Source organism: Ochotona curzoniae, unplaced genomic scaffold (assembly GCF_017591425.1).
Source record: "Ochotona curzoniae isolate NIBS_2020 unplaced genomic scaffold, NIBS_Ocur_1.0 contig_66, whole genome shotgun sequence".
Taxonomy (NCBI): domain Eukaryota; kingdom Metazoa; phylum Chordata; class Mammalia; order Lagomorpha; family Ochotonidae; genus Ochotona; species Ochotona curzoniae.
Genome location: NW_024466512.1, coordinates 25,858,146 through 25,990,828, shown reverse-complemented (window position 1 = coordinate 25,990,828; position 132,683 = coordinate 25,858,146). Strand labels below are relative to the sequence as shown.

The window sequence follows — 132,683 nt, the reverse complement described above, 5'->3', positions numbered from 1 at the left end:
TACCTGGGACTATTTTTGAGGATTCCTAAAAGACGATTATAGCAGAGAGCTTAAAAAGTCATACAGGAAGAAAAACTAAGAAAAATAGACAGGTTAATATTAAAACCAACGTAAGGCACAAGACACAATGAGAGCTAACCGCTTAATGATTAAAACTGCAGCTGGTGCCAAACCGTGTCCACAAGAAACAGCAACCGCAGTCTGTCACCAGGCTGTTAGAGAACAATCTTTTCTCAACAGTCCCACTTACCTCCCTGGAATAATTGTTTGTAGAAATGTTACCACATGAATAAACAAAGAAAATGTTCCTTTGCAATAACCTATTGTATATAAGTTAATGCCTTGCTTTTGCAAAATGCACTCAGATACAACTGCCTTGAGTTGTCGTGTCTGTTTGTCACTCGCCGAATTCTTACCCACCATTCCCGGGGTCCTGTTCCTGCAGGACTGATTGCTCCTGGCCAAGCCGGTCTGTAGCAGTACCCAATGGCTGTGAGTTAGTTCTACCCTAGAATGGGAGCAGAAAGAAGAAAATACATCTTCTGTATATCCATTCATCCCCCTATCAGTTTAAGTAGTTCAGCTACTCTCGCTTGAAGGCAAAGTCCAAACTTTATACAGAACAATATCTCATTTATTCATCTTTAATTATTTATTTGTATTCTATAATAATACCACCATTGATTATAGGGTCAATGTTGTTGCATAGTGGGCTAAGCCACCTCCTGTAATGCCAATATCCTATCAGTTCAAATTTAGGCAAGTTCATTTCCAATCCCGCTTTCTGCTAATGTGCCTGGGAAAGCAGCAGAGGATAACCCAAGAGATTCTTGAACCAATATGGGAGACTCAGATGAAGCACTTGGCTCCTTGCTTTGGTCTGGCACAGCCCCAGCCACTTTGGCCATTTGGGAGGGAACCGGTAGATCAAAGATCTCTTTTGTTCTCATTGTCTTTCTGTTACTCTCCTCTCTGTAACTGTCTTTCAAACAAACAAATAAATAAGTTTCTAAAAAATTCACCATTATCAGAGATGAATACACATTTTTCTTAAGAAGTAAGGTTTGAAATTTTAACGTACAAGTTTCCTTCCTTATTTTGTTAATATAAATTCCCAAATTAAGAATATAAAATTTCTGAGCCTTAAAATGACATATATTGCTATTTAATATTAAATTGTCAAATTTTGAAATAAAATATGATTGATTTTAGAGTTACAAAGGTAACATTATGTCAGAAAGGAAACACTGATTTGTATCTTTTGGGTTTGAAAATAGGGGTTATAAATTAACTTTAAAATGAAATATTTTCTTTTTAGATTATAATTAATGTTCTACTTTGGAGATATGTTACTTGTCTGTTACACCTTGCAATTTCATTTTACAGTTTCATAATCAAATATATACTTTTTTCTGACTTTAAGAATATGTTGGAAAATAGAATAAATATAAGTACTTCGTGATATAGGTCCCAGCACAATAGTGTAGTGGCTAAAGTCCTTGCCTTGCATGCACCAGGATCCCTGATGGGCATTAGTTCCTATTCCAGCTGCCCTACTTCCATCCAGCTCCCTGCTTGTGGCCTGGGAAAGCAGTCGAGAACGGCCCAAGCCTTGGGACCCTGCACCTGCATGGGAGACCTGGAAGAAACTCCTGGCTTTGGATCGACTTGGGGAGTGAACCAGTGGATGGAAGATCTTTTTGTCTCTCCTCTCTGTAAAATTTGATTTTTCAATAAAAAATGAATATTTAAAGTAATTTCTAATTTATATTGTATGAAACAAAACCCATCTTGAAACTAACTATGCTTACAACCTCTTAATCTTTTTTAAAAAGATTTATTTATTTATTATTGGAAAGGCGGATATAGAGAGAGGAGGAGAAACAGAGAGGAAGATCTTCTGCCCAATGATTCACTCCCCAAGAGGCTGCAATGGCTGGAGCTGAGCCAATCCAAAGCCAGAAGCCAGGAGCTCTTCTGGGTCTCCTTCACGGGTGCAGGGTCCCAAGGCTTTGGGCCATTCTTGACTGCTTTCCCAAGCCACAAGCAGGGAGCTGGATTGGAAACAGGGCTGCTGCGATTAGAACCAGCGACCATATGGGATCCCTGTACATGCAAGGCGAGGACTTTAACCACTATGCTATTGTGCCGGGCCCAGCCTCTTAATCTTTGTACAAGCATTTTATTTGACTTGTCCATTAGTTTATGTTAGGTCAAGACTAGACTCATCATTCACTTATTTTTTTAAGTGGAAGTTTCAAAAGTTATTTTCTTTTTGATAATGTGCAATCTTTGTAAAACTACAGCAACTGCAGCAAAGATCAGTTTAAGAGTAAGATTAACAAAACAAATACATAAATAAATAAATAAAAATGTATATTACCAGAAAAAGAAAGAGTAAGATTGGTTTACACATTCTAAAACAGTATTACAAACAGAGTTTTCAGGGTAACTTTCTCATTAACTCTCTTAATATCCTGGGACACCTTCCCAAAGGGAGGAAGGAAAGGAGACGAAAGAAAGCATTATTTCATTAGGTTATCCCTATTTTTATATTTGTATCAACATTAAAATCTATAAAATTTATGGTTGTGTTAAATCAAATATCTATAAAGTGATTTTCATTATGCCTGTCTGACTTTTCCTGGACCTTCATGACAAACACGTGTATTTTAGTGCATACTATTTAAGCCAGTCCTTTCAGATGAATGAGTCATATCCTTTGTCTATTTCTACTTTAATTTTCTATTTACTTCGTGTATTTTGAGGATCTCTTGTTAGGTGTAATATGCTTAATTGTTATACTTTCCAGATGCATTAACTCTTATCATGATTAGATGGCTTTCCTTATATTTATATCATGTCTATTTTTTAAAAGATTTATTTATTTTTATTACAAAGTCAGATACACAGAGAGGAGGAGAGGCAGAGAGGAGGAGAGACAGAGAGGAAGATCTTCCGTCCAATGATTCACTCCCCAAGTGAGTGCAATGGCCGGTGCTGTGCCTATCCAAAGCCAGGAGCCAGGAACCTCCTCCAGGTCTCCCACATGGGTGCAGGGTTCCAAAGTTTTGGGCTGTCCTTAACTGCTTTCCCAGGCCACAAGCAGGGAGCGGGATGGGAAGTGGAGCTGGCGGGATTAGAACCAGTGCCCATATGGGATCCCAGCGCGTTCAAGGCGAGGACTTTAGCTGCTAGGCCACGCTGCCGCTGGGCCCATCATGTCTATTTTTAAAGAAGATATGTTTTGTTGCAGAGTTACAAACAGGGGGAGATCTTGTATCTGCTGGTTCATTCTGCAAGGGGCCACAAGTTGGAACTCCATTCAGGTCACCAGTGTGGGTGCAGGGGCCCAAGTACTTGGGCCGTTTTTTGCTGTTTTTTTTGAGACATTGGCAGGGAGATGGATTATAAATGGTGCTATACCACAGTGCCACATCTATTTTGTCTGTTATCCATATAATCATTCTGGCTCACTAGTAGCTGCATCTGCAAGGTCTCCAACCTATTTGTATGTTCGAATCTAAAGTATACACACACACACACACATATATATATGTGTGTGTATATATATATATATGTATATATATATATACTGTTACATTATCTATATTTATACATACATAGTTAGATATTAACAATTTTTATACAAACTGACCAATCTATTGTTTGAAGTTTTTGTTTCATTCACATTCAGTGTACCTGCTGATGTGTTTGATGTGGAGTTACGAAGTCATCACTGCTATTTCATTTTACGTTTTAATCACCCCCAGAATAAATGCTTTATCCTTTCCTCTCACCCACTAATAGCCACTGACTTTTAAAGTAAAAGTGATTGCTCTAGGAATGATGGTATTTTTAAAAGATTTATTTCTTTGGAAGTCAGAGTTTCTGCAGTGGGGGAGAGGTGGGAGAGGGACAGGGCTTCCACTGTTGGTTCTCCCTGAGATGGCTTCAGTGGCTGGAGCTGGGCCCAGCTGAAGCCAGGAGCCTGGAGCTTCATCCGGGTCTCCCACATGGATGCAGGGGCCTGATACTTCAGTCATTTTCTGTTGCCATTAATAGGGAACCGAATAGGAAGTGGACAACCAGGATATGAACTGGCAGCAGCTTGACCTGTTATACTGTCCCCTGTGATACATATTTTAAGCATATTTAAATCTGCTCCAGGCTAAGACAGACTTACTGGTGATAAAATGTGGCAACTTTGCCCCAATACAGCTTCACTTTCTGCTTTGGCTTCTATGGGAGAGGCAGTTTGTCCAGTTTCTAACTGGCCCTGAGAGCAATTGTTACAAGGTTTATCCATCTTATGTAATTGAGCAGTTTCTATGGCAAGTCACATAGTCAGCTAAGTTAATGAAAGCTACCATGAGGATCTGTGTGAATGCTCACTGCCTGAGGAGAGGAAAGTAAGCTGCCTCTGCTGCTTTCTCAGTGTTGGGTCCTCTACCCCCAGGTCATCTCATGGAAAGCAATCCACTGTGTATGCAAGCACGCCACACCCTCACCTCGTGAGACTTAGGCAAAAGGTGAACCAATGTAGACGGCCTCCAGTGTATTTCTGACTGTCCTGTGCTGTAATAGAGTCCTTTGTGGTTTAGGACTCATGTCTTCCCCACTGGCTTCCATTGAAACAGTAATGGGATGATTTGTAAGTAGCTAAAATCTTTTCTTTTTGTTTTTAACAATTGGTATATTTAAGTTAGATGTGGTTTTTTTGCATAAGGTTCATAGTGCTGCTTGGATCTGTAGAGGCCCCTCACCTGGATTTGAAGGTGGTGCCACTAGCCAGCTGTAGACAAGTGCCTATGTTGCATTGTACCTAGGCAAGTGTTACAGTTCTGGGAGAAAAGCAGCTAATAGTTGGTGAGCAACCTGACCCTGGTTAATGCCAAATTTGTGTTAACTATACTAGTGTGCCAGCAGACAGGGTCTGGGGACCTGTGAGTGTGTGTGGGTCCTGGGTAGGCAGGCGTGATCCCAAGCTGGCATGGCACACTGTTGAAGGACCAGGCTTGGGGATCTACGTGCTCTCTGTGGATTGCTCAGGGAAGGAGATCTGGAGATGTGCAGGAGGGAGGCCTGCTGAGGGAGAACATGACATGTGGGGAGTGACTTCTGGGGGACTTCCACCAACCAGGCTACTGCACTGGCAGTTAAATGAGGGGGCTGAGGCCGGACAGTTTAGAGGAAGGAAACCAGAGGCTCTTTTGGGGCCAAATCAACACACCTGCCCACATGGGAGATCTGAACTGGAATTACTGGTATTAACCACTGCCTACAGGCACACACAAAACCCATGGCTGGGGGTCCTGCCTGACAGGGCTTGACTACAGTACCCACTAGTGAGTGTTGAGGGGGGGAGCAGGGAATGGACCATGTTAGGGTGAGTCATGACACTAACCAGTATGTGAAAGAATCTGGGAGCAGATTCTGTGGGGGATTGTGGGCTCACCCCTGTGGGATTGCCATACCAGCTATTTTGCTTAAGGGCTGGGGTTGGTGATGGCCTGAGCTAGGAATTACCATAGCACTCACCAACATTCATGAATACTGGGGTTAGCAACAGGCTGGCTGGTCCAGACTGTAGCAACTGCTGGTGCACCCAAGAATAGGGTATGGGGCAGGCTGGGCCACAACATCCACCAGCACACATAAAGGCCGAGACTGGGGAGCAGACTGTGTCGGGTAAGGGCCCATGTGTGAAATCTGTATGTATGAAATCTGCTTCTGGGAGTGGGTCTGGTGGGGAAGCCAGGGGAATTCTGCTGGTGGACTGTACCTCCTGTTTGTGAGCACGTGATTCAGGCCTGGATGTCAGTCAGGCCAGGCAGGGCTGCTTCACTTTGTCAGCTGGTAGCTTGACTCTGTAAAGGGTAGACCAGGCAGGGCCAGGCGAAACCATAGCACACTAGTATGTGCAGGAGCCAGGATGGGGTGTGGGTCATGCTTGGCTAGGTTAGGCTATCACACCTACTGGTTTTCATGAAAGTCACGGATGGGAGCAGACTGGGCAAGGCTAGTCTATAACACCTACCAGTGAGAGTTGGCACTTGGGGTAGGTCAGGCCAGGCCAGGCCAGGCTGCAGCATATGATGGCAAAGACAAAGTTGGGTGATGGTTTATGCTGGGCTGGGTTGGAGCAACTGCTGACATGCACAAGATCTGTGGCTGGGAGCAGGTCTGGTCAGGGAGCTAAGAGGAAACCTCTGCTGGGCTGCAGTTTCCATTGGTGAGTGCAAGAGCTGAAACAGGGGCAATGAACAGGGCTGGACATGGCTGCAGTGCCTCTGCATGGGCGTGGACTGGGTGTATGGTGTGCCACACTGGATTAGGCTCCAGCACCCACTGGTGCTCTCAAGAGCCAGAGTGGGTGTAAGACAGGTTGGTCTAGGTCTCTGCACCCACTAAAACATGCAAAATCTGGGTATGGTGGTGGACCAGGCAGGGCTGGGCTAAGCACCCACAGTAAGAGCTAGAATGGGTGTGGGCTGGTTGGGAAAAGCCACCATTACTGCCAGGACAGGAGGTGGGCCAAGTCAGGCTGGGCCAAGAACCCACTGGTGTATGTGAGCACTGCGACTGAGAGGTGACCTGATAGAGGAACTTGGAGAACTCCTCTGTCAGGATGCAGTCTCTACAGGCAAGCACAAAGAACCAAGGCTGGGAGAAGCCCAGACTAAACCAGTTTACAGTACCAACTGGCATACATGTGGGTCAGGTTGGGGGTCAGGCCAGGCTGGACCAATTCATAGCACCCACTGACATATGTGAGAACCAGGATGGGGTACAGGCTAGGCCAGGCTGGGCCAAAAATTCAACCAGTTCACATTAGGGCCAGGACTGAGGCAGAATAGGATGGGCCAAGTTGCAGCACCTACCAGAATGAACTGAACTGGGGGCAGGTCTGGTTGAGCCAGGCTGCAGTACCTCCTAGTGAATGCTGAGGCAATGTGGGCCATGCCAGATTGGGCCTCAGCTCTGACCAGGACATGGAAGACCCGGGAATGGGGGGTGAGCCCACTGGGGAGCTGTGGGGGCTCCCTGCTGGGTCACTGTTTCTACTGGTGAGTGTAAGAGTTGGGAGTTGGGACAGAACAGGTTAGACACTGATACAAAGCCGGTTGATCTGCATGTGACCTGGGTTGTGGGGGACAGTCAGGCTGGACTAAGTGACTATATGCACCGGTGCATGCATGAGCCAGAGTAAATGTGGGCTGGTTGGGCTTTGTTGCTATAGGTACTAGGACTAGGGGTAAGTCCCGTCAGGTTAGACTTCAGAACTACCTGGAGGGTGCATTTGAGTGGGCCTAGTAGGAAAATTGTGGGCACCCCTCTGATGGGCTACAGCTTCTATCAGTGAATCTGATGGTTGGACAGGTGGTGGCATGCACCGGCATGCGTATGGGCTGAATAGTGAAGTTATTTGGCTGAGCTAAGTTCCAATGCCCATTAAGGTGTGTGAGAGCTGAATGGGATGTGGGGCAGACTGGACTAGTCTGCTGCACATACTTGCATGCATAGGAACTGGGGCTGCGGATGAGCCTGGTGGGATTTTTTTGTGGTCACTCTAACTGGATTGCAGTTCTCACTGGTGTGCATGAGGGCTAAGTGTGTGGTGGGCAGGGTTAGACTGGGCTGTACCATCCAGTTATTTGTGTACGAGATGTGGCTGGGAATAGAAGTGACCAGGTGAGCCCGGTGTGGTATCCTAGTGGTTAAAGTCCTCGTCTTGTATGTGCTGGGATCCCAAATGGGTGCCAGTTTGTATCCCAGTTGTTCCACTTCCCATTCAACTCTCTGCTTGTGGCCTGGGAAGGCAGTTGAGGACAGCCTTGGGACCCTGCACCTGTGTGGGAGACCTGGAGGAAGTTCCTGCCTCCTAGCTTTGGATAAGCTCAGCTCCAGCCTTTGGGGCCACTTGGGGAGTAAATCAGCGGATGGAAGATCTTCCTCTTTGTCTTTCCTCCTCTGTATATCTGACTTTCCAATAAAAATAAGAACATCTTAAAAAAAAAAAAAAGTGAACAGGTGACTGCCACTGCCGATGTGTGTGTAGGCTGTGAGTGATGGACTGAGCCGAACCCCGCACTGGCTGGCACACAGAGGAGTCAGGCTGAGATCACCTCTGGTGAAGTTTTTTTGGGGATTCCTTCAATTGGCTCACTGGATTCAGAACTGCAACCACAGTGCAATTACAGGTTCTGTGGTCTGACCATGGAGTGTATGTGTCAAAACTGGATCTCCATAATTGCTGAGGCCTGTGTAGTAGACAGCATGCCCAGATGCTCATGGGGGACATGACAACCACTTCATTGAGGCCTGCAGAGGACATCTAGTACAAATTGGACAGCTTTCCCAATCGAGCTTTGACAGCTAGTAGCTGGGTGAATTGAGACACTAAGGTGGACTATGTTAGCCAGTAGATCTTGAAAGGATATCCTCAACCTTGCACCAATGAAATCAACAGCATCTCAGAACTATTGAAATCACTTAATCCATTTCCTTCAGAACATGTTACACACTGGAAACCCTGGGATGACATTGGGTGGCCATCCCCCATTCCTGAGTACTGATGTGGTTGTGTACTGGGAGCTGCTCTCTCCCCTTCTTTTTCTATTTTCCCCAGGTGCAGGAAATGAAAAAGGAGATTAAAGGCAGTTGTCTCATCCATTTCCCCCATTCCTTGACCCATCCTACCCTAATCAGTGGTCTGCATGGGCATGCATCCCTCTCAACTATGTAAGCATCATCAAAAATAAGGTGAATTTATTATTCTAAAAAAAGAAGGTGGTACCACTTCCCTAGAAGCACAAGCTTTCTATTTAATTATTTTTCACTGTTTAATGCATTTATTTTTAAAATATTTATTCATTTATTTGAAAATCAGAGTTACAGAGACAGTGAGGGTCAAAGGAAGATCTTCCATTTGCTGTTTCACTTCCCGAATGGCCAGACTGACGCCTGACACAAGGAACTGGGAACTTCATGAGTTCCATCTCTGTTGCTTTTTCTGGGCATATTACCAGGGAGCTGGATTGGAAGTGAAGCAGCCAGGACTTGAACTGGCAGGCTACTGGTGTTATCCAGCAGCACAAACTCACTGGCTCACTGTTACCTTCAGTGCAGAGTTTAGGATCCAGGGAGCTTCCAAGAACAGGAAACTCCTTCAGCAGTGTTTTTTTGAAGTGAATTGTACTGCAGGTCAGATTCAGAAGTGGATGGGAGACCAATCTGCTCCACACAAGTGTTTAGTTTAAGCAGTCCAGTCAGATTTCCTTGGGAAAAACATGGACCTCTAACGTTTGGATATGGAGTCACACTTTTTATTATTTACAGTGTTTCCTGCACTTAAGATTGGAGTTGTCATTTTGCCACAATAAATTTCATTTTTGTTTGAAGAAAAGAGTAGAGACTGATTAACAAAGAGCAATTCTCATATTAACAAGGGTAGGCAACTTCTAGTGCCTGTGACCTCTACTCATGCTTGTTCTCCAGAAATTTCTTTTATGTATCTGAGAATGGTAGTTAAAATTTAGCCCAGAGATTATCTCAAGGTCCCAGTCTCCTGTCTATAGTTAAAATTTAGCTTAGAATTACCTCAAGGTCCCAATTCCTATATGTAATTGTCTAGGAATTTCCTTTGGATTACCAATATACAGTTCATATAATCTTATAATCATAATGATTCATTTTAATTACTACCCAATTCCTTGTGTTAAAAATAGTCTTAGCTGTCAATACGTCATAAGAAGAGTTCAAAACATGTTGTGAGGCGAATGGAATCTCTCTGCTTCCTCTCTTACCACTTACTGTTCAAGTCAGCATTTTATTTTTGTTATTTTTGTTGTTGTTATTTTTATTTTTGTTATTTTTGTTGTTTTATTTTGTATTTCTATACTATCTAATCATGCTTCTTTTCTCATGGGTTTTATATCTGGTTGTAGAGTAGAATTAGGCACAATTTTAAAAAGCTAAGACATCAGCAGACAAATGGCAGAGGTGTTTTAATTTTGATAGAGATTCTTTTACCAGTGAGAGAGGAGTTAGAGTGGGTAGTAGGCAGTTAGGGTATTCTGGGTCCCCGAGTAAAAGAGAATTTCCCCACCATGTCTTGAACTCACCAGGGCACGTCTCTTCCAAGGGACAGTGGTGCTATTAGCATATCAATTCCCCACCTGAAGTATCGGCCATTACCTCGGCTATTGTGGGTGGGCCTCAGGCCAATCTCTTTATCATTGAAAGGAGAGCAGGAAGAAGTAATACACATCTGCCTAAGGCCTGGAATGTCCTATGTCTAGCACCTCTGTGGCCTTTTGTCCCAAGGCCAGGTACCATGGAAACTAGGAATTTTCTTTGTTCATGGAGAAACATCTTTGAGGGAAACCTTTAAAAGGTGCATTCCCCACCATTAATACGGGTTCTTATTTTCCTGCCACTATGGCAGAGCACTGAGGTCCTTTTCCTCCTGCCACTATGGCAGGAGGTAAGGGTCCTTTCTATCTCAAAACCCCCTCCCGTCGCTAGGACGGGAGTCTTCTCTTCTCAACTTTTCTAATAAATCTTGCTTTAAAACTAAACTGTGTCCGCATGAAAATTCTTCTTTCCTGCGAGACAAGAATTTGAGGTTGCTGCCATACTCGGAGTCAAAATTCCTGCAACACCAGCATCCTGAAAATTATGCTGAAATAATGTCGTCTGCCCATATGGTCACTTAATCCTATCACTCCGGTGCCAAAACCCAAACCAATCCAGTTTTCATATTTGGAGTGACAGTTGTTTATTAACAGCAGAAGATCTGTAGGTCTGGCGTGGTAGCCTAGCAGCTGAAGTCCTTGCCTTGCACGCACTGGGATCTCATATGGGTGCCAGTTCATATCCTGGCAGCCCTGCTTCCCATCCAGCTCCCTGCTTGTGGCCTGGGAAAGAAGTTGAGGATGACCCAAAACCTTGGGACCCTGCACTTGCATGGGAGACCTGGAAAAGAGGCTCCTGGCTCCTGGCTTTGGATTGGTGCAGCTCCGGTTGTTGTGGCCATTGTTGGAGTGAATCAATGGACAGATCTTCCTCTCTGTCTCTCCTCCTCTCTGTATATCTGACTTTGCAATAAAAAAAAAAAAAACCTTAAAAAAAATCAGGATATTTATATCAATATTCTGTGTAAATTAACTCATGTATTCTTTTTTTAAAAAATCCTAATGTTTATTATCATTTTATGCATTATTAATTCAGGTAACCTAGCAGATTTGAAAATATAAAATTAATAGCCTATTAATCCTAGATGATTAACAAATTTAGTTCGCATTCCTCAGAATTCTTCATTCTTCTCCAGTCTTTGTCTTTATGAATACACCAGATATCTAACATTTTAAATGCAGTTTCTATCAGCTGAGTTCAGAGAAGCACAGTATAGACCTTGGAAATCTTCTATGTGGAAAAAGGCTTGTCAGTGGATTTTAAAAAGTATTTTCCTTCAGCCTTACTAGGTGGAGGATCTAGTTTCCTGGGGCAGTCAGTCTGAACTGCTGTATCTATTATGTGCTGCCTAGCAAAGTTCAGGAGGGCAGTATCTGTTTCCTTAAGATGGTGTGATAATGGGGTGTTGCAGTGTTCCTGAATTTGAGCAAAGTGATAACGGCTGAAAAGCTAGTTAAAATAAAGTGGACTGGTTGAAAGGAAAAGGGCAAAACCTTTTCCTTTCCCAACTACAACTTCCTGCTCCCGCCCACTGCAAGGACTTGAAACAATAGCACACAGCGAGAATAGTAGCCAGCTTTGTGTTCACTCTTTAGACGTTTCTGATTTTATTTCCTTAGTGATTTTAAGTCTCCACCTTCCTCCACCGTGTTGAAAGTAGGTGAAAAACTGATGAATTAATTTCCTAATGGTGGTACATTTAAAAACAATCTGCCCTCCCTCACAAGTTCCTTCCTGAAAACTTTAGGCTGGCCAAAGGAGTCATTTTACACTGAGTCAGATCTCAAGGCACTAACAAGTGTGAGAGCCCTAAATGAAATACAATCTTTTGCTTCATTGATATTTTTTGATTCTGGATGTTCACCAAGGCAAACACTGAAGTTTCTATTTAGGAACAAAATAACTTTATTAATCTACTGGATTTGGTTCTTGTGCCCAAAACATGTTCTGCCCAGTATTTCTTGCTGTAATCTAGTGGTATTTCCTATAATCTAATGGTGCCTATTTCTGCATTAAAAAGGAAGTGAAAAGAGAATGGGCAAAGAGTTGTGATCTTAGGCATAATTCTGGATCATCAGAAATGTTAAAACTTGTAAGGACAAAAGAGGAAGTGGTTGAGAGGGTAAAGAACAGTGAAAAGTAAAAGGAAATAACTAGAGAAAATCGCTGTAAGTATTTTAGATACCCATTCTCTCCTAAACTACCCTCCTCCCAACCTGGGTTTACTCACCCTTCATGTAGCAAACCGTTCGTTGACATCAGAGCAGTGGAAGTAAGTGGATAGTTATTTTGCAAAGCACACAGGAAGTAGTAAAGAAAGTATGTGTAGCTCTGGCTTAATTCTCAACTCCCTGAGGGATGAAGGATGAAGACTCTTATAGATTGGAGTTGGGGTTGGCAGCTGCACAGTTGGCTTCTGGGTAGGTGTCTGTTTGGTCCTTGATGCTCTTGGCCTTCCTTTTATTGGTTAGAGGCAGGACAGCTATCATGTTTTGGGGATTTTGATAATGGAAAAGTGGATTTGGTTAGTCTAGAGCCTGAGTGCATGTTCTGTTACTTTTTGCTTGGGACTTGGGAAGTTCCTGTTAAAAATCCTTTAAGACAGGGCCCAATATCAGTTTGTTGTCTGTAGAGGAGAAACGGGACCTCATGAGGCTCGTGATCTGGGATCTTCTAGGGCTTGCTGGGCCTAATGCTTCCCTCCCTCAATTCAGTCAGTTCATCTTAGTAAGACGTTGCTGGCAATGATCAGAGTAGGGAATATAAACTTCGAGCTAAGGGAAGAGGGACATGATGATATTTGTGGCACTATGTATAGGCTAAATTTCATGACTGTTAGAAACTGACAGATATTAGAATGTATTGGGGTTTTTTGAGAGTAGTGGTAAGAAAAAATTGTTAATAAATACATCTTAATTATTTATACTCATTCTCATATTTAATAAAATATATGGTGGTATTTATATAGATGTCTTTCTAACTGAAAAATGTAATGAAATAAGATAGTTGTCACTTTCCTGAGGGTGTTTAAAATGGGATTGCATATATAATAATAGGATTGTGTTGTAGCACAGTGTCAGTGTACTAACACCTCACATTGGTAAAACTTATGTAATTACAGAGAATTTCACGTTTTGATTTTCATAATGGCCTCATGAGATCAGTAGACTTTGTCCTAATGCCAGTCTGAGTGAACAACCTCAAGTGCTAAGAATTTGCATAGCATACATCATTTTAATAATGATCAGACCCAGAACTAGAATTTTTCTCTTTTCATTAAGCATTCTCCTTCCATAGCTGAGACTCTCAAGTAACTTTTCTGAGCTCTTTTCCTGTTTCATTAGTTTTAGCTAATATATAAACATATCATACTATTTTTATAGTCAGACAGTCTGTTTTGGAATTTCAAATATTGAAGCTTGGACATACCTGCAAGCAGAAGCACTGGCCATTCTTAGCTTGCTCTCCTCCATCTTCTGCTCTGCTCTGTGTCCTGGGAAGCCAGCTAGGGTGCACTGCACCAAGGGGCTTTTGTCTAGGTTCAGCAAAGGATTAGAAGCAGTAGGAGAGTGGGGTCTATTATTTATTCATTTGCTCCTTCCCTCCTGGGCTGTGCACTGACAATGTCTGCACTCTAAGTGAAGTTGTAGGAAACCTTGACAGTCTCCCCCACCCCATCCAAGTACCCCTCACCCTCAGCATCCTTTGTACAAAGTAATGGCTTCTTTTGAAAAGCTATGGGCTGCATTCTATATTACCACCTCAAAGTATGTTCAGTGATGATCCACAGATATTTGTGCTCTGTGTTGGCCTCCTCTAGCCCTATGTCATTTACCCATCACTTTCCAAGTGATTCCTGGGAGTGCCACCAAATCCAATGGCTGTTGCACAAAGCCTAGCCTCAAGGTTGCCTTCTAGGGGACTCCAACCCAAGACAGAAGCCATCACTCTTACAAGATAGCTGTATCCTATAGATATAGCTTACTCTAATTTGGTTCTTCCCTTTACCTCTTCAAGCATTGTCATGGACATACAGTGTGGCCAAGCCCCAGAGTGAGTCACCATTCTGTGCACGTACAGCTGCAAGACAGACAGGACAAGGTAGCTGGGCAACTGAAACATTGCATATTCTTTTAGATTAGGATAAGGGGAGTGTATACCTCAAATTAGGATAAGGGGAGTGTGCACCTCAGTCTCTGCCAGAGATGTACCTGAGATACAGAATTTCTTGAGACATATTGAGACTAATTTAATGTTTGAAAGTAACACTTATTAGGCCAGTGAAGATTACAACGCAGTCAGCACTATGGTGTCAGTAAAAGCACTAGTGTTATCTTTCGGTTCTTCAAGATCACTGCTGTTAAGAGAGGTTTTAGTTCCTCCCTGGTTGCGTTCTTGGAGACAGAGTTCCTGCAACTTCTGGGTAATGCTGACTTAACAACACATTTACCTCATGTTTCTAGTTACAACAGAGCTCGTATAGGCCCAAGCACCTAATATGCTGTGTTTTTCATAATGGTCTCTAATTGGGACCATCTGGTTGCAAATGGTATGATTTCATTCCTTTGAACGGCTGAGTAATATTCCATGGAGTGCATGTATCACAGTTTCTTTAACCACTCCTATTTGGACAGGCATCTGGGTTGTTTTCATATCCTTGGTATTGTAGATTGTGCTGCTGTAAATATAGGATTACAGGTTCCTTTCTTATATACTGTTTCCGTTTCCTTTGGATATATTCCTAGGAGCAGGCTAGCTGGGTCATATGGCAGGTTTATTTACAATTGTCTAAGCACCCTACATACTGATTTCCATAGTGGTTGTATTAGCCTACACTCCCACCAGCAGTGAAGGAGGGTGCCTTTCTCCCCACGTGCATGCCAGCAGGTGTTGTTAGTTGAGTTCTGAATGTAGGCCGGTCTCACTGGAATTAGGTGGTACCTCAATGTGGTTTTCTTTTGTGTCTACCTGATGGCTAGGGAGCCTAAGCATCTTTTCATATGTCTGTTTGCCATTTGAATCTGCTCTTTTGAGAAATGTCTATTCATTTCCTTTGCCTTTATTTTATTATTTTTAAAGATTTACTTTATTAATTTTTATTGGAAAGACAGATATACAAAGAGAATAAGATATAGAGGAAAGATCTTCCATTCACTGGTTCACTCCCCAAATGGCCACAACTGAGCTGATCCAAAGCCAGGAGTCAGGAGCATCTTCCAGGTCTCACACCAATGCATGGTCCCAACGCTTTAGCAATTCTCTACTGCTTTCCCAGGCATAAGCTGGATGGGTAGTGGAGCAGCTAGGATTAGAACTGGCGCCCATATGGAATATCCAGTGCATGCAGGGTGAGGATTTAGCCACTAGGCTATTGTACCAGACCCTAAACTTTTTAAACGTGAAGATTGTTATATGCCAAACAGTAAATTCTAAAAGAATATGAACTACATCAGAAAATAATCAGTTTAAAGAGATTTTTCTGACCCATTCATGTGCATGGAAGTTTTTCTTGAGAATAGTATACCTAGTACAAGGTCCTAGCTAACTATTTCTGCAAAAAACAGTGGCTAGAAATAATATAAAATATATTAAGAAAAAGTTAACACCTTTTCTGTCCTTTCAACCATTTCTTTTCTCTGCTGTTCCCTCGAGGATTCTTACTCATGCCTTTTTATGCTCATGCATGATGCATATATTTAGATTTGTTTTAAAATAGTGATATTATTATGCTAATTACAAGTCTCTTGGTAACCAGTTTGTCAGTAAGGCACCCAAACCTTCTCAAGTCTCTGCTATTTGTGCACACATTGATTCCTGATACAGCTGTCTTCCTAACAGCCTGATCCAGCATCACTTTGTAAATAGTTCACTCTCAGGTTGCTGGAACATGCTTTACAGGTGAATACAGGAGGCCAGATATGCCTGATAATTTATAACCTCAACCCCAGCTCTTGCTAATGGCTTGAGTACTTGGGTCCTTAATTTCCAAGTGGGAGTTCTGTATGGAATTCTGAGTGTAAGCCTTCTGCCTTGGTTAGCCCTGGCTATTGTGGGCATTTGGAAAGTATACCAACAGATGGAAAATATCTTGGTCCTTGTATTTCTATCACTCTGTATCTTTCAAATAAAATGGAAAAAAGGTTTAAAGAGATCTTTGGCTTGATTTCAACAATATTGACTGATTTCCTGCTCTGTACAGATTCTGTGTAGGGTGTAGTATTCAGTGGAGAACAAAACAGAAATGTTTCCTGCCCTCATTGACCATGTCCAGTGGGAAAGTAAAGTGTAAAGCAATGCTCTCCTAAGTGAATATTTCTAATTGGGTAAGTGCTATGAAAAACAAATAGAGGCTGTTCTACATGAGCATAACTGGATTCCTGGCTTAGATAAAGCAACCTGAGGGTAGTGTTGTGGCATAGTGAGTAAAGCCATTACATTCATCACTGCCATTTTACATGAGTGCTGATTTCAGTCCTGGCTGCTCCACTTCACATCTAGCTTCCTGATAATGACATGGAAAAAGCAGAGGAAATGGCTCAGGTCTTTGGGTACCCGCTAGCCACATGGAATACCTAGAAGAAGTTTCTGAGTTTCCAGTTTAGGCCTAGCTCAGTCCCTGCCTGTCTCTGTCTCTCTACAACTTTGACTTTTAAACAAACAAAACTTTAAAAAAAATTCCTAATAAAAAAGAAGGAAAAGAAATGGAACAATCTTCATGGAGAAGTGGCAGCAGAAAATAAAAGTGTTAAAGAAAATTTATACAACCTCAAGTTCATTCTAAATAACTTTATTTCATCTTGTATTTATTTGAATTGAGTATAATTGACATTTTTACTTCAACCAGCAGTGTCTATACAGTCATTTTTTTTTTTTACTTAATTCCTCTCAAAATCCCTTCTCTATCTTGTGCCTTCTCTTTCCTCCTTATCACATTTTTTAAACTGTGATTTTGTCAAGATGACATTTTGTTCATCTCCAGCAGTATGTCCACATAAGGTGTAAGAAGGTGCTCTTTGTCAAGGGAGTGATAAAGTGACTTTTTGCTGCATGGGTGCCCAGTCACACCCAGATCATTGGCACATAAGAGCAGGGGTTTCAATTGAGCTTTAAATTAGTGGAACTGAGATTCTGAAGCATTTCCTCAAAGAATTATAACAGAAAATGAAACATGGTTTTGCTACTATGATCCTGAAGACCAAGCACAGTTACAGCAACAGCTACTAAGAGGTAGAAGTGGTCAAGAGAAAAGCAAAAGCAGACTGATCAAATGTAATATCAAGGCAACTGAATGCTCAGGTCATTTGGCTTGTTGACTTTCTAGAGGGCCAAAGAACTGTAACTTCTGCTAATTATGAGAGTGTTTTGAGGAAATTAGCCGGAGTTTTAGCTGGGAAGTAAACCAACAGATGGAAGATCTCTCTCTCTTTATTTTTCTTCTTAAAAAGGCATAATCAGAGAGGCTATTGTCATGACAATGCTGCTGCTCATTCCCCATATCAAAATGAGAAAAATGTTGTCGGGAAATCATTAGATATTCACGGTACAGTTCTTATTTTTGTCTTTCAATCTTTATTTATTTATATTTTTAATTTGAAGTGCAGATTTACAGGGAAGAAGAAAGAAAGAGGAGAAGGAGGAGAAGATTCCATCTGTTGGTTCACTCCCCAAATGGTTGCAATGGCCATAGATGAGCAGATCTGAAGCGAAGAGCTTCTTCTGGGTCTCCCATGTGGGTGCAGGGGCTCAAGAACTGAGCCATCCTGTGCTACCTTCCCACACCATAAGCAGGGAGCTGGACTGGAAGTGGAACAGCTGGGACACAAACCAGCACCCATATAGGATGCCAGTGTTGCAGGTGGAGGCTTAGCCTACTTACTATGCCTTGGTGCCAAAAACTGTTTATATGTTTCACTTGTTTCTTTTAATTCTTTTTTCAATGAACTTGAGATCCCCTCATACATATCATTTTTCCCCAGGAGAGGGCAGTGTCAGATGTTAATGCGATGTGTCAGTGGGCAAACCCAAAGCCAGAAGAGAGCTGAGGGAAGAAAGTACTGAGACTGAACGTACAGGATGGGCTTATGCTGCTGGACCAGGCCAGGAGTCAGAAGATCAGGATTCTTTTAAGTATCATCATCTTCCAGCACTGAAGTCTGAAGCAGTAGACCTTGGAGGGAGCAAGCAGCTGTATGTGGACAGAGTCAAGAAAGGCAGGATTAGTCAGAGAATATATGCCATCTCAAAGGGAGACTTTCTGTTAAATAGGTTACACCTCATCATGATCACCTCCTGCCTATCTTGAGTGACAAGGCAGAACAAGAAGATCTGATTCACATTTGATTTTTCTTATGGCAAACACAGTGAGAATAATAACCAATCAAGTGTATGTATGAAACAGCAGGCTAGGTGCTGTAGGATATAGGAGGACTTAGGTGGGAGAGAAAAAGAATTTGAACTCAAAGTCATGAATTTGATATTATATTACATATAAGAGAGATCTTATGTGTGAAATTCTAGCAAATGTAATACATGAAGCAAGTGCCAATCAGGTTACCTATCAGAGGAGAATTATGCTCTTAAAATCTGGGGGAAAGAGGGTTGGCTGGAGGACTTCAAAAATTGTTTTAAAAGACTTATTTATTTTTATTGTAAAGTCAGATATATAGAGAGGAGGAGAGACAGACAGGAAGATCTTCCATCCAATGATTCACTCCCCAAGTGAGCGCAATGGCTGGTGCTGCACCGATCCGAAGTCAGGAGCTTTTCGAGTATCCCACACAGGTGCAGGGTCCCAAGGCTTAGGGCCATCCTCAACTGTTTTCCCAGGCCACAAGCAGGGAGCGGGATGGGAAGCAGGGCTGCCAGTATTAGAACCAGCACCCATATGGGATCCCAGTGCATTCAAGGCGAGGACTTTAGCTTCTAGGCCACCACACCGGGCCCGAGGCCTTCAAAATTTTAAGGTTTGAACCACACCTAGAAAGATGTTTAGGGGAAGATTCAGTTAGGCTAAGTAAAGACTTCAAAATCTGAAAATAGTGTTATTTTTCCTGTGTCCCTATTTCTCCAGACTCTGGGTCCAAGTGTATGAAGGTCCTAATGACATTTCCCCAAGGGTTTGTCACCTCTGGCTGATCTCTGCAAAGGCGGGGGCATTAACAGCAACATACAAGCTTCCTGCTATAGACCAGCCAGGTATTGTAGATTATTGTTGTTTTCTAAAGCTGAATGTGTTAATCATACTGTTAAGGTCATGAACAAAAGATTCTCAGGGCCATGTATTCTTCAAAAATTTCCACTGCCTCCTAAGGATCAGTGATGTCCAGAAGTACAAGATAGATTTATAGTCCTTGGAATTTTGATTGCTTGGCAAGAACAATCCTTTGACACGTGAGGATTTATTAGCGTGGTAAGTTTTGCTTAACAACAGCTCTCTCAGAGTTACTCTGAGTTCCTGGCAATGTTCCCATATAAGGGTGGCCCTGTCTGGAGAAGCCTAGGCCTTTTCCTTCCTTTTATTATTATTTTTTTCAAGTGGTGGAACCAGTAGTCACTACTCCTTCCTGCTCCCCGCTGCCCAACAGTTTTTGACTTCTCCCAAGTGACACGTATTTGGCAACTTTTTGAGCCAGAGGAGAATCAACTTAGACTGTTTTTAGACCAACACAAATGTTGAGTGTCATGAAATGGAAAAATTTCAATATTACTCTTATCACATTGAATTCAGCATAAGAAGTTATTTTCGTGTCTTGGGTTAAGGCCAAGTTGACTTTACTCTGTTGGATGTAGATAAATGCATTCTGTTTGGTCAAGGAATCATGTGTAACAAATGCTTTGGCAAAACTGCCCATCATATCCATTTAGCAGTTACTTGAGTCAGATGTACTTCAGCAAGGAATTTTGGTATAAACAACTGTATTTAACCATCAATGTAATGTTAAATTTAACATTTTTTAAAAGATTTATTTATTTTTATTGCACAGTCAGATATACAGAGAGGAGGACAGAGAGGAAGATCTTTCATCCAATGATTCACTCCCCAAGAGGCCACAACAGCTGGAGCTTCACTGATCTGAAGCCATGAGCCAGGAGCCTCTTTCAGGTCTCTCACGCTGGTGCAGGGTCCCAAGGCTTTGGGCCATCCTCAACTGCTTTCCCAGGCCACAAGCAGGGAGCTGGATGGGAAGCAGGGCTGCTGGGATTAGATCCAGTGCCTACATAGGACCCCAGCGCGTGCAAAGTGAGGACTTTAGCCATCAAGCTACTGCACCAGGCCCTAAACTTAACATATTTTTAAAAATAAACTTTTAATTTTAGAATAGTCTTCAGTTAACAAAAAATTCATAAAGAAATACATCTCTTGCACTCCACCTCTAGTTCTCCCATTATTAATAACATGCGTTAGTGTATGATATTTGACACAATAAAGCAATGTTGACAGAAGTAATACGTTATTTGGATTTCCTTGTGTTTTACTGAATGCTCGTGTGTTTGGGGATCCCTAACCACCTTTCCTCATGTTGCTGTATGCTCTTCTTGGCTGTGACTATTACTCAGACTCTAGCTTTGATGACCTTGACAGTTTGAAGAAACATGAGACAGGTCAGTTATTTTGTAGAATTTTCCATAACTGGGATTTGTCTGAAGTGTCTTTCTTTTGATTAATCTAGAGTGTTGCATATTCTTTTGGAGACAGACCACAGAGATAAAGTACCATTTTTATCACAATACACCAAGCCTATTTACTATCACTAAGACTTATCACAGTTGATGTTATTCACATTACTGACTGGTGTTCGTCAGGTTTTCGTACTATAAGACTTTCTTAATCTCTTTCTACAATGTACTCTTTGAAAAAAAGTTAACTATTCACATTACACTTAAGAAATTATTTGGAATTCTTCTGCATGAGAAATTTGTCTCTTTACTCCCACTTATTAGTCTATTCAGTAAATGATAGTCTATATAATGAATTTTACTATAGATTTTGTCATAATTAAACATTACTTTATTTTACTGCTTAAATTGTTCCAGCGTTGTCTATCGGATGCTCTTACTGTTGGCTCTTGTAAGTTTTTTTTTTACAGCACCTCCTTAGTTTCTGGCAAAATAACATAATCCAGGCTCACCTTGTTTATTTCACTTCCAGGCCTAACATCAGCTATTTCTCATCGGAGTTCTGGTTTCTTATGTTTTAGAATTGTTATGGAAACAAAGAAATAGGATTAGATGTAGTTATTGCTAATAAGGTATTATTGACTATAAGCCTTTCAGTCGAAAGAAAAAGGAAATATTTGTATATCCTAAACCTTTTCATGTTGAAAGGGCAAGGAAATATTTGTGTAGCCTGTCTTTTCAGTTGAAAGAGCAAAGAAATATTTGTGTAGCCTAAGGCTTTTTCTAATCACACAACATAAATATTGCTGTATTTATGCATATGTATACATATTAAATTAAACTTGAGTTCATACCTGTGTTACTCACTGTAACCCATTAGCACATGAATCTTGCTAGTCACGTCCTCTTGTCTGCAATCCTCCATTACAACAGTCAGAAACCTGACACCTGGTGTCCTGCATCTATTTGTTAGATTCAAGTGTACACGTGTAGGAGTTTTGAATCTCAGGAAACAACATTATCAAGTAGAATTATTTAGATTGTTACTTTTGTAACAATAAGAACTTGTTTTACAAATGACTTTTGTATTATCATTTTTACCCTTAGGCTTATAGATATCACTCATTCCCAGAGACATTTAGGTGGGCACCCTTCTCTACCACCTGCTCCAGTAAGATTGTTTTTATGTTCATCCAGTCAGATTCTTTCATCCACAATCTACAGTCCATTCTGGCCTCTCCTGACTTAATAACTTTAAAAAATTTGCATACAGTAAGATTCATTCTCTGTACTTTAAAGTTCTTTTTTTTTTTTTTTAAAAAAAATATTTATTTACTTATTATAAAGTTAGATATACAGAGAGGAGGAGAGACAGAGAGGAAGATCTTCCGTCCAATGATTCACTCCCCAAGTGAGTGCAATGGCTGGTGCTGTGCCTATCCAAAGCCAGGAGCCAGGAACCTCCTCCAGGTCTCCCACATGGGTGCAGGGTCCCAAAGCTTTGGGCCGTCCTCAACTGCTTTCCCAGGCCAGAAGCAGGGAGCTGGATGGGAAGTGGAACTGCCGGGATTAGAACCTGTGCCCATATGGGATCCCAGCGCATTCGAGGCGAGGACTTTAGCTGCTAGGCCATGCTGCTGGACCCAAAGTTCTTAAAATATGTGTATAATCATTCATCTATTATTACAGCAATATATTGAACAATCTTATTATTCTAAAACTCCCTGTGCATCCACTCTGCTCTCACTGTGATGAATCTGGCAACGAGTGAACTGTCTACCATATCTGTTTAATTTAATGTTTTAAAAGTATTTAAATAAAAGATATAACACGATTCTATTTCAATATGTAACTTTTGAACAAACAAAAAGTGAAATATCATGTGAATGAATAAAAATGTTATCTCATTGATGATACATGATAAAATATGTGCAGTGTTATACAGCATAACAAAGAGATACATATTGCAGTGGAAATGTAAAAAAGAAAAGGAAAGAAAATGAAATAACACAAACTACTAATAAGGCTGTGAGAGATGAACTCATATAATATTTGTAGAAGATAAAATCAATGATTGTGATGTATTAGCAGTGAATAAAAAGACTGATGTCTAATGTTTACACGCTTTTAAGAAATGAGGAGCTATCACTCAAACTCTGAGAGAGCTTTCTCCAGTTAGTGGGAATTTTACTCAAATGTGGATTTTTTTCATATTTAGCTCTACAAATTTCAACCGCAGAAATTAAGAGTGTCCATTACAGGAAAAATCTGTAGCTAATATATAGCTAAACATTTATGATTATGTTTAAATGTTTTGAAGCATTTATAAATTGACTGGACTTTGACAATCAGTACTTTCTACTTTTAACTAAAAGTTGTCATTATACCTGCAAATGATAGATTTATGTCCACCTTTCAAACTACAAGCCAAATATAAGTTTTTATTAATTTTTAATGATTTATTTGAAAAACAAGGTGACAGATAAAGCTTGCAGGTAGAAAGAGTTCTTCCACCTTTTGGCTCACTCCCTAACCAGGTCTCCTATATGGGTGGCAGCTGCTAAGTACCATCTTCTGCGGCCCTTTCAGGCACGTTAGCAGGGAGGAAGAGTGAAACAGAGCAGCTGGAACTGGAATGATGCTTTGATACGGGATGTTAACCTCATAGGTGGCACATCGCTGGTCCCAGTCTCACCATTTTGAATGAGTCACAGTGTAGCCATGATCTCTGCAGACCTCTGAGATGTTTAGAAGAATCAGAACATTTGGGTCTAGAGTGTAGAGAGGATATTTCATTAAAAAAAGGTAAGGTATATTTTGTAGTTCTAATAAGAGAGGTTGTTATGAAAATGTTGTAAAACAGTTGATGTAAACTAAGGCAATGCCCAGACAACACAGACTTCTCCAAGTACTGGGACTGGGCTAGATTTCTAACTATGGTTTAGTAGCTTTTTTCTTTTCTGCTTAAAGCCTCTGCTTTAAGGCTTACTTTGTTCTGATGTCATCATTTGGTTACATATTTTCCCTTTCGAAGAGCTGGCTATGCTGTCACCTTCCAGGGTTACACTTAGCTCCAGCTTTAGGGAATTTCTCCTTGACTATCAAGGCCACTGGCTTTTCCTAGAAATCAGAAGATGGGACGCATACTTTGCTCATCATTCTTGCTCTCTCTTCACGTGGTCCCAGGAACACAGCTGCTGGGTTAATGTGAAGGATCACTTTAAAGTTGGAAAAGAGGGGTGGGAAGACTCGTTGTGCTTCAGGAAGGAAGGACTTCTGCTCTCCTCTCCTTCAGGGACTCTGGTTATTTCTGAAAACTACATGAAACTATTGGAAAGAGAGAGAGAGATGCTAGAATAAAAGATGGCATTTTGTTTAATCTGAATACAAATCTGGTGTGTAAGTGAAAAGGAAGGGAACTCACACTGGTTGGGGGCCAACTTTATGCCAGGGTCTCTGTTGGGAGGTCTCACATATATTTCTCTTTCTTCTTCGATGACTCTGTGATGTCAATTTTGGAAAACTTCATTTTACAGACAAACCGAGCTCCAGAGGGGTTTGCTAACTTGGCTAAGATCACATGGTAATGACTTTACTATTGATCTCCTTAACTCTACAGGCCTGAGAAAGAACAACAAAATTGTCTTAATCCTTAAAAAAAGAAATCAGGAGGACAGGGTACAGTAGCCTTAAGTCCTCACCTTGCACACACTGGGATCCCAAATGGATGCCAGTTCATGACCAGGTGGTGCTGCTTCCCATCCAGCTCCTTGGGAGACCCAGAAGAGCTCCGGGCTCCTGATTTTGGATTGGCTCAGCTCTGGCTGTTGTGGTCACTTGGGGAGTGAATCAATGGACAGAAGAGCTTCCTCTCTGTCCCTCTTCTTCTCTGTATATATAACTTTACAATAAAAATAAATAAATCTTTAAGTACTGGCACGGTAGTCTAGTGGCTAAAGTCCTCGTCTTGCACACACTGGTATCCCATATGGGCACAGGTTCTAATCCTGGCAGCCCTATGTCCCATCTAGCTCTCTTCTTGTGGACTGTGAAAGCAGTTGAGGATGGCCCAAAGCCTTGGGACCCTGCATGGGAGACTCAACAAAAGCTCCTGGCTCCTGGCTTTGGATCAGCTCCGCTCTGGCCATTGTGGTTACTTGGGGAGTGAATCAATGGACAGAAGATCTTCTCTCTGTCTCTGTATATATGACTTTATCATAATAAAAATAAACAAATCTTTTAAAAAAGTGACAAAAAAGAAAGAATGAGATCACCAGCCTTTTCCACACTAAATTAAATCCCAATCTTTGAGGGTGAGGACATGATTTTTGCATTTTTTCAAAGTGCCCTAGAGATCATAAAATACAGCTAGGGTTGAGAATTGTGGCTGTGCCCGAGAATTGTGGCTGTGCCCCAGAACTGTGGCTTGTGCTCTAAAAGACAGTTCCTTTATTACCATTCCTCAGAAGAAGGAACTGTGCATTTTCTGAACCAGGATGTATTCTAAATGCTCTCAGAGTATTTTTGTATTCTCTCATTCCCTATTTGCTACTCTCCTCAGGACCTCTTATCATCTCTGTATAGATAGTATGAGGGATTATTGATGATAGAGAAACACAAATTCCTTTTTGGGGCCCATCTCCCTTTTATTCAGGAGTATACTGCAATGTAACTTTCCAGCATACTACACTCCATTACACATTTCATCTATGAGAATATGTGTATATTAGATTTTCTACCTTTGCCCATACCTACAATGCCATAATACACTTAAATTTCAGGATGTTAAACTTATAACTATTACTAAAGGACTTTACTACTGTAGTAATATGGGGAGAAATGGTGAGAGGGGAAAGTGGGGAGCAAGGAAAGGGACAGGGAGAGGAGAATCCCTATACCTGTAAAACCATATCATAGAAAACAATAATAGCAATAAAAATTTTTAAAAATAGAAGCAGAAATTCAATGGAATTAATCAGTGTTTCTCTTTTGACAAATTATTTACATGTAATGCTAATAGGCTACTGGAGCCCACTGTTCAATAGTGTCAGGTAAGTTTGATATGGTTTGCAAAATGTGTTGGCAAATTTAATTTGCTGAGTATTCATATGCCAACATAAACTAATACTAGCTTCTTTTGTTTTATAGTGAGTAAAAAATGACAGATCATGCTTGGGTCTATTACTTGTAGGGAAAAATTCAAATTGCTGAGTTACATTTGTTGCCATGTAACATTTTATTGTAGAAGAGTCTGTATTTATGACACTACCATCAATTACAAAATCCCACTTTTTCATAACTTGTTTTTAACCTTGATACTTCTCATGAGTAAGGGCTGATGAAAAGATATTTGAAAAGAGGCTGGCACCATAGCACAGAAGGCTAATCATGCACCTGCAGCACCAGGATGCTGTTTGGGTGCCGGTTCTAGTCCTGGCTATTCCACTTCTGATCCAGCCCCTTGCTTATGGCTTGGGAAGGCACCAGGAAATGGCCTAAGTCTTTGGGACCCTATACCCACCAGGGAAACCCAGAGATGCTCTTGGATTCTGGCTTCAGATCAGCTCAGCTCTGTTGGTTGCAGCCATTTCAAGGAGTGAAACATGGGTGGAAGATTTCTCTGTCTGTCTTTCCTTCTCTTTGTAAACCAGCCTTTCCAATAAAAATGAATAAATCTGAAAAAAAATCAAAAGAATGTAACATTTTTAACACTATGTCAAATTATACAAAGCACATTTTATTATATTCACATGTAATAAAAGCTGAACGGATAAATATACATATTCTTTGAATTGACAAAATCATGTAATGTACAATAGTTTCCCTGGGTATTTATTTTATGATGTATAAAACCAGAGTCCCTCCTTTCATGAGCTTTATCAATAGACTTCTGTTTTAATGCAGAATTCCAAACAATGTAAAGGCCACAATGCCCATCCTCCACCCTATCCAGCCAGCTGCCCACCCACCCTACCCCACCACTACAACTCAGTGCAATTTATGTGGTTTGTGCCTGTTTACTGTTTAATGTGTGAAGGTGCTTCTCAAACCATCAAACAATACTGTGGCACATTACCCGTTGGACAGAATGTGAGTCTTTCAGACATTTGCATATAATGTCAGATTCCACAAAGAACTCTTGATCTTACTGCCCAATTGTTACAGTTTAACAAATCTGTCAAATTTTGGAAATTTTTAGCTGAACTTTGTTATCCCTTAACCCCTAAGTTAATATGGTTACTAAATTATTAAATAGTAAATCACGTTCATTAAATCCCTGCCAAAATCCCCCCTCTAGCCACTGCATCTCCAACATTTCTACTTACCATATCTTTAAACTTTTTATCATAAAAATAAAACAAAGTAGAATAATAAAACAAATCCCAAGGTGCTTACTATCCAATTTCAATAGTTAATTCATCCCCAACTGCTTAATCTGTACCTCACCCAGTCTTCTTCTTGTTGAAACTAATCCTAGATTTCATTTTTGCGTATTTCTTGTATCTCTAAGGGATAATGAATTTTAAAAAGTTATAGCTATCACTGTGGGGAGCCATGCAATTGGGTCGGATGGCATGGGTGTGTTATGAGTACCACTCCACAGCAAGGCTACGAGGAGTTTCTGGCTGTGTGGCAAGGCCTGGCAAAATGTCTCCGGTCACCTCATTGCTGCCTAACCTCATAGTATGGACACTCAATCACCTCTCTGATGTTTTATAGAATTCTCCTGAGAGTGGTGTTGTTTTTCTGCTAATATGAAGTGGTTCCTGTAATTGGTATAACACCTCACACTGATCAACCATGTTATGATAAAAACATCTTTAGCAACGTAAGGCAACACAAAGCTAAAAGCATACAACAGTACAATTGAGCCCACAATGTCTCCAAACATCTTGTTATATGCCCATCTTTGTCCTGAAGCTTGCCCTAATATAAGTAATGTTTTCCTTAAGAAATGGCTTGATAATATCTTGGTACAGATGGCAATCATGGAGGTACAAAGAGTTTGTTTACCACGTGCCTCGAACTGTTACAACACATGAAATGACGCATTTTGGTTTCTCACCATGGAAAGCAGAAAGTATATGGGGCATCTTCTAAAGGGAAACAAATGTGAACCCCGCCCCCACAAAAGGGCTTAAAATCTCAATCTTATATTGGCACTTATATTTAGGGAAAGAAAACAGTTTATAAAGATAAAAGGAAGTTTCTTTTAAAGGCTCTCTGTTTGTAGATTGTCTGAGTTGCCCTGATCCCCTTCACTGCCCTTTAACAAAAGAACAGAAGACAATTGAATCAGCAGTAGGTGAAAGTGGTGGTAATTAATGCATGATTGATTATAAGATTTAATAAAAAGTCTATGTTATATGCTTTTATAAATTCCTTTCATTTATGATCTTTTCTTTTAACTCTGTACTCCTAATATTTTAAACAATACTAGTTTGTGTTTAGTGAAAATTGATTTTGGATATAAGTAAACCACTTGTCACTATGTAACTGCATGTGCTGTCAAGCATTGGAGTTCCTGGCTTCTGCCAGGTCCCTGCAGGTTTGAATGAGCAATAGCTTGCTGAAAACATTTTCTCTGAAATAAAATAATAATAATGCTTTTTTCAGAATTGATTTTGTAATCATTCTTTTGTAATGAAGTAAAAATGAAACAGTTGGATGTTGTGCAAAAGCTTGTGATGATTTGTGATAAATAAAGAAGGCAACTTTTCTGAGTTGTCCATTATGAGCATCATGCTGTAATGGTCCATGCCTCCTCTGCCTCTCCGTCTCATCTCTTCTTCTTATCATCTTGCCAATCCACGCATCCTTAGCAAGCTCTCAAGTCAGCTGGAGCAGTTCTCTGGCACATCACAATATTATTTGTCTCAATCATGATTAATATTTGCAAAATATCAAATATTCAAGTTTTAATTTTCTTAAAGTTTCATTTTTTAAAAAACAGAATTATTTTATTTATGTGAAGACAGAAAGGCATCTTTGATCCATTGGTTTACTCCACAAATGGCCATAAAGTCAGGGCTGGGCCAGACTGAAACCAGGAGTCTGGAGCTCCAGCCAGGTCTCCCACATGGGTGGCAGGGGCCCAAGTGCTTGAGCCATCTTATGCTGCCTTCCCTGTTACACTAACAGGAAGCTGAAGTGGAAGAAATCTGGCGTTGCAGGTGGTGACTTGTTACGTCATAAGCCAGCCTTGAAGTTTTTTAAAAAGTGATCTGAATCGGGCCCGGCACGGTGGCGCAAGTGGTTAAAGGTCCTCGCCTTGCACGCCCGGGATCCCATATGGGCGCTGGTTCTAATCCCAGCAGCCCCGCTTCCCTTCCAGCTCCCTGCCTGTGGCCTGGGAAAGCAGTCGAGGACAGCCCAGAGCTTCGGGACCCTGCACCCGCGTGGGAGACCCGGAAGAGGCTCCTGGCTTCTCGACCCGTTGCGCTCACTTGGGGAGTGAATCATTGGACGGAACATCTTCCTCTCTGTCTCTCCTCTCTGTATATCTGCCTTTCCAATAAAAAAATAATAAAAATAAATCTTTAAAAAAAAAAAGTGATCTGAATCAAAACTTCAAGATCCTGATGGTGTGTTTCATTGGTTTAACCTTTAAATCCCTTTAAATTTTATTCTTTTGTTTCTTTCTTGCTTTTCATTTGTTCAAGAAATTAAGTTGTTTCATAGTGCCTTCCAAAAGCTAAATTTTAACAATTACATTCCTGCAGTGTGTTTTAACATGTTTGGGCCCTGGATTTCCTATAAATTGGCAACCAAATCTAAAGATCCAGTTTTTTTCTTTAGCGAAACATTAGAGGACATAGTATAGGTTTCCATCAGAAAGAGCATCATGAATATACTTCCTTTTATGAGAGAACAGACATTGAGGACTATTGCTTAAATTTATTACTTTATTAGGTATTTTCAAACTGGTGATATTCAGTGCTACCAGTTTTCTTCTTTCATTATTTGGAATGCTTTAGAGAGAGGTTTTATCAGCATTTGGTTTTCCTGTGGTATAGTTTGCCAGTGAAGGTGGGTTGAATGACTTTTGTGTCTACTGGTTTCCAGAATAATGAATTGGTTGCAAAGGTGAACAGTGATTTCTTAGAATCATTGTGATCACATAGATGTCAATGTTATGATGTATTTCAATTCATTGCAATTATAATTTGTATTACTAGTTTGGATGGTGGGGGCCACATGACCCTAACGGTTTTATGTAGTGTGCCTGCTTCTTGGTAAAAGAAAATGTCCAGCCTCATTTTACATATTTGGTACAGGAAGTATATAATCAGCTATTCTCAAAGATTTCTTGTTATTTTCATGGAAAATAGTGTTTAGAAATTGCAATCTTTGCTTTGGAATAAAAGATTATTATCTGTCAATAAAAACTTGCATGTGATGACAGAATGAGCTATGCGGATTTTTTAAATACAATGTTCAGGGAAGAAAGAATAGCAGATGTAAAGACTCTGGGGCTCAAGCCTAGAGAACAAGAAGAGGATAGTAGCAGGAAATGCAGTAAGGTGATGTGGTATAGGCCAAGTTAAACCTGGCTGGCTACTACAAGGATGTTAGCTTTTCTTGGGGGTAATATGAAGCTCTTGAAGTGCTTTGAACAGAGGAATGGCATATTCTTTCTATTTTTGTCCTAACTGAATGACTGTGTTACCTCAATAACAGACTGAAGAGTATGAAGAGCAGGGCCTGGTATGATGGCTCAATGGCTAAATTCGCACCTTGAGAGTACTAAGATCCTATATGGGCACTAGTTCATGTCCTAGCTGCTTCAGTTTCCCATCTAGCTTCTTGCTTATGGCCTGGAAAAGAAGTAGAGGACGGCCCAAAGCTCTGGTTCCTGATTTTAGACGGGCTCAGCTCTGGCCATTATGGCCATTTGGGGAGTGAACCAGTGGATGGAAGATCTTCCTCTCTGCATCTCCTTCTCTCCTAAAATGTGACCTGTCTTTCCAATAAAAAATAAGTACATCTTAGAAAAGAGAGAGAGAGTATTAAGAGCAGAATCTAGGAGACCAGGTGAGAGACGATGTGAGATCAATGTGATTGCAGTGTAAATAATTAAAAGAGGTCACATTCTGAACACATTTTTAAGGTATAAACCACAGAATTTGCTAAAAGATTGGATGTGAATTGTGTGAAAAGAGGAGTCAACCATGAATTCAAGGCTTGTGGTATAAGCTAGAAATGCAATTGTAAAATATGATAACATAAGTGATTTCTCTTAGTGGGTCAGTGTAGCATTTTTGTGTATATATGTGCTGTGGTTGGTGGGAATCAATCATTCAAAACTTAATAGAGAACTCATATTTATGAAAGGGTTGCAGTAAGACAAGTTGAACAAAGGGGAAAGAGATTCCAAGCAGGGCAAGCAGCTTGTATTCATGCATAGTGAAAGGATTATAGGCTTTGGAATTACAGTTCTTATTGTGTGTGTACAGTCCAGCACAGGAAATAAACTGCTAAGGTAGAGAGAATCCTTAACCACTCCTTGGTACAAATGTTTTTGTTTTATAGCTGATAAGGACACTATAATTTTGTGAGAATTTTCCATTATTGGAAATACATTTCATAAAGATTGATGGTGTGGAGAATGGTTTAGATGAAATTTGGTACATAATAACATGAGGAAGATAGGGAGAGGTCTAAGAGAACCTGGAAGATCCTGGTTTGTGTGAGTGAGTGGATGGTGGAGCATTAACTAACACAGTGAACACTAAGGGGGACAAATTTGGAAGTAAAGACAGAGTTCAGTTTAGATGTTGTTTGAAGTGCTTGTGGAATTTCTGATAATATCTAGTATGTACTGGAAATATGGGTCTGGCACTCATGTGAGTGGACTAGACAGGAATGTAAAGGCATGAGTAGGAGTGACAAACTAGCTAGAATAAACAAAGTAAAGAAAGAAGTCGACGGGGCAAGTTCTACGTAACATCAACATTTATGGCACACAGAAGTTGACTGAGAAGGAATAATCATATGCAGTTGGAAGAAGGAAATCAGATATGAGAGGGAGACGTGGAACACAGATGAGGAAACTTTCACAAAAGAAGGAATGCAGACAATGGCCCATGCTGCAGAAATCAGGGAGGGTAAAATGCAAAAAACACTGATTGGAGGTCAGTCGGTGATCTTGGGGAGTTTCATGCAGTGGAATGAGGAGGTGACAAAGGAAAGGCATAGTGTAGGCCATGATCTCAAGTAGCTTCTCTGGGGAAGAAAGGAGAGGCATAGGCTGACACAATGGATCTGTTGGTTTTTTGCCCCCACCAACCCCCCCACGGCGGGGTGGCGCAGTGGTTAAGGTCCTCACCTTGCACACGCCCGGGGTTCCCATATGGGTGCCAGTTCTAATCCCGGCAGCCCTGCTTAATATCCAGCTCCCTTCCTGTGGCCTGGGAAAGCAGTCGAGGACGGCCCAAAGCCTTGGGACTCTGCACCCGCTTCAGAGGCTCCTGGCTTCGGATTGGCTCAGCTCCAGCTGTTGCAGCCACCTGGGGAATGAATCAATGGACGGAAGATCCTCTCTGTATATCCGCCTTTCCAATAAAAATAAAATCAATCTTTAAAAAAATGCTTTTTTTTACTTAATTACACGTGAAATTTGGTAACCATTTCAATTGTACAAATACTGTAACTTACTTTGTGCAATCAATCCACAGAGCATTTTTCATCTTGCAAAAACTGAACTCTATACCTATCAACAATTTATTTTTAGGAATGAGAATTACTTCAGTGTTTTATATGCTTAGGGGGAAGAACTAATAGTGAGAAAAGGAAAAATGAAACTCCTATTACATGAAGAATTTAAAAAGATCATTCCATTATTAAAATAAAAAGAAATAACATTACCCTTTTTAACAGTTCCTTGAGTCTCTGAGGTTTTTTTTTGCTAATTGAAAAACAATAAAATTGATCATTTTTATTCAGAACCTGAATGTTAAAAAATCAGATCTTTAGACATACACACTAATACCTATCTCTTTTGTAATTGTTTTTTTTTTTTTCCCCAAATAGGAGGCCATGTCTGCTTAAGTCTGATGTTTTCAGGTTGCTGAGAACAGGGGTGTATATTGGACAATTTGATTAAATTGTAGCACAGAGAATGATACCATAAAAAGCATAAAATGCTGCTAAAAGACTCATGTAATATTGCAAGCTAAAACTATTTTTATTGCTGAATATTAACTTTGAATGAACTAGAAGTTTTTATGAAGTTCTAATTAATATAATGAGATTTTACATATCCTAGTTAAACCAGAAGTTGAGTGCTAGAATATGCTAACTGTTGACAGTCTCCATCCCTCTCTTGCTCTGCTGAAATTAAAAGAGTGGATAAGTTGTTGTAAGCAACCTATGGTTGAGCATGTCCAAGTGGAACATTGTAAGTAATGGCTGTTTTAAATTTTAAAACAGAGAACTACTGCCACAGTGCCCTGTGCTGGGGGTGGGGAGGGGAGGGTTCTCAAAGGTACGTTCATGTACCTGTCTATTCTGCCTACCCCTCATCCACTGTGGATCATCTTTGTTCATTATTTTCTCCTTTCTAGCTTTCATGCTCTGGTTTCCATTCTGTAGTTTACAGGGCATGTTGTGGGCATCAATTTTTTCAAATTTTTGACCAAAGTAGTATTGTAAAAGCAATCATAAGCCCATTATTGAGATTGCTGATTTTTATACATTTCGCATCCTGTCACTTAAAAACAATTTTACCACAATAGAACGGTTACCAAACTGACTTTGATTATGTAAGATGGAATCAATGCTTCTGGAGAGGGATTCAATTGGAATTTTAATTAAGTATCAAATACTTGTTATTATAAATACAAAGTCTGAACTATTTAACAAGATAAATTCTTGCTGTACAAATTCTTTGAGTGCAAATTCTCAAGCTGGAAAGGCTATATAGAAAATGCAAGAACAGGGAAGCAGGACACTGGATCTATGTTCTTTCTCTGCTGCTATCCAATCACTAATTCATCCATCACAGAAACTTAGAGCACTTAGGAGAAAGGGCTCTGGAGTGGGGGTTGCCTTCAATCAGTGTGAACAGGAGCCACTGGCTTACCTTCACATCTAGCCTCAGGTTAGACTAGATGTCTGAGGTGCCTTTCCAATCAGCAGCGCTAAGGTTCCTGACAGCCTTGTGCGGGGAGAAGCTGGGACTTCAGGACTTACCTTCCTTCTCAGAGATTTGGCCCTTGTCCTGATTTCAAAAGAACTTCAGAGGCACAGTTTGAAAATAATTTGGCCAGCCTTTTATCTGCACTTGGATCTTCTTGGCAAAGTCCAGGTGTGGCTATTCATGCTCATAAGATTTCAGAGGTCGGAAATCAAAGTTGGGAAAAGGTGGACGACTTTTGCCCGTGGTAGCGAGACAAAGATTCCCAGCAAACAGCTTCCTCCGTGTCTCTGCCTTCCAACCAATAACCCGGTTCTCTGGGTGCCCGTGGCAGCCCCCACTGCTTGGATGACCCGTTGCTCCCCAGCTGCAGCAAACCTTTTAAAGTGACTCCTTGCTCAGTGCCAGAAGTGATGGACTTTCTAGGGCGGGAGGCACTGCTCTTGCTTCTTTTGAGTTTTTCTAGTGAGTATCCAGGTAACAAGATGTTTGTTACCTGGCTTCATCCTTGCAGGAAATCAAGAGCTTTTTGCTTGCAGCCAAGTCGACTTTTTCACGGGAGAAAAATGAATTTCGGTAGCAAAGACAGCGGGAGAGCTCAAGGAGGGAGGGAAAGAGAGGGAGAAAGGGACAGAGAGATCTTTGCACCTAAGTTTCTTCAGGAATACAAAATGTTACCAGTGGGAGAAGCCTTCCAGTAATATTAGGGACTGAGTCGTGAAGACTCAGCTAATTTGTCCTTTCTAGTCAATGGAAAAAGACATAGGGTTTGAGGTTCCTTCCGAAACGGGGCCGGCTAATTTAGCCCCTCCCACACGCCCCAGGGTCTGTTATATCTGTGTTCCTTGAGTACCTCTCTCGCTGAGACCGACCACAGCAAGCAGAGGCCGAAATAAAAAGGAAAGAGGAGGAAAACCAAAGCTGCTACTTATGGAAGATAGAAAGGGTAAGACCAAAACGGATTCGATCCAAATCCTTTAAGAAAAAAAAAGGGGAGGGAGGGAGCAAAAACAAAATTCCAAACCCGAAGCAAGTACTTGAAAGAGCAAGGGGCAAAAAGCTCTGAATGAACTTTCTCACACTCTTTCTTTTGAGAAAAGGCAGAGAAAAGCCTTTGGGAAACTTTGTTAGCAGAGTCCAGGATTGCAGTCCAACGGTGGCTCTTAGGCTAGCTGGAGGAACTCATGAATATTCATGATTAATTTGTATGCAGATCTGGTTCTTTAGAGGCAAAAGACTTTTTCAGTCCCTTTGCAGTTTACGGAGCTGCCGCCGATTGCACAGTCCTGAGCCATTCTAGGCTGGGCTGAATTCCTCAGCGTGTGTGTTTGTTTGAAGATGCTAGGCTCTGTATGTAGATTTGTTTTGTTCTCAGATTTCCTGCATACTTTCCTGTTGTGAAAGTAGCAAGAGTGGTTGGTTATGCTCGAATTAGAAAGAGAAGTTTGTGTGGTAAGAGATTATCATCACAGGACTCCAGGGTGTCTTGCAAAAGGCTGCCAGTTTCTGGAGATGTGTGGGGGAATGTGTATGTGAGAGCGGGGGCAGGGACTGGTGGAGGGAGAGAGAATAGTTCTATCCAAAAAAGAGCAGATCTTATCTCACTTGCTGCATTTTGATTTTGTCTGAAATCTACAAGAGCAGCGTGATGTGTATAGATGGTGTGCTGTCTCTGTCTTTTACCTCTTTTGGGCATTTTCTGCCAGGACGGAGAGCCAGCTCCTTGCCAGCCTGTGGGAGCCAGGAAGAAACTGCAGCAGCCAGGGAGCCGTAGCATAGGAAACCTTTCTCTGTACCGTTGCTAACTTCTAATATTTGCACACACGTTTATCCACATAGAACACAGAGAACTGAGATGAGTATCCAAGAGATTTATTAAATCATTATAGTGATGAGAGCCATTAGGGCTTGCTAAGTATTCTGTGCTGGGAATTGTGCTAAGCCTGATACATGTACTATCTCCTCCTTACATTGATCTGAGGAGGTAAGGGCTACCAGTCTCTGTTTTCCTGATGATGAGATTAATGTGCCAAGTGGGCAACTCGCGTTGGCCTCGCACAGTAAGTGGCAGATGTGGATCCAGGCAGGCTGGGGCAGGACCCCGGGGTTTAACATTCCCCATGCACTGTTGCTCTTCTCCGCTCTGGTGAGCTGACACTGTGGATGCTGGGTTTACAATTCCTTCAGGCTACTGGGGAAATGATAGTGCTGAGTCTGTGAAGGCCTCTCTAATGCAGTTCGCATTCCTCTCAGTTGGCTCTCCAGAACACTCTTGGTGGCCAGGAAACAGGTATCATTATGATGGCCTTTTGCAAAAGGGAGAGACGAAGCTGAGGGGGTAGCTGATCTTAATCACAGAGCTGGCTGTTGGAAGTTTAGCTCAGGGCTAACGGGTTTGGTACAGTGGCTAAGATGCCACCTGGGACTCCCACATCTCTTCTCAGAATGGTTGCGTTCAAGTGCCACATGCACTCTTGATTCTAGCTTCCTGTTTGCATACATTCTGAGAGGCAGAATGGCTAATTAGTTGGGTGATGGCTAAAGTAGTTGGGTCTGTGCCAACAATGTGGAAAACCTAGACTGTGCTATGGGCTCCTAGGTTTGGCCTGGTGCACTCTCATTGCTGTGGCCATTTGGATAGTGACCCAGCACACAGTAGGTATCTCTCTCTTGTATATTTGCAAGGGAGAGAGAGAGAAACTCTTGAAAAAGAAAAAAAAAAAAAACTTAGACCAGAAATCTGTTTCTAGTTTCTCTTCTAACCTGCAGGGTGAACCCAGTCATATCTGTACTTCTGTTCCCACCCCCAGCTAGGCCCCACTGAGCCACTTTCAGTTCCCCAAAGGAATTGCTTTGCTCCCACTCAGACAGCTGAAACGCACTTTTCCTAGCCTTGGAGTCCTGTCTGTTCTTCTCCTTCCCCTTTAGTCTGGAACCAACATACATAGGCTTGAGTTCTGGCCCCACCACTTATTGTATGAAGAGAATAACAATATCTACCTCACAGGGTTGTTGTAGGATAGAATAAGGTTTCTTAAAACAGTCTGTCATCGAATACTCCTGTGTGCTGAAAACTTATCAGCTGTTGCCATCACTCTTCCAAAACCTCTTTTGGGTGTTTCTCCATTGTTTAAACTTCCTGCAGCTTTAAGCCTAGATGAGGCTATGTCATGGATATTTCTACATTATCTCATCATTTGTGCATAAGGTGGGACGCCTCATACTTGTTTATGTCCCTACCCTCTACATAAGTTTCTCGCACCACAATTATAATTTTTTAAAAATTTCCTTTGAATTTACATGTTGCTTTTTAGTCTCCAGACTTCTGGCAACTTCCTTGTTACTGTGGATGGTGTGCTGGGAGAAAGTTTGGACCCGGTTAGAGGCACAGGAGGCAGCCATAGAGCTTGTCCAGGTGGCAGAAGCCATCCAGAACAGGACAGAAGCTGAGTACACATTCAGGAAGAGCTGCACACCATTCATGCCTAGCCACTGGCAACACCAGTTTCATAAACTTTTCTGTCATGTCCACAACAGGTCTCTAATGTTATTTGGCAGCCCCCCTGGATATGTTCTGTAAATGAGGATACACTGAGCTTTCCCTGGAAGAGAAGAGCTTTACCAGTCTCTTGTGCAAGTCCTTTAGACTCGTGTAAGCCACTAGCACCTTGAACTCCTTTATGGGTTCTCAGTAAGTAGCTGGTGAGCTAAATAGGTGTTATTTTAATGGATGTTCATTCAGGAGTCAAGAGGCTAGTTTAAAAGGGAGCCTTCGAGTTTGCAGTAGGACTACCACCTGGTGCTGTCTGCCTATTATGGAAAGACATCCCTCTAAGTGAAAAACGGAAAAATAAAATAAATTTCACCACAGAATATTTTTTAAAAAGATTTATTTGTTTGACAGGCAGAAAGAGAGAGAGAGCAAATGGGAAAGAGAATCTTTCATCTGCTGGTTCATTCCCCAGATGGCTGCAACCAAGGCTGGGCTATACTGAAGTCAGGAATCATGAGCTTCACTTGCATCTCCCATGTAGGCTTAGGATCCCAATTACATGGGCCTCTTCCCACAGCTTTCATAGGCACATTATCAAGGAGCTGGATCAAAAATGGAGCTGCCAGGACTCAAACTGATCCTACTTAGGATGCAGGCACTGCAGGTGGCAGCATTATCCACTGTTCCATAGCACTGCCTCTGGTGGATGATACTGTAAGTTGATGCCACACCATGCCAGGGCACTCCATTTGGCCACCTCAACTCTGGTTGAACTTAGGCCCCCAATAATTTCTTAGCCAGGGGCTAAACTGGAGATTTCAGATGGCTCACAGAACAACTACACTGACTTGGAACAGAATGTCTGGTTCTGTAAATGGCCTCTCCCTAGCCCTACTTTATAGCAGCCTGGTTGCTGTCTGAGACAGTGTTCTCTGCTAACGGAAGAAAAACAAATACTACAGAACTTGGCCCTGGGTAAAATCATAAAATACATGAAGTTTATTCCTAGCACCCTTCCTTTCTTCTTTTCTGGCATACCTTCAAACCAATTTGACAAATATTATTATGTGCCTACTATTTCTCAGTCCTTATGCCAAACTCTTGGTTTATAAACAGTTTGCTCATGGTTGAGGGGGAAGACATACTACATACAGCCAACTCTAATTGAAATGAAATTCTGAAAAATGCTAATAGTAATAGCTAACACTATTTCGTGCCAGACACTGTTGTATTTTTATGTGTTGCTTCATGTAATCATCACAACTTCCAGACACTGGTTTCTGCATCTTACCGCTGTGGAAGTTTACCTGGCCAATGTCACACTGTTGATAGTAAGCATCAACTTCACCTGAGGGAATTTTGTCCTTTACGGTTAAGTTGTTAAGCCCAGACTCCCAACATATTTTGCCTCCCTTGGAGTCACAATAGCAGTATAAAGAGAGTGCCACGAGAAGCCTTATAGGAAGTTATGATTGACTTCTGGGAAAAACAAACAAACAAACAACACCAAAAAAGCCCTTTCAATGGTGGGATTGTTCAGTTGGACCCAAAGAGATGTGTAGAGTCTGGTGGCCACCACAAACCTCTTCTTCATCCTAGCACTGCTTAAAGATCTCGTCTCTCTGTACCAAAACGAAAGCTCTAGATTTCATAGTAAAAAGCTCTGGTACCTTTTCCAAGTCCCGAGCAGACAGACTATATATGTCTCCTGATGCTTTGAAGGTACAAGTACAGAGTGTAGCCTTACTATGGATTAGAATTCCCAACCATGGGGTCAAATAAACCTTTATAAAGTAATGAGATGTACATTAAATGATATCCCTAATCGTGATTGCCCTGAACAGTGAAAAGCACATGTAGTAAACAGTTTTAACAAATGATATTGCTTTTACTTGGCTAAACTGGATTTTAAGAGTATTTTCTCTCTTGTGTTATGTCTTGGCTGTTTTTTCAACTGTCTATGATCCCAACCTTTGAGCCCGCAGTCCCCTGCTCCCTCTCACTACTCGGGACTCTGAGACTCAGCAGAGGTTCTGGAGGGAGCTACATGTCCTGCTGCAGCACTTCAAACTAGAGGATAAGAGAAATGCACAATAATCCCACTTGGTACTGTCCCGAGTTGCTGGGTTTAGCTTGTGCAGAATAAAAGGATAAAGACCTGTGTAGATTACACAGGGTTAGTGTTTTAAAACATTTTGGAGGGAGGCCAAAATCAAGGGCATCCCCTATGATGCAGAATGATCAAACATCTTTTTGTTTTTAAAGAACATTGATTTATTTTTATTGCAAAGTCAGATATACAGAGAGGAGGAGAGACAGAGAGGAAGATCTTCTGTCTGCTGATTCACTCCCCAATGGTTCCCAATGGCTGGTGGTCACCACAAAGCTCTTCTTCATCCCAGCATTGCTTAAAGATCTTGTCTCTCTTTACCAATGGCTGGAGCTGAGCCAATCTGAATGAAGCCAGGAACCCAGAGCCTCTTCCATGTCTCCCACATGGGTATAGGGTCCCAAGGCTTTGGGCCATCTTTGACTGCTTTCCCAGACCACAAGCAGGGAGCTGGATGGGGAGTGGGTCTACCAGGATACAAACCAGCGCCCATAAAGGATCCTGATGTATTCAAGACTAGGACTTTAGCTGCTAGGCTACAGCACCAGGCCCTATCAAACCTATCAAACATCTTGATGGTTTGATGGAAGTAAGGGAGAGTGGTGGCACTAACTTTGTCTTTTTTCTTTTTTAAAGATTTATTTTATTTTTATTGGAAAGTCAGATATACAGAGAGGAGAGACAGAGAGAAAGATCTTCTATCTGATGATTCACTCCCCAAGTGACAGCAACAGCCGGTTCTGGCTGATCCAAAGCCAGGATCCAGGAACTTTTTCCACGTCTTCCACACAGATGCAGGGTCCCAAGGCTTTGGGCCATCCTCAACTGCTTTTCCAGGCCACAAGCAGGGAGCTGGATGGGAAGCAGGGCTGTCAGGATTAGAACCGGCACCCATATGGGATCCTGGCGCGTTCAAGGCGAGGACTTTAGCTGCTAGGCCATGCCACTGGGCCCCTAACTTTGTATTTGTGATGCATATGTGTGTGTGTGTTTTGAGGCAGTGCTTTTCGATCTTTAGTGTGCATGTGCTTCTTTGGGAATCTTGTTAACAGGCAGTCTTATGCTGGACCACTGCCGGGGCCTAAGATTCTGAATTTCTGACAAGCTCCCATGTGGTGATATGGTTGCCCTTCCACAGACCCCTTTCTGACTAGCAACATAATAGGCTCAGTACAAACCTCAGGCTCAGCGCTTATTCCAGTACCAGCTGACCAAGTCTTTTGCTACCAGCTACTACACTGAGTCATTGCCATGGCAGGATGATGGCACTTTTTTTTTTTTATCAAATATGTGAACTAGAGCAGGAAATTGAGCCCCCAATTTGTAATATCCTGGAAGCATGTCTGAATCTTTAGTATCCATAAATTGTGCTTACTCAAAAGGCTTTGTGTTGAATTTCCTAAACATTTCTACCCTTTCTCCATGGTTCCAATATCCCATGTATTTGTCTTATTCTCTTCTTTGAGAAGTGCTGGAGCGGGACATGCAGCTCCTCCAGAGCCTCTGCTGAGTCACGGGTAGTTAGAGGGAGCAGGGGACTGCGGGCTCGGAGACTGGGGACAGTGTCCTCATGGGGAGCTGGGAATAACTCTGGATGCAAAGAGAGATTTTCTTTTGGTTTTGGAGCTGGAGGGGATAGGGAAGAGAGGAGGCCAAGGGAGAGGTTATCTGACACACACGGAGGCTTGCAGTTTCTCTGCTGGAGTATCTGTGAACAATGGGAGAACACACCCTATCTAAACTGGTACTTCCTCTGGATTCATGGGAAGGATGTGCACTGTTCCTTTATGTCCATGAGGATATAAGTAATCAAGCACATGCCCATTAAACAAGGCATGAAGGGGAAAAAAAGCAGCCACTTGTGAGATTTTGATGTGCTTCCTTTTGTTTCTTTTTATTATATTCGAGATGTCTCTGTCATTTAACGTTTACTTGAGTAGGACCTTGAAACAATCTGATGGAGAGACATGATCGTTATGCTGTGTACACAGTTTTTTGTGGCAGTGAAGCACAAGTAGTTTCCATCTTGCAACAAGCCCTTGTGAGCATAATTATCAGTCATGTGGTATTTAGCATTTCTCCTATTGAGCGTATAGGTTCTTCCCATTTCTAGTAAGAGTCTTTGTGCAGGAACTTCTCACCATACGTAGAATTACACTCTGAGGATGGAATTGCAGAAGCAAAGCTACTGGATTTAAACTTGTGTTTTCTCAAGTTCTTGTTTACTGTTGCTACACTGCATTCCCAAATGAAGGCCCCTTTGTGCTCCCATGATTACTGTTCAGCTGCATCGCTAGCAGCTTTGGTGTTTGCTGTTTTTTTTTAATGATCTCATTCATATTTTTAAATTTATTTTATTATAGGAAATTTGACATTCTTCACATGATGTGATTCTTCCTTTATATATAGTTTGCATCCTTTGTCTGTCACTGGATTTTTAAAGAATTAATTTGTGTGTTTCTCACATAAAGATGGTAAAGTTTTCCTGCCATACTTGAGATAGTTTTTCTGAATCAACTCTTACTGTTTTTATAGAGAATTACAGTTGCAAATAGATCCAACACGTTTTTAGATGTGGTGCTGTAGTTTTCCAAGTGGTCCAATATTGTATTTTTATTGTCTCTATAATGTAGAGTAATACTTTTTAACTTAAAAATGATTTTAAGTCTGTGATTCATTGTTAATTTTATATGTCATAATGGCTAAATAATATGATTGTATAATTTTGGAGGTTTCCCTGTCAGTAAGTATATGGATAATGTTTCTTAAAGATTTATGTATTTGAAAGGCAGAGAGAGAAGCTGATTATCTGTTTATTTGTTTATTTTCCAAATGCCTGCAACAGCCATGGCTGGGCCAGGCCAAAGCCAGGAGGCAGGAGCCAGTAATTCCATCCTGGATCTATGTAATGTGGCCGTCACCCTCTGCTTTCCCAAGCTTATTAGTAGGAAACTGGATTGGAAGTGGAGCACTGGAAACTTGGATTGGCACCTTGTGGTATACCAGCAGCCCTGTGGTGCCACTGGCCAATAACTGGCCCTTATGACAAATTTTTATGAGTCTGCTATGAACACTTGTGAATAAGGTATATGGTTTTAATGTATAAAGCAGGATACTTTATTAAACAATCCAGTCTTTATAATTTTATGATAATCCACTCCAAACTATAATTTTCTCCTGAGTGAAACTATTGGATATGAACATTTACTCTGATATACTTTATTGATACCAGTAAGCATTTTCGTACCAGAGGAAAAATCAAAAGCAAATTTTTTTTACTGTAACTCATTAGGAAGAGAGGTGGATTGCTTCTCGGCCTTTTGGCTAAGATCAAGTGCAGCAAAAGAGGTGGGACATGTAGAATTGAGAATATAAAGGAAAGGTAAAATAAGAGAAGGAATACTTAATGAAGACAGATAAAGGAAATGAGGTGTGAGGGGATGTTCTTATTTGACATTTTAGGGAGCAACAACCTTATGTAATATACAATAGCTGTGCACTGAAATTACCACACATCCTTCACATAGAACTGTGGCAGACTCCAGGACTCTTGTTGGCAGGATTTTGGAGTTGGTAGTCAGAATCTCTGAACCTTTAGTGAGAATGGTATTGCTGAGACACATGCACAGAACGACACCTGAAGGAGGTATGTCATTAGTGAAATCATGTTTTAGGAATTGCGTTGAAAGACAGGGAAAGGAAACCCAAAAAGCGCCCAGTGAGTAGGAGGGAAATAAACCAGAAAATTAGCTTCTGATATTCTCTAAGTTAAATATTCTGCTTCATCTCTTTCTTTTCTCTTGCTTTGTTTTGGTATACTTAGAAATAATCCTCAAGGTTTTTCTGTAGGCTTACTTTCTTTTGTTTTGGCCAATGTGATCGCTGTGATAGAGTGCAAAGACAACCCAGGTCTAATCCCAAGAACCTAAGACCGCTTTCCTTATTAGAAAAGGTTGTCTTTACAGATGTGGTTAAGGATCTTCAGGTGAGGAAATAATCCTGGTTTATGAGGTAGCCTCTAAATGCAATCCCAGGTGCCTTTACAAGAGTGCCTAAAGGTGATTTGAAAGAGAAGACAGTGTGCCCACTAAAGCAAGATGTTATCTTAATAAATAGCATGGTAAACACGAGGGACTTTTGACTCTATAACCAAACAAGGATTGTAGAGCCTTACTTTCCTGTGCCCTACTTTCTTATTTCAAATATCTAATCTGAGAATATTATAAACTTCAGGATTGAAAATTCCATTGGTTGGGTCCAGCACAATAGCTCTGTGGCTTAATGCTCCTCTTGCAAGCTCTGGGATCCCATATAGGCACCGTTTCATATTCCATCTGCTCCATTTCCCATCCAGCTCCCTGTTTGTCTCCTGGGAAGGCAGTGGAGGACAGCTAAAAGCCTTGGGATCCTGCACCAGTGTGGAAGGTCCAGAAAAAGCTCCTGGCTTCAGTTTCAGCTGTTGTGGCCACTTAGGGAGTAAACCAGTGGATGGAAAATCTTTCTCTCCGTCTCTCCTCTCTGTAACTTGCTTTTCCAATAAAAAAAATAATAATAATAAAAAAGAAAAATTCCATTAGCCATTTACTTAGATATTATTTTAGTTAGAGAGGTTAATAGTCACTCATCCCTCCATGAATTTCATGGATTTTAACCTAGTTTTCTTGTTCACTATGCCTTTCCCTATTCTTAAATTCTTAATTTTAGTTCTTTTCATTGTGATTAGTAGGATGTTAAAGAAACTTTTTTAGAAAGAGTATCAGTGTGGGACAAGAGTGACAACTTGTCTTAAATATAGAATGCTTTCCCACTCACATCATTGGAAAGATTTCTCCACTGTCTTCAGAACTGTGCTGCAGCAAAGAATTGAAGACAAGTGTTTTTCAACTTGGGTATTTTTTGTTCTCTATTCCTGAAACACAACTTTCACAGTAAGACAACTGACAGGAAGCAGTTGTGATGGTGATGATGATGATACCAGCATAAGGTTTAGTCAGATTTATATCCAAAAAGACTGACGCTGGAATAAGGAGGGGCATTTCCTTATATGCCTTCTTGGCTTCTTTGTCCACCACATAGGGTTACACACATATTTTTTTTTGGGTGTGTAATACCACATGGTAGCTATAGGACCTGATACAAAGGTGCACATGTATACATAGTTACAGACTAGATTTAACTGGTTTCCTTTAAGAAACCTAATATTACTTCCACACACATTCTAAGCTATTCAATGTTTTGGCATTGGCCTGCACTATTGCTCTGTGCCGACTAGCAAGAGACAAAACAGTTACAAACAAGGAAAGATAATGACCATATTTCATTCTCGCCATGTTTTCTTTTTTGACCTTGGGCAGGCCTGTACCACAATGCCTTTGTTAGAGATCTTTCTTCTAAGATCTGTTTATTCTAAGCTCTTTTTATATTCACACTAGTCACGTGGCTACCAGTTCACAGAGGCAAAAACAAAAATACAAACCTGGAGCTTCCCCCAAAGTTCCTTTTATCCCTCTCAAGAGACGAGGCTCCACCATAGTGTGCTTTTGTTGGCCCCAGGTTGGGGGGACAGGAGAAAGCCACTTGAGGCCTTTATGTTCATGCTGCCTATTTTTATGCATGCACTCTTCCAAGAGAAGAGGGGATGTTGGACATTTTATTTGAGAAAAAATATATCTCACTTTTTTTTGAGTACAGGGGTGGGTTTTCCTAAGAATGTGGGTAATCATTGCAAAGCAGCTTTCCTTATATTCTCACTGTCCTAACTGGTCATGAGTTGGTTTGGTGGGATCACTGCAGCATCACAGAAATGAACCAAACAGTGAGCAGTACCAATAAGTTTGTATTGGCCTTCTGCAGTGGTCCTGCAGGTGATGGGGACTTGCCCGAGAACACTGGTGGAATAAATGTAAAGGGCTGATTTAGCCAATATGCTGGATTACAGTCTGAAGGGAAGGGCTAGCTGGATTTTTGGAAAGGAGGTGTTAATGAATATTTATAAGCATTGCTGTGAAGAGGCGAGGGAGAACAAATTTGGCAAAGGAGCAGGGAGATAACATGTTCATCTTAGAGCACATTGAAGTGAACAATCAGTCATTACGTAAGTACAGACATTCTGTTTGTGGCTGCAAACTTGGGTGTAAAACTTGGAGAAATCTGGCCATAATCAATGAGACTTGTTTTGGGTTGTGGAGTCAATGGTTGAAAGTACTCGCATGTATAACTTTCTGGGAAGGGCAAAGGATAAAAATAATAGAGGATGAAGAATGGAATATAGGGAGCCACCAGCAATGATCAAGGGTTAAGAAGAGATAAAGGTTAAGGGACTGGCTTGGTGGCTCAACAGGCTAATTCTCTGCCTGCAAATGCTGGCATTCCATATGGGTGCCGGTTTGTATCCAGGCTGTTCCATTTCCCGTCCAGCTCCCTATTTATGGCCTGGGAAGGCAGCAGAAGCTGGCCAAAAGTCTTGGAACCCTACACCGATGTTGAAGATCCAGAAGAGGCTCGTGGTTCCTAGCTGTGGGTTGGCTCATCTCTAGCCATGGTGGCCAATTGGAGAGTGAATCAGTGGATGGAAACTGTTTCTACCTTTCCTTCTCTTTGTAAATCTGTGTTTCCAATAAAAATAAATAAATCTTTCAAAAAAAGAGAGAAAGAAATGTTAAAGAAAAGATACTGGGCCCGGCGCGGTGGCGCAGTGGTTAAGGTCCTCGCCTTAAACGCCCGGGATCCCATATGGGCGCCGGTTCTATCCCAGCAGCCCCACTTCCCTTCCAGCTTCCTGCCTGTGGCCCAGGAAGGCAGTTGAGGATGGCCCAAAAAGCTTTGGGACCCTGCACCTGCGTGGGAGACCCGGAAGAGGCTCCTGGCTTCAGACTGGCATAGCATCGGCCATTGCGCTCACTTGGGGAGTGAATCATCGGACAGAAGATCTTCCTCTCTGTCTCTCCTCCTCTCTGTGTATCAGCCTTTCCAATTAAAAAAATAATAATAAAAATAAATCTTTAAAAAATAAATAAATAAAAAAATAAAAGATATTGAGGGACAGTGTTCAAAAAGTAGAAGAAAACCAAGAAGAGAGTCTGAATCTGGTAGTCAAGGACAGATGTATTTTAGAACCTAAGTTGCAAGAAGCAGCAACATGCATGAAAAGCATGGGGCATCAGCACGGGTGTTGTGTTTCTCTTCTATTATCCCCTCCTGCCTCTATCCCTGCAGCACAGTTCAAAGTCTGGTAAGCTAGAAAACAACAACAAAAAATATCAGTGTTTATGGTTTTAAAAACTGGTGGTTTGATTTAGAATTGATGTCTTTGTTGAGTATGTATTTAGTGAAATCGTTGGCCAAATTAAGTGACTAAAGAGCAGAAGTTAGGGAAATGGAATTATAAGGTTTAAGTAATTTAAGAAGTAAGGTGGTAGAGAGATGGAATGAGCTGCTTGAAGGGTGAATTGGATTAAGGAAAAAGTGGATTTGATTATAAGAAATGATCATTCCTTTATTCAGTATGTATTTGTTGAACAAAGTATATGCTGTATATATAGAGGATATAGCAGGGGACAAAACAATAATAAGTGACTTCATGGGTAAGGGGAGGCAGACAATAAACAAAATAAGAAGTAAAATGCGTGGTGTAGTAAACAGTGCTAAATGACAAGAAAACAGGAAAAGGGGTAAAAGCTGGAGGGGAATATTTTAGATAAGGTGATAAGATAGAAGGTAGTTTTTAAAGAATCTTAAAGAGGTAAAGTCCTGTAGCTGATTTGGGAAAGGACATTAGGGGCAGAGGGACCAACAAAGTGAGTTGTGAAAAGAATGCAGATGTTTAAGGAACAACAGGGACTCTGGAGTGGAGAGAGCGCAAGGAGATGGGAGCTGTGGAGTAGGCTCTGCTTCAGTAGAATGTTGTCTAGAGTAAGTCACTCTATAGTCTTTGGCTTTTATTTAGAAGATAATAGAAAATCATTGTGGCTTTTAAGTGGAAGGGTTATCCAATTTACATTTTAGTGGGATTAATACCGCTGTTCTGTAGAGAACAGGTTCAGGAGCAGCATTGGAAGAAGGGGAGAAGCAGAGCACTATTGCAGTAACACAGGTGAGAGGAGATGGTGCTGTTTCAGGTCGTAGCAGTACACATGGTGAGACGGGGTCAGAGTTTTTCTTTTAAAAGATTTATTAATTTTAATTGGAAAGACAGATATACAGAGAGGAGGAGAGACAGAGAGGAAGATCTTCCATCCGATGGTTCACTTCCCAAGCGGCAGCAACGGCTAGAACTGAGCCAATCCAAAGCCAGGAGCCAAGAGCTTCTGGGTCTCCCACATGGGTACAGGGTCCTAATACTTTAGGATGTCTTTGATTGCTTTCTCAGGCCAGAAGCAGGGAGCTGGATGGGAAGTGGAGCTGCCGGGATTAAAACTGGTGCCCAAATGGGATCCTGGGACATTCAAGGTAAGGACTTTAGCTGCTAGGCTATCACGCTGGGCCCTGGGGTCAGATTTTGAATGCATTTTGAAAATAGAGTCAATAGAACCTCCGACTTGGATTTGGAAGGGAAGCAGAGAAAAGGAAACTGGACCCCAAGGTTTTGGACCTTCCAAGAAATTGGGAGAAAAGTGTTGCCTTGAGCTGACATGAAAGGATTATAGGAGGAACACATTTGAATGGAAAGGTCAGATCTCAGTTTTAGGCCTGTCAAGTTTGAGACATATATTATGACATGTAGATTTCAAATAGAGCCAATAGAGATTTCAAATACACACACACACACACACACACACACACACACACCTGGACTTGAAGGAAGAAGACTAGGCTGGAATACAAACTTGGGTCATCATGTATTGTTTAACTCAGTGCGACTAGATTTAAATGTAAGACTGATGTGACCACCTAGGAAGTGAGTACAGCTAGGAAAGAAAATAGTTTCAAGATCTGAGCCAACCTTAAAGGTTGGGATAAGAGGAGAAGCAATCCACAAAGATAGATGATAGATTTGATTAGGCAGGTAGGTAGATGGACAGACAGAGAAGGCACTGGGGATAGGGTAACAGATTCTGATTTCCTGAGAGCTAAGAAATGTTTTTTTCAAGAGGAGGAAGTGGTCAGTTGAGTCTAACACTGCTCTTGGGTCAAATCAGGTGAAGCTGAAAATTGGCTATCACATTTTGCATATGGTAGAGAATTGGGGAGAAATTCTCCCTGAAGTTAATCCCATTGTTCTCTGCTCTACTCTTTACCATCTCCCTGCTGCTTTTGAACTGAGGAGAGCCCAGTGACATCTGAAGAACATGGTTGAGGAGGGAGATACGGTTCCTCAAAGGAAATGAGTCCTGCTGCCCCAAGAAGAGGAAACAGACTCTTGGCAGACAATAACAACAAATGTTCACTTCAGCTAGAAATAGCATGGCCATGTCTATCTGTTTTATTTGTGTCTCTACTGTCAGAACCTGTGAAATTTTTTGTGAATGGGAACATTTATGGGAAAATGTATTACGTCCTCATGCTGACACACTATCCTGGTTGCATATAATTTCTGTGGAAAAGAAAAAAATCCAGAAACCCATTCAGGACCAGGTAGTATAATCTTTTTCAATTGTGTCTTTGTCTAGGAACTTTGTCCAAGGTCCAGATTGCATAGAAAGTTGAAGCACCAGCCTTCTACCTACTTACTATCATTCCCAGAACTACCTTACAGCTTCAATGTATCTGTTTGCAAAGCCCAGTTATTTGGAGGACTTTCACCTTAAGAGGAGGATTAATGCAGAGGAAAAAAAAAATCACACTTGGCATTTTAAAGAGGCTCAATAAATGTCAGTGCTGGAAGAGACTTGACTATCCTCAAATCTTTCCATTAAAATAAAAGTTTGGCATAGCAGTTAAGATATTGCTTGAGATGCTTGTATACCATTTCAGAGTGTCTAGGTTTGAGTCTCAGCTTTGCTCCCAATTCCAGATTTTTATGCATGTGCACTCCAGGAGGCAGCGGGTGATGGCTCACCTGCCTGGGAGCCTGAGAATCATTTGGTAGACCCAGATGGAATTCTAGGCTCTCAGCTACCTAACTGCCCTGATGTAGGCTGATGGGAATAAACCAGGAAACAGAAGATCTCTGTTTATCTCTGTCTTTCAAAAAAAGTAACAAAAATAAATTAATAAATTAAAAATAAAATAAATTACATTTACTGTCCTTTTATATCATAAAAATAGGTTCAGCACGTGCATGGCAAACTAAGCCTTCACCAGTGGTCCAGCAATGAATATGGGCACCAGTTCGAGTCCTGGCTGTTCTACTTTCGATTCAGCTCTCTGCTAATAGCTGAGAAAGCCGTGGAGTCCCTGCACCCACATGTTAGGCCTGGAAGAAGCTCTTGGCTCTGGCTTTGATCTGGCTGTTGTGTCCCTTTGGAAATGAAGCAGTGGATGGAAGATCTCCATCTCCCTTTATGAGTGCATCTCTCTCTGTAACTGTGCCTTTCAAATAACAATAATTCTCTTTATAAAAAACAGAAATTATACCAATTTATTACTACAAGTTTGAAATACATAAAAACAAGAAAACAAATCTCTGTAAGCTCACTCTATAAGCTTCGACATGACTTTCCAATTGTTCTTATTCTCTCTTTGTTCTAGTTTCTATTATTTATTATTATTTTCTACACATTTGGGGGTATGTTTGGCATACCAATGGCAATCTTCTGTGTTATTTTACAGTTTGTCATGACAAGCAAATTATTTTTACCATATGATATTTTGAAAAAATACATTTGTTTATGTATTTGAAAGGCAAAGTGACAAAGAGGGAGGGAGGGACAGATAACTCATCTGTTGATTCACTCTTCAAATGCCTGCAATAGGTGGGGCTGAGCCAGGCTGGAGCCGGGAGCCCAGAGCCGGGAGCCAGGAATTTCCTCTTGGTCGCAGGAACTCCAGACACATCAGCAGGAAGTTGCCTTAGATGAAGGGCAGCCAGGAGTTGAACTGGGTCTCTGATATGGGGGGGTCATCATCCTAAGTGGCAGCTTAACCTGTTATACACAAAACATATCCCTATCCATACAATATTTTTTTAGATTTATTTTTATTGAAAAGGTGAGACATTTGAGCATGCATTATATGTTTATTCAACCATCTTTTGTGAGGTATTTAGGGAATTCCCAGTTACTCAGTCATAAATGCGTGTCAATCAATTTCAGTACACATCCTTGACAGGCAAATCCTTAAAGCTAGAACTTCTAAGTTGCTCTCTAAATTTCAGCATGGGGCCCTGCGCGGTGCCGCAAGTGGTTAAGGTCCTCGCTTTGCACGCCCCAGGATCCCATATGGGCGCTGGTTCTATCCCGGCAGCCCCACTTCCCTTCCAGCTCCCTGCCTGTGGCCCGGGAAAGCAGTTGAGGATGGCCCAAAGCTTTGGGACCCTGCACCTGCGTGGGAGACCCGGAAGAGGCTTCTGGCTTCAGATCGGCATAGCACCGGCTGTTGCGCTCACTTGGGGAGTAAATCATCGGACGGAAGATCTTCCTCTCTGTCTCTCCTCTCTGTATATCCGCCTTTCCAATAAAAAAAATAATAAAGATAAATCTTTAAAAAAAATTTCAGCATGGTATAATATAAATGACAGAAATGTTTTTGTCCTGACTTGGGGAGGAACATGACCAAGCTATACCATTGATGAAATGCTGAGACTGTTTTGCAGTCTAACTCCTCTGCCTCTTGTGAAAACGCCATCCCCTTCCTTGCTAACATGCACGCTGTCACATTTCAGCCTCCTAGAAGTGATACCTTATACTATTCCTTGGAGCATGAACAACATTTAGTTTTTTCCTGGAAAGTCTGTGGTTCTGCCTCATGCCAAGCTAGTCCTGTAGTTCATCTGCAAGCAGCAGCTTTCTCCCCAGAGAAAACAGTGCTTCTCAGACATGTCTAGGGCTATGAATGTTTCTGCATTTGTCAAGAGCCACTACCCATTGAATAGTCCCTCATGTGTCTGAAAGATTCCTGGGACGTCCTGACTTCTTTTTTAACTTTGCTGGCTTGTATGTTTTCTCTCTAAGGCTTCCTTCATTGTGGCATTTCTTTATAGGAAGGCCATCTTTCAGTGGACTCCAGTTATTGAAAAAAAAAAAAAGCCTTTGTTTCCATGTTTCCCAGTTCTGGTTTACTTTGTCTTACCCCAACACATGAACACATGCAGCCTGGTTGGCAGAAACGCATTAGGACCTACTTAATTAGAGAGGTCGAACTAATGGATTTTCCATAATAATGAAGGTTACCACAGGCAATGGCAACAGTGGTTAAGATGTTGCTAGTGCTACACAGGAAGGGTGGGCAGCACAGTGGTGTAGCTGGCTAATCTTCTGCTTGTGACACTGGCATCTCATGTGAGTGCCAGTTTGTATCCCAGCTGCTCCACTTCCCATCCAGCTGTCTTGATTATGGCCTGGGAAAGCAGCAGTAGATGGCTCAAGTCTTTGGCACCCTGCACTTATGTGGGAGACACAGAGGAAGCTCCTGGCTCCTGGTTTCAAATCAGCTCAGCTCTGGCCATTGCGGTCATTTGGGAGTGAACCAGTGAATGGAAGATCTCTGTCTTTCATTCTGCTTCTCCTGTGTAAAATCTGACTTTCAAAGATAAATGAAGAAGTCTTTTTTTTTTTTTAAGATGATGCTTAGGATACCCACATCCTATATTATAACACCTGGCTTTAAGCTGGGGCTGTGCTCTCAATTCCAGTTTGCTGCTCATACAAACCTGGAAGGAAGGAAGTGCCTGGTCCCTGCTACTATAGTAGAATCCAAGATTGAAATCTAGGCTCTGGTTTCAGCCTGGCCCATCCTTAGATGCTGTGGGTATTTGGTGGGTGAATCAGTGAATCAGTCTCTTTCCCCACACTCTTGAACCCACACACATCCCTCCTCCCCACCCTTCAGATTAAATAAATAAATAAATAAATGTCACCGAAGTTCTTGACCTACAATATTCTTTACATTTTTTTTTTCAAGATTTGAAATGCAGAGTCATAGAGGAGGAGGGAGAGACAGAGATCTTTACAAATGAGACCAGGCCAAAGTCAGGAGTTCAAAACTCCATCTGAATCTTTCACATGGGTAACAGGAGCTCAAGTGCTTGAACCATTTTCTGCCGCTTTCCCAGGAGTATTAGCAGGGTGCTGGATCAGAAGTGGAGCAGGACTTGAATAGGTGCTCATATGGGATGCCAGCATCCCAGGCTGTGACTTCACCCCCTGCATCACAATGCTGGCTCCATATCTTTTCCAGTTCTACAAAGTATCTCTTGACAAATCCAGGAAAATCCACCTTCCAGTATCTCAGCTCTACCTTCTTTTATTCAGTATTATGAAAAAAATGATCATGAAAAGCCCATCTTAAAACCATGCATAATATAGTATAATATCAATATTATACTATAATATATTATATCGATCCCTGGGTAAACATCTACATCATGAAGGAGGTGGTGGTTTTTCTTTTTTTTTTTAAGATTTATTTTCTTTTTATTCTTATTATTTTATTTTTAAAAAGATTTATTTATTTTTATTGGAAAGTCAGATATACAGAGAGTACGAGAGACAGAGAGGAAGATCTTGTGTCCACTGAATCACTCTTCAAGTAGCCACAATGGCTTGAGCTGTTCCTATCTGAAGCCAGAAGCCTGGAGCCTCTTCCAGGTCTCCCATGTGGTTGCAGGGTCCCAAGGCTTTAGGTTGTCCTCGACTTCTTTCCCAGGCCACAAGCAGAGAGTTGGATGGGAAGCAGGGCTGCTGGGATTAGAACCTGTGCTCATATGGAATCCCAGCATTTGCAAGGCAAGAACTTTAGCTGCTAGGCTTCTGTACCGAGCCTAGGAGGTGGTGGTCTTTTAGGCACTTCTCTTTCTATTAAATCCTGGTGTCTAAGCTTAAAATGATTTCTCATTCAGCAGAATGCATGGTCCAGTGTTAAATAGGTTAAGTGAGACTTTCATGCATTTTTAAAGCTGTCAAAGATTAACATAGTTTCCCCCCTTGTGTGTAACATTTTCTGCTGTGTTTCTCAGTTCCTGAGTTTGGATCTACGGATCTTCTCTGTCCTGACCAGTGTTCTCGCTCTGGTCTTTGGTAACTGGAATCCTCCCTCCCTGCCCCCTGGACTGCTTGCTCTCCTTGGGCCTCTTTCCTTGCACGTTACCTTGAGCGATTCTGCTTTCCCTTCTGGGTCTACTTTCCCTAGTCAGAACAGTTAGTTCTGTGGGTCTGACTGCTTTTACCTGAATTCCTGGGAATTGTAGATTCTGCCAGCTTTCCAGGGGGTTGTTTATACTTTCCCAATGGTTTTTGCTTTTTCTCCTGTGTAATTTCCCATTTGGTACCCTGTTTCATGCATTTTGGTTCTTCATTCTTTTTAGTTAACCGGTTTCAGGTTGCTCTGCATGGCTGTCTCTCATCTGCTGTGGACCACTCCAGAGAGCTGTGCATAAGAAGAAAATCTCAAAGCTAGTCTGCCTATAATCTTGCTATTTTTACTCCAAGGCAGTAACAATTTTTTTGAAATATTAAAACATGAATTTTGATATTGGCTGTGTAAAGGGACTTGATGGCTATCTCTGGGAATCAGTTGGGTTGGAGACCTTGATTAGCTTAGATTAAACATTTATAAAGGTTAGGCTTTACTTAATTTGTGATTTCTCCTTCTGATCTCTGTTATACTTTATTCTCAACATTCTTTTCATCTTGTACTAAATGAAAAGCCCTTAAATTCTGCAGCTTTCTGTGTAATTCAAACCTAAGTCTATTTATTACACATTAATTTGTATTGACAAGCAATGGTTGTAACAGATAGCAGGCTGCACTCTTGTAAGAGTTCAACATGTGGATTGTAGGTAAGAAGTGCAAAACATCATGAGAAAATGTCCAGCCATACTAGTTAAGAAAAGGGGAGAGGGGGATAAAGCAATCAGAAACAATAGGATTTTTTTTCCTTATCCAAAGACAAAATGTTTCTCAGATGTTCAGGGCTGTTGAAGATAGAGAGAAATTAATATTCCCAGATAGTTGGTCAGAGAGCAAAGTATGGCAGTCTGACTGTAGTCACTGAAAGCTTTCAAAATGTAAGCACTGTGATTCTGCTCACCTACTATGAGAACGGACTCAAAGTAAACCTTCCTGAAAGTACACAGATTGTAACTATCTTAATACTTATTAGTGCATTGTTTGTAGCAGTGAGAAATGAAATTGCATATGGCCTATGAGAAATAGTATACCATGATATTAAGACAGATTACACAAGAAAAAAAAAAGTACTGCTGGGCCCGGCATGATAGCATAGTGGTTAAAGTCCTTACCTTGCACACGCCAGGATCCCATACGGGTGTCAGTTTTAATCCCGGAGGCTCTGCTCCCCATCCAACTCCCTGCTTGTGGCCTGAGAAAGCAGTCGAGGACAGCCCAAAGTCTTGGGACAATGCACCTGTGTGGGAGACCTGGAAGAGCTCCTGGCTCCTGGCTTCGGATTGGCTCAGCTCCAGCCGTTGCTGCCACTTGGGGAGTGAACCATGGGACGGAAGATCTGGTGCTCTGTCTCTCCTCCTCTGTATATCCACCTTTCGAATAAAAACAAATAAATCTTTAAAAAAAAAAAAAAAGTCCTGCCGAGAGAATAAAAAGTTATGAAATTGAAGCCAAGACCCATCTTATTAAAAATTATAGTTCACCTAGACACTATACACAGGAGGAAGAATAGGAAGATAAACATTGAAATATTAAAAGGGATCACTTATGCATGAGCATCGAAAGTGGATTTTTCTGTTTTATACTTTTCTCTATTTTCCAATTTTTAAACAATAAGCATGTGACATTATTTTTTTGCAGTCATTAAAAAACCAGTGCCATTTAGAAAACTGTCATCAAAAAAAACTTTAAAATTAAACAGAAAATAGTTGATGAAAAATAAAATGTGAAGCAGGTTTGGAAAGACTATATGAAACACAGTAAATCACCTGTTAGCCTTATTTCTCATTTTCAAGTGAAATTTGTGTATCAAGTTTCCGTAAATCTAAAAATAAGTCTCCTGGCTTTCTGAAAGCAAGATGTATTAACAGAATATTAAAAAGGAGATATGTGGCTCACCAAAGAAATAAATCCTAAAAGGAAGAAAGAAATACACAATTTGAAATAAAAAGGAGGTAAAAGTAAGAATGAAACCAAAATGAGAAAATGAGCTTGTCTGGGGGTGCATGTGTCTGTGCGCCTCAACACCGCCGCACTCCAGGGGCCTGAGCTGCAGTGAGACCGGCAGCCATTCTCTGTCTGCTTTGCCAGCTGGGTTCCCCCACACAGAACAACACCATGGAATTTTATAGTTAAATGCACCAGTGGGATTTTTTTCCTTTTAAAAAATTATTAGATTTTTCTTAGTGATACCTGTGTATAATTTAAAATCCAATTTAATAAGTTGTAACAAAGAACAGCAATCACCTCTCCACTACTTCTCCCTCTCTCACTTTCAAGACGCTGCTCGCCAGGGTAGCTACTTTTAACCTTTTTAGATTTTCCAGAATCTATTTTGCTATGTGTGCTCATAATGCTAAGTAGGATGTAACTTGTTGTTTTCCTCTGGGGGTAGCCAAGTCCTTCATTCCCTTTCTGCTTGCCTCCCCACCCTCAGCATGGTTGCTCTCTCCACAAACCTTCCCCATATGCTGATAGCACAGTTTTGGGTTAAACCTCTATCCAGTGTTTACAACAGCATGTGCAGGTATGTGTTATTTGCACTTACAAATTCCTTTCCATGAATTCATTTTTATTGGTTTAAAAAAAGTCTCAGTTTTGTGAAAACCTGCTTGGTTTTCTATGTCTCGTATTATTCATTCTTTTTTTCCCCAAGTCCTTTGATGTATTTAATTTCTACCAGCTGCAACCTAGCAAGTATTTTTTTTTCCATCTCTTGTCTATTATTTCTTTAGTCCTTCTCTTTGAAACTTCTGTCCTGTTCCATTCTTTTCAGCTCCCTCTCTTGGTGTGCTGCGTAGCCGTCTTCCTGGATTCCCTTGGCTTCTCTCCTGTGTTGACTCTCAGTTTGTTCTACAACTCTTCCTCTTTCCAGGCTCATGGCTTCCTTTGAGTGGAGCACGCCCTTGAATAACTTCCTGAGAAGATGCACTGGAGGAAATAGGCATAGTTTTGAATTTTGAAGTCTAATGCAGTTCTTACCTATAAGTATTTATTTTTCTTATTTTCATTTTGTTTGAAAGGCAGAGAGAGAGAGATGCCTTCTCTTGTTCACTTCTCAAATGTCTGCCACAGCCTGGAGCTCCTTCCAGGCCTGCCACCTGGGTGGTAGGGACCCAGGCACTTGACTGGTGGCTGGCTTGGAAGCAGCCTACTCTGAACTCAAACTATGCACTCCTGATAGGGGAATAGGCATTCTAAGCAGTGACAAAATTGTACTATTTTTATATTAATTTTTCTGCTGATTCCTCCCTCTGTCTCCAGGAAGAAGTTAAAATCTTTTCTTTATACCTATGTTCTCAAAATTTATGCTGATGTACTTTGTTGGGAATGTGTTTATTTTCACCGACTGGGATCTATTGTGATCCATTTATTTCACCCATTGTGTGGGTGTTTGGCCCCTCCCACCTGGAGACGCAAATCTTTCAATTCTGGGAAATTTTCTCATGTGGTTACTTTGATAATTTTCTTCCCATGGCTTTCTCTGTTGTCTCTTTGTGGATGGCCTATTAGTCAGCCATTCTATCCTGTATTAATAACTTCTGTTTCTTTTGTTTCTTCACATACTCTGACATTTGGCTTTTTCTTTCTAGGATATTTCTTCAACTTTATCTTTGAATCTTTTGTCAAAATTTCTTTTGTGTTTAAATTTGTAATAACTTGTTTTTATTTTATGATAGTTTCTTTAAACAAAATCATAAGCTGTTTTGGTCTCATGAATACAATATTTCCTCACATCTGATGATTTAGTTGGTATCATCTTTGTTTCTGCTGTAATTCCTATGTTTATTTTCTGTGTGTTGTTTCCATTGACGTCTTTCATGTTGAAGATTTGTTTTCATGTTATCTTATTTGATCTTTACCCAGTTCTATCAAATGCTATCCATATTTTGTAGCTAATGGGTCCCACAGAGAATATATTAGTGTTGCATTTTTCTTTCCATGGATGTCTGAAAAAGTTATCATGCGCCAGCTATTTCTGTAATCCAACTTCTTAACAAAGAGTCTAATTAGACTTCACTGAATCCTTCAATGAATCCTTAAAATCTCTTCCCAGCCACTTTATTCTCATCCCTGCCCAATAGTACGCTGTTAGCTCTTTTCCAAGTTGAACTGAAATATTTTTCCTTCTTCCTGCCTTCCTTCTGTGGTTAGCACTAGTTCTGCCCTCCCAACCACAGAAATCCCTTACATATTAGCTCCCCTCCCATAGGAAATAGTTCCTCAGATATCTGAACTGATGATGTCATGATTCTTCCACATCTGCCATTACCCAACTGGAGAGGCCTAGTGCACGCTCCTTTGCCAAGCTCTGGAAAATCTCTTGGCTATCAAGGTCTCCCCTGAAGTGTATGTTAATAGCTTGATACAGGGTCCAGACATACTTTGAAAGACTGATCCTTGAAGGGGATACTGTCATTTTATTGATTCATCCTGTAGTTAGTTTAGTTTCAATCTGGAGAGTTTCATTTCCTATCACTTATTTTCCTGTCAGGTGATAATTTCAATGAGTTTCTTATCAATCATTTCTGGGACTTTGAGCTGCTTACTTGCTTTTAAATTAGGGATATATGTGTGTTATCCTTGTTGGCTATTGCTTTTACTTTTTTAAATTAAAGATTTATTTATTTCAAAAGCAGAGTTACAGGAGTGTGTGGGAGGTGGGGAGAGGGCAGACAGAGAGAGATCTTCCATCTAATTTGGATCCACTCCCTAAATTGCTGCAACAGCCAAGGATGGGCCAACCAAACCAGGAGCTTCATCTAGGTCTCCTATATAGGTGTAGGAGCCCAAGTCCTTGAACAATCTTCTACTGCTTTCCTAGCCACATTAGCAGGGAACTAGATCAGAAATGGGGCTCCAGAATTACAGGGAGTGACTAACCAGGAACACCATAATGCTAGCTTCTTGCTTTTACTTCTTTAGGTATCTTTTTCAAGGCTAGTTGTACATGACCTTGGATATTATTCTCACTGGAGATAATAAGATGATTTAAAAAATGAAAAAATCTTGTTTATATAAAAGTATTTAAACAAAACTATCACATGCATATTTGAGAAGGAAAATTCAGTATAAGCTGGGGCTTTCCAGATACTATATTAAGCATTTTGTATGCATTTTTTATCTTTTGTTTAAAATATTTATTTTTTATTCAAAAAGCAGTATTATATAAAGAAGGAGTAAGAGACAGAAAGAGAGAGACCTTCTATCCTCTGGGTCACCCCCCAAATGGGCTCACTGGCTACAGCTGAACTGATCCAAAGCTAGGAGCCAGGAACTTCTTTTGGGTCTCCCATGTAGCTGCAGGGGTCCAAGGACTTGAGCCATCTGACATTGTTTCCCCAGGCTATAAACAGGGAGCTGAATGGGAATTGGAATAGCTAGGACATAAACCAGTGACCTTATGGCACTGGAATCGTCAGTGTCCACATATTGATGCTTGCTATACTACTACTACTGGCCTGTACAAATTATTTCAACTGACCTTAAAAACAACTTACAGAATGAGAACAAGTTTAAATTTTAGAAATGATAACAATGATGTTAGTGCCTTGCAACCAGGAGGGCCAGAGGTATAATGCAGACTTAGAAATGACATATTAAAGACCCGTAACTCATTGCTGGTTTTGTGAAACATTGGCAGACTATGTGAATGTTTCCAGGGTCAGGAGGCATCAAGAGACATGTCATGCAAGGAATATGTGTCAAACAAGGTAGTGAGAATGAATATGGTGCTAATACAGTTGTGGAGGAGGGGGAAAAGGAACTTTGATTGTGGTTAGTCAGGAAGTCTAACCAAAATATTTTAGAAGTCAGTCACATGACTCTGGTAAGGACAACCAAATATTGTGGGAAAGGGTTATTACAGGGTCATTTGGGGAGTCCCTTGGTCTAGAATGGGCAGTCAAGAACAAGGAGGGTGTGGAGGAAGAGAAGAATTCTCCCTTGCCTTAGAGCTTCCTTCTTGCACTAGTTCATTTCAGTTCTTCCTGGTTTTTTTTTTTTTTTTGGTCTTTTAAACCATAATAATCTTTCCATGATTTTATAGATTCCTTAAATGATTCTATGAAACCTGCAAGGCTGCCTTTTAAACTCCTGGTCTTCTGGTTCTTAAATTCTGTTGGTTTCAGGATTCTTGGGTGATATGGAGGATAAAGAGAGTAAAAACACAGGAGGAGAATACATGTGGTAAAAAGATACTGAGTTAAAAACAGAAACCATGGTCGAACGAAACACTTAGCCACATACAGTTTAGGCAGATTCCATTGCTCTTTGGTTTCGCTTCCATATATCTCTAAAGAAGGAGTGTCTGAGTGTTCCCTTGCATGTATCTGTGTCCTAGGAACTTTCTTCAAGGGTCAAAAAGACTCAGGACATAGATACATTTTTACAAACTAGAGATTGTCAAAAATGTAAAATTTTATAGCTCTCTCTGTTGTCCTCCTCACTCCCACTCACTGGGTCTAGATTAATTTGGAAACTTCCTAATTCACAATGCTTGTACAGTAAAGTCATCTCTGTGTTGGAGCCTTAAATGGGAACTTGGTGCATGACTTTCAAAGGATCACCTTCAGAGTTACATGAGACCAGAAAACAAATCTTGTTTGTTGATTGGCTTTAAAGCCTGCTAGTTCCTATTGACGATTTCTAGGAATCCTTGGGTAGCACCTCAAGGGGACATTCAAAGAGATTAAATCTTGAGTTATATATGGGGAGAAATAGAGGAAGAGAGAGAGAGCAAGCTCTTCCATCTGCTCCAAATGGTCACAATCATGGGGGCTGGGCCAGGCTGAAGCTAGCAACCTGGAACTCTGTCCAGGTCTCCCATGTGAGTGGGTGGTACCCAAGGACTTGGGGGGCCATCTTTTGCTGCTTTCCCCAGACCACTAGCAGAAAACTGGATCAGAAGTGGGGCAGCCAGAACATAAACTAGTGGTCATATGGGATGATGGTGTTGTGGGTGTGAGCTTTGCCTGTTGTGCCACAAATGCTAGTACCCCAAATAAACTTGCCTCTTGATTCAGTTGTCCACAAACTTGCTGATGTACTTTCCTATATATAGGTATAGATCTAAGGTATCTTCTATTTTCAGACTTTGACAGTATTTCCAGAAACTTAGGCTGAGGAGCATTATACCTTCCCCATTTCATGGGCAAGCAGAAAAAGCCAATATCCATGTACATTCTTCTTAGCCTTTTAATGGTAGAAAAAAATATCTCAGCTTATTTTTAGGGCAAATCACATGGCAGAAACAATAACAAATATTTGTGGTTGCCTTGGGAACTCAGCTTTTAGATATTTCTGTTTGTAGAAAGCAGGAATAGATTCAGAGATGAGGCAACTTGGTGAGCAAGTAATAGAGTAGCAGGAGGACTAGAAAGAGATAGACAATCTATGCATTAATAACAGTTCCAAGTTAATTTTTCCTCTTTTTGTCTGTTTTTCATTATTGCAGCCTGGTTTCCTGAGGGAGGAATGCAAGGGAATGCTTCCATGTGTCTTTCTTGTTTATTCTCTTAAGTGTGTGAAAAAATCAAGGTAGCAAACTGATACCAAATTGCCCACCGGATTGTTAAATGTTAAAGGTACAGAGACATTGAAGCCATAAAACTTAGCTGCTTGTTTTTCTGGACATTTCTTGGAATAGTCTGTTACAGGTAACATCTCATGATGTAATACCAGTTACAAATTTGTAAGAATATGCAGAATTTATAGGATCACTGAAAAATGTCTACTGTGGCTTTCCAGCTGACTCTCACCATCAGCTCTCTGCCCTTGACAACCTTTGAAACACAAAGGCTTCTATAGTATTGTTTCCTGAGCAGAGAATGGGGCTAATTGCAGGGTATGAAGGCCTGGAGGGAAAAAACTCTACTTTTGTTCTTCAGTCACTCCTCAAACCCCAGCTTAATTCTCCAGTTCCTTGGTGGATTTAGGAAGCAGTAGTTTCAGAGGCCAAGGGCTCAAATGTCTTCAGAGTTGCACATTGCCTTTTTCTTACTGTTCCTTCAGGAGACACCTGGTGTATACCCACAGCACCCAGGGCCTACTGGAAAGCTCCCATAGGCCTCAGTGCTTGCTGAAACTAGAAGATAACACAGAAGGAGGGAGAATGGCAATGCTCTGGGAGTACTGGCATTAGGCTCTGCAAGGTTCCTGAAGCTTTTGCTGCTTGATTCCACAGGGCTAAAACAGTGAGGTAGAGTTTAGGGAAAATTTGTGTAAAGCACAAATAGGACCCGAGGTCACTGAGGTTGTAGAGGTTGACAGGTCCACATGGAGAAGTCAGGAAACCCAGATCCTGAGCTCTACTCCTGCGAGTGATTCTTGGAGTGAAAACTCCTTTGAGAAGGACACAGTAGCAGCCTCTGTGGAGGTCACTTTCCCTCATCATGCTTCTATTCTCAAGATTCAGCTCTTCTCTTCCCTATATACCTTTGCTGTGGTGGCTGGACAACCTTCCTTAGTCACGATAATCAGCAATTATAGGAATCTCTTGTTCTAGGCCAACTCCATTGAGCTCCCTAAAAATGGATGTAAAACAGAGTGCACAAGCATTTCGATGAACTTGCTTTCCAATCCTCATTCTGCTTCTTTCTATCTGTACAGCCTTAGATAATTGAAATTCTTCGTGTCAGTTTTCCCACCTGTAAAATTGTGTTGATGTTAGTACTTCATATAAAGCTTTGTTCTAATTAAATGAAGCAATGCAAACACAGACCTTGGTTGTTTTTGGCTTAAGCAGCAGTTGCTGCAACATTCTATTGTGGTCAAGATCATAATGTGTTAGGAAACAAGGTTGGCCACAAAACCAACCCAGCAATTTATGAGGATTAACCCACCTATAAAAACTTCTCAGAAGATGACTGTCCACATGAAGGATGTGGGTGAATGGGTGGGTGGCAGTCTCCTCTCTATTTTAGAATTACTAGAGGTGTTTCTTTTTAACTTCATTAAACTGGAAATTCATTGAATGAGAAGCAATGAAGGTTGGAGAACACTTTGAGAAAATGGACTTCCATACTGCCTTGAAAAGAAGGCTGAAGGACAAACTTGAAAGAGGTGACAAAAGGGGAGCAAGTGACATAGAGGGGAGATGTGCTTATGCCAAGCCTCCCCTACTACTTCCTCTCTTTGCCTGAGCGGGACTGGCATTTAGCAAGTCAGAGTCCTGGATTCTGGCTCCAGCAGAAAAAGCTGGCTCTTATAACACTTCATCTACCATGGAAAAGAGTCGGCAAATGTTGAAGTGACCACTTCATTCAACCAGGACTTTTCCATCATGGAAAAAGATTTCCAACACTATTTAAGGTCACTAAAAGCTTTTGGTAATTAGGGTATTGCACATTTACATATTTGTATTGATTGATTACAGGGCCTTCTGAACCACGATCATCACCATAATCATTGAATTTATGATTCATGTGGCAGTTTCTTACACAATACTTGATTTAAGTTCATCCTTTTAATAATCCTGTCAAATAGGCATTTCCATTAATCCTTATTTTATAGCTGAGGAAATAAAGATGAAGAGAGTGACTAGGTTCACAGCACTGGTCACTTCTCAGTTTTGTTTGGACTTTTTTGTTGTTCTTCCACTTGGGTCAGGAACTACTGACATTGCTATGATCCATGAAAAGGTGCTGGTCTATGGACTTTGCATCTTTTCATCAAGTCTAAGATGTATTAATAGGGAGGGGGAAAAAAAAAGAATGAAATCTGTGATTCATTGATAGAACTTTCAGGGAAATTTGATCAGTCAAGTGGTCTACTCATAGTTGATTATTTTTTCAGTTGAAGATTTAACCTATAAATTAGACTGGATTCTTCCAGTGTAAATAAACTGGAAGCTTTCCATGTCACATAGGGATTGGGAGAATGGCCTCCTGGTGTCAGTGGAGCCTCTTTCTTATTCAAAGATACACATGTTTTAAAATGAGGGAGAAGGAATGCTAAAGATATTGCTCACTTGAAAATGTAAAACCATAAGATTGGCAGCTCTGTTGAGGGCGTTGGGTGAGAACACAAAGGTGAGGGAGTGAAAAGAACATTGCTATAAGGGGAAGATAAGTTAACCCAGTTAGATGGAGGCACTGGATGAGGTGTTCATGTAAATTACAAAGCTGGGACAAAAGCAAAGTAAAATGGAATATTTCCACTAAAGAGCAGTTTCTTCACTGAATAAGTAAATCATTATTTCGAAGATCTCTTCCCATGCTGGTCTTGGGAAAGCTGCTTAACCCATCATTGGCATTTTTCTTATGTGTAAAATAGGGACTGAAACAGTGCTTGCTTTATTTAACTCTTGAGAGTATTAAATGAAAGAACATGATGTGAAGTACCTAGTCAGCAATGGTGTGAAACAAGAGGCCTAGACATTGGTAACACTTCGCTTATTGCCCTCCCCAAACCTCTCTCAGCTCTAAAATTCTGAAACACTTTGCTTATTGCCCTCCCCAAACCTCTCTCAGCTCTAAAATTCTGAAAAACAGTAACTCTAACTCAATATTCATTAGAGATCCAATTTTCAAAAAGTGGGACAGATAAAAAATTCTTATTTTTTTTTCCTTACAGATATTTTATAAGTTAGAAGAACATATTATTGCCTTTCTTCTTTGATTTAATTTAATTCAAAGAAAGATATGGCTGAGAAGATGGGAGATGTGACTAGTTTTTTAAGGTGACAGAGCCCAAGGGTGCAATGGAAAAAAAATTGCTGTAGTCTTGTGGTTAGAGTTCTGAAAAGGATATGGTTAAAAAAATATGAGTCTAAAAATAATCTAATTAATCAGAACCAAATAGCCTGATAAGATACTCATAAGTAAGTAATCTTAAGGGATAAGAAGAATATAAAGCATCAAAAATAATTATTTGACCAGAGTGCCTTCCATGAGTGCTCTGTAAATTATAAGTGAGTTTATTTTAATTATTTTATACAAATTTTTCTCTATTTCCCAAAAATGTCTATGCAATTGTGACTTTTCTAAAAGGGAAAGATTTCTTTCAAGGGTTGAATAGTAAAGAAAAGGGATGCAAGTAATTGAGAAGAAAGGTTAAAAACTAGGAGGATTATCTTTAGACTAGCATCATTTGAGCTAAATATCTGTTGCAGATGAGGCAAGAAGGAAAAAATGCTAAAGATAACAAGTTATTTTAGTTATGGTTTTGTGCAAGGCATGAACAGGAAGAGATGCAATAATGATAATGGATGATGCAAAATCATTGGAACTTCTAAACTTCTGTTTTTGCTGTCATGTAGAAAAAACACAGTTTAATCTGTACAAAATGAAACTTATCAAGCTGAGAAATCACTGAAACAATTGAAAGATTTTAAGAGTCTGACTTTTATAAATGAATTTTAAAAGTGTTCTAGCTACTTTTGAACAAAACAAGACAATGACAATAGTATAATAAGCCTCTATGTTCTATTGTTCTTTAACAACTACCAACAACCTAATGTTTTTGCTTCATCTGTCACACCCTGTATTATATTTTTGTTGCTAATACTGGAATAGTTAAATTGAATTTCAAATATTATATCATTCTACTTATAGGTGCTTTAATATGAGAAAAATGTACAGCAGAGTCTTTCATGGTGTGATGAAAGGTGACTCAGAAGAATATGGCTTGGGGAAGAATTCATGCTAGTATGAATCATGGCCAGAACATGTTGATAAATAACTTTAAATCTATGTTAAAACTACTTGATGGGGGAATATTCCACAAGGTTCCGTCCTTCTCCTTGTTTTACATTAGATACTTTATCAATGTCTTGGATGAACACCTGGAAAGCATGTTTAGAAAATCTGCCAACAAAATTCAGACTTTAATGAGACTGCAGGCTGAAAAGGTGGGCAGAAACTTTGAGGCTGACATTTAAATGATGCATACGGGGCAACAGTCATGACAGGAAAGCAGCTCTTGTGAGAAAGATCTGTTTGGCAGGAGCACAGTTCCCAATATGAGTGTCTAAAATGACTCATTATTTTATGCAGTTAATGTTAACTAAGTTTAGCTTCCACATGAAGAGATGTAGTAAATCCACAGTTATCTGTTGTATTAACTTGCATTCAGAGCAGTACATTTTGAGAAACATTACCAAACTGGAGGGCATCTAGTAAAGGATAATTAGGGTGACATAACTGGACATCATGAGTATAAAAAACACCTGATCTGGACTTGTGTAGTCTGGAAAGTAGGAGCATGAGGACAGAGCTTTGGCAGCCTTTGAAGATTTGAACGTATCTATTTTGAACATTTGAATGTATTTTGAATATATTTGAATATATAAAATATATTTAATGAAGAATAAAACATTGTTAAATTCCTTCATAGGTTAGGGCATGGATCAGTAGGGCAAAGTTAGAAAGAAATAAAACTTGGGTTGAGATATGGCCCTTGGAGCTGTCTGGCAGTGGTCTGGACCATGTGGAAATGCATTTTTGTCCCACCAACAGAGAACTGTACTGCAGAAGTTAGATACATATCCAGTTTAATTTGTCCCTTTTTGCCACTTGAAAGGCATTTACCTCAAACAGAAAATCACAGTCTTAATCTACATTAGAATCACATGGAGGGCCCCTGAGACTGTGATGTAGGCGGCTCTGGGTAGTACTGGGGATGGGATTCCCCTGTGCAGTCAGGGCTGGGTACCTCTGCAGTGCTAAGCCCCAAGGAATTTTTCAATGTTGATACTTTCTTCTTTGGATCAGAAAAAGGTGAATCACATCCAATGGGTGCTTAAAAAGTCAAAATTGTGGAAGAACTAAACAGGACAGTGAAGTAGAGCTCAGATGGGAAAAAGTAATTGTTGGGTTGAAGTCAGAGTGAAACAAATTGGGTCGAAGTAAGTGTCCCAGAACTTATCAAGAGACAGAAGATGGCACAGAACCCCAGTGTTGGGCTGCTCACACCCCTTGCAGAGGAAGGACGTTGTACGCATTCACGTATTCACCGAGTGCGCTGTTTTCAGGTAGTGACTATAATGAAGACCAGCCCAGCCCATTACCTCAACATCTTATCCTCACCAGAGAGTGTGGCTTGCTGACACAGCACCCTGCCCAGCGTCTTGCCAAGTATTGTTCTTGCGTGCACTGTGCTCTCTTTGGATGCTTTTCAAGTTCATACCCCATCTCTGCCATCTATCTACAGCTAGATTTCCTGAAGTGATTTGTGAAGCTGGTTTCTTTGAAAAACTTCTTAGCAACGGCCCTGCAGCTATTTCAGTCCTTCTCCAGCACTGTATTAAATAATCCCCAAAGTCATTTCACTGAGCTGGCTGGCTTCGGGGGTGGTGAAGAAGGTTGGCCTTTAAAAAGTAGCCTGGAGATGACAGAGGGAATTGCCTAATAAGGAAGAGACTGGAGGCAGGCTAACCCCACATACCTTCACAATCTCTTTTTTATAAAAGGAGAAGTATGGGTGGGATATGTTGGGTTGTTTATAAAAATAACACAGACAAAATCCCTTAGAAATTATAGGGGAAAAGGACCATGGTTGTGCTTTAAATGTGAAGAATAAATTGGGTAGTCTTCCCCACTGTGCCCCGCAATAGTTTTCACAAGTGCTTGTTTTCACTTTCTCTTCTTTTCTCTCTTCTTCCTCACAACAATTAACTAGAGAATAGGTACAGTGCATGAATTACAGCAGTGGTTTTCAAAATATGGTCTTTGGGCCAGCAGCAGTGGTACTGTCAACTTGTTACAAAGGTAAATTCCTTGGCTTTACCTCAGACTTAATCAGAAATTCTAATGGCTACAATAATGTATGGTTTAGCAAGTGTTCTAGGTACTTATGATGCAGATTTATGGTTGAGTGCTAGGTTAGAGAAACTATGCCTTCTTAGAAGGTTCTCTGTAGGGGAAATTTGTCCAAGGCCTGTCCTCTGAAACAGGGCTGAACAGCAAAGCTGAAAGCAGATGTTTTTGTCCGAACCACTGAGCCAAGGATGGGGAGTGGGCTGGTATCTGTTTGGTAGGATAGGTCACCTGACAGAAGAGAAAAACCAACAGAATAATTAAGCAAGCAGAAATAGAAGATGAAGTAGTGGCCAGTCTAGTCACTTCATGTCATGACTATCATTACCAATACTAGAAATTGTATCACAGGTATTGAATTTTTAAATATTATGGTTTGTTTCATCTTGGAAATATGGCCTCTGTGAAGATATTGTGTCTAGTAGGTTCTGATCAACCTTTGAAATTCCATGTTGATAGAGGAATAGAATATTTGGCTACTGTAGTTTTAATTTCTTGAAATTATGTGGTAAAGAAGTTCAGAGACTGAATATAACATGAAAATTCATATGGTTTAATGATCTTAACCATAACATTTTGACCATTACAAAAAATCATAACTACAGTACCATTTAATGAATGCCCACTCTGGAACATAGTGCTTTGTGCTTGGCACTCAAGAGAAAGTTATGAGTAAGAAGATGTGCGTCTTGCATTCCTCACCAGTAGCTCTAACTCTGCGTGTTAGAAACACTACGGAACCTTTAACAAATGTCAGTGTCCATCTACCCCTGCTCCCTGCCCCAACCCAGCAATTCTGATCTAATTGGTTTGGGTGAGAACCCAGAGTTGCTGTTTTTACAAAGGTACCCACTGAATCTAATATACAGCAGAACTGGGAAGGACTAGTCTAATGAAGATTCAGGTAAGTAATTAGAATGACCTTCAGTGCCATGAAGAAATGTTTAGAGTGCTGTGAAGCGTACCAGCTAGTGTGGGGTTCAAGTAAATGGTTTCTGAGGCATCTTCTGACAAGTGACTTTTAGCAGAATCTGAAGGGTAAGTAGAGAATAATAAAGCAGAGAATGGGAAGAGAATATTGTTTCAGGAGGAACAAATAATTTGTGGCAGGGACAGCATGGAGAACTGAAGGCTGAAATGAGGCAGTGAGGGAGAGGAAGAGGGTGAATGAAGAAGCTGGAGATCCAGGAAGAGGCCTGAACATGCAGGAACTGTGGGCTTTATTAAGGAAGTTTATTATTATTGTGAGAGTGATAGGATGCAATATTAAGTGTTCTAACTAGGGGGTCATGTGATCACATAGATATTCTTAAAACATCATTTTGGCTGTAGTAGAAGGCAGCTAATTCAAGAGGCAAGAGATGCAGGTGACCAAAAAGGAACCTGTAATGGGGAGTGGTTGTGGTTGGACTAAGAAGGCATTAATGTGATGGAAAGGGATGCCTGGGTAACAGAATCACTGGATAAAATCCCAGGACTTGGTCCAAACTCTTAGGAGCATTTGGTGGACAGTTGGGTCTCTCCATATGAAGTACAGAATGAAAACAAATAATTGGATGATGCTGTTCTTGTTATCAGTAATTGGATGACAGGTAGAGATATTCACTGAGTTTTGTACGTAGAGCTATGGAAAAGTGGAGAAAGAATAGATTTGGAGGGACGGAAAAGAATGAATCGTGTCTGGGCAGAATAGTGTTGAAGTACCTCTGGGACATCTAAGCTGAAAGGTTGAGGAGTAGCAGGAAGATCAACAGTGCATATATCTGAGCTAAATGTAGAGTCTGTAGCCAGTAACTAAGGCCACGGGGTCAGATGGGATAACTCTAATCACTTTCTTTTATAAACAGCTCACTACATCTTCACATGAACTTGCCAAAGTAATGCCTTTAAAATTTTACTCTTTAAAAATGAAGATTCAGACACCTTGAGTAACTGGTCCAAGACACATAACTAGCAAGAAGGCAGGGTTGAGATCCTTCCTCATAGGATTTTTACAGTCATAAATGAGAAGATATATTGTTACCAAATCCTACTGTCTCTCCTTAATCAAACTGATTCTCAGGTACCATGTAGAGTTACCCATGTCTACTAAGGAATTCCCAGGTAAATGTGTGGACTTTTCAGTTTTAAACCTGACATCTGATTCTATTATTTCTTGGTAATTCTATGAAAAAGCATCCCATGGAGTTTATGACTAAGCACTGGAAGCCAGATTTGGGATTTACTGCCCAAACATCTGTCCCTTTGCTTCCTACACAACATGCAAACTCAAGTTGAGGTTGCCTGGCAGCTTACTAAAAATAGTCACAAACCATGGAGTTGAGAAGTTAAAACACATTTAGAGTAGTTGAATGCTCCTCCACCTCGACCACAGAAAACACTGTGTGCTAAAAACATTCATAAATCTCATACGTTTATTTCTTCGACTGACAAATGGAAGGCTGCTATAGGCCAGACCCATGGCTTTGCTCTGAAATGTCAAAAGCACACCCGGCTGTCAAGGTGCTGCTGACTTAGAGGAAGCTGACTCAGGCTAAAGGTTTTTCCAGTATCATGCGAGGGGTGCGGTGTCAGTTAATACATCACTAGAGAAGAACAAGAGGATGTCAGGAACTCTTCAAAGAAGGGATGATATATAAAGTAATTGTCCCGAACCTTAATTTCCTCATGAGATAAAGCTAGTCAGATAAAGATGAGAGGAAAGAAAAATGTTTTGGACAGAAGAAAGAAGCAGAAACATTTTTCTTTTATTTGCACATATTAGTGGGGTACAGTGTCACATTTCAATAAAAGTATACAATGTGTAATAATCAAATCAGAATAATTTATTTTTTCCTTTATTTATCATTATGATAGAGCCTTTGAGTTCTTCTATGATAATGATATACTATTATATATTTTATTGGAGACAACAACTGTCTTGCTATGCTGTGTAACAGTAGGAAATACCTACATGGAAAAAAATATCTATATATACACACACACACACAAATCTATATGATTTGGGGTGTATGTGTGTCTATACCAAAATCTATATGAAAGATATGTGTACTACCAAGTTTCTGAAGTACTGTTTGAAATAGCCAAGACATGGAATGTTCATCAACGGATGAACGGATCAAAACTATGTAGTGTATATACACAATGGAACATTACTCAGCTACAAAAAAGAATGAAATCCTGTCATTTGAAGCAAAATGGATAGAAGTGGAGGATATCATGTTAAATGAAATAATCAAGACACAGGAAGACAAATACCACATGTTCTCTGTCATATTGTATGCCAAAATATCAACCTTAATATGGAATAGAGATTACTAGTGACCAGGAAGGGGAATGGATAGAAGGAATAAGCAGGAAAATTTTACAAGGTGAGAGGTTATAGAAAAGCTGGACCTGTTTACAGATGAACACCTTAAAGAACATCTAGATTATGTCAATATGAATGGATATTATGTACTTCAGGTTGTTATTTTAAGGATTAGCATTTTTTAAAAAAGATTTATTTTTATTGGAAAGGTAGATGAACAGAGAGAAGGAGCGACAGAGAGAAAGACCTCCTGCCCACTGATTTGCTTTCCAGGTGGCTGCAATGGACAGAGCTGAACCGATCTCAAGCCAGGAGCCAGCAGTTTCCTCCAGATTCCCACATGGGTGCAGGGTCCTGAGGACTTGGACTGTCCTTGACTGTTTTCCCAGGCCACAAGCAGGGAGCTGGGTGGGAAGCAGAGCAGCTGGAACATGAACTGGCAGTTATATGGGATTCTGGAGGGTGCAAGGGACTTAAGCCACTAGGCTACTATGCTGGGCTTTTATTTTGGGGAACATGGGCTAACATAGGGTACTTCTCAATGATATGGCCACATGATGAGGCTTAAGGTTTTTTTAAATTTATTTTTTATTTTTTTATTGATTGCATTATGTGACACAGTTTTATAGGCACTGGGATTCCCCCCCAACTCTCCACCCCTGTGGTGGATTCCTCCACCTTGTTGCATTACCACAGTTCAACTGCAGTTGAGATTCTTTCATTGCAAGCATCTACCAAGTATAAAGTCCAGCATCTTATTGTCCAGATAAGTTCAACGATTTGTTGGGGAGACCATCTCTGGTCTGAACATAGAGCCAGCAGAGTATCATCCCTATCAATTAAAAGCCCTGACAGTAACAATTTATAACGTTATGGAATTAGTTGACATGGTATTGAGTAACCAATATGTTAAAAGAGGAAAAAAAAAAAAAAGAATGCAAATTCTGAACCACATCCCGTGACTTCTACATTGACATTTCAATTATTAGTTTATATACAACTGGTTTCTATACACCTTAAAATGGCTATAGTTTACTATTCAGCTGTCTCATGTCTATTTTAACTTTAGTATTTAGCAGTTTATAGCGTTGAAGCATGATTTTGCTGAACCTGGCTATTTTTCAGGTAGTCTAACTCTGTAACTCTAACAAGACATATGTCAACAGTTTAGGTGAACAGTTTTAGGAGGGGTGTGCAGAGAAATCTTCAATACTCCAGTGAGGAATAACTAATCTTTGTGTCCCATCCAGTGAATTATAAGTGCCTCCCCACTGACCGTCTCCTGTCTGGGTCTAAGCTTTCCTTGTTGTTCTCTGTCTTTCTATTCTAGTTTTTTGTTGTTTGTTTGTTTGTTTTGAGTGTTTGTTTGTTTGGAGTGATCCTGATGGTCATTGCCAGAGAGGGTGGGGACCTAAAGTCTGAACCAGGCAAGGACCAGAGAAAGCTCCTCTTCCTAGTTCCAAAGGAAGTTTACTGTTCTGTTTCTGCGGACCATTCAGTGCTCCTGGTTGTTGTTCCAATGACCTTGGATCCTGCAAGGCAGGATTTGGGCTTCTTCCATCCCATGTGGTAGATCCAAATGGGGGGTGGGTGACCTTAGAGTTCTTGGTCTCCAAAGGCACTCCATTTCCCCGTGGTTTCCTTGGCAGTTGGGATGTAGTCCATGGTGCTCGTACTGATAGTCCTTGGTGAGGATCTGGAAGTCTTCAAGGTTGGGATACAAGCCTCCTCCTGTCCGCCTGCTCCACTCTGGGGTCCCTCCCCCTCCTATGCATTTGACCTCCTGTTAAGAGTTTGTCAGGATCACTCCTGATTCCCCCCATATGCCTTTCACAGGAGACCTCTCACAGGAACCTTATAGGCCAGAAGAGAATGGAGCGACATATTCTGAATTCTAAAAGCAAAAAATTATCAGTCCAGGATAACATATCCAGCAAAGCTTTCCTTTGTCTTTGAAAATGAAATAAAATTCTTCCACAATAAAGAAAAATTAAAAGAATATGCCTCTTCCAAATCTGCCCTACAAATAATACTTCAAGATGTTTTCTTGACAGAGAAGAGGAATAGCACCCACCAAAACCAAAGGCAAATGTGAAGAACATCCCAGAAAATAATAGCAGAAGACTGAGTCAATGAACAACCCATTGCTAAATCACAAGACCAAATTGCCACCCATACATATTAATCCTGAATATTAACCCTGAATGTAAATAGCTTAAACCCATCAATCAAATGTAAATTAGTAGGCTGGATTAAAATAACAAAGCCCATCTATTTGTTGCATGCAGGATACATATCTCATCAACAAAGACCATTTGAAACTATATCTCATGAGTTTTAATTTTTAAATTTAGCTTCTTCTCTTCAAAACAGTTTCTTTCTCATTAAATCCTTCACTGACTCATAGATCATACAGTAGCATCATTTTCTTCAAGAAGATTCTTGATTTTCATTTTTATTTCTTCAGCAACACATGAGTCACTCAGTAGGGTGGTATTTATCTTCATGGTGTTGTTAATTTCTTTCTTCCTGTTGTTGATTTTGTTATGTGGCTTTCATTTAAGGGGATGTATAGTAACTGTGTAATGCAAACTACCGTATCGAGATGTGAGGATACAATGCAGTATACACTTTTACTTTCACACCGAAGATGATTCCCAATGAAACTGTTTACTATATCCTGATGTTAAACTCTCTGTTATTGTCCATTCCTGCAATGATGGACATATGACTGTTTAGAAATAACTACACTATAGTAATTATATAGAGGAAGTCAGTGAAGTGGGAAGGGATTGGGGAGGAGGTAAAGGAAATCCCAGGGCCTATGGAACTATATCATAAAATAATAACAATAATAAAAATAAGTAAAATTTTAAAAAAAGAACATGTGTCCTTGGATTTGGTATTTAAAGAGTTTATTGGTGATATTTCTGTGAGTGGCTTTAGTGGAGAGATTGAGCAGAAGCTAAGAATGAATAGGCTGTGGGTGATAGAGTTAAGGAATGCACAGCTGAGAACTATGAAGAAGAAACTAACAGGTTAGAGGAGGTCAGGTTGTAAGTACTGGTGTGGCATGAGTCACCTCACCAGGGATGGTGAGAAAACAGAAGGGAGAAGAGGGCAATAAATGAACACTTTATAACACTCTGAAAAGGAAGTGGCCTTGTTCTAATCCCAGGAAAATGCCTGGCGGGTGGGCCCAATATTTGTTATCTAAGCATTTGCTGGCTATTCCATCCATGAAAATAGTTTACTGATGTGTTATTCTCACAGGTCCTTTGTAGTCAACAAGGGCTTTTCCAGAAGGTGGAACAAAATTTTCCTCTTGTGTGTTCTCCAGAGTCTTTGGATTTTCAAGAATTTCCACAGTGAATTTCAAGTATTTGACAGTCATTTCCAAGCAGTATCATGACTTCGTTTTCCTTCTTAATGATGTGGTGCCTTGAGCTTTTGCCAAAGTGGAAACATTTTTCTCTCAAAGCATCGGTATTCCAATTTAGGAAAAGTAGGTGGAATCATTATTATCTGTGTTGGCTCCCCAAAATGGCTTTCTTATTTGGCTGCACCTCTCCTACCTCTGTGAACCTGTTAAATGAGAAAGCAGGGACTAGAGTGTGAACAGGAAATATACAGAGTGGGCTGTATGTATGGTTCCAATAGCCTGCACATTGCTTCTGCATTCTGCATGGAGTACAGTTTTTATAGGAACAGGCAATTGGTTTCGCCAATGGAATCAAAAGAATCGACTAGTGTGAATCAAAATATGGATACATGGAATCAAAAAACACATGGAATCAAAAGACTGCTGTGAAGCAAATTATGCAAAAGATTGTTAATATATAATACTGGGCCCGGTGCGATGGCGCAAGTGGTTAAGTCCTCACCTAGCACGCCCGGGATCCCATATGGGCACCGGTTCTAATCCTGGAAGCCCCGCTTCCCTTCCAGCTCCCTGCCTGTGGCCTGGGAAAGCAGTCGAGGATGGCCCAAAGCTTTGGGAACCTGCACCCGCGTGGGAGACCCGGAAGAGGGTCCTGGCTTCGGATCGGCATAGTATCGGCCCGTTGCACTCACTTGGGGAGTGAATCATCGGACAGAAGATCTTCCTCTCTGTCTCTCCTCTCTGTATATCCGCCTTTCTGATAAAAATAAAATAAATCTTAAAAAATATATATATATATAAAATACTGATTTCTTGATTAATGAAGATCAGAAAAATTGACATGGAAAAAGAGCGTGGTGAACATGAAATCAGTCAGGGAAGCTAGTTTGTCTTAGACTAAGGGGCATTATTTATAACTGTGGGGAAGTGACTTTTAGGGAAGCAGTATGTTTGAGTCCATTGGCCAAGGCATCTTCTCTCCAAGGCTATGCTAGGAATACACCGATAAATTCTCTTGTTACTGATGACTCCATCCTTGCCATAGTCATATATCCTTGCTTTATACAGGGTGCCAAACTTAATATGGCACCATTCTTTTAGTCACATTCAAGGTTTGATGAAAATATTTGAGCTACAAGGTGAACAGACTTTTTTAAAGATGTGGGTGATTTGGCTAGGAAGTACTTTCATCCGTTAGATATTTATTGACCTTAATCATTTTGCTTTCAAAGGATACTCCTTTCTCTAGGGTCTTTGAACTGTTCTCTAAACCCTCCTGCCTTCCTTCTCACTAAGTGGGTACAGGAAACATGGTTAGGGAAAAAAAATCTAGGGGAAAAATACCCCATGATTCCCTCAAAAATATTAATCATATTCACATGTTTCACAGGAACTACATATTAGTTGAGATTGAATGCTCATGCATGTGAAGTGCAGATGAGCTCTGTGTTCATGGTTGATAGATAACTGTGTGCTTCAAGGCCAGATGATGGTGACTAAGTTACTCCAGGCATTTAGAGGCTTGACTGAATCTTATCCAGAGGGTTATTCACCTCAATCCCCCCCTCTTTTTTTTTTTTTTAAAGTATTAGTATAAGTTTCCTAATATCAGAAGAAGAATACCAAATTTCTCTCAAAGTAAAGCTGTAAGTCCATCCAAAGCCTGGCCAGGTCAGACTCGGCAGTCCTGCTCAGAGCGTACAGGAGAGATGACGCAGATCTCGCAGGAATGAATAAGTAGAGACCTGGAGGTGGCTGCTTACGTTAATTAGGCTGCTGAGCCAGCATGCTCAGTGGACAGTCATCACTGTTCACATCAAAGTGCTGACATGCTAAACTTTCCTGTTTGCCCATTGCCCTTCTTCCTGGCTCCCAACACTTTGCTACTTTATTTCAAACTGAAAATCCTTTGAACATATTTTCCTTTTCAGTGCAAGACCCTGGGATTTTCAAACATCTCTACTAAGAATTTTAAGTTGCTCAGGAAGTCATGAGAAGAAGGAAGAGAAAGTAGGAGAAGGGTAGTTGTTTTGAACAGAAGGGAACTGACTTACAGACTTCAGACGGCATTCCTTGGGGCAGCCTGATTTCTGGGAGCGTGGATTTTGGAAGGGTTCCACTATTCTAATGGAGATGGTTGCTGTGCCTGGATTGTTTGTTCAGGCAGTATGGTTTGTGTCTGGCACCTGCTTTCCTTCTGGAGTCTGGCATATCATGTGCTGGATGGAAGGTGCCTCTGTGACTGGTCCAAGAGAAAGCTCTAGTGCTGAGCTTTTGGTAAGCTTCCTTTGTAGGTGTTTAACCTGTGTTGTCATAACTCATTGTTGAGGAAAGAAAGCATATTTCAGTGGCGCTCCTGGCAGAGGATCCTTTGAAACTTGTGCCTGGTTTCCCCTGACTTGGTCCAGTGGGTGTGGTGTTTCCTCCCTCCTTCCTTCCTCCCTCCCTCCCTCCCTCCCTCCCTTCCTTCCTCCCTCCCTTCCTTCCTTCCTTCCTTCCTTCCTTCCTCTCTTTCTTTATTTTCAAAGACTTATTTATTTTATTGAAAAGTGAGATTTACAGAGAGAAGGAGAGACAAAGATAAAGATCTTCCATCCACTGGTTCACTTCTCACATGGCCACAATGCTTGGAACCAATCCAAAGCCAGGATCCAGGAGCTTCCCACATAACTGCAGGGTCCCAAAGGTTTGGGCCATCCTCAGCTGCTTCCCCAGGCCAAAAAACAGGGACCTGGAATAGGAGAAGAGCAGCTGGAACACAAATTGATGCCCATATGGGATAACAGCATGTGCAAGGCAATGATTTAGCCACTAGGCTATTGCTCTGGGCCCAGAGTTTTCTTTTGGCTAATTTTATGTCATTACTGTTTCACTAAGTGTGACTATATGCTGAGTCATGTGGGTCTTTTCAGTGAATCAACAAACCTGGAGTGAATCCATGGTCCCATTCCTCAAAATCTGCTGTTACTAGGTTCACCTGTGTTCATCTATATTCCTTTCCCTATTAGGGAGAGAAAAAGTTGAATTGTTTTAAGACAAATAGTTTGTGGCTTGAGACCTGGATCTAGCTGTGAACAAAGTTAAATGTTGAATAAGTGTCATGTCCCTCTCCTGTTTTAGCCCCAAATATTAATGGAGTGAGGTCATTAAAGTGTCCTTAGCAACTTACCACAGTTGCTGCTTCACAGTTCATGAGGTTACTAGGCCTTGGTTCTAGGCCATCTCAAGATTACAACAAAAATATCTATAGTTAATCTAGATGTCTACAGTTTAAACCAATGGAAGCATACTGCATAAATTGTTCCACAACTTTCTTTTCACATAATGAGATGTTTTGAAGACAGTTTGTACCAGTTCCTTCATTCTTTTCCATGCCTGAATCTCACTATTATGTATTTTGGATCTAGTAGAATTTGCATGCAAACCACAGCTGATGAACCTTTAGTCCTTTTTAATCATCCGCTCTTACAGACAGACAGTACACAACCTTATATGTCCTTCCTGGTGAAGCATGGTGGGTCCTTTCCTTCACTTAGTGCAAAAATAAAAAGCTGGGAAGCAAGTGAGGTGTAACAGAATCTTTATTCCAAGCAAAGAGACAGGCAAACACTGTCCCATGAAGAAGTAGGAAAGTGGTGGAATATTCTAATGGACACTAGCTTAACATGAAATGGCCTGGGTTTTTAAAGGTTTTCTTATTTTTCTCATGATCATGAACATAGGGAAAGGCCAAGACACCAAGAGAGGTGTCTTAAATGAGAATATTCAAGTGACAGTTTAGTCCTATTCTGAGAATGTGGCCTGCAGCCTCCTGTTCCCAAGTTGCCTTGGCAACTCCAATGTCTTGCTTTACACAGCCAGCATTTATAGTACATGCAGACAGTGAACTGTGAGAAGGGGTTCAGGAAATAGATACCCACCACTCCTCCAAAATGTTGGACCAGGCCTCACGTTTGTCTTTCTATGCATTCACAAGTTTTTGGAGTTCTCTAACCATTTGCCACAAACATATAGAGTATGTTCATCATGTCCAGGAGTTCTCTCCGGCCATTTGTAGTCAGGCCCCTGTCCATACCCTTGAGCCTTTCTGTCTACTGATCTGCTTTCTGTCGGTATTTGCCTTTCACAGAAAGCCATATCAGTGAGATCATTAGAGCATGTAGCCTTTGAGTCTGGCTTCTGTCAGTGCAATGCTTTGGAGATTCATCCATGTTGTTGCATGTAACAGTAGTTTATTCCTTTTCTATTATATAGTTTTCATTGTGGGTTGTATCACTATTTGTGTGTGTCAATCAGTGACTAGACATATGAATTGTTCTGAGATTTTGGCAAGTTTGAATGAAGCTGCTATTAACATTTGGAGACAAGTGTTTTGTGGACTTATGTTTTTACTTTTTTCAGGTAAATACTTACGGGTGAGATTACCTAACCATTTGATGCGTATAAATTTAATTTTGTTGGACATTGCCAAACACTTTTCCTGAGTGGCTGTGCCATTTTGCATCTCTAGTAGCACTATACAGGAGTTACTGTTGCTCCACATCCTTACTAATATTTGATATTGTCAGTATTTTAAAAATTTTGTCCATTTTAGCATGCATTAGTAACTATTATATATTAAACTTTTAAAAAAGTGCTATTCTGGACCCGGCACGGTGGCACAAGTGGTTAAAGGTTCTCGCCTTGCACGCCCGGGATCCCATATGGGCGCCGGTTCTAATCCCGGCAGCCCCGCTTCCCTTCCAGCTCCCTGCCTGTGGCCTGGGAAAGCAGTCGAGGACAGCCCAAAGCTTTGGGAACCTGCACCTGCGTGGGAGACCTGGAAGAGGGTCCTGGCTTCGGATAGGCATAGTATCGGCCCGTTGTGCTCACTTGGGGAGTGAATCATCGGACAGAAGATCTTCCTCTCTGTCTCTCCTCTCTGTATATCCGCCTTTCCAATAAAAAAATAATAAAAATAAATCTTTAAAAAAAAAAAGTGCTATTCTAACAACTGACAAACAGTATCTCATGGTGAGAATACCTATTGCCTTTTCTTTAAATTTTCTATTCTTTGCTCATTTCTTAAGTTGCTTGAACATTTTCAAATAATATTTATTTATTTGAGAGTCAGAGAGAGAAAGCAAGAGAGGAAAGGAAGATAAAGAGAAATTTTCCATCTGTCAGTTCCTTCCCCAAATGGCCACAATGGTCAAGGTTCCCCACACGGGTGGCAGCGACCCAGGGAACTTGGGACATCTCCTCTGCTGCCTTTCCAGGTCATCAAAAGACAGTTGGATCAGAAGTAGAGCAGCCAGGGCATGAACTGGCATCATATGGGATGCCAGCATTGCAGATGTCCTCTCTATATCATAACACCAATTCCCAGGTTGAATTTTTTTTTTTTAAAAAAAAGATTTTTAGTTATTCTTATGTATTAGTGAAGTCAACTATTTCATATTTGCTGTAAACATTACTAGATTGTCATTTTTTTACAACATTCATTTCTTCAATAAAATTTTTATGTAGCCTCTGTATTTTGTTTCTCATGGGTACAAAAATGAGATAGAAGGGAGAAAATAAATGAATGCAAGATGAGAGGACTGTAAGGCTGGGTGACCGGAGCAAGCCTATTTATCATGCCTCCACTGTAACCCTGTGCTAGTAATGCATGAGCAACACAGATTTTTCTTAGTCTGTTTCACTATCTGCAAATAAGTAAGACTTGTTGACAAATGCAGCTGCTGAGAAAGAGTCCCCAGGGCACAATTTTTCAATTTCAGATGTGGAAGGGAATAGTTTCATGGAAGCAATGTGCTTATTGCAGAGACCATCAATACACCAAATTGTTACGCCTTTTGGCTGGAACACAGGGAATTCCTGTCTGCAGTCTCAGTGACATCATTTTGTCAGAAACAACCTCCCTCCCAGCCAGCCCTACCCTTAAACATAGGGTTCCATGCTGATCACAAAGGCCTGTTATGTTTAATGTAATCTATGGGCAAAAGAACTGACAAGAGGCCAGAAAGGGCATGGATGGTGCGATGGGAGGAAGTGAGGAGGAAGAGAACAGGGAAGGGGATCTCTTACTTCCATATTTCCCCCACACAGAGCCTCTGTTGGAATTTGTTTCATTGCAATTATTAACATTTTTACAGTCAGAATCAAGTACACAGTGAGTTCTATGCTGTTAATCTAAGAGGAGCACATCACATGAGAGTTGAGGGGTGGGAGCCTGAGGATGGCACAGTCTCCTCTGTGGGGACAGCTTGCTCTACACGACACTCCCTTCCTCACCCCCTGTGTGTTATAGACAGGCTCTTCCCCCTCAAAGCTGAGTCTCTGAGAGTACCCCTCAGCACCAGCCAGGTTACTTTGTTAAAATAAAGGCACTCCTTTTTTAGCGGAAGTGCTATGAACTCAATAACCACCTATTGAAAATTTCAAGAAATAAAAAAATTAAGGAATGTTAATAAAAAGCCAGTGACTTCCTCTGACATCTGTGGTTGAGAAGATGAGTGGAACAGGACATGTTTATTTACTTTTTTACTCCATCTGTCTCTTCAGATTCTTACCCCCACCCCGTCCTTCCCTTTTATTCATTCCTTGACTCTTATCTCATTGTGTTTCCCAACCCTCTACACAGTTTACTTTCCCTTCCTTTTGCCTTTTGGTATTTACTTAAATTGTCATCCTAGAGGTTTTAAGCATTTGTGTTTTTAACTGACGTTTTTACTAACTTCCTCAAGATAAAAAGTTAAGATTAAAAAAGAACACTAAATTTAATTGCTTTATCCTCAAACTTGACTCTGGAACAATTAGTTGAAGAAGTGTGGGGGCAGGGGTTTGGAATGGAATGTGATCTGTACATCTCAAAAGAACTTTTGATAACTTTTACATTGAGCTAATTGTGAAGGGATGAAGCTGAGAGATTTTTTCCATATCCCTAAAGCTGCGCAATGGTTGAAAGAGAGTTGAGAGAGATCTGGATGAAATCCCTGCTTTGCTATTTGCGGGATGTGTGACTTTGGCAAGTTATTTGACCTTGCTCAGTCAGTCTCAGCCTTCTGCTACTGAATTGTAAACTCACAGAAATGAACGAATTGTAATTTTAAAAAGCAAAATATTGATAAGCTCAGCCCAGGCAATCCCTCTAGACAGATCCTCAATGTGAGTTATTTTCATTTCTGGACAATGAGATTAGCCACCAGATACAGTACTGGAACTGTGCCTCAAGCCCTGTATAAGCCTCAATCATGTGTTGTAAGGTTGGATAATGTTTAAAGCCTTGAATCTGGAGTCAGCATGCCTGTGTTGAATCCTGCCCTGACATTTGCATCAAGGGGAACTTTGGACACGTAACTTGACTTCTCTATTATTCAGTTTTCTAATCTCTAATGTGATGATAACACTAGGTATTAAGAACATTGACCCATATGATGGATTTTTAATTCTCCCAGATGTAGTTCCATTCAGTCCTAGTTTGATTCTGAACAAAGCATTCTGTTACTTCTCTGACCATTTCTCACCACTCTTCTAGCTGCACTAACCTCCTAGACAGGCCCTGACCTACCCGAGGGCCTTTGCATATGCAATGACTATTGTCTTAATTCACTTGCTATAGAAGTATGAATGGTTTTTCCATGTTCTCTTTTTTGATTAGGATGGGAAGGGCCAAGGATCAGGGGAAAGTGGGTGAGACCATTGTTTCCACATTTTTTTTCTTGTTCCTGTATCTTGGAGAAGAGGGGAGATAAGGGAGAAGCCACACCCAGCCTCTCTACCGCCTCAGAACCTGAGGATGGGGAACAGCCACCTGATGTCATCCCAAGGTCCCTAATGTGGAGCATGTTGTGAGGGTTCTCAAATGACTTCAATAGTTCCAAAATGCTATTGATTTCAGTGCTCTAAGGATGAGGAAATCCTTTTAATATCCATTGACTGACACAGTCCACCTCAGTCTCCATTTGCCTAAAAATTTGCGGTCAGGCTTTGCTGGAGTAGTTGATCAATTTATTCTGCCCTCCCTCCTCTGTTATGGGACCAGATGTCCTCTGCAGGCTCCAATGATCTGCCATATCCTCCAGGTACATGTGGCTATGCTGTCCACTGTGCCATCCTCAGTAACTGAGAAAGTCCCGTTCAGACACATACACTCCACTGTCAGACCACTGCCACTCTCCCCATGGTTGGAGTTCTGAGTCCAGTGGTTTAGTTGGGGGGACCCTCAAAGAAATCTCATGTGAAGTGGTCCCAGTCCTGACACTTGTGTGTGCCCATTAGTATGGGATCCAGCTCATTTTGTCACCCACTCCAGTCTACATACACATTGGTAGCTGCAACTGCTAGGTCAGATCTCCAGCTCCATCTCTTACGCTAGCTGCAGTCCCACCCACCATACACTTGGCCATCATGTATATCATCAGAAGCTGCTACCCAGTCAGAGAGACGCCCAGTAACCTCCACTGGGCCAGCCCCCCCAGCCTTGGTTTCTGTGCCTGCCAGCATGTGCATTGTACTGATGGTCTGTCCCACATCCCATTCAGCTCTCATACACATAATTGGGCATTGCAGTCTAACTCAACCCAACCAACTCCAACCTCTAGCCTCACTCATGTCAGCAGGTGTCACAACCTATCTAGCCAGGCCTGCTCTCAGTTCTGGTTCCCATGTTAATCAGTAAGAGCTACAGCACATCAGAGAAGAGCCCACAGTTTCCCTATTTAACCCACTCCCTGCCCCAGGTCTTGCACTCTCCAAGTGGTTCTGGAGTCGAGTTCAACAGGGCTTGTCCCCAGTCCCAGTCTTTGCCAGTTGATGCTGTGGCAAAGCCCAACCAACCTGTACTTCCCCTAGTTCATACCTGCACCAGTGGATACAGTTGATTAGCCCAGCCTGGCTCTCCCCACAACCCAGTTCAAATGTGGGCCAATAGATAATGTAACTGCTTGGCCTAGTCTGCCCCCAGTCACAGCTTTCATGCTTCCCTGCAGAAGCAGTGGCCTAACAGGGGAGTCCCCACAGCTCCCCTACCAGGCTTGCACCCTTAACCTGGGTCTCATGTGTGCTAATGGGTGCTATGGCCCAGTCTGGGTTCCTGCTCATGTTGGTGGGAGCTGCCACCCAACCCGGCCCAGCCCCTAGTCCTGGCCCTAATGTGAATTGGCTGGTGATGTGGTCTGACCTGGCTTGTCCTGCACCCTGTCCTGGTTCTCAGATCTGCCAGTGGGTGTTATGAACTTGCCTAGCCTGGCCTGCCACCATACCTGACTCACATGTATGCTAGTGGGTACAGTAACCTGGTGTGGTCTGAGCTGCTCCTTTCCTTGGTTCTTGTGTTCACCTGCAGGGACTGCTTCCTGACAAAGGAGTTTCCCAAGCTCCTCTATCTAGTCTCCTCTCAGTGGTAGATCTTGTGCACACCAGTGGGTCCTTGGCCCAGGCTGACTTAGTCCACCTCCTGTCATGACAGGAACAGTGTCCTTGCCCAATTGGCCCACACCCATTCTGGTTCTTACTGTTGGGTTCTACAGCCAAGCCACACCTGGTCCATGACCTGACACAGCTCTCATGTGGTTCAGTGGGAGCTAGACCTAGCTCAGCCCATCCTACACCCACCCTGGCTCTCATGAGCACCAGTTGGTGCTGGAGTCTAGCCCAGTCTGGCACACCCCAGACCCAGTCTACATCCATGTCAAGGGACACTGAAGTCATGTCCAGCCCAGATTGCCACCCCCATTCCAGACCTTGCACTCACCAATGGGAACCACAACCCAACAGGAGCATCCTCTTAGCTCCGCAACCAAGCCTATTCCCAGCTACAGATGTTATGCATGGCAGTGGTTGCTCTGACCCAGCTTGTCATAGTCCATCCCCCATCTTGGCCTTTGCCATTGTATGCTGCCTGGCCTGACCTGCCACATTCTTAGTCCCAACTCTTGCTAGCAGGTGCTGTGGCTTGAATCTGTCCAGTCAGCTCCCATTCCTGATGCATGCAAACTGGTAGGTGTGTTAACCTAGCTTGGCATGACCCACACTCCAGACTGGCTTCTGCACATGCAAGTATGCTGACGTTGGCCTGGCCCTGCCTGGTCTGCCCTCCTCTAGAACCAAATCACACACTTACCAATAGGTGGAGCTACCATGCCCAGCCTAACATCCATGCCTGAATTACATGCTCACCAGCAGGAGCTATGGCCCACCAGGGGAATTTCCCAAGTTCCCCCACCAGACCCACTCCCAGATCCAGATCTCACATATGCCAGTACATGCTAGACCCTTACCCAGCATATTCTACCCCTCCTTCTTGGACTATGAAGTGGTGGATGTTGTAGCCTGGCCCACCCTACACCCTATTCTTGGGTGTGCCTGCAGGTGCTGTAGCCTGATGCAGCCCAGCTTGTACCCAATCCACGTACCCATGAGTGTTATAGGGTTCCACGCCTAGCTTAGTCTGTCACCACTCCTAGCTCTTTAGCAACTCAGCAGAAATTGCAGTTCCACATGGGTGGGCCTACATACACCTCCCCAGATTCTGCCCCCTGATCTGATTCCCGAGTGTTCTAGTTATTTTCAAGGCCCAGCCTATCATTTCTGCTGTTTTGATTCTCACTGGTGGGTACTGTAATCTAGCCCTGCCAGGTACTCCACCAGACCTAGATTTAGTGTTTGCCAGTGAGTGGTATTTGGCAGTGGTCAATGCTAACTACCCCAGCTCATGTCTCCCATATGGGCTGGTGCTTTGGTCTGACCATTAAAGGTTCTCCCCGTCCCCCCTACAAACTACTCTGACTTGGGCCCGGCAGTGTGGCCTAGCGGCTAAAGTCCTCGCCTTGAACGTGCTGGGATCCCATATGGGCACCGGTTCTAATCCCGCCAGCTCTACTTCCCATCCAGCTCCCTGCTTGTGGCCTGGGAAAGCAGCCAAGGACAGCCCAGCCTTGGGCCCCTGTACCCACGTGGGAGACCTGGAGGAGGTTCCTGGCTCCTGGCTTCGGATTGGCATAGCATCGGCCGTTGCACTCACTTGGGGAGTGAATCATTGGATGGAAGATCTTCCTCTCTGTCTCTCCTCCTCTCTGTATATCTGACTTTTCCAAGTCCCTCAGAGGTCATTCCTCACCTGGATGTGAGCCCTCAGGTCCCCGCACACCCCCACCTGTGCCATCCCCCAGACTCCCTGTAAGTCCACACACGCAGGTGCCCATAGTGTTCTGCCAGGTGGCCCATGGACTTTGACGCCATTGGTGCCTGAGCTACCTGACCAAAGCTCCGCTGGACTCCCCCTCCCCTGGGGCTGAGCAGCTTGGCTGGCTCTGTTCCCTTAACTCAACATCACGTTCACAGAGAGGCTCATCCTAACTTCCATACTGTTTTATATTCCATGCTTTTCCATCTCCTTAGTGGTTGTAATTATTTAACATACTACCAGTTTAATTATTTATTCTGCTTATTGTCTTTTCCTCCAAAACAGAATATAATCACTGGATAATGGTGTCATTTATTTGTTTGGTTGCATGCCATAGCTTGGAGCTTAGGAGAAGACTAGTGCAAAGTACAATGCATTCAATAAATAGTTATTGAATGACTAATAGAATTAAAGCAGATCCCCCTCTGCAATAACTCAAATTCCAAAATGGGAATGGCACAAAACATTAAGTATCTAGAGGTAGCACATTATGAGAAAACTACTTGAATAATTGAGGTCTGAAGGTATAGAGAACTAGTTTCCTATTGAGTTTTCCTTCCAAATAGAGTAGCTAAAAGACTTGGGAGAGAATCAAAGGAATGAAATTCCAAATGAAGGAAATATCACATTGAAAAGAATTTAGAACATATAAAATTCATTCATTCAACAGTGGATACAACGTGAAAAAAATCTGGAAAAAAGTTTACTGAACTCAGGAAGCTTACATTCTAGTGGTCATAATGTCAAGCATTCTAATCTTGAACACAGGCTGATTTGCTTGTTGGAATGATGAGATGGGAAAGGCTTAAATTATTGTAGGACAGAAAGGTCTCGGTGGACAAGATAAGCAGGAAGCTCCTGTGGGTCCTTTATTAGGAGGAATCTTTGGAATATGAATTCTGGAAGACTTCTGCAGCCACAGGAAGGGTGAATTCTAAGAGGGAGGAGACTTCACAAGGGCAGGAGTCGCCAGGAAGAGCTCCCGGAGAAAGTCAGTTATGAGGTGGGAGCAGCTGTAGCAGAGCGGTAGATGCCACCATGGAAGAAGGTAGGTCTAAGGAGACTGGCTTGGAATGATTAAGAAAGAATTTTAAAGCCCTTGAGTGTGAGAACAACCTAAAGATGTTTCCCCAAGAACTCCCTGGGGGAGGAATGAGGTGACAGACATGATGTGGAGACTTAGACTCTCAGGAGTTGGGGGACTGGCAAGATTTAGATTAGGGCGTTAGTGCCCTGAGCTTCAGGGATCGTTCCATTGCTGAGCTGGGTAAACACAGGGAGGAGCACAGTATTCCTCTGATGTATAGTCACTGGCACTTGTCCACATTCGCTGTCTTGCTCAGTGTGTGAACAGTCAAGCTCAGTTCACACGTGGCCCACCACCAACTGGAAATAGCTTGCATTTAGTCAGTTGTAATGCAGCCACAAAACAAAACTTGGGTTGTTTTTGTCTGAAATTTGCCACATTAATACTCCAGAGCTGTTTATTACTAGAGCCAAGTTTTAAGATACCATATTTATAGTATCATGGAAAAGTGATTTCTCTGTGTAGCAGTTTTTACTAAGGAAACAATTTTGATTCTAACTGAACATTAAGTTGGCTGCTTCTGCAAGAACAGAGACTCAGCTTTTTATTTTTTTTTCCCATAGCTAGTTGACTTGAAACCAGCCTGTGTTTTCTCAAATATGGGTTTCTTTTGGTTTTGTCTCTCTGTCATTGAAAGAGTGAATTTGTTACCCTAGTTCTCTCACTTTAAGAAAAGCCTTCTCACTTGTCCTACAAAAAAAAGAAAAGAGAATCTGAGGGAAAAAAGTACAATCTTGAATTCTCCAGGAAAGTAAGCCAATTCAAAGGGGGAAAGATTATGAAACTTTGCCATTAGATATTTTTGGTAAAACCGTTTTTTGAAATTAAAAAAAAAAAACATTTCACAATGTGTGATAGAAACCACACTTCTGTTATTCACAAAACAAACTATGGCCCTTTTAGGGGAAGGCAGGTAACATGGAGTTTTTCATGGAACTTGATTGTAGGAAACATGGGATGAGAAAGAGTTCTGGGGACCCAACAAGAGAAACAGTTTGCTAAGAGGAACCTTTATAATCACGTGTCGGGGATGTGGCACCCCATACTCCCTCATCCAGCATTGCTTTCAGGGACGAGATAGATATACCGTAACGTAAGTGATCAGACTTTTGGAAGACACAGTATTTTAATTACTCTTCTCTGGGTATTCCAGTCACTTTTTTGAAAAACAGGCACAGCCATTATTTTACTGCTAATAGAACTTTTAAAAATTATGTGTGAAAAATTTTATCATTAATGTTTTTATTTTTAAATCAAGTTTTTTTCACAGATTGAGTATGGTATATTGATGCAATTCTAAGAATTTAATGATGTTCTCTCTTCCATGCTCCTTTCCTCCCCCTTTCTTTTTCCTATTTTTTAGTTTTTGAGATAGCATATTTTAAATTTACATTACAGTAAAAAGATTTAATGCTTCACTGAATAAAAAGTTTAACAAACAAAAAGTTAAAAAAAAAACTAGTGAGAATATATACAATGGCTATAAACAATAACTGGATGAAAAAATGGCCATGTCATCCATAAACAGTAAATTTTAAAGTAATTATTAAGGCTATCACAACATAACATTTATACCTTTGTCAAACTAGTGGTAAAGAATGTGTGGAACATTTTTAGAAGGTTTCATTAGCTTTACTTGAAAGGCGGATTTACAGAGAGAGATGTAGAACTAAAGACATCTTTCATCTGCTGGGTCACTCCCCAAATGGCCTTAACGGCTGAAGCTAGCTGGTCTGAAGCCGGGATCCAGGAACTTCTTCCAGGTCTCCTACATAAGTGCAGGGTCCCAAGGACTTGGGACATCTTCCACTGCTTTCCCAGGCCACTAACAGGGAGTTGGATTGGAAGGGGAATAACTAGGACTTGAACTGGCACCCATGTTGGATGCTGGCCCTGCAGACAGAAGCATAACTTGCTACAGCATGGCATGGGCACTAGGAAAATTCTAAACTTTTTTCTAACCTAAGTTTTTTTCTTACACTTTTAAAAAACATATTTATACAATTTTATTTATATATTTTTACAGATTAATTTCTTTTTGCTGGAAAGGCAGATCTACAGAGAGAAGGAGAGATAAAAAGAAAGATCCTCCATCTACTGGTTCATCCCCCAAATGGCCGCAGTGGCGGCTGGAGTTGAGCCAATCCAGGAGCCTGGAGCTTCTTTCAGGTCTCCCATGTGGGTACAAAGTTTTAAGGCTTTGGGCCATCCTCCACTGTTTTCCAATGCCACAAGCGGGAGCTGGATGGGAAATGTAGCAGCTAGGACACGAACTGGTACCTTTATGGGATGCCTGTGCTTGAAGGCTGAGGATTAGCTTGTTGAGCCAATGCCCTGGCCCCCAAATGTTTTTATTTATTTGAAAGAGAGAGAAACACATAGTGACAGATTTCCAATCAACTAATTCACTCCCCAAATGCCTGTAACAGTTGGGGTCAGATGAAATGAAGAGACAGGAACTCAATGAATTGAGTGATACTTGCTACCTCCCCGATTAGCAGACAGATGGAGCTACAATCAACCCAGAATCTCTGATATGGACGAGGGCATCCATACTAACAACTTGACTGCTGCACTAATGTCACTTATCATGTCTTTAATAAGAAACAAGAAAATGAGGAAAGATTTGAATGTATTCTGGTAATGTGGATATTGTAACAGCTTAGCAACTGTAGGAAAATGTAATCTGACTGGTAATGTTGCATATTCTCATTAGGAAAGGAAGAAATAATTGCAGTCACATCAAGCCAGTCCCTACCTTGTGACTTTTGCAGCTTCTCTTTCCTTTTCTGGAATATTTTTACTCCTTCTCATAGCTGGTATATTCTCATTGCTGATGAGGTACACCAACCCAAAAGTCATCTTCTGAGAGATTTTCTTGACTCTCAATGTAATCATTTCCTCCTACTGCAAATTCCTTTATCATGTTCTTAGCTTAAATTTCTTCTTTGTGCTTACCATGACCTGAAGCCTGTTTATGTACTTCTTTGCTGGCATATCTGTTTTCTTGCCTAAGTTGTCATCTACAAAGAGAATGGATGCTGCTGGTCTTTTTCATCATAGTAACCTGGTTGCTAAGAATTGATCTGAAAGGAAATGAGATTGCAGAACTCATATTTATGTAAACAAAAGAACTAAACAGGCAGACCTTTTTGAATGGCTTCAGTAAGTAATATAATTTGAAATGATTTTATAGTGGAAATTGCCACAATGTGCTGTCCTTGGGTACTGCGGCTGTTAGAGCTGTTTTTGTCAACATCAAAATTGTGGGAACTCTTCTTTATTACGTTATTCTATCTTTCTCCCAAGCCTAATAGAATGTAGGGAAGTTGAGAGAAAAAGATTTGAGTTATCGAGGAAAATTCTGTGGAAAGGAAAAAATTTCCTGTTTATCTCCTTTGTAGGATCTATTTGTTGTGGTCTATTAAAGCAACATTTGTCTTTAATATAATTCTGATATTGGAATGTTGAAAAATTATTTGAAAGGAGGAGGAAGAAAAGGAGGAGAAAGTGAGAAGGAAGGAGGGAAAAGGGGAGAGAGAAAGAAGGAAAGAAGGAGAAAGGAAGGAAGGAAAGGAAAGGAAAGAAGAGCAAAGGTACTTCCATGCCCTGGTCCACTCTCCAGATGCCTGCTGTGCCTGCGGCTGGAGCTGGGAGCCAAGAGCTGGGAACACAAGTCAGATCTTCCTGGGTGACAGGAATCCAACTACTTGTATCATCATTGCTGCTGCCAAGGGTCTGTGCTGGTGGGAAGCTGGAGTCAGGAGTCAGAACCTTAACATGAACCCAGGTCTTCTGAGAAGAGATAGGGGCATCTTAACTGCTAGGCTAACTACCCGGTTGGTTCCCTGCTGGAGCTTTGTTATGTCCCACGACAGGGTGAGACTAACAACAGAATGGATAAGATAATGTGAATGATGACTTGAAATGCTCAAAGAAGTATGGTTTAAATGTAAATTGCATGTTAAATCAGAAAATGTCAATGTGATTGGATTTTTGATGATACATTTGTAATACTTTTTAAAAAAATCTTAAACATTTTGTGGTAAATGAGGAATGAGGTAAATTAAGAATGAGGAAGTTTACACTTGTTTGTTGTTGTTTTGTTTACTTGTATTGCTATGGGGTGCAGCCAGTGAGCCAGTGACAGGCACTAGTAGGCAGGCAAGATGAGTTAATGGAAGGTTAAGTAAGTGTATGGAAATGGGCCTCAGAAGCTCTGGGTGCTCTATGCCTCTTGCCTTCTTCCATTCAAGTTTAAATAAATTAGCCTCAGGGGAAGCCCTCAGTGGCTCTGACCTCTCCCTTCCAGTCTTCTGTCGTTTAAGTTAATTACAAGTTTTGTACTACATGCTCAAACTTTGTACTGTGTGCCTCTCAAACTAATTGAAGGATGCTTAAAAGCCCCTGACTTGTACCACTCAGTGCAATGCTTCGGAGTGCAGCAGGAGCTGCTGTCGCCAAGCTTCAGCAATAAAGACTCCTCCTAACATCTTACACTAGTGTCCAGGGTGATCTCTCTGCAACAATATTGATAAATCTGGATGATTTATAAACAAACTCCCAACTTGAGACTCTTTCTTTTCATCCTTTCATACTAATCACTGACCTAGTTTTGTCCACTATTCTTGCCATAGCCACCAATTCAACCTTCACTTTGAACACAGTGAAAATATCTTTTTGTTTGAATTATTTACCAATTATTTTTCAAGTAATTCCTGGACAGTGATGGGCTATTATTTGTTTCTAATGTCTCCAGACAGCCATCACAAAGCCACACAGAAAGGGGAGGGAAATGAACGTTGACTTGTGTTGACATTTTCTTTTTCTTTGTTTTAGGTTTTGAATTTAAGAGATTTTGTCGCAAAAATATCTTGGCCATCCTTGGCTTTTCCTCTATCATGGCTGTTGTAGCTTTGATTGCTGTGGGGATATCCCAGCACAAACCTTTGCCAGAAAATGCTAAGGTAGGTCAAATTTGTGTGTGTGTGTGTGTGTGTGTGTGTGTGTGCGCGCACAGGAAAATAAGAATGTATGAGAGGAAGTCCTCTTGCATTTGAAGATGATGAGCTGTGAGCTTCAATATAAGGATGTATAAGCTGGGTCTCTGAGCCTTTTGCCACCTACCCAGATCAGTTGCTGTACAGCAGAGGCGTGGGTATTACATAGGCATCCTTTTGTGGTATCAAGTTCAACCCAGTGGAGTTATGCACAGCAGCCCCTTTGTCAAATCAGAAAACTGATGCTAACTCATTGCCAATGGTTTCTTGCCTTCTAAAGTTAAGTGATGTTGGTTCTCCTGGCAAAACTTCACTCGCACTTGAAGCCCCATGATTCTGCTCTTTGTTTACCAGCTCTGAAAGTACATGGGTGCCTTTTGATTTGACCTTTTAGCATGTAGGTCAGAATTGCATCACTGGAGAGAGAGACTGCCTAGGAGGCAAAATCCATGACAGATTGGAGCTCTGTGTTTCCAATGAATATTTGTGGTCATGGATGCCCTTCTCTTGTTCACAGTGGTTTTCTTCAAGTCTGTTGTGCTTCTATTGTTATGGCCTGGCAAAATGAAACAAGATCTTTGACATTCTTTAAATAAAAGCTATGAGTATTTGAGAAGTAGCCACTGGCATCTTGATGGTAATGTCACTAATATATTTTGCACAAAGATAACTTCAATGTGTAAAAACAAGTCATTTGTTGAAGTTATTCCTTATTTTTAGTAAGATTCTTGACATCCAGTTGTTTTGGGAGTGACAGATTTTAGGAACTTGTTTCCTGGTGACAGGTGTAAGCTGTGCTGTTCAACTTGGTGGCTACTATGAAGATCTTTCAATTTATGCTAATTAAAACTAAACTAAAAATTTCTAGTCGTACATAGCTGTGTTTTAAGAACTCAACAGCCACTGTAGCTAACAGCTGCTATATTGGACAGTACAAATATATAACATTCATATCACTGCAGAAAGATCTGTTGGAAATTGCTACTTTAGAGGATTCTCTAACACAACAGCTCTAAAATAATTTAAAACTAAGCTTAATGAATGGGATAAACATTTTGTAAAATCTGAGAAGGAACAAAAGAATGAGACTTTGCAACAAGATTCACTTATGTGAAAGGCAGAATAATAAGAGAGAAAGAAGATAAAAAGAGAGCTCTCCCGTCTGATGTTTCATTTTTCAAATGTCAGCAACATCTAGGGTTAGGCCAGCTTGGAACCAGGAGTCAGGAACTTTAACTTGCTCTCCCTTGCAGTGGCAGGAACCCAAGTACTTTTGTCCTCCTCTGCTGCCTCCTACATGCAGTAGGGGGAAATTGGTTCAGAAGCAGAGTAAACAGGACTCAAGCCAAGCACTCTAACATGGGATACAGCTGAGTTCCAAGTAGTGGCTTAATCACTGCTTCACAACACTCACCCTGACACTTTTTCTTGTGTAAACTGTAACTTAGTACCAGGATTATCCCAAATTATCATGGTCGATCAAACTTCTTGAGTAATTTGTTGGAATATATGTATAGTTGTCCTTGATTCCCACAGGTAATTGGTTCCATAAAATATCCTGTAGATACCAAAATGTTGGGCCTGGAGTGATGACTCAGTGCCTAAATCCTCACCTTGCACATGCTGGGATCCCATATGGTTGCCAGTTTGTGTCCTAGCTGCTCCACTTCCCATCCATCTCCCTGCTTGTGGCCTGGGAAAGCAGTCAAGCATGGCCCAAAGCCTTGGGACCCTGTACCCATGGCTCAGACCCAGAAGAGGCTCCAGGTTCCTGGCTTCAGATTGGCTCAGCTCTAGCCGTTGTGGCCACTTGGGAAGTGAACCAGCGGATGGAAGATTTTTCTTTCTGTATCTCCCTCTGTAGATCTGCCTTTCCAATAAAATTAAATAAATTTTAAAAGATACCAAAATGTTATAAAAAGTTAAACGGTGTTTTTTAATATAATATAATTCCATGAATATCCTCTCATATACTTCAGGATATCTCTAGATTATAATATCCAGTACAATGTAAGTGGCATGTTCATAACTGGTATTCTATATTGTTTAGGGAATAATGACAAGAAAAAGAATGTACATGTTGAGTACAACATAGAGGGTTTGGGGCTGGGATGGTAGTATAATATGCTAATCTTCTGGCTGCAAGCAGTGGCATTCCATTTAGGCATCAATCCCTGTCCGAGCTACTCCACTGCCCAGTAGATGTATTATGCAGGCTCAGCCATGTTTTAAATCTTCCAAGAGCCACATTAAAAAAAGTAGAAGGAAAGAAGCTAAATTAATTTTAATACTTTATGTAATATGCATCTAGAATATTGCTTCAGTGCTTCACCCAAGTAAATTATTAATGAGACATTACAATCTTTTTTCCAAACTGACTTCAGATTCCAGTACAATTCTGAGCTAATAGCATGTTTCAGTTATACTTGTCACATGCTTGGCAGCTGGTTAGTGGCTACTCTTATTAACACACATCTGTTCAAGGTTTTGTCTCTGATGCCCTGAAGCTTTAGCAAGGAATGAGGTCATCTAGGAGGGGAACTTCTTGCTGACAAGATTAGAGGGTCCAAAGTGAGTCATGATGAATTCTGTCATCTAAAGATTTGGACAGTGAAGGAATGTGTCGCAAAGTGTAAAGATAAGATAATATTTTATAGCCTGTGAATAATAAATATAAATAATTTCCATATATATTTTTGCTGTTTCTTCCTTCCCAGAATGCTGGAATGAAAGGTTACTCCTATTTTATAGATAACAAGAGTCTTAGGGGTTCTCTTATCCCAGGTGGAGATGGTGCTAAGACTAGAACTGAGTTTTCTGACCAAAAAGCCAATAATGGGCTTTTTTTCCTATTTGTCTTATTGAGTTTTTACAAACAACACATGCTGCTAACAGTAAATACATGCAGGATGTTTATTTTGGGAAGTGATCCCAAGGAAACAGAAAGAGGGAAAAGCCACCCAAAGAGCTAGTCAGGATCAAATTACCACATTGGGTAATTGAGGCTTAATTTAGTGGTGCCCTTCTGAAGAGCTATGGAAAATGAGCCTCAGGACTGTTTCCCTGAGGGATTTACCCCCTGGTTCTCACTCATTGTTGGTCAAGGAACGCCCCTTTCAGAGATAAATGTCTCTGGCACTTGCAGGCTTGTGCATATGTCAGAGGGGTTATGTCAGTACCACATATGGCCGGCCTACTAGGAAACAGGACAGAAAGGCCTGGGCAAAAACAGAGACCAGACTGCTGGAATGAAAGTAAAAGCTATCCAGGAAAATGTGAAGTGGCCACAGGAGGTATCCAAAGTATCACTGCACCTATTGCTTTTTGTAGGAAAGCGAGAGAGAAAGAGAGAGAGAATGAATTAGGAAGTCTGGAGAACAAACGCACCATGTCTGATCACACAAAGAATTCAGAGGAAGTGGCCTTGAAGCCAGGTCTTAAGGAACAGAAGAACTTGGCTACAAGGCCTGGTAGGACACATTCCAAACAAAAGCTACTCTGTGTGTTAGACAGTGGCAGTTTGGAATTGCAAGTGGTCTTTGGGAAATCAGCAGCTGTGGATATGGCTGTTTACCATGAAGGCTGGAAAGAATGGTAGGGAGATGAGCTCAAAGTCTGAGCACGGTGTGCCCAGCTCAAAAGTGGGCATTCATTCAGCTATCACAGTGCTCATACTTCCAAGGAAGTTTCTTCCATAGGGCATTTCTAAAAACTACTAATGTCTTGGGGCAGGTACGGTGGTATATAGGCTAGGCCTTTCTATATGGGCACTGATTCATGCCCCAGCTGCTCCATTTCCGATCTGGCCCCCTGCTTATTGCTTCAGAAAGCAGCAGAGGATAGCTCAAGTGCTTGCACCTGCACCCATGTAGGAGCCCAGAAAGAAGCTCTTGGCTCCCAGCTTTAGCTGATGTCAGGTGTGGCCATTGCAGCCAGATGGGAAGTGGGCCAACAGCTGGAAGACTCTCTGTTGCTCCTTCTCTTTGCAAATTTGCCTTCAGATAAAAATAACCCTTAAAAAAGTACTAATGTCTAGATAACATCCAAGGTCAGGACCCAGCATGGTAGCCTAGTGGTTGAAGCCCTTGCCTAGCAAGCACCGGGATCCCATATGGGTGCTGGTTCTAATCCTGGCAGCCCTGCTTCCCATCCAGCTCCCTGCTTGTGGCCTGGGAAAGCAAAGACGGGCCAAAACCTTGGGACCCTGCAACCATGGGAGACTCAGAAGAGGCTCCAGGCTCCTGGCTTCAGATTGGTTCAGCTATTGCCATTGCGGCCGCTTGGGGAGTAAATCAATGGAAAGAAGATCTTCCTCTCTGTCTCTCCTCCTCTTTGTGTATCTAACCTTCCATTAAAAACAAAAAATAAATCTTTGATTAAAAAAAAAAAGCTACTCATTTAAAAAAAATCCAAGGTCAACTAGTTCATTCTGGAGATGAAGGTAAAACCCAGACATAGGTGTGGTTCTAGTGAGTATTCATGATTGAAAAATATCACTTTGAGGGATGTCAAACAGGGAGATGTTACAAGTTTGTGCTCCTAAGATTGCCCTTGGCTGGAGAGCAGTAGAGGAAGGGTGACCAGCTAAGATGATCCCGCTGGGCACAGGCAAGGCACAGGAGACCAGAATTAAAGCACTGTCTGGGAGTGAGTGAAGCACAATTTGAACATCACTTGGGTTGACCAGATTTTTCAAGAACGTTTTAATATCAAGGTGGGACACCCTGGAACTGCAATGGTAACAAAAAGCTTCTTTTCCAAGATGGTGGTAGCACCAAGTCTCTGCTGGCACAACTTCAAAGACTTTTAGCTGTTTCTCTCCCCTCTGAACCATTATCCTTGTCCTCAGGTAGGGAAATTATCCTGCCTACCCTACAGCACCATGAGCCATGGACTCACAACACCAGGGACTAAACCTCAGCCCTATTCTTGTCATCTAACAATTTATCTGTTTCTCAGTTTCTCTGCTTATAGTAAACTGTCGGTTGTGAGAATTAAGTGAGATAAATAAAGCAACTACAAATGTGATTGTAGATCAGAAGCCTTGACCAACAATGCAAACTCAATGAGTGATAGCTTCTGCTTTTTCCCTGCCCCAATGGGAAATTCACACTTACCTGACTTGCCCTCTTCTCATCCATTCAGGTCAGTATCAATGCTAATGATCTACTCTTGTCATCTTATTGCCTGGCTCCATTTGGGTTCAATATAATCACTGCTTACTCATGTGTCTCCTTGTCTCAACTCATGCTGAGAACAGGGACTGAGTTCCATTGGTCTTTGCATGTATTTGATTCATCCACTACATTTATTCATTTGATAGTGATTAAGCACTTGTTTATTTTGAGCCCGGAGGATACAGCAGTGAGCAATATTTGTAAAGCCTACTCTTATTATTATTATTATTATTTATTAGATACACACACACACACACACACACACACACACACACACACACACACACACAGTTCTTTTATTCTGATTCAATTCCCGGATACCTGCAATGGTGCATTGGTTAGGGCTGGCCAAGGTCAGAATCAGGAGACAGGAACACAAACCAGGTCTCTCACATGAATGTCAAGGACTCATTCACTCTCCCACCACCACTGTCTACCAGAGCTTGCATTAACAGGGGCCAGAGCCAGGAATCAAATCAAAGCACTCAGATGTGGGGTGTGCACATTTAACCACCAAGTTAAATGCTTATTTGCCAAGTCCAATCTTGATTGAGCTTGTATACTCTAGTGAGGGAAATCATCATTAATCAGATAATCAAAAAATAAAGGTTAAATAGCAACCAGAACAGCATCTGATTTGGATAGTAGCTTCAGAGATGTTTGTTGATTCAGTGACTAGAATGAACATCTTGAACAAATAAAACTGCTTCCTCCTTACATGTGAAGAGCATAGGACCAGCATGATAGCAAGGCTTGTTAGTGTGGGAGACAGATTCCTGCATCAGCATCCTCTTGAAATCCTGGTTCCCATTTTACTCTTAGATCCTGCAGGATGCTGGGCCAAGGAACACTTATGCATAACACACAGCCTGGTATTCTCATGCTACAGAAACCTGTTAACCATTGCCTTTAGATACTGCATAGGCAATGGTTACATTTAAAAAGATAGGAGTATCCTACTGCAGAGTCACTCATTGTACATAATCTTTCTTGAAAAAAGTGTCTTTATGCTTTGTGGCCTTCGTGGTTTGCTACTTCCTGATTATAGGCACGTGGTAAGTTGTCATATTTGTTTTATCATGAACATTTCATATTGAAGCTACTTCATACGAGCAACGAACTGACCTAAAAGTAAACCATGGGCATTGGACTGATCTAGTACCAAAGCACAGGTCATTAAAGGCTTGACCTTTCCATGGAACTTCAGCTCAAGGACTTGGTTGCTTTGATTTCAATCTCACATCTGTTATTTTCCAGCTGATACTTAAGGAAGGTACATTTCTCTCTCTGCTGCAGTTTTCTTATCTATAGAATTGAGATAGTAGCAATATGGAAGGTGGTTCTGAGGATTAATTGGAATAATATAAAGGGTCACTGTTCAGAGTGCCCAGCACATTAAAAGTCCTTAGTGGAGGCCAGATATCAACACATTTTATTGAAGATACTTCCTAGGGAGGACTCTGTGCTTTTAGTCTGTTATGGCCACTGAGCTGGCACTTTGTAGAATTTCCAACTGTTGCTAAATAATGACTTTTCCCCTTGCATCTGATTTTTCAAAATGAGTTTGAGTGCTCTTCTTAGCTAAAATGAAAATATTAATGTTTAATGGAGAATTTGGAAGAATATTCTCTATTCTTTAATTGCAAATACTTGTGGAAATATCTACATTATCTTTACTGGACTTAACGTCTGATTAAAGAAAAAACAAGAACACAAGGAAAATAGTAATAATTGTGCAATAGCGTGAACGTATTTACTATTACAGAACTGTAGTATGCTTAAAATAGTTAAAATAGGAAATCTTATGCAAAAGCAGGCCATAAACAGTGGTTGGCATTAATGATCCAGTAAAGCCAACTAAAGAATTAAAAAAGGAAAAGATGATCTCTCAATGTTTACGACAACTCTGAAGCCAACCTGATTTGTTTATACAGTATTAAAGTCCTGTTCAAAAGGGTACGTTTTGTTTATAAACCCAGGTTCACTGAGACAGGCTGTTGAGGTTCCTGTTGAAATTACCATTAAAGCTACAAGAACTTTCAAGAAAGTATCTGTACAACCATTGGGAGCCAGTAACATAGTTGTTGTCTTGGCTTACTGGTGTTGTAGTTAGTTTGAGCTGCTCTAACAGGATACCACCAACTAGGAAATTTATGAAAAGGAGAAATTTATGTTCTAATGGTTCTGGAGGTTGGGAATTCCAGGATCAAGATTCTGGCAAGTTTGGTGTCTAGTAATGGCCTGGAATTCACTTCCAACATGGCACACTGACAACTACACACTATGAAAAGGAGGAATAGAATTCCTTACATGAAAAAGGAGCAGAAAATGGACAGATCACTCCACAGAGCCCATCCATAGTAAGTTGATAATCCATCCATGACTTAAACTCTTTCATTAGGCTTTACCTCTCAGTACTGCTGTGTGGGGGATTACACTTCCAACATAAGTATTTTGCAGAAGAAAACACTCAAACCATAGCACCTGGTGTATTAAGTGTGGAGTTCTTTTTTTTTTTAAAGTTTTTTTTTTTGTTGTTGTTGTTGGAGAAGAAGATATATATACAAAAGGAGAGACAGAGAGAAAGATCTTCTGTCTGCTGGTTCACTTCCCACGTGACCACAATGGCTGTAGCTGAGCTGATCCAAAGCCAGGAGCCAGGATCTTCCTCAAGGTCTCCCTCATGGGTGCAGAGTTCTAAGGTCTTGGACCATCTTCTACTTCTTTCCCAGGTCACAAGCAGGGAGCTGGAAGGGAAATGGAGCAACCTGGACATGAACTGGCACCCACATGGGATGCCGATGGATGCAAGGCGAGAATTTAGCCACCATCATGCCGAGCTCCAAGTATGGAATTTTAAGTATACTGAAGTAAACCAGCCTCTGTGGTACTACTCAATGTTAGACTGAATATTAACCTTGTTTTAGGACTGGAAGTTTTTTGAGAACCATTCTGTTCTGATCTTCCTCATTTATTCATTTGATTCAAGAATTATCTGTTCTTTCCTTGTGCCTAACTTATAGTAGGGTATTACCATTGCAGACAAAATAACTGCCCTCATGTGGATTTCCAATCTAATGTTTAAGAAAGATATCAGTCAGACGGCAAATATAAAAATATAACCATACTGTGTACCTTTAGAGGGAAAGTGCCATTCCTAATAAGAAAATAATACCTTACCTAAGGAGGTCAGAGAAGACTGGGATTGCAGGTGAAGAGCTTTGTGGGCCAACGCCCTGGACAGAAACCTTGTGGCAAGTATGATTTTGAGTGTTTTCTGAATGAGACTCCAAGGGAGGATTAGAAGTTCTATTTCCATGCAGCCAGGCAGCAGGCCGTCTTCTGCTCTAGATTAATCTCTTTGTGTATCTAAGGAGACTTCACCACAAGCCTGAAACTTGGTATGATAGAATTATTGCCATCTTGATGATGGGTCTTCCCAGTCTCCAAATGGCTTCCAGTCTCAGTGAACTCAGGGTCTGTTACTAGTCACATTTCCAGGTCCACCAGGGCCCCTTCACTGGAGTTTCAATTAACCATCAATCATTTCTATTGTTTATCTTCAAAACACTGCTTCTATCCATGCAGCACAGCTCACAAAAAAACAGTTATGATCTTTAAAGAATATGATTAATCAAAAACTAGCTTAGCGGTTTCTGAGTTTCGTGATGACTAAATAGAAATGTCTGACATTCGCCTGATTTTCCACCGAAAAACCACCAAAGTGACAAATGGATAGCTGCATTTTAAGATAAGCGACCAATGGAGAATGTTAAAACCCTGCAAGAGATGGAACCCTGTAAAACACAGAGACCCGGAATGAAAGCATCAAAAAAGAAACAAAGTGCACAGGCAGGGTCTCCCTGACTCTCCAGGTGAGGTCTGCTAGAGTCTTCATTGCAGGGAAATAGTGAACAGGTGGTTTCCAGCAGGCTGCATCACCATGGACAGTTCTACTTAAGGGACAGTTCCACAAGCACAATGGATTTGCAACTCAGTTATGGAAAGTACCTGGAGTCTACAGAGCACCTTTGCTTTGGAGAATTAACTCACATTCTCTTCCCCCTTGAAAAGGGAGCCACTGTCCAAATTGATAAAATCTCCCGGGGTCAGAAACTTCTGCATAACTCCATGTGTAGGTCCCTACAGACAACCTACTACACTAGCTGTATTAGTCAGCTTTTCACTAATACGATGAACACTTGAGACAACTCAATTTATAAAAAGAAAAATGTTGTTCACACTCAGTTTGGAAGTACAAGTCCAAAATTTAGCAGCTCCATTGGTTTGGAGTCTGGTGACATTGGTGGTGACCACAGCAGGTTACATGTATAGGAAGGATAACATGGTGACTGGGAAGCAGAAAGATGGGATGGACCTAAATTAGCACTTATAGCAGCCCTCTCAGGAAAATCAGAGTAGTTTCCTATGGTATGTTCTCAATGCCTAAAGATGTAGCCACTTCCCATTGCACTACAATGGACAATTGGGTCAGTAGACAAGGATTACAATCCTTGAGACCCAAAAGTCTGAGTGAATGTTGCTTACGGCCTGGAGCCTGGGGTCTGATGCCTGGGGCTTGGGACCAGCTTCTCTACCCCCTGTGCTTCCTATAGCTGACTGCCCATGAGCCTGGGTCACTACCGGAGCTGAGGACAAATACTGAATCTTTTGCCATTGTGTTCTTCCTTGGCCACTGTTCATCAGTCTGTATCACCTCTGAGCTAATCTCTCTGGTTACCACTTTCCACATGGCGAGCTGCCCATTGGCCCTGTCAGCACTGGGAATGAGGGCTGGCCTTGTACTCCTCAATACTGCCTCCCCTTGTAGGCACTTGTGGGCCTGCTGCTGGGACTGAGGGTATGTGCTGCAGTACCCAGGAGCTGGCTCTCCCATGGCAGTTACTACTGTACCCCTACTTGTACACAGGGCAGTGTTATGCTCCCCTGCACCTCTTCACCATATAGCCAACTGCTGGTTGGTCCATGCTACTGCTGGAACTAACAGAAATACTATGACTTCTCTTAGCATTTTTACTAGGATGATCTGTACACAGGTGAAAATGAAATGTTGAAGTCCACCACTACTGTTGATTTGGACTTCAGCGTTTCACTTTTGTCAGTGTACAGATCATCCAGATAAAACACTGCTGAAAAAAAGAAAAATCGGAGTTTAACTATTCTACAGACCAAATGCTAACATACATTTACAAAACATCTCTCAGCAGCTGCAGAATACATACTCTTTTCCTCAGCACATGGAATATTCTCTAGCACAGACTATATATTAAACCACAAGACAAGTCTTAACAACTGTAAAATAAAATTATATATCTTTGTGATCACAACAGATAAAACTAAAAATCAGCAACAAAACCTTAGAAATAGTACAGATACATGGGAAAGTAAACAACAACATGTTGTTGAATGAACAATGGGTCACTGAAGAAACCAAAAGGGAAGTACAAAACTTTCTTAAAACATGAAAATGGGAGCATAGCATCTGAAAAGTTGTGGGATATGGCATGGGAGGCATTAAATAGCCTGAACCATCATTTTCTGCTTCCCATGGCACACTGGCAGGAAGCTGGAGTCAGAAACAACTGGAAACAGAACTCAAGCATTCCAGTATGGGATGCTGCTGTCACAAGCGGTGTCTCAGCTGGTGTGCCAGATGTCTGTACACCACAAAGACGTTTAAGGAGATGGACATGGTAACTATCCTAATTTTATTTGGTCACTACATGTTGCATACAGCTACTGCATCAAATTATCTCACTGTATATGACCCTACAAATATGGAACATTTAAATATTAAATATTAATAAAAACTGAGAACAGAACTATATACATATTAGAATCACAACTATATAAAATGTACTATAAAAAGGAGCATCTAGGGCTCAGTGTGGTAATCTAGTGGCTAAAGTCCTCACCTTGTACACATTGGGATCCTATATTGGTTTTGGTTCTAATCCTGGTGGCCCTGCTTCCCATCCAGCTCCCTGCTGTGGTCTGGAAAAGCAGTTGAGGACAGCCCAAACCCTTGGGCCCCTGTACCAGTGTGGGAGACCTGGAAGAGGCTCTGGGCTCCTGGCTTCAGATCAGTGCATTTCCAGGCAATGCAGCCACTTGGGGAATGAATCATGGGATGGAAACAATTCAAAATAACAGTGATATCTAGATAGAATCTTAAATATCTTATTTTACAGATCATATATTATAAACTTCGATTACTGTTAATATAGGAAAGAGTGAAATGATCACAAAGCAATATGTGATCTCTTTCTTGAAACCCAAATCTTTGATTCTTTTCTTTAATATGCGGGACATACTTCTATGGGTTTTAAATGTGAGCTAAGGGAAATATTGAGTTTCTCTAGTACCAGACTTTGCTGATAGCTTCACTAGCTAATTGGATTATGAGCCCTGGAGAAGATGAGAGTACTAGCATCCCCTAAACCTTTGCAAAATTGTGTTTGCTGAGATCTTGCAGGCCTCAAGCTCTCTAGAATGTGCGCTGGAAGGACCCAGCACAGTAGCCTAGTGGCTAAAGTCTTCTTGCATGTGCTGGGATCCCATATGGGCACTGGTTTGTATCCCAGCTGCTCCACTTTGCTTCCAGCTCCCTGCTTGTGGCCTGGGAAAGAAGTAGAAGATGGCCCAAGACCTTGTGACCTTGCACCCATATCAGAGACCTGGAAGAAGCTTCCGGCTTCTGGCTTCAGATCAGCTCAGCTTCAGCTGTTGTAGCTACTTGGGGAGTGAACCAGTGGATGGAAGATCTTTTTCTCTGTATCTCCTTCTCTCTGTAAATCTGGCTTTTCAATAAAAATAAATAAATATATTTTTTTAAAAAGTGCATTGGAAAATCCTGGGGTAGTTGAAAGAAAGTAAAAGATGATGGCCACTCGGTTTCTGGGTAGATCTTATAACAATGAAAGGCAAACTTCCCAAATGCTCCAGCTGAAAGCTCTCAGATAAACCAGCTCTATCTGTTTCCTAAACATTAAGCAATGACAGTTTTTATTATGCAAACTATTTTAGAAGACAAATGTTTGGCAACATGTTAGCATTCTAATGTGCTATACACACAAGGTGAAATGTCAGCTCCTATGTTATAATATGTTCTACCTCTTGCCAAACAAAATATCTGGCCTATAATAAGCTCAGGCACTTGCCAAACAAAATGGAGTGAAAGATTTTATTTCTCAACTACCTCACTCAGAGAGTGTAAGTCCTCAGAGAACCATGCTGATAGAAGCAACACTGGTTCCTTTGCTTCTGGAAAAGTGACTTTCATGTCAACAAAATTAAACAGAATAGAACATCCTGATTCCAGATAAAGGCTGTTTGCTTGGTTGGAACATTTTTCTGGCATGGATAATTCAGGGGCCCTGCTAGGGAACAGTAGAATTTTCTACAGCATAATCCCCGAATTTCTTTCTCTACCCTGATAGATTTCCCATGAGTTCAAAAGGCCCAGTTTTCAATCAATGTTTCCTCTATTCACAGTGGTCAGCACCTAAGCCATTTCTTGGATACCTTTCACTGCAAGTCTAGCTGCAGAATAGTGCAAGCAGTTTGCTTCATTGCTGTGTCCAAAACAAGCCTAAAGACCCTTTTCTTTCTGAAAGTGCAGCACTAGTTGCTAGTGGGAATCCCCACTGTGCCAAACATGACAGGGTGCACTGCGGGGTTATGAAGGGTCAAGGATCCTCACAAGATCCACATACAGATACTCCATGTTCTGGAAAAAAGTTGAAAACTCACTCAACAGGCTCTATTTGCAGCCGTTCCTAATGCCCTCCAGAAATTTCTTAAATCCTCATTCAGGTCCTCTTCTGTCTGTGGCAAGACAGTATGAGGGTACACAGACACATACGCAGTTCAAAAAGTTCATGGAAAATGGTATTACAGTACAAATTCTTTTGGTTTTGATATCCATGCATAGATTTTTTTTCATAATATGTGTTTTCTGTGTATTTTTAAAAAAACATTGTGTGTGCGTGTGTGTATGTGTGAGTAATTTCATGGTTGGCTAGTATTTTGTTTCAGTGTTACGCTGCTGTTTGTGATACTGGCAACGCAAATCTGAGTGCCAGCTCAAGTCCTAATTGACCTGCTTCCAGTCCAGCTCCCCGATAATGCACCTGGAAAATCAGCAGAAGAAGCCCAAGTGCTTGAGTCCCTATCCCCCACATGGGAGACCTAGATCGAGTGCCTAGGTCCTGGGTTCTGCTTGGTTCCACCTTGGCTGCTGTAGTCACTTGAAGAGTGAACCAGTGGATAGGAAATCTCTGTCTCTCCCTTTCTGTGTCACTCTGCCTTTTTGCTCTTGTTGTTGTTAAGATTTATTTTTAGGGCCCAGCGGCATGGCCTAACGGCTAAAGACCTTGCCTTGAACACACTGGAATCCCATATGGGCGCTGGTTCTAATTTCGGCAGCTCCTCTTTCCATTCAGCTCCCTGCTTGTGGCCTGGGAAAGCAGTCAAGCATGACCCAAAGCCTTGGGACCCTGCATCTGCTTGGGAGACCCTGAAGAGGCTCCTGGCTTTGGATTGGCTCAGTTCTGGCTGTTGCAGCCTCTTGGGCAGTGAATCAGCAGATGGAAGATCTTCCTCTCTGTCTCTCCTTCTCTCTGTATATCTGACTCTCCAGTAAGGTCTTAAAAAAAAAAATACTCCTGCTGACAATATTTTTTGTTTACAGTAAAATTGAAATGAATTAGCTTCTGTTCCTTGTTCTTTCAATCTCAGCTAAAGACGTTAGAATTTCTTAAAGATTACTAATAAATTTATGGTTACCTTCAGTTGCTTGTGTGTCATGTACAGTCATAAGTCCATCATTCTGTTATTGAAGTGTTTCCTGACATTGTAGGCATGCACAATCCTGGGGAGTATAACATCCTACTGTCAGAATATTTTCAACTGTTTCACTGGGAGCCCATGTCTGGTCTGGATGCAGAGAGACATATTGCATTATGTCTCCACATCTGGAAAAATCAGTCTCTGCTACACTTCTGTTATATATCCCCTTAACCGCAGAGCCAGAAAACACAGTCCACAGCAGGGAGAAAATCCGAAAATCTTCACTAATATGAAGTTAATGTTCTATAGAATTACCAATGCATCGCTAAAGTTTGATGAAAAAGAAAATAAAAAAACCTTCTTGTTAAAATTGATGTTACTGCATGACCCATGTGGCACTGAAAAATGCAGCTTTTTTTTTTAAGATTTATTTTTCTGGGTCTCCCATGTGGGTGCATGGTCCCAAGGCTTTGGGCTATCTTCTACTACCTTAACAGACCACAAGCAGGCAGCTGGAAGGGAAGTAGAGCAGCCAGGTATGAACCGGCACCCATATGGGATCCTGGTGCATGCAAGGCGAGGATTTTAGCTACTAGGCTTCTGTGCTGGGCAAGCTATATTTAAGGGATTAAAAATAGCACTACTTTATAGTACCGTTCTGAAAGCTAAGTCAGATAAATCAAGACAAATGCTTCCTGCAGCCTCATGTGCTTGGGAATAGGATGTGTGCCTGTGGTCTTTTCCCTTTCTCTTCTGATCAGCATTTCTTCATGCTGTGTGTTTTCCTTCTCCTTGTTTCTTTCTCTCTCCTTTGTAGAGCTAAAATCATGAAGTTTAATGACATATTAAAATGTGTTGATTAAAATTTTATTTATATTCATAACATAAAAACTAGTGATCTTAGTATTTTCTATATCTTTAAAACAAACTCCATATTTACTGAAGTAAATTTAGATTAAGATATATATTCTATCTGTGTGCCTCTCAGTGAGTTAACCCCATGGTTCCCAAACTTGTACATTAAAAGCACACAGGATCATGTAAAATTCCAAAGCCCAGACTATATATCAAATCAAATAAATTCCAATACACTATTGTGCGTGGGGGTAGGGGGCACATCATTCACAACTATTGGAACTCCCACGTGATTCCAGTGTGTAGACAATTTCAATGGCTTCCTTCTATGCTGTCTTAGCTACCTGAGCATGTGGTTCTGAATCTTAGTTGCACATTAGAATCATCTAGCAAGCTGCTCAGTAATACTGCTACTGGGGCCCCACCCCAGGCAAGGCCTGAGTGTTTCTATGTGTTAAGAGCGCTGTTCTAGAGAAATTGGGTCATGACAGATCTTATGGTTAGGGTAACTCTTCTCATCCCTGTCTATCGCTCCTCTCAAAATTAAAATACTTCCTCCTTTTGTTTTTGAAAACTGTCCTTGTCACCTTCTTATTGGGAGCTTTGGAAGCTAAATATAGGGAAGAATGATGCTATACTGATAACACTTTTTGTTTCGTCCTCAGTATGGGATTGTGCTGGATGCAGGCTCTTCTCACACAAGCATGTATATATATAAGTGGCCAGCTGAAAAGATGAATGACACAGGGGTGGTGCATCAAATAGAAGAATGCAAGATACAAGGTAAGATGAATAAAAAATGAAGGGAGATGCTGGGACACAAGAACATGAGAGGTATGTAGCAGGTAGAACACAAGAGGAAAAGGAGGCCCCAGTGTGGGAAGCCAAGAACAGTGGAGCTGTTGTTATTACTTGGTTATCATTACAAAAAGTAATATTGAAATAAGCACATTTAAACTGAGTAATAGTAGCTCCCATTACCAGGACACTTTTGTATCTCATGCATTATGACTGAACTTTATGATTTTAATTCTCAAAGTCTCCCTTCGAGGTAGGAATTATTTATTTTTTTTAAAAGAGAGGTTTAGGGCCCGGCGCGGTGGCGCAAGTGGTTAAGTCCTCGCCTTGCACGCCCGGGATCCCATATGGGCGCCGGTTCTAATCCCGGCAGCCCCGCTTCCCTTCCAGCTCCCTGCCTGTGGCCTGGGAAGGCAGTTGAGGACGGCCCAAAGCTTTGGGACCCTGCACCCGCGTGGGAGACCCAGAAGAGGCTCCTGGCTTCGGATCGGCATAGTATCGACCCGTTGCGGCTCACTTGGGGAGTGAATCATCGGATGGAAGATCTTCCTCTCTGTATCTCCTCTCTGTATATCCGCCTTTCCAATAAAAAAATAATAAAAATAAATCTTTAAAAGAGAGGTTTAAAAATGTGTTTGGAATGGAAAGAGAGAAAAAGAAATGTAAGTTCTGAGCCCGGTGGCATGGCCTAGCAGCTAAAGTCCTCGCCTTGAATGTGCCGGGATCCCAAAAGGGTGCTGGTTCTAATCCCGGCAGCTCCACTTCCCATTCAGCTCCCTGCTTGTGGCCTGGGAAAGTAGTTGAGGATGGCCCAAAGCTTTGGGACCCTGCACCCGTGTGGGAGACTCGGAAGAGGTTCCTGGTTCCCAGCTTTGGATCGGCGCAGCACCGGCCATTGTGGCCACTTGAGGAGTAAAAGATCTTCCTCTCTGTCTCGCCTCCTCTCTGTATATCTGACTTTCTAATAAAGAATAAATACATCTTAAAAAAAAAAGAAATATGAGTTCTTCTCCCTACTGATTCACTCCCCAAATGGCTACAAGGACTGGGACCTGGATCAAATGAAGCCAGGAGCCCTGACCCATGTGGGTGGTAGGGGCTTAGTTACTTGTGCCATCATCTGTCACTTTTCTAGGCACATTAGCAGGTACCTGGATTGGCAGCAGAGCACCTAGAACTTGAGCTGACACTCCCATAGAGATATTGATGTCATAAATGATAGTGTAACACCATGCCAACTCTGTTGTTCCCAGTTTTTAAATATGAAGACACCAAGACTGAGAGAGGTTATGTCACTTGTCTGAGGAAACTTCAGCTAAATAAATGAGGGGGCTGGGGTTCAAAGCAAGGTATACCTTATTTCAAACCCATATCCCAGTAGTTCTCCAGCATGACACTGTCAGAACTACTTGTATGGTTTGCTCATGCTGTGTCCCTCTCCAATTTCTAAGTCTGTAGATGTAGGACAAGGCCTGAGAAAGTACATTTCCAGCAAGTGCACAAGTGATGCTATGGCAGCTGATCGATGGCATCTCTTCTCTCTTAATCTCTGCACTCTTCTCTGTGGCTGGGAAGAACATTTTGAAGGTCTTTATCCTCCGTGTATACAGGAAAAAACAAATTATAAACTATTAGGGTTAAAAAAAAAAGTCCTGTGTACCAGTTAAATCTTGTTTCACCAAGAAAGAAATGAAATCTTGTAGAATTAGTGTTTGAAATAGCAGAGAACAAGAACCCAAAGAGGAATCTAGTCCTAACTGCACTGTAGGCCTTTTGCTGCCTTGAAGCATTATACATTTTCTTTCTAATTAGTTTTCTTTCGAGATGACAATGCAAGTTGGAGTTGTTGACAGTTCAAGCTTTCTTACACTCCCCCATCTAGCACCCAAGTACCAGACATTGCCACGTGGCACCATAATCTCTTTGACCTTAATCTCTTATGGTTCTTTTTTTTCTTTTTTGAGTTTTTTGAAACAGAGAGAAAAAGAGAAGGAGAAAAGTGGGGTGGGCGGAGCAAGAGAGAGAGAGAGGCAGAGTTCCCATTTGCTGATTGACTCCTCAAATACCTACAATGGATGGGGCTAGACCAGGGCTGGAGGTAGCTGCAATCCAAGCCTTTCATTTGCATGACAGAAATGAAATTACTGTAGTCACTGCTGCTTCCTCAGAGTGTGTATTGGTGGGAAGCTGGAGTCAAGAGTCGGAACTGGAACCAAATCTAGGTATGAGATGTGGGACGTGGACAACCTAACTGCCAGACTAAATGCCACTCCTCTTTTGGCACTTTAAGGTAGGAACCCACTTTTAATTTTTATTCAGACAGGCAGCCAAGGTCCCAGAAGACAACTGACTTTTAATTCAGGGACCTGTTTTAGTCCACTAATTTTTGTGGTTTGTCAAGAAAGTAATAGAAAGCAAGCATTTTACCCAGTAGCCTAATATCCTGATACTTTGGTTCCATTAATACTGAGACCATATTCTGGTATTTAAAATTTTATTTATTTCTTTAAAAGGCAGAGAGACAGACATATCTCCCATCCCCTGGTTCATTCTACTGAATGTCCACAACAGCCAAGGCTGTGCCAGGCTGAAATCAGGAGCCAGGGACTCAATCTGGGTCTCCCATGTGGATTGCAGAGATGTGACTACCTCAGCCATCACCTGCCATACCAGGGTATGCATTTGCAGGAAGCTAGAATTAGAGTGGAGCCAGATTTAGAACCCAAGCATTCAGCTAACAGGTACTGATTTAACCACTATACTAAAGTCCAAATTCCTGCTTTTATTGGTTTTACAAGGGAGCTTAAAAATATTCATGGAAATTTATATCATTATTAATTTTATTTTTCCATGAACTTTTGGGAGTTCCTGCATACCCTTTATATTTATTCCACTGCCTTCTATTTTTAAAAGTTTGTTTTTTTTTAAATCAGCAGATGTCTTTCTTCTGAGACTCATCTCTTTAGTATTTGGCTTAACAAATGTACAATATTCCACTTTGAAAAGAATTGTCTAGTTAATCAAATACTTAAAGCCAAAAATTTTTAACTGAAACTCAGGAATTAATTTTTTTCATGATGGTCAATGAAACCTCTGAATGACGTGGATAATTTATTTACATAGTTTTCTTTAGCGCAAGTACTTGCTGTAAAATCCTGACAGTGTGATATTTACTTAAATGTGAGATGAAAATGTTGAATGTTAACCTCCAAAAACTTAGGTAATCTTGGCTCCAGTGCTCTCCATAGCAACAGTTAGTTTTGCTCTAAAACTGCAAAAACAGTTTTACTAGGATGAATAGTATTGGAGTGGAAAAGTCACTGAGGGAACATAGATTTTATTACTGTTTCTTTTAACAAAGGAAGAAGAAACAAAAGAAGTTCCTTTTAACTTCTGTATTTCAAAGGCTTTAGGGAACTGGTCAGGATCACATAGCTATTTAATGATGATCTGTCTTTTCAACAAGTTAATGTGTCTGGTGCTTATTTTTTGTTTGAAATGTCATGTTAGGTCATCTAAGAAATTGTATTTTTAATTACAACTTTGTAACGAAACATCAGAAGCATCTAAAGGCTTTCACTGTGGTACAGTAATTATGAGTTTTTTTCATAACACATTTTGCATGAACTTTTTTAAGATGCCATGTGTGAGATCCCCCTTTAAAAACGAGAATGCTGTGCAACTGAAAATGAAATTGCGCCATCCAGTGGCAAACCTGTTAAACATTGGACAGATGCATCATGAGGTTAGAAAATTAAGCTGCACCCAAGTTAGGGCCAATGAGTTACTTTTTAGTATGAAAACCCAATATATATCATATCAGGAAACTGCTTTCTTGTGTTATCTCAGAAAGCACCATACTTTGTTTTAACATTGGCAAAGTAAATTTTTTAAAGATCATCAGTATTTTCTATCTCTTTCCCTAGGTCCTGGAATCTCAAAATATGCCCATAAATTAGATGAAATAGAAAATTACCTGTCTGAATGCATGGAAAGAGCCAAGGAAGTGATTCCATCATCCCAGCACCCAGAGACACCTGTTTACCTGGGAGCTACAGCAGGCATGCGGTTGCTCAGGTACAACAGCATATAGGGCTGAAGAGTGGCCGGAAGTTAAGCGGCTCCAGAGCCTCTGAAGCAATGGGCGAGGGACAGATTTCCTCGGATGGAAGATCTTCCTCTCTGTCTCTCCTCTCTGTACATCTGCCTTTCCAATAAGAAAAATAATAAAAATAAATCTTTAAAAGATTTCCTATAACACCCCAACTTCTACACATCCCAAAGTCCCTATCTAGGAAAGAAAATTTCAATGGGCAAGTAAAACTCCCCAACCTTTATTATGTAAAATGATGTGATTGCAAGTGAAAACAAAAGAGCTCTTGTCTATCTTCCTATGAGGAATTCAATGGGGAACAAGCCTCAGGCAAGGATGACTGAAAATACATACACTGAAATCTGGGGCTACAGATTGAGCAATCAACATCTTGAGAGAAGGAGGAACTGAAGACACTCAGCAGAAATCTCAAGACAAAGAACCACAAGGAGCACATGTTTACGGATGCCTGATGTGCGCTATGTCTCTTGTTCATCCTTCTATTCATTCAGTGTGTAATGAGTGCCTACTCTTTGACTTAGAAGCAGATGATTTGTCCTTTAAGGAAATGAGATTTTCTATACAAGGTGATCATCTTGCATCAGCTTTGTTTTTTAAATTGTTATTTATTAATTTTAATTTTATTTGAAAGGCAGAGAGACAAAGAGACAAAGAGAGACAAAAAGAGATTCATCTGCTTATTCATTCCCCAATGCCTACAACAGCCAGAGCTAGGTCAGTCTGAGGTTTGGAGTCTGGAATTCAGTTAGGAACTTCCATGTGGATTTCTAGGACTCAAACACTTGAACTGTCACCAGGACCAGGACTTGACCCAGGCACTTTGTTACGGGACACAAGTGTATCAAATGGCAACTACTTTTCCAAATGCATGCCCTGATTAAATCTTCATTAGAGGAAAGCTCATATTTAGAACTTCCTAGAATGAAAGGAGAGCTGAAAACTTATCAGAGGGGAGAGTACATAAGCTAATCACAGAGGCTAAGTTGGGCGTTGGCAGAGGGCATTACAGGCAGAGAAGATAGAATGCATCCAACAACCAACACTTCTTCATCTACTATGTGTCATCAAACTATTTTAAGTACTGTAGTGACAGCTATGAGAGTACAATGTCCCTTCCTTCATGGAACTTGCATTCTAATGAATGTCCAAAATCAGGGAGGCATAAAAGACCAGGGCATATTCAAGGACTGTAAGTAGTTCTACATATATAGAAGAAAATAGTGCACTTTATAAAATCATAGCAACAGTAACAGCTCATAATCATTCAGTCCTTGCTTCGCTCTTGGCACTATTCCAAGCAGCTGTTTAATCATCACACAACTCTGTGAAAAAAAAATTTACTGACTGTTATTAACCAGATAAGAAATCTGTAACTTACATATTATTAACAGGCCTAAAGTCACATTCCTATTAAGTGGCAGAGCCAGCATCCTGTGTGGGATTCTAGGAAGACTGGGTTCAGATCAAAAGTACATTATGGCCTTGCTAGGAATTTGGGGGTTGGCTAGAAGCTAGTGCAGAAGCCATTAAAGTGTATTACACAACTGGTGGTACTGTAGTGAACTGAGGGAGGAAAGCTAAAGCTAAAACAAAGGCAGGCAACAAGTATGGAAGACAATTAGACAAGAGGTTACAGGGTTCTGATGAAGTTTTAAGTAGCATCCTGTCATCCCGAAGCCCTCAGTGTTGTATAGCCTAGATTTTGGAAGTCAGCTTCATTCCATATTATCACAATCCTGAAAGACTCATTCTTTAGGTCGTAAGGCCTAAAACAGAACCAAGAATCAGGGTGTAATATCAGGATTTCTCGAATCTGGCAGCAGAGAAGGTTGAGTACCAGCATGAGGTCATTTGCTACTTTATTTCTATCAGAGCCCCCATAAGAAAGCTCCAGAGAGCTGTTCAGTCATTTAGGAGTCACTAATAATGTCTAATATGGCACACATCGCTGCTGGGAGTGGTGATAAAATAATACTGGTTATTAGCACCACCAAAGTAATTTTTTGAACTGTTGTCATTTGAGCAAGAAAACAGAGTAAAAATGGTGTTTTATGAAAACCAATCTACATAAGGATCAGAAATATTTGGATTCTGAAAGAGAGGTATGTGTCAAAGTATTGCCTGTGCCTCATCTAAAAGGAGTGTTCCTCTGACAGCCACATACAGGAGCCCCACCTCTCTGCTTATTCTAGTGTGTTGCTTAAGCTCCTTTCATTGAGTAGACATTCTAGCTGAAGTGGGTACAATTATGCAAACAAAAATAATAGCTTCAGCTCTTCCTTTGTGTAGGATGGAAAATGAAGCTATTGCAGATAAGATCCTGGATGTGATATCGACAACCCTCAGCAGCTACCCTTTCGACTTCCAGGGTGCCCGGATCATCACTGGCCAAGAGGAAGGTGCTTATGGCTGGATTACTATCAATTATCTTATGGAAAAATTCATTAAGGTGAATAACTCATAGCACCCTTGGAATTAGCTTCTTATGGGACAATGCCACTGAGTATCTTAGGGAGGACTTGGGCTACTTGCTAGAATGAATGGTAGATGACTGAGTGAAAGAATGTACTCCCATGTTTGTAGGGTTCACTAGACGCCTAATTCTTTTTATGGGAACTTAATACTATGAGGACAGGAAGATATAAATATGCTTTAAGGGCACATAGATGAATGTCAAGTTTTATCATTACAGAATAAAAATTGCTCATATTTGACTGGTACTCTTGTGTGTCTTGTGCTATTCCAAGCACTTTTCCTATGCTGTTTGACTTCCTCCTCAGAACAACAGTATGAGGTTGTATTGTTATTTCTATTTTAGACTCCCAGATGATAGTTAATTTGTGTCTGTCTGGCATGAGACGAGATACTGCGTGGCACTACTAGACACATTAGTTATGCTGCTGCCTTCTGAGCTCTCTTTGAAGCCTTTTTTCTTGCTGCTGAGGTTATGCAGACTCAGAAACCTCCAGTAAGCTTGTCTCACATTTATGCCCCTGCTTCTTTGCTTTAGGAAGTTCCTGAGTCCAAGAAATAGTATTGAAAGCAGGATGTCAAGAAACTGCTAGCACTGGTGACTGTGCTCTCTTTCAGAAATCAAATTGGTACGGCCTGTTTGCACAGGGAAGCTATCAACAAGAAACCTATGGAGCTTTGGACCTTGGGGGAGCCTCTACACAGATCACTTTTGTGCCCCCCAAAATGGAACCTGTCGAGTCCCCAGACAACTCTTTGCAGTTTCGCCTCTATGGCCAGGATTATACTATATATACACACAGCTTCTTGTGCTATGGGAAGGATCAAGCACTCTGGCAGAAACTGGCCAAGGACATCGAGGCAAGTATAACTGAATCCAGACCTGCCTTTCCCACATCTGGGCTTCCAGCCCCCACATCCTGTTGTTTTCTCTTTCTAATTTGGTAATTGGTCTGAAGTTGATTATTGTATTTTCCAAACGTTTTCAGTCAGACTATCAAACTACATCTGGTCAACCCCTGTGAATGATTCCATCCAAACACATCCCCTCCTTTGTTTGTTTGCTGTATTATCTCCAAGGATACCACTCAGTTCATCTCTTAAGAATTAATTTCTTGGGCCCGGCGCGATGGCGCAAGTGATTAAGGTCCTCCCCTTGCACGCCCCAGGATCCCATATGGGCACCGGTTCTAATCCCATCAGCTCCGCTTCCCATCCAGCTCTCTGCCTATGGCCTGGGAAAGCAGTTGAGGACGGCCCAAAGCTTTGGGATCCTGCACCCACGTGGGAGACCTGGAAGAGGCTCCTGGCTTCGGATCGGCATAGCGTCAGCCGTTGTGCTCACTTGGGGAGTGAATCATTGGACGGAAGATCTTCCTCTCTGTCTCTCCTCTCTGTATATCTGCCTTTCCAATAAAAATAAAATAAATCTTTAAAAAAATTAATTTCTCACCCCTGTGAATCTGATAATAAAATTTACATGCTAGAGTATATGTGGATACATGTGCTACAATTTAGAAGCCTGTCTAGCTTACTTTTAATCTCCTTTTTCTACACAATACAAAAAATAGGTTGTTAAAATTGACCTAGAAAGCAAGATAAAAAGGCACTTCAGAGAGTAAACAGAATTTATCACCATTTCAAATCTTGTTCCCAGATGCTTTCTGCATTTTTTCAAAGGCATGAAAAGTTAAACATACTAAATGTCATGTGAGTACTAGACACACCCTGACAACCAGAACAAGGATGTCACATGCAGCTGTTCTCTGTTGCCACTGAGAGCACAACCAGTTCTCTGCTTTCTCCAAGTACCCTGTGGTTCTGAGAAGTACACTCAGTAAGAGAACCTCAATGGGAATAGGGGCTGCAGGGAGAAGCCCACTGAGCCTCAAAGCTCCACTAAGCTTCTTACCCATAGCAGTTCCCTTTCCTCTCTCGAAAGCTGTGAAATAAAAACCTTGAGACATATTATGATATGTCAGGGTGAGCCATAGTTACCCAGCTGCACTGCCAAACAGAACCCATTATTTTCACGACTGCGTTTTGGCACAATTGCTCCCTCCCCATCCCCTACATCCTTCCTATCCTGCAGTAATCTTTCAAATTTGGATCACACGCACACACATATAAACCTACACATACATACTCATTCATACACATATATAAAAGAGGCCAAGTGATATTTTGCTATATCTGACTTATTTAACATAATATATGATCTCTAGATATTTTGCTTCAGAAGTCAGGGTATCATTTTTATGACAGAATAATATTCCACTGTATATATACACCACATTTTCTTTGTGCATTCATCCACTAATGGACATTTAAGTCGACTACACATCTTGGCTGTTGTAAATGGTGCTACAATGAGCACAAAGTACTGGTATCTATTTCTATATAAAAAAAGAAAAGGGAATGGAAAGGATGATTGCCTGGTATGGTAGGGTTAAACTTGAGTATTTACTGAAATGTTGCATTATATCCCTTAAAAATGTACAAGCGTTAGATGTGAAGCTCAGTTTTAGAAATAAAATAACTGCACCAAAATCCCAGTACAGCATTTTGATACTGCTGGCTTAAATGCCACAGGATCCCTTCTAGTTCTTGGAGCTTCTCATTCTCTTTGAGGAGAGAAGAGTGCTGTAGGTAGAAGATCAAAAATATTTTGGGAGCCTAGAAAGTTTCCCTTGTGAATCTACTTCTGCCCTGTGTGGTTAGGACCAAACACAAAAAGCATTCCAGGCTAATGTCATTCCTACCCCAGTTTTTACTACATTAACACTCAGTGAATTGACAAATACATTTCTATCTGAAACTACTTCTGGTGTCTATTACACACATTTATTTTTTAATTTGTTCTTGTGAGTGAAAAGGACAGGATAAGGACATATTGATGCCAGAGCTAAGTGCTGGAGTGTTGTAGAATGTCTATGCATTGTTGAAGTCAGATTGTTTCTTTTGTATGTACCAAAAACATCCACTTTTGATGCCTTCACATGATTTTTCCTTTTAGGATACAAGTAACGGAGTCCTCAAAGACCCATGCTTCCACCTTGGATATGAAAGGGTGGTAAATGTGAGTGACCTTTACAAGACTCCCTGTACCAAGAGATTTGAGAAGACTCTTCCATTCCATGAGTTTCACATCCATGGTGTTGGAAACTATCAGCAATGCCATCAAAGTATCCTACAGCTCTTCAACACCAGTTACTGCCCTTACTCTCGGTGTGCCTTCAATGGGATTTTTCTGCCACCACTTCAAGGGGACTTTGGGGTAAGTTTGTGAAATGATGAGATGAATTGGTCAGGATGATTCTGATTCCAAGTTACAGAGTATGTGTCTACACAGAGTTTAGGATTTCTTTTCCTCACACATAATAATGAGTCAAGGTAAATAATTCAGAGTTATTTCTTTGTCTAAACAATGTCATGATTTGAGATCAACTTCTCTATTGTTTTCTCTCCCTTTTCACGGTGCTCCTCTAGCAGCTACTGATTCAAGTATAATCTCCACATGCAAAATGAAAGCAGGAAAAAAACAACACAGAGGTTTTTCTGCATTGCATCTCTCCCATTTTGCAGAAGTGCCAAATGACATCTTTTCAAATCCTGTCGCCCAGAATTTGCTTAAATGTACATCTCCAAACCAGCCCATGATAATGGGAAATGGGTTAATGTGGCTGATTTTGACTGATTATTAGTCACCTTCTGGGGAGTCTTTCCTAGGTACATTGCTTCCTTTTCGCTGGGATTTGGAGTAGGCACCCTTTCCCTTTTTTATTACTCAAGAATAAATTTAAAAATCTGACCAAAAGCAAAAGAGATTGTCTCATGACTCAAATTTCAAATTTTTTATCTGGAGACCAAGCATTATTACAGTCATAATTTTACAGTGTTTTGCAAAATTGAGCAATCTGCCAAGTACCAGTTATTGACTAACAATCAAGGCTATTTCCAAAAATTCATGGGAAAATGTAATTAAAACAAAAATTAATTTTGTGCAAAAAAGTTTTGATATCCATATATAGTTTATTCATAATACAAAGTTCCACTAACATTTAAAATATTCTTCATAAAACTAAGTTCTTTTACTCTAAAATGATATCTTGACTACATTTTCTATGAAATTTGTCATATACCAATTACCCTTCATAGTCTTCCTCCTTTTTCAGAAAATAGGTCAGTAAGTATGGAATGAGGTTAAATTTCTCTTCAATGATCCCTGCAAGAGTTCTTGCAAACTCTGTCACTGTAGAGACAGCACAGACCTGTCAGTAATCAGGCCAGATTTAATTCATGGATTTCTCTGAACTCCAGAAGGGAGCCCACACATGCACAACCAACTGATTTTTGACAAAAGAACTGAAAATAATCAGGGAAAATGGTTGGTCTTTTCAACAAATTCTTTTGGCACAATTGGATAGCAGCCTACAGAAGTAAGAAGCCCCACCCATCACCTTACACAAAAATCAGCTCTAAGTGGATCAAGGACCTAAAATTGTACCCGGAAACCATCAAACGATTAGAAACACTTTACAGGATATAGGCATTGGCAAAGCTTGTTATGAATGTCAGCAAAAGCATTGACAGTCAAAGCCAAAATAAATAAATGGGACTGCATCAAACCTAAGAAGCTTCTGTACAGCAAAGGGAACAATCAAAAAAAAAATTCGAAAAAACAACCATCATAATGGGAGAAAATCTGCACATTACACAACCGATAGGAACTAATATCTAGGATTTACAAAGGGCTTCAGAAACTCAACATTGCTCAAAGGGAAAATCCTGGAAATCAAGAGAATATCCCGAATGAATTAACATTGCTCTGTACCAGGTCCCCAGTAGACTTTGAGAGATTTTTGCAACAAACTGTTGAGTAAGAAAAGCAAATGGGCTGATACTGCAGCATAGTGCGTTAAGCCACTACTTGCAGGGCCAATATCCATTTGGTACTGGTTCCAGTCCTGGTTACTCCACTTCCCATCCAGATCCCTGCTAATGTGTCTGGGACAGAAGTAGAAGATGACCCAAATGCTTGGGCCCCTGCACCCATGTGGGAAACCTGAAGAAGCTCCTGGATCCTGGCTTTAGCCTGGCCCAGCCCCAGTCATTATGGCCATCTAGGGAGTGAACCAGGAGATGGAAGACTCTGTCTGTTTCTCCCCTTCACTGTAACTCTGCCTTCAAACAAATAAAAATGTATATTAAAAAAGCAAGAAATAGGGTTGCAGGAATTTGACTTAGTAAATAAGACTCACTTGGGAAACCAGAGTGCCTGGGTTCAAGTACTATCTCTGCTTCTGATTCCAGCTTTGTCCTGATAAACACTCTTGGATGTAGCAGATCATGGCTCAAGTAGCTGGGTCCCTGCCTCACATGGGGGAGACCTGGTAAAATACACCTCCAAAGTAGGCCTGCCATGATGTGCAGTAAGCCCATTTCTACTGGGGGTAGTGGAAGAATAGATAACTCTTAATACTTTTGTATAAAATTTCTTCATTTTTTTAAAAGTTAGTATATAACATATGGTTTAAAAAATGGTATTATAACCTACCCATCAACTCTATTACTGTCTTACTCTCACAGTGTAACTGAGACAGGTAACTGCCAAATGGCTTAGAAATGTATGTCAGTAGTAATGACTTATTTTCCAGGAAGAAAACAGGCTTACAGTCTGAAATATCTGATTTCCAGGTACCTGCACCAGGGTGTGGCCTGTAGGAGAGCAGGGAATACTACTTTGTTCAACATAACTTGAAACTTTAATTCTTTCTTATAGGCATTTTCAGCTTTTTACTTTGTGATGAATTTTTTAAACTTGACATCAAAATCCTCTTTGGAAAATGTGAAGCAGAAAATGGAAAGTTTCTGCTCTACACCATGGGATGAGGTAAGAGGCTGTATATAGCAGCTATCATGAAAAGTAAGAGTCTGTTCATCAGTTCATGCTGGTTTGATGAAGATCCAGCAAATGCGTTACACAAGTCCAGATATTTGACATAAGAAATGAATTTGGAAGCATTCCTTGATGGCTTGGCATAAAGCAGCATAAATAAGGTCTTACTTTTCCCACCTAGTATGAAGTGTAACAGCAGGTAGCCGGTCAGCAGTTCAGCTTTGTCTCAACCACTGCTGCCTCAGTTCCATTGTTATGACTATTTGCACATGAACACAGGGTGATTGCTATGTCTTTAGGCATGCTTCCATGTTCAAGGTCAGAAGAGCGGTAGGACCGGGACATCTAAGCCTTTCTGTAAGAAAAGCTGTCCTAGAAACCCCTCAGCAGTCTTTACTTTAATTTCATTGGCCGGAATTGACTGGGAAAGAAAAAATACAGAATTTTATGATTGGCTTAGAACCTCGTAAACATACTTCATGGACTATACACCCACTCCCCTACAGGCAGTTCTTTAATGAGAATTCTACTGACAAGGAAGGTAAGTAATTAACAGTAACTGGCACAGACACGATTGTGGTAAACCTTTCTTCATTGTACAAGCCCAAGATATGTTTCTATAAATTAGAAAGAAGAAAATGTGTTTTTTAAAATTATTTGTTTTTTATTGGGAAGTTAGATTTACAGAGAGAAGGAGAAACAGAAAGATCTTCCTCCCTCTGGTTCACTCTCCAAGTAGCTGCAATGGCCAGAGTGGAGCCGATCTGAAGCCAGGAGCCAGAAGTTTCTTCCAGGTCTCTCACATGGGTGCAGGGGCCTAAGGCTATGGGCCATCCTCACCAGGCCACAGGAGGGAGCCGAAAGGGAGGCAAAGCAGCCAGGATACAAACTGGCACCCATATGAGATCCCCAGTGCATGCAAGGTGAGGACTTTAACCACTAGGCTACTGCACTGGGCTCCAAAAAAGAAATGGAAAGAAATGTCTTTCTCAGAAGCAAAGGAATAGAGCAGCAGCTAACTCTGGACTGAACTAGACATGCTCTGTCCTGTTTTTCTCTGAAGAAGGGCAGGATCAGCAAGCAGGGCAGATTGTAGTCATCTGGGTATACAATGACAATCAACAAAGACAGGTAAGGGCAAGGAGTGATAGGCGGCTTTTGATATCTTCAGTACAAAATAAGATGTGCAAACACATGAGGGACTCAACATTTAGTGTAACTCATATGCATTAAAAAAGAGGAGGTCAAGTAAAGGCAGAAAATAGGTGAGATGTTGACATTTTAGCAGTTAAGTGCCTAACTGTGTCCTAGAGGTGTGACCATAATTTTACTATGTGTGAGTCTCACATATGAAAGTGCAGATTCTAAGTTGGTAGTTCCTGGATGAGAGCTCACAAGCGCCTAGGGATGATGGTGTTGCCAGTCCAGGGATTCAGTGGAGGGGCCGAGGCTTTGGTGATGCTATGTAAACATTTTCATGGACTTTAATATGTGACTGTGAAATTCCAAGCTTAGAGGATAGAAATGGGAATGAAAAATCTGGTACTTCTAAACTATTAGCCCACAGGGACTCTTTTTTTCCCCTTCTTGAAGTACTGATCAACAACTCAAAACCCTAGAGAGAAAAGCTACCCAAAGAGACCCTACACTGTATACCCTGCAGCCAAAGGGAGAGTGACACCCACTCTCCAAGCCCTCTGGGTGAGGCCAGCCCAGAGGTCCTTGTGCGCCCGGGAGGGGGTGGGGTGGGGGCTTTCTCCTTTTATCAGGGCCTACGGGAACACAGAGCTGTGGAGAGGCACCTGTTGCACAAGTATGAGATTTCCTTCATTTCACTTCCAGATAAAGATATCTTTTGATGGAGTAAAGGCAAAATACCTGAGTGAATACTGCTTTTCTGGCGTCTATATCTTGTCCCTCCTTCTGCAAGGCTATAATTTCACAGCCAGTTCCTGGAAGAACATTCATTTCATGGGCAAGGTAAACTTTTGGTACTTGTTGGGTTGAGGGAAGTATGATGAAAGGTTTGAAAGAGATGAGAGGCAACCTGACTGAAGTTTTGGCCTGATGTTCTGTTTTACTGTTCATCATTAACTCAACCTAGCATTCTGTGGCAATCCCCCTGAGTATGCTGACCAGCTGTAGGCATCCTCTTAAGAGGGGAAACTATACTTACAATTGTGCATTTCTACTATAGAACAGTGACTAATTCTTTATAAAAGTTTATAGTATTTTAGTAGACACAGTGATTCAACAATATGATTTAATAATTGTTTCTTGTCATGGGGCAGAGCTTTGTTGGTTGTTGCTGCAAGGTTGACCAGCTTGAAAGCTCTGTGTGAAGCAGGTGACCAAGTGGCCTTGAAAGAGGCTTAGATGAGGAGCCCTGAAGCAGCCTCACTGGTTCATAGCACCACCTGCAGGTAGCCATGAAAACAGAAACATTTTTATGAGCTGCGTGACTTGCACTTGATTAAACATATCAACAGCAGTATTTCCTCTACCTTTTCAAACCCATGTCCACTAATGGCAAAAACAACAACAACAAAAAAACTATTCCCCTTTTTAAATGTGGTGACTTCAACACATATGAATTGGAGTAAAAGGCTATAATAATCCAGAGAATATCCGTATTTATCATACAATTTTTATTCCTTCATCTTTTTGCGGGCCTCCCATCACTATACGCTCTATTCCTCTTCCCCATCTCCAGATTTATACAAACAAGAAAACAAGAATGCAAACTGAAAGATCTCTCGGAACTAAATTCTTCTATGTGGGGAATCAGTCACCAAATTCTTTTCTTAATTTTGGGAATGCGGAGGAGGGGACGTCTCATTCTTAGAAAATCACTTGATCTATTTTGTCCCACAACCCCATTCCTAGTTTAGAATAAAATACAGTCCATTTAGAGAACTGAATGTAGTGCCATCTTCTTGCTGGTTACCCCATGTTAAGTACAGGTTTGTGTGAAAAAATCTCCATGGCCCACAAATAGCAGACTTTCCCGTCTCTTTGCAGATTGATGACAGTGATGCTGGATGGACTTTGGGCTACATGCTGAACCTAACCAACATGATCCCAGCTGAGTACCCAGTTTCCAAGCCTTTCTCACATTCCACCTACGTCTTCCTCATGGTTCTCTTCTCCTTGATCCTGGTTGCAGTGATCGTCACAGCACTGTTTATCTTTCACAAGCCTTCGTCCTTCTGGAAGGAAATGATATAACAGAAGCAGTTGAAACCTGGTGGATGAAGTGGGGAAAAAAAAACTTGCCCAGGGAGCATTTCCCTCCCCTGTGTGGTATACAAGGTCAGTCCTGCTCACCAGAGCTGGTCCTGACAAGCATGATGCATCCCAGGGTTTTGTGGAAGCCTTTCCTTGGAGGCATCCACTGCTCTCTGCCTCTACGACTGCTTGGCCAACACTTCCTTTTTGTGAGCCTCTTCTCCCAGTTATTACCTTTCTTTTTTTCCACTTTGTGCTTGTGGAGGTGTGACCTGCTGTATTTCATGATCTTTGGTTTATAAAAAACAAAAACAAAAATGATATTGACTTTCTCAGGAAGAACTGAGAGTCCTGAATGCCATGCCTCAAAGTTGAATGTTAAGAGAAGAATCCCAGTTCTGGTTCCATTGTACTGTTAAGAATCCCCTTTTCTTTCCTGCTTTCTGTTTAACAAAGCTGTACAATGCCCTTGGAGAGGCCAGACACAAATCCCATTCCCAGCCTGCCCTTTGGGTAGGGCAGTTTTCTAGAGTAGGCAAAATCTGTGCTGAAGCCAAAGAGTTTTGCAAGAAAATTTATGTGTTTGTGCAGTTAATACAATCCTCATACCAATCTGAGACAGGGATGTGAATAAATCACATTCCTGGGTGATGCCAAAATGCTACAGAGTAGAACACTCAGACCAGAGATTTTTCTTTAAAAAGTAGACACACCTATAGGCATTCAGGTATCAAGGTACACTGCATAGTAGGTATATACATGTCAGGAAGAAAAACAATTACAACTCAGGGACAGAAAAATACATTCTCCAGTATATCTATTCAGGGTCATATTTTTGTTATGGGGAAAGCACATAATGTAAAACTCACCATTTTAACATTCAATTCACTACAACTCAGTGACATTTAGCACATTTACAGTGTTCTGGCTGTGAGAAGAGGCTGTTGGCCCCAGCTAGGCTGAAACCTCAAACCTTTTGACTAATAGTTTTGTTTGATAACAAAGATGACACATTGATTTTAAAGCCATGACACATCTCACTGTCCCAGGGTTAAGTTTGGTGACAGAGAAGTTATCAGTGTGGAGCGGTGTGCTTTTCCCAGCATGATATCCAATCTGAAAGTGTTGTCTGGATGGACTTTACTTACTCCATGGGATATTTTTGTGGGAGAAGTAGCGACTGTGGGCATTATTAAGGAAACATGAAAACATTCATTTAAGGACCACTGCAAGTTAGCTGTTGGGAAGAATTGAATGATGATGTATATTCTACCCTTGCCCCACACTGTGTCCCTCTTTGGATCCGGGCACTGACTATTTAGCAGATAGGAGAGGAAAAACTGTCACCAACTAGAAGTGCAAGGTCCCTGTCGTTTGAATCATCAAACACAACTTAATAAAGCTGTGGACAGACAGGAACTTTTCTGTTACAACTGATTTTGCTGGACCTTGACTGGAAATGAGAAGCTGAATTCAGACAGGTTCAATCCTCTTTCTAGAGGTGTCTGGCTATTCAAGGTGCCATGCTTTGTGCTCAACTTGAATTCATTAGTTTTCTCATAGAATCTTCACAATGATTTGAGGAAAGCAGTATTTATCACCCTTACTGCCCATGGAAGAGCTCACATTCAAGTTTGTGTCTTTTATTCCAAGCCTAATGGCTTTTCTTTCTTAAACACTTTCCCTCCAAACATGAGGTTGTAATTTGCAAGTTCGCTTCAGAGCATAGATCTTTTGATTCCATTAGTTTCAAAGTCAAAGTCCTTCTTCTCCCGACAATGCCAGATGTTTAAGATATTTAGGACCGAAACTCCACTTGTCAAAATTTGAAATAATGGAGACAATCAGTAGTATAACCCAATATCAGTTCTGTTGAAGAGAAGACTAAGGCCATTCTGAATAGGGCAGACCAAATGAAGATAGATTATTACCAGCTGATTCTTTGTTGTTGTTGTTGTTATTGAAAGTCAGATAGACAGAGAGGAAGATCTTCCATCTGCTGATTCATTCGCCAAGTGACTGCAATGGCCGGTGCTGTACCGATCCGAACCCAGGAACCCAGAGCCTCTTCTGGGTCTCCCACACGGGTGCAGGGTCCCAAAGCATTGGGCTGTCCTCAACTGTTTTCCCAGGCCACAAGCAGGGAGCTGGATGGGAAGTGAAGCTGCTGGTGCCCATATGAGATCCTGGCACATGTAAGACAAGGACTTTAGCCGCTAGGCTACCACTCTGGGCCCTTCCAGCTGATTCTAATATCTGGATAGCTGCTGCTTCTGATTACCAGTCTTCCCTGGACTTTTACCTAGAACTTGAGATGTGGTTCTGGTAACTCGGTTTGTTTGTAAGGAAGAATTTCTTTTTTCTAGGAACACACAATGGCTGGAGGAGGCGGGAGGCAGAGTCAGAGAAATGATTACTTCTGTAGGCAAAAGAAAAAAAAACCTTCTTGCTAATATAAAATGCAATAAAAATATGTTTTAGGAGTCTACTTCATGTTATTCACAAGTCAAGGTCTCTCCAAGAAACAAATAGCTGGGCAATTCTACCTCAGGTTGTAAGTCTGCATAAAGCCTGCTCTCTGCATCCTTCATCTTCCTTGTTCAATGACTGGTAGGGACTCACAAGCGTGAGAGAAACAAGAATGTCTGTCAAGGCATGCCTCTTTCACTCACATTCTGCTGACCAAAACAAGTCTTACCACCATGCTTGATAACAACAAGTGAGACAATGGTAAAGAGCATGGATGACTGGTAAAGACAATGGTATAAAGAACATGAAGCATGAAACACAGTGATTCAGTCTTTCAAAGTGTCTCATTAACTTAATATCAAGCTTGTTTCATGTAAGTTACAGTTTACTTGCAAAGGAATGCTCTCTTTATTAAAAAAGCCATACTTCTGAGGCTTTATGAGTTGAAATTTCTTTCCATAGACTTTATCAGGAAACACTAGAAGCTCCCAAATTAGCCTCATATTCTAAACTTGCAGATTTCCTAAGCAACCACATACCTGTTTCTTTTTCTTAGTTTGTATGTTTACAACAACATATACCTAGAACACATTAAGTCAGTTGAGTGGTTAACACATTACTTAAGAAACTCACATTCCCTATTAGGGTAACTGAGTTCAAGTCAGATTCCAGCACTGGGAGACAGCAGGTAAAATGGCTCAAGTGACTCTTCTTTGAGAGACCCTGTGTCCTGGCTACTAGTTTCAGCCTGACCCTGTGTAACCCCTTCAGGACATTTGGGAAGTGAAACAGGAGTGCTTTTTATTTTTTCTTTCTTTTTATTCTATGTAAGTATCTATTTTTATGCCTCATGAATAAATAAATAAGTAAACAAACAAATAAATGGAAACATCTGAACAGAATCTCACCCCTGGGTATTGACCTGACTCAACTTGAGAGGTTATATCTACAGAAAGCCTTGCACCTGAGTGTTTATATTGGGTTTCGTCACAACTGCCAAAGCTTAAAACAACCAGGACACATTTCAGCAAGTTAATGGCAGTAACCAAGAAATGCTTCCCTGGGTGAATGGGTGGATACACTGCACTGTGCCCAGACAATGGAATATTAGCAATAAAAAGAAATGAACTATCAAATCATAAAAACATGTGAAGGGAACTTAAAATGTATCTTACTAACAAAGAAGGCTAAATGCTGTATGATTCCATCTATATAACATATGGAAAAGGCAAAATTATGTAAACATTAAAAAATAGTGATTGTCATGGGTAAGAGAAGAGGAAAGGAGGGATGAATAAACAGAACAGAGGCATTATGAATGACTGTATAATTATGGATATGTGCCACTGTCCATTTCAATACATAGAATGTATAACATCAAAATCAAGCATTAAAGCAAACTACAGACTCTGGATGGTAATAATTTGACAGTATAGGTTCACCAACTCTGGGATGTATCACTACTCTGGGATAGGATGCTGGTAGTACAAGTGTGGGCAGGTTCAGGAGCTTTCTGAATTTTCCAACCAATTTTGCTGTAACCTTAAAACTTGTCTAAAAAAATTAAAGTCTTTTTTTTAAAATAAAATATATGAATATTAAATCAATCCTAAATATCTTCATACACAGAAAACATAAGTGTAGGCGAGTTTTAAAAGGCAAATACTTTTAAATACCACGTAATTTTAATTTTATACAAGATACATCATAATGTGAAAGTTGAAGAAATGCTCTACAACTCATGTGATGAATACAGCTTAATCTTGATAATAAAGTTCATGAAAAGTAACTGACTACTCTCACATTCAGTTGGACACCATCAACCAATTCTTATTGTCACTGGTTACAGGACTTTGGTGCTTTCCCTTTGTTTTCATTAGCATGACCTTTTTTTCTCCAGGGAATGACATTCCCAGGCAAATAGCTTTCTGATTCTTTATTACAGAGATTTCCTGGAGGACTCTGCAAATCTTCAGTGGTAAATATCAACAGTCAGCTTATATGCTAGGAACTGTTGTGGCCTTCCTTGTGTTTCCACCAACCCATAACTAAGGTATCTCAAAATTTATCCAGTCCTAATCAGGTGCATTCATTTAGAAAGACTTGCCTCAAACCAAACTTCCTGTTCAATAAATTCTGACCTATCCTCCCTGTCTTCTGGGACACTATTAACTTTTGTATATGTAGTGTTTCCTTATTGCTATAAGGCAGCGGTCTCACCAGATTATAGCTGTGTCTCAAAAGGCAGAGTTGATAATATATTAGGAGCTAGCTTTTAGTATTTCTTCAAGAGAGCACAAAAAGGAAAACTGTAGGTCACTTTTACTCATAAAGATGCAACAGTTCTCTCTTTTTTAAAAAGATTTATTTATTTTTATTTCAAAGACAGATTTACAGAGAAGAGAGACAGAGGGAAAGATCTTCTGTCCATTGGTTCAATTCCTAAGTAACTACAATGGGCCAGAGCTAAGCTGATCTGAAGCCAGGGAGCTTTTCCAGGTCTCCCACCTGACTGCAGGGTCCCAAGACTTTGAGCCATCCTCTACTGTTTTCCCAGGACACAAGCAGGGAGCTGGATGGGAAGTGGAACAGCTGGGATGAACCAGTGCCAATATGGAGACCCAACACATGCAAACCAAGGATTTAGCCACCAAAACATCATAACAGGCCCAAAGATGCAAAAATTTCAAACAAGATCTTACATATCTAAATTCAGATGCTCCTTTAGTTCAGAAGATTTTATGTCTCAATAAAATCACAATACACTGAAAATGCTGTTCAGTTGAAAATGTGTTTGATACACCTGGCTTGCTGAACATCACAGCTCTGCAACATAGTGCATTGGTGTCATAACTGACTGGGAGCTGAAGCAGCATACAGGGGTCTTCAAAAAGTTCATGGAAAATGAGAGTTTTCTAAAACCACATGGATGTCAAAAATTTTGCACAAAAATAAACATTTAATACCATCTTGATGAACTTTTTGAAGCACCTTATTAAAAAATGTACAAGAATTAACACATTAAAGTTAAGAACTGATACATCTTGTATTTTAAAATTGTCATCATAGAAAGAGAACAGATTTCATGTTATTTCATAGGTACAATTCAAAGACAATCATACGACCCTCTCACAATCCCCCTTCTTCCTTTTTACAAATTATGCAAAACATATTAATTTTGCAATATTATTCAAAATATAATATAATAAAGCACAAGCTTAATACATTATAAATCATGATTTTCAATAAGTAAAAAGTAGATAGGCCACAGACTTGGTATAACCTTTTTGAGGTATATGCCAATATTTCAATAAGGCTTTATTAAAAAAAAAACCCAGAACTAATAAATTAACTAAAATGACTGAAACTTAGCAAAATTAATCAGCAGTACCAAGCCAGGAAAACAAATGAATCTCCTTGGTGAAGGAAGTTTGAAAACTTTATGGCTAAGGGGAGAGTGCATGATCTGTTTGTTAATACAGAGTATTTGATAATGTAACCCTTAAAGTTTCATTAATATTCCAGAATATATTTAATTACATTAAAATTCCCTTGTCAAGAAAATATAACTAAAATTTTTCTTAGAAGTCATTTTAATCAATTAGTGTAATTAGAAATGCATCATTTGTTTCACATTTGATGCTGTGAATAACATGTTCCTATCGACCCCTATAACATGACTAATGCATCTCTTGCTTTTTTATTAGGTCTTCCTTCCCCTGCTGAGAGTTGGCAATCTTGTATTCTAGAAACACTCTGTCTGAGCTTAAGTTTTTCATTGTTTATAAAGACAATAGTGGGATTTCCTAAATATTTCAGACGATTAAAGAGGTACTGAAACCATGTTACTAATCATTTTTTTATTTCTCCTCATTATGTGACAACTATAGTAGTAATTTAAAAATAGGTTCTGAACCATATATATACATATTAAAAAAACAGGGAAGACATTATTTGGAGAGTAATAGTTGAGGTAAACCAAGTGAAATTGCCAAGTTAACAAATATTGTAATTTTTTTGTTTTTAATATTGGCATTGCATTACATATGTGTATAAACATCCCACAATTTATTTAATTACTTAAATTAATGATCATTTGGATGCAATTTTTAGTATAATAAATACATCAGTGGACATATTGTACATATATGTTTACAAATAACTCTGTTTACTATAGACCACCAAACATATATTCAGCCTTGAAAAGCCTGTATAAGCTTTCAAGTTTTTTCTAGTCGAAGCCAATGCACACACCAAAAACAGTAAGATGTACTTCACTTTAGGCTTCCTGTTTTCAAAGAACATTATTTCTTAGTTAATGTAAAAATACTGTTATGTTTTTATGTGCTCTGCAAGTGTCAGCATTTTAGAAATGCTGAAAGTACTCAACTAATAAAATAATCAGCTGTCATTTTTCATTTTCTGAGTGCTTTACTCCTATTTTCCTCAAATCAATTTTTCTTAAAATGAGAGACACTGACACTCTGTATCGTAAGTAGATATCTTTGACAATGTCTTTTAAAACAAAGTGCTCAAGCAAAATATGCTAATAGAATGTTTAGGTGTCCTACAATGAGTGTTGCTAAATGATACCTATCAACAGAGTAAAAACTTACTGATTATATTAAAGATTAGTAACTACCAGTTTTTGCATTTTCCCAAAGAATATTCTGATCCAGTTTTTGGATTGCAGAATAGTATCAGGGATTTCAAGTCCAACAGGGTAGAATAATTTAGGCAAATTCTAGGAACAAAGGAAATAGAATACAATGAGTCTAAGGTATCAAAAACATATTCTTCAGTCCAGGATTACTCCTAATTCAGTATTTTAAAAACAATGTACAATGATAAGGGGCTGGAACTCTGCCATTGTCCATAGCTACAATGTCTGGATGCACTTAAATAGCAGAATGGTGGACTTAAGACAGTTTATGAAGGACTACAGTATTGTAATAATATAGGGGAAATCACAGAGAGTAGGGGATTTTTGGAAGGGGTGATGGGAAATTTCAGAGCATTGGAATAAAATTTAAAAAGAAAATAAACAAAAGATAAAAAAATAAGCAAGCAAACAACAGCAATATAATAAGAAATAAGAAAACTGAAAATACTGTGTGAGACTTACAGGGTACTATCAAATAACCTAACATGCAGTTCTACAGAGCCCTTGGAGGTGTGAAAAGAGAGAATGGATTAGAAGGCCTAATTAGTGAATTAATAGCTGCAACACCTCTATTATGGAGAAAGACATGGGTGTCCAGTACAGAAAACTGACAGAACTCCTGAGAGGCCTAACCAGAAATGATCTTCACCATGATACATTATTATCAAATGTCCCACAGTAAAACATAAAGATTACTATTCCCTGGTGGTCTAGTGGTTAGGAAAACATAAAGACTGTAAAATGTGTACATGAGAAAAAAAGTTATTGTTAGATCTCAAGTAAGACTCACAACATATTTTTCATCAGAATTCCTATGGGGTTAGGAGACAGTGGAGACACACAATCCAGGTCTGAAAAGAAAAGAAACTGCCAATTCAAAATACTACACTCACCAAAGTTTTCATTCATACAGGAAGGAGAAACAGACCTTTCAAAACAAACAGAAACTGGAAGAATTTGCCACCAACTTCCCAGTCCCATAAATAATGCTTATGGATGTGCTACACATAGAAATAGGAAAGGATAATCACTATAATGAAAGAACACAATGGCAGAAAATCTAGTAAATACACAAAAGAAATCCAAAGCAAATAATGAGAGTATTTACAGAAAAACAGTAGCATCAAGTCATTGCCTTTCAGTAATAACCCTGAGTGGAAATGGCCTAAACTTTCCAATCAAAAGATTCAGATTGGAATCTTCCTGAATTGATTACAAAAAAAAAAAGACCCATCTATTTCCTACCTATAAAAAACACACTTCACCAACAAAGATGCATTCACAAACGTGAACAAAAGTGAAACATATTCCATGCCCACAGGAAGGAAAAACAGCAGATATTACCATTCTAATACCAGACAAAATAGAATTTTAACACAAAACCTATTAAAAGAGACAAAAAAGGGCATGACATAATGATTAAGGATCAATTTAACAATAAGTGATTGACTATAGTAATTGTATATGAATCCAATGCCAGGGTTCATGCTTATTTAAAACAACTGTTAATGGATCAGAAGGGAGTCACAGACCTCAATACAATAGTAACAGAGGACTTCAACACCCCAGTTTCATCAATGGACAGATCAACTAGACAGAAACTCAACAAAGAAAACAACACAGCTAAGCTATATAGTGGACCAAATGGATCATCCCACAGTTCAGAATACACATTCTTTTCACCAGTTTATGGTACCTACTCTAAGACAGAACATATTCTAAGCCATAAAACAAACTTCAGCAAATAAAAAAAAACTGAAATCATTCCATATTTTTTCTGATCACCAGAAAATTAAGCTGAAATTAACAACACAAGAAATTCCAGAAAATATGCAAATAAATGAAGAATGAGCAAGACTGTACTAAATGAACAGTGCACCACAGAAGAAATCAAAAGCAAAGTAAAAAAAAATCCTTGAAACAAATGAAGATGACAGCACAACTATCAAAATTTAGGGGATTCTGCAAAATCAGTATTAAGAGGGAAGTTCATAGTAATTTGCATCTGCATCAGAAAATTAGAAAGGCATCAGATAAGTGATATATTAATGAATCTCAAGAGTCTAGAAACACTGCAACAGACCAAAACCCAAAATTAGTGGAAGCAGAGAAGAAATAATCAAAATGAAGCAAAGAAACCCTCCCCCCCAATACATAAGAATTGTCAATTAGTGTGGTAGCCAACATAGTGATAAGCTAAGCTTCCACCTGTGGCACTGCCATTGCATAGAGGTACCAGCTTGGTTGCTGGCTGCCCCACTTCTGATCCAGCTCCCTGCTTATGACCTGGGAAAGCAGCAAAGGATGGCCCAAGTCCTTGAGACCCTGCACTTATGTGGAAGACCCAGAGTAAGTTCCTGGCTCCTAGCTTTGAATTGCCTCTGCTCCTGCTGCTGTAGCCATTTGGGGAGTGAACCAGTGAATGAAAGTTATCTCTCTGTCTCTCCCTCTCTGTGTAACTGCCTTTCAAATAAAAATAAAATTCTTTAACAAAAAACAAACAGTAAATTGCCTTTCAAATAAAAATAAAATTCTTTAACAAAAAACAAACAGTAAATTAAAGAGCTGGTGCACCATTGGCACAGCTATTCAAAATAACAAAGAAAAAGAAGAAGACCCAAATCAATTCAGAGATGAAAAGGGAAATCTAACAATGGACATCACAGATGTACAAAGAATCATCCAGAAAGTACAACAAATAACTGTATGCCAAC

At 40.8% G+C, this 132,683-nt stretch overlaps 1 protein-coding gene across 1 annotated transcript; it reads left to right on the top strand.

Annotated features, from left to right (window-relative positions):
- Nucleotides 1-34,821: 34,821 nt before the first annotated feature.
- On the top strand, nt 34,822-124,331 carry ENTPD1 (ectonucleoside triphosphate diphosphohydrolase 1). Its single transcript, XM_040992408.1, has 10 exons — nt 34,822-34,901; nt 91,323-91,450; nt 106,992-107,109; nt 111,051-111,201; nt 113,528-113,687; nt 114,329-114,571; nt 116,727-116,987; nt 119,493-119,603; nt 121,452-121,589; nt 122,631-124,331. Exons 1-10 carry the CDS (start codon nt 34,886-34,888, stop codon nt 122,835-122,837), a joined length of 1,533 nt encoding a protein of 510 aa, XP_040848342.1. The 5' UTR covers nt 34,822-34,885; the 3' UTR covers nt 122,838-124,331.
- Nucleotides 124,332-132,683: the final 8,352 nt, after the last annotated feature.

What these genes read in the sequence shown, in the direction of transcription:
- ENTPD1 (XM_040992408.1), top strand. An exon ending in CACTTCAAGGGGACTTTGGG is followed by an intron (nt 116,988 to 119,492) that starts GTAAGTTTGTGA and finishes TCTTTCTTATAG; the next exon opens with GCATTTTCAGCTTTTTACTT. An exon ending in GCTCTACACCATGGGATGAG is followed by an intron (nt 119,604 to 121,451) that starts GTAAGAGGCTGT and finishes TTTCACTTCCAG; the next exon opens with ATAAAGATATCTTTTGATGG.